At 50.3% G+C, this 137,679-nt stretch overlaps 4 protein-coding genes and 1 long non-coding RNA gene across 8 annotated transcripts; 3 read left to right on the plus strand and 2 right to left on the minus strand.

Moving 5' to 3' along the window:
- Positions 1 to 25,173: 25,173 nt before the first annotated feature.
- CYBA (cytochrome b-245 alpha chain) lies at positions 25,174 to 39,383 on the minus strand. The gene is made up of 6 exons (XM_073554949.1): positions 39,274 to 39,383; positions 32,596 to 32,665; positions 27,881 to 27,955; positions 27,514 to 27,597; positions 26,020 to 26,101; positions 25,174 to 25,794 (listed from the first exon to the last, which is right to left on the minus strand). Exons 1-6 carry the CDS (start codon positions 39,329 to 39,331, stop codon positions 25,615 to 25,617), a joined length of 549 nt encoding a protein of 182 aa, XP_073411050.1. The 5' UTR covers positions 39,332 to 39,383; the 3' UTR covers positions 25,174 to 25,614.
- On the minus strand, positions 39,302 to 60,774 carry MVD (mevalonate diphosphate decarboxylase). Of its 3 annotated transcripts, XM_073554944.1 has the most exons (12): positions 60,632 to 60,774; positions 55,152 to 55,220; positions 54,852 to 54,922; positions 54,520 to 54,634; positions 51,298 to 51,441; positions 48,258 to 48,457; positions 47,953 to 48,027; positions 47,154 to 47,372; positions 46,377 to 46,492; positions 45,427 to 45,535; positions 41,015 to 41,051; positions 39,302 to 39,383 (listed from the first exon to the last, which is right to left on the minus strand). In XM_073554944.1, the coding sequence occupies exons 2-11, from the start codon at positions 55,201 to 55,203 to the stop codon at positions 41,046 to 41,048; spliced, it is 1,107 nt and encodes a 368-aa protein (XP_073411045.1). In that variant the 5' UTR covers positions 55,204 to 55,220; positions 60,632 to 60,774; the 3' UTR covers positions 39,302 to 39,383; positions 41,015 to 41,045. The 3 variants fall into 3 exon arrangements, with proteins under 3 accessions (XP_073411045.1, XP_073411044.1, XP_073411043.1); XM_073554943.1 differs by lacking the exon at positions 39,302 to 39,383 and having other exon boundaries at positions 40,871 to 41,051; XM_073554942.1 differs by lacking the exons at positions 39,302 to 39,383; positions 41,015 to 41,051 and adding an exon at positions 44,896 to 45,175.
- Positions 60,775 to 60,826: 52 nt separating this feature from the next.
- Positions 60,827 to 65,452, plus strand: LOC141058744 (uncharacterized). Its single transcript, XR_012222289.1, has 2 exons — positions 60,827 to 61,783; positions 64,030 to 65,452. It is a non-coding gene; the product is annotated as an uncharacterized lncRNA (long non-coding RNA).
- Positions 65,453 to 70,893: 5,441 nt separating this feature from the next.
- Positions 70,894 to 100,158, plus strand: CA7 (carbonic anhydrase 7). 2 transcript variants are annotated; one of them, XM_073554947.1, is made up of 7 exons: positions 70,894 to 71,613; positions 84,614 to 84,811; positions 87,584 to 87,702; positions 87,927 to 88,022; positions 88,365 to 88,427; positions 90,546 to 90,701; positions 99,448 to 100,158. In XM_073554947.1, exons 1-7 carry the CDS (start codon positions 71,583 to 71,585, stop codon positions 99,574 to 99,576), a joined length of 792 nt encoding a protein of 263 aa, XP_073411048.1. In that variant the 5' UTR covers positions 70,894 to 71,582; the 3' UTR covers positions 99,577 to 100,158. The 2 variants fall into 2 exon arrangements, with proteins under 2 accessions (XP_073411048.1, XP_073411047.1); XM_073554946.1 differs by lacking the exon at positions 70,894 to 71,613 and adding an exon at positions 72,403 to 72,548.
- Positions 100,159 to 122,381: 22,223 nt separating this feature from the next.
- PDP2 (pyruvate dehydrogenase phosphatase catalytic subunit 2) lies at positions 122,382 to 128,823 on the plus strand. The gene is made up of 2 exons (XM_073554939.1): positions 122,382 to 122,483; positions 126,070 to 128,823. Exon 2 carries the CDS (start codon positions 126,129 to 126,131, stop codon positions 127,707 to 127,709), a length of 1,581 nt encoding a protein of 526 aa, XP_073411040.1. The 5' UTR covers positions 122,382 to 122,483; positions 126,070 to 126,128; the 3' UTR covers positions 127,710 to 128,823.
- The last annotated feature ends 8,856 nt before the right edge of the window (positions 128,824 to 137,679 follow it).

Here is a 137,679-nt window from a genome sequence, read left to right on the forward strand (position 1 = left end):
GGCAGTGGGACCACTACCTACTTCCCCTCCACCAACACCAGTGCTGCTCTCCTCATTCACTCCACCAATACTCCCATCATTTGCGGCACCACAACTCCCATCATTCACTCCACCACTATTCCCACCATTCACTCCAGCAGTACTCCCATCATTTGCGGCACCACATCTCCTATCATTCACTCCACCACCTGTCCCATCATTCACTCCACCAATACTCCCAACGTTTGCGGCACCACAACTCCCATTATTCACTCCACTACTACTCCCATCATTCACCCCATTACCAGTGTTCTCTGCACCTTCCACAGTCACCTCCATTCCCTCCTCCCTTGTGTCTGCAGTCTCTGCACTCACACCTGCTGGGTCGGGGGAGCGGTGCAGCACCACACCCGTTTTCATTAGCTCAGTGCTGACATTGTGCAGTTCTTTTGGAGCACTGTGCCCCTTATTGTTCTGGGCTGCCTGCCCTGTAGCCACAGACTTCGGGGTGCTGGTATCATATTTTGGGGCATGCTGTCCCCCCGTCACAGCAGAGCGCACAGTGTTCCTTGCTGATGATGTTCCCTGCTTTTGCTGTGTATTTCTTTTTTCCCGTGGCTCTGTCTCAGCTGCGCGCCTCCTCTCCTCTGTTGAGGCGCACTGCGCCCCTGTCACAACAGTGCGCCCCCCTTTCGCCGCACCATGCTCCTCGGCCCTGCCCCCCACATCCCCAGCGTCGGCCGGCGCAGCTGCAGTGAGCAGGGATGGAGTCTGCCCACACCGTCCCCCTTTCGCAACGGCGTGGACATCCCCCCCGCTCTCCTCGGCCCCGGTAATAACCGGCTTAGCCGCAGCAGGCAGGGAGGGAAACTCCACGGGGTCCCCTATGTCCGGCGCCGTGAGTACCTCCACAGCCTCACCCCCTGCACTGTTCCCCGCACAGACGGCAGCATTGCCGGACGTCCTCCTCCTCTCCCCACCTTGCCTATGCCCCGGACCCACTGCAGAGCCCGTGCTTTTAGGTTTGGTGGGGTTTACACAGGAGGTGGTAGGTGTAACATCAGACATTGGTACATATTTGTAACTCACCACCTCCTGTGTCATCTTTTTTTTCTTCCTCCTCTTTTTGGTCTCCTCCGCTGGCTCGTCCTCCCCGAAGGAGAATGTGGTCAGGTCCACAGGAGACTCCAGCTCTCTGATCTCCCTCAACAGACCGCACTCCTCCTCGTCCTCCGCTGACACTCCAGCATGGGTTGTCGGAGTCCTCTGCCGTGCCGGGAGGCCGCTTCCTTGCTGGCTCTGCGACTCTTTCTCCCGGCTTGTTCCAGCACGAGAGACTCCAGCCACGACTTCATCGTCCTCCTCCTCCTCGCTTAGGACGCCGGCTGGCAGTTCTCCCGAGGTATTTAACCCCTTCATTTCAGAGAACCGCCGCTGGTTCTTAAACCTCTCCAGGAAGGGACCTGCGCTTTTCTCAATCCCCTCCCGGAGGAGCACTAACCGGACCACCTCATCTCTGAGGGCTTTAAACCTCTGGGAGGTCGCGGGTCTTTCCTTGTTAGAGGCACGGGTGTTCAGGATCCGTGCCTCCCGCAGCTGCTCCTTCAGCCCGGTCAGTGCTTTGCCGGCGTCCTCGTACTCTCGCAACATGGCGACCACTCGGGAGGAGAAGGAGCTCGTGGACTCGCTGGAGGTCATCTCGCCCCATGATGTTGCTGGGCTCTTCTTCCTGGGGCCTGGGGTGCCCCTGTCTCCCTCTCTGGGCGGACGATGAGCCGTCTCGGGGTTGGAGTAGGTGGGTACGGTCTTTCTCATCCGACCAGATCTCCTCACGCACTCCTGGGCCGGTTGCTGCTGCTCTCTGTCCCCCGCCGGCACAGACCGGGGAACAGAAGCCTGGGAAGCCATGCCTGGCTCCCAGGAAGCCTGCCTCTCCCTGGGGAGAAGAGAGGCAGACTCTGGGCCTCCTCCTGGAAGTCCTGGAGCTCACAAGACAGGTGCTGCTCTCAGCAGGGTGTGACTGATTGTGGGCACCTGTCCTACAGTCTCCTCCCCCAGTAATGGCTGATAACGGGGAGTAATAGATTGTAGTCTCCTGTCCTACAGTCTCCTCCCCCAGTAATGGCTGATAACAGGGAGTAATAGATTGTAGGTCTTTTTTATTATTATAAAATCCTTCACGACGTTACAAAATAAAACACAACAGAACAAACATAGAACAAAAACTCCAATCAGAAACAATATGACAAAATCAGACACAAACACAAAGAAATAAACAAGAAATGGAAACAATAAGGGAAATTCTCGACCTACAAAACGGGAAAAGAAAATTAAATTAAAGAAACAAGAAATTAAAAACTAAAAAAAAACAAAAAAGGAACAAAATTACAATAATTACACCAGCACCCCCTTAAAATAATAAATAAATAAAATCATGTAAAACCCCCGACCCAGCTCCATTCACACTATTATATACAACCCTGAACTACATTTACACCGTCCTATATACAATACTATATACACTATATACAATATAAACATATGACACCAGTCCGAATATTGTACAAGACACACCTAATACCCTCTGGTCCCACTGCCTTACCTCACAGCCTCCCCCTTACACCGCCACATTCACACTTACGACAAACCTAATTACAAACATAGTATAGAAAATTAACAATATTTATATATTTTTTCCTTTTTTTTCCTTTTATTTATTTTTTTTTTTATTTTTTCCTTTTTTTGGGATTTTTTTTTTTTTTTTTTTTTTTTTAACACTATATATAAAACACACATCTACTCTAACTATCCCACCACCCCTGATCCAGCTCTGGCCACAAAGTTCAGGATTTCTCCGAGCTAGGATCAGGCCCCAAAGTTTTTCCCCAGGCGGGGCCTGGACCAGGCCAGATCAGTCTCTTATCACCGCTGTTGAAAACCCCCCATCCCCCCAATCCCCCCACCCAACCTAACTAAGACCCTCTATTATACACAATATATACAATACACTATATACAATATATACATAAACCAACGTTACAGAACATAACCTACGTACTCACCACTTAAGGCTCAAGTTCGATGCTTGCAAACCTTCTATCCAGGAGACTGATATTCAAAACAAAACTCTAGAGTGAAAAGGCATCAGCCCACCACCAGGATATAGGAGTACTAACGGACTAAGGCACCCCGAAGGAGAAACCCCTCCAGAGATGGGCCGCCCTCCGGGCACCCAGTCTTTCATACTCCAGAGAACGGACCTTCACCAGGGCACCTAGGATGCTGCTATAAACTTCGTCTACACGGAGGATTTTACTCTGCGTCGAAACTAAAACTCGTGCGTTCCACGTGAAGTACCTGACCACTGCGCTGACTATAAATAAAGTGACTCTGTCCCTTCTCCCGAGGTCTCCGAACGCTCCATAGGCCCACTCGGCATAGGACAGAGTAGCCAGCCGCGGCCAACCAATGGAAGCTCCCACCCTGTTGTACACCTCTGTATTAAAGGGACAATGAAGCAGGAAGTGCTCCATGCTTTCCAGCATGTTAGCACAAGCCTCACGGGGGCAATTCCTGTCCTCGGAGCTCCTGTACTTCAGATTGTCCCTCACATACAACTTACCTTGGAAGCAGCGCCAAGTCAAGTCCCAGTACTTCTTGGGGATCCTATTAGAATTTAACAAACTCAACCCAACCTCTAGATCCCGACTTGGGCAGTCCTTGAGGACCAATGGACTCTGAAAATGCGAAAGCAAGACCCGCATGTCGAGGAGTTTCCTCGGGAGGGACCTCACTTCCCACATTCCCAGACCCCACCGGCGCATCATCTTCAGAACCGGGGTAACATAAGCCGGGAGATGCCCATGCGGTGTGCGAAGATCCTTCAATCTTCCCCCTGTCTCCCATTCCTGGAAGAAAGGCTGAAACCATCCCTTGCAGGAGAATACCCACGGAGGAGCCCTCTCTTTCCAGAGGTTTGCCACGTTGACCTTCAAAAAGGTGTTCACTAGGAACACCACGGGGTTCACCATATTCAACCCCCCTAGTCTCCTCGTGCGGTAAGTGACCTCCCTCTTGACTAGGTTCAGTCTATTCCCCCATAACATCTGAAAGAACAGACTGTAGACCCGAGTCCAGAGAGGCTCTGGCAAGACACAGACGCTGCCCAGGTAGATTAGTAAGGGGAGCAGGAAAGCTTTGCACAGGCCAACCCTTTCCCTCAGGGTCAAAGACCAACCCTTCCATTGGTCCACTTTTTGAGCGACACCTTTGATTCTGCCTTCCCAGTTTTTCGTGGGGTAATCACCCTGGCCAAATTCGATGCCTAGGACTTTGGCGTGTTCTTGGGGTTCGGGGAGGGTGTCCGGAAGATCAAACCCGGGATCCCCGCCTCCCAGCCAGAGACTCTCACACTTGTCCTGGTTGACCTTGGACCCGGAAGCCTCCGAGTAGCTCTCCACTTCTGACATCACCACCATCGCCTCCTCTCGCGAAGAAACAAAAACGGTGACATCGTCCGCGTAGGCCACTACCCTCAGGATAGCCTCTGGCGCCACCCCGCCCATCCCCACCCCCGCCAACGGTCCACACTCGATCCTTCTGAGGAAGGGATCGATCGCAAACGCGTACAGCAATGGGCTAAGAGGGCAGCCCTGACGGACACCAGATCCTACCCCGAAAGGTTGTCCAATCCACCCATTTACCAGAGGGAAAGTCTCAGCCCCAGCGTATAAGGTCTTAAGCCAGTCCACAAACCCCCCAGGCAGACCGTACCTCAAAAGAGTGGACCAGAGGTACTCGTGGTCAACCCGGTCAAAAGCCTTTGCCTGATCCAGGGTCAGCAGGAACCCCTTCCAAAGGCCCGCCCTGCCTTGCTCCACGGCCTCTCGGACACCCAGAACAGCACTGAAAGTGCTACGGCCAGGAACGCAACAGTTCTGAGCCTCTGAAAGCAGCCGCGGCGCAAACTTCACCAGCCTGTTGAAAAGTATCTTAGCCAAAACCTTCCTGTCCACATTGAGAAGTGCTATGGGACGCCAATTCTCAATGCGTGACGGATCCTTACCCTTTGACAAAATGATCAAAGCTGACCTCCTTAATGATCTCGGCAGGGTGCCCGAGGAGAGACACTCATTAAACACCTGAGTCAAGAGGGGGACCAAGGAGTCCCTAAAGGTCCTAAAGAACTCGGATGTTAAGCCATCCGGACCTGGTGATTTTTTGGGCCTGAGCCCATCGATCGCCAGTCTCACTTCCTCTTCTTTGATCGCTTCTGCCAAAACGTCCAGCGAGAGGTCAGCCCCTGGCTCCGGAACAGCTTCAGCCAGGAAAGCCGACATCCTGTCACGATCCAGTTCCCTCCTTCCCAAAAGGTGTGAGTAGTATGAACTGACGACCTCCAAGATCCCTGATCTGGACCTCTTCAGGGATCCCGTACTGTCCATCAGCCCCGTCACTATCTTACTATTCACTGACATCTTGCAGCTTCTGTAAGGGTCGGGCGAGTAGTACTTCCCGTAGTCCCTCTCAAAAACCAAAGATGCGTGCCTATCGTACTGACACCTCTTCAGCAAGGACTTCACACCGGAGATCTCCTCGCGGCTACCTCCAGTCGAGACAAGATGCTCGAGTCTCCTCCTCAGGCTCTGATACAGGCGATCCCTGTTCAGGCTTCTGAGGTTCGAGAGTTGCCGGAAGAATTTCGCCACCCGATGTTTGAACATCTCCCACCACTCTGACTTAGTGTTACTTAGGCCCAGCAGCGGTACCTGGCTCTGAAGAAAATCCTCAAAAGACCGTCTCACAGCTTCTTCCTCAAGGAGTGATGAATTCAGCTTCCAATAACCTCTTCCCATCCTAGGAGTCTCTGTAACGTTCAGAGAAAACATAATCAAACAGTGGTCGGAGAACTCCACCTCCACAACCGACAACGGCGAGGAGACGGCTTCCTCCTTCAAATAAAACCTATCTATCCTAGACCTGCACTGACAACCTCTAAAAAAGGTGAATCCCGTGCTGCCTGTGTTGTGCCGGATGTGGACATCCACTAGGCGTGCCTCACTTACTATCCTGTTTAGCGCGACGCAATCATAAGTCAGCCGGTCCCCAGAACCTCCTCTATCACAGGGTCTCGTGACGTTGTTGAAATCCCCTCCAAAGACCACCTGCCGACTTGAAAATAAGAAAGGTTTGATCTTCAAGAAGAGACATTTGCGGTCCCACTTGGATTGGGGACCGTAGATGTTAATGAGCCGAAGCTCCTGTCCCCCCATGGAGACATCTAGGATCAAGCATCTCCCCATTTCTAATTCAATTAATCGTCTGCATTCAACCGCTGCGGTCTTAAAAAGGACCGCCACACCGCTATACGGCTCGGCCGCAAGAGACCAGTAGGAGGGCCCATGCCTCCACTCCCTCCTTGCTTTATGCATGGTTGATAGGTCAGTCAACCTGGTCTCCTGCAAAAACAAAATGTCGGCATCAAGTTGGCCGAGAAAATGAAAGGCCGTGTACCTTGCCGCTTCTGACTTTATGCTGGCAACATTAATGGTTGCCAGCGTCAACGGTGTGGGTGCCGCCATCATGATTGATTGGATTAGATAGCCTTTTTCTTCCCACCCCCAACAGCTTCACCCTCTTCCTCAGACAATGATGAGCTTTTAGTGCGCTTAAGACACACAGACTCATCCATTCTCTCCTTACATACACTCTGGCCCTTGTCTGGTGGTCCCGAGGTAGTCCCCCCCCCAGAGGGCCCTTTAATTGCTCCCTGAGAAGAAGACTCAGCGACCCCCTGAGCCCCAACATCCCTGTCCGCTACCTCCGGCTCCGGGCCCCTGTCCTCCCCCTCTGCAGGGGAGTCCTGGAGGGCCCCGAACCGGTTGGAGAGATCCACCAGAGGTGGGGCGGCTGGACCTTCCAATGGCACCTGGATCAGGGCCAGAGAATCAGAGGGGTCGCACTCCAGAGCGGAGGCTCGAGACCCGGACCCACTCCTACCCTTGGTTGTTTTCCGGTTACCCTTTTTCCTTTGTTGTGACCATTCCCCCTCTCCCTCATCCAGACTGTCACCGGATAAGGGTTCCTGGGAGGACATGGCGTCTGCCTGCTCCTCCCTTTCAAGTCTCCTGACTGCCTCACTCAATTCGCTGTCTTTAGGATCCTCAGCTGCAAGTGAAGTACCTGGGTCAGGGTTTAGGGTCATTACTCCCTGCCCCCTGTTCCCATGGCGTTGCTCCTGCCGCCTGATGTTGGATGGCGGCAGCTTGCTCCTCACCGGTTCCCTGCCTCCTCCGCCCCTACTGGTCCCTTCACCGGCAAGATTAGTCCCGGCTTTCGCCTGTCCCGCACTCGCCGCTTTCAGGACTGCATTGGCAAAGGAACGCGGACAGCGACTGAATGGATGACCGAGGTCACCACACAAGTTACACCTAATCCTGCCACAGGTAGCAGCGAGATGGCCAAGGTCCCCACACAGTGCGCACTTCTGGGTGGTACACTGCGCACTGAAGTGTGTGGGGCTGCCGCACCTGTGACAGACCTTAGGCTGCCCCTGGTAGAAAATCAGGATCCTGTCCCTCCCCAAAAATGTAGAGGAAGGTATATGGGTAACAGTGTTTCCTGAAACCTTCAATTTCACCATGAAGGTCCAGGCCCCTGACCAGATACCATGGTCGTCGCGGGTCTTCTCAGGAATGCCGACGATGTCGCCATATCGACCAATCCAGGTGGAGATGTCCATGCAGGAAAGTGACTCGTTACTGGTCAAAACGGTCACCTTCCTGACCGAGTTCTGGCGGGATATTGCGACAGGGACGAAACCTTGCCATTCGGGGCGACCCCGAGCCAGCTGATGGCGAGACCAAAAAAGCTCAAGGCCCTCCGGTCTCACGAAGCTGACATCGAAGTAGGAGGTCCCATAGGGATGGATCAAGGCAAAGATGTCGTATGCCGCGAAGCCCATCCCCAGCAGGAGCTCAGCAACCTTTGACCGATCAGGACAGGCATCCTTGCTTACCCACTGGAGACGGGCCACGTCCCTACGGTTACTCCTCTGCCCCGGTGTCGGCAGAGACCAGACAGTCTCTGCCCCTCTATCTCGGAAGGCGGAAAGACCGTGTCTCTCTATCCAGAAAGACAGATCAACCTCCCTCCCCTCTACATTGATGGAACTCTCCCCTTTCTTCAGGGCGTCCAGGAAGCGCTGCTGCAAGTCACCGTCCTCGGGGCCACCAGACAAGGGCGCACTACTACCCCCAGCAGTGACAGCCCCCGAATAGCTAGGGGCTGAAGCCCTCGCCACCGCTGGGGGGGCAGTGGGACCACTACCTACTTCCCCTCCACCAACACCAGTGCTGCTCTCCTCATTCACTCCACCAATACTCCCATCATTTGCGGCACCACAACTCCCATCATTCACTCCACCACTATTCCCACCATTCACTCCAGCAGTACTCCCATCATTTGCGGCACCACAACTCCTATCATTCACTCCACCACCTGTCCCATCATTCACTCCACCAATACTCCCAACGTTTGCGGCACCACAACTCCCATTATTCACTCCACTACTTCTCCCATCATTCACCCCATTACCACTGTTCTCTGCACCTTCCACAGTCACCTCCATTCCCTCCTCCCTTGTGTCTGCAGTCTCTGCACTCACACCTGCTGGGTCGGGGGAGCGGTGCAGCACCACACCCGTTTTAATTAGCTCAGTGCTGACATTGTGCAGTTCTTTTGGAGCACTGTGCCCCTTATTGTTCTGGGCTGCCTGCCCTGTAGCCACAGACTTCGGGGTGCTGGTATCACGCTTAGGGGCATGCTGTCCCCCCGTCACAGCAGAGCGCACAGTGTTCCTTGCTGATGATGTTCCCTGCTTTTGCTGTGCATTTTTTTTTTCCTGTGGCTCTGTCTCAGCTGCGCGCCTCCTCTCCTCTGTTGAGGCGCACTGCGCCCCTGTCAAAACAGTGCGCCCCCCTTTCGCCGCACCATGCGCCTCGGCCCTGCCCCCCACAGCCCCGGCGTCGGCCGGCTCAGCTGCAGTGAGCAGGGATGTAGTCTGCCCACACCGTCCCCCTTTCGCAACGGCGTGGACATCCCCCCCGCTCTCCTCGGCCCCGGTGATAACTGGCTTAGCCGCAGCAGGCAGGGAGGGAAACTCCACGGGGTCCCCTATGTCCGGCGCCGTGAGTACCTCCACAGCCTCACCCCCTGCACTGTTCCCCGCACAGACGGCAGCATTGCCGGACGTCCTCCTCCTCTCCCCACCTTGCCTATGCCCCGGACCCACTGCAGAGCCCGTGCTTTTAGGTTTGGTGGGGTTTACACAGGAGGTGGTAGGTGTAACATCAGACATTGGTACATATTTGTAACTCACCACTGTCATGATTTGTAGTCTTGCCCTGTCCTGTATTTTGTATAATATGTCATTTAACTTTCCTCTGGTTCATTTGCTGTAAATTAACCATGTCTCCTTCCCCCAATACTTTGCAATGTCTTGTGATGTACCTGAACCATAATCTAATTTAGGCTTGTGTCAACAGCTAGTGGAACTTTGGCTATTGTTTTCCTAAGCAGAAGATAACCTACAATACACATCCTGTAGACTAAGTGGAGCCCTTACATTTCTAGAATCTTCTGATGGACCAAACCATTGAATAGTAGGTGTGACCCCTACCCCCCTTCAGATGGACTGATCCCAGGAGCCCTGACAATACATTCTTGCTTTAAGATCAGATGTGAGTTGGATGCTAAAAGAGAAGGACGAGGCTGTCTGAGGAAGCTTCGGCCTCTGTGTGATCGTGGTGGATTTCTGGGACTCTTAAAGGACTATGGTTTTGTGATCTGGCACAAGGATTGTCGGGAGGTGCCCCCGAATCAGTTTCCTGTGGACTTTTTTTGGGACTCTGCAGATTACCTTCGTGTTGTTCCTGTTTTTTGGTCAATAAATCTGTTGGATTATTCCCAGGCCTGTTGTCCCTCCTTGCTCTGGAGAATACTCCCGTCACAAACTGGTTGGCAGCGCTGGGATCAGAGCAGAAGGAATGGAGGACAACGGCCCATCAACATCTGGAACCAGCACCGCAGAGTACAAGAACTGGACTGAGGTGAACCTACAAACAAAGGCCCGTGAACTGGGAGTCGGCTACAAGGGACTCTCCAAGGAGCAGCTGATTGAGACTTTGGAAGCAGTTCACCTGCAAGATGATGCTGAGGAAGGATCCTCACAGCAAAGAGAGGAAAGGCGGCAGTCGGAGGTAAATACCCAAAAAAGTCAGTGGGTTGTGTGGTACGAGGAGGAGATGGCCTTGCTGGGAGAAGAGGCTACCATAGAAGATAAGAGGGAGGTCATGCGCACAGCCAAGGAGAGGCAGCGCAGGATGGAGGAGAGGGCAATGCTGGAGAGGGAGATCACTTTGGAGGCAGCGAGAAGCTCCAGACAGACTGTACCCACAGCATCCCCCATGAGGGAACTCCCCAGAGTGTCCCGCAAAGACTTCAAGCCGTTTAATGAGGCTTCCGGTGACATTGAGGGCTTCTTCCTTGACTTTGAGCATCAGTGTCGATTAATGGAAGTCCCGGAAAGGGAGCGCGTCTGACATCTTGTGGGGCTCTTAGAGGGTGGAGCTGCCGCAGCCTATAGAGCTATGGACCCTCGGTTGAACTGTGAGTATGCGGAGATTAAACAGACTATTCTAGAACATTATGCTGTGACCCCAGACACTTACAGGACTCAGTTCCGTACTTTAGCCTGTGATGAGGAAGTGTCCTTCAAGATGTATGCTCACAAACTCAAACATATATGTCATCGCTGGCTGGAGGCAGAGGAGGCCATAACCTGGGAAACGTTCCTGCAGGTCATCCTAAAAGAGCAGTTTTATTTTAAGTGCCCCGCTGAGATCCGGGAATGGGTGCGTGAAAGGAGACCAGCAACAGTGGAGGAAGCTGCAGCTCTAGCTGATGAGGCTCTCACCATCAAGCCTCAGTGGAAAAAATTACTACTCAGGGAGAAAAACACTACCAGCCCCCCAACGCTGGCGGCCCCTGGTCCTTCTGCCTCCAATATTCACCATCCCACTAGACCATCAACTCATGGTGACCTTCGTGTGACTGTGCCTCGCATTACTCCTGCTCCACCTTTGGGACTACGACGTGGAGGAAGAATCCCAGAGCGCAGATGCTATGGATGTGGGCAGCCCGGGCATATGCAATTCCAATGTCCAGGTGTACGGAGGCAGAACACCTACAGACCGCCTTTGCCTGTTCATTATCTACAGACCCCCTCACCTGGAGAAGAGATGGATTCAGTGCCTGATGACTTGCCAAGTGACTCTGATATCCTGGCTTCCCTACCAGGAGTCTATGGGGTGCGAGCCCCAGCCACCTGTTCTTCTGATCTTCAGCACAAACATCTACAGGAGGTCGTGCTGGATGGTCAAAAAGTTGTTGGCTTCCGTGACACTGGGGCTTTTCTCACCATAGCCGATCCCCGAGTAATTCAACCAGAAGCAATTCAAAAGGGACCAGGAATTGCCATTGAATTGGCTGGAGGTACCCAGAGATATATTCCAAGAGCGAGTGTGACCCTGGATTATGGCTTTGGGGCCAAACAATGCATGGTCGGTGTGATGAGCGGCCTCCCTGCAGACGTTCTTCTAGGAAATGATGTGGGGAATCTTCATTGCCACTTTGTCGGTGCGGTAACCCGAAGTCAAGCCAAGAGAGCAGCAAATGTGGACGTGTACAACCCTTCCATGGAAATGAGGCCACCAGAACCGCCGTCACAGCCGGTGAGTGATTCTTCTTGTGGGGATAATATGAATGTTACCTGGGATAAAGTTCAGTTTAGACAAGAAGTGGAGACTGACCCCACCCTAGCTAGTTTTAGAGCTCGAGCTGAAATAGGGCAGCTAGGGGAGAATGGAGAAAGAATTATCAGAGAAAATGGACTTCTGTATCGGGTTACCAATGCCGACTCCCTAGATAAGCCCTGGACTTATAGCAAACAGCTGATTGTTCCTCAGAAATACAGAATTCCCCTATTACACCTTGCTCATGATATTCCTACTGCTGGCCATCAAGGCAAAACCCGCACCGAGAGGCGATTGACTCAATCTTTCTATTGGCCTGGGATTTCCCAAGCAGTGGCGCATTTCTGCCGAACTTGCGACATATGTCAGCGTAGAGGGCGACCCGGAGATCACCCAAAGGCACCCCTGCAACCGCTCCCTATAATAGAAGAACCCTTTCAAAGAGTAGCTGTTGATATCATTGGACCTCTGGCTAAACCAAGTAAATCTGGAAAGCAGTACATTCTCACTGTTGTGGACTATGCCACCCGATATCCAGAAGCGGTGGCCTTGTCAAGTATTTCTGCAGCCAAGGTGGCCGAGGCCCTGGTTACCATTTTCACCAGAGTAGGATTTCCCAGTGAGATCTTGTCGGACCAAGGCTCCCAGTTCATGTCAGAGCTGGTCCAGTGTCTGTGGCGCACCTGTGGAGTACGAGCGATCCGCACGACCCCGTATCATCCCCAAACAAATGGACTTTGTGAACGATTTAATGGCACTCTGAAGAATATGCTGAGGGCCTTCACTGACAGAGATTCAAACTGGGAGAAGTACCTACCCCATCTCTTGTTTGCCTATCGGGAAGTTCCCCAGGAGTCCACTGGGTTCTCCCCCTTTGAACTACTCTATGGAAGAAAGGTCCGAGGACCCTTAACCCTGCTCAAGGAATACTGGGAGGGGCAAGTTGAAGATACAGGGGCCCCTGTTGTCCCTTATGTCCTAAAGCTGCGAGAAACCCTGGCCCAACTTGCTAGTTTTGCCCAGAGTCATGTGCGGATGGCTCAAACCAGACAGAAGACATGGTATGACCGTAAAGCACGCTACCGGGAGTTTGTAGAAGGACAACAGGTCTTAATGATTGTTCCCCATCGGCAGAATAAACTGCAGACAACATGGGAGGGTCCCTTCTGGGTTCTCAGAAAACTGAATGACACCAATTACCTTCTTGCTTTAGATGATCAGGGGCTAAGACAAAAGACTGTCCATGTGAATATGATTAAGGAGTACCATGACCGGACCCTTCCAATGATAGCAAGCTGTCGGCTAGCTTCAGAGGACGGTCAAGAGGATGAGGACTCCCTACCTGATCTCGTGGAAGCAGCGAGAGCCCCATCCACTGTGGAACAGGTTCCTCTGGGAGATCACCTGGATTCCTTACAGAAAAACCAGATGCTGGGAGTGCTTCAACAGAGACGTGCTGCTTTCTCATCCCAACCAGGCCGAACCACCGTCACCCAACATCATGTGGACACTCAGGGCATCCGTCCCATACAACAGGCTCCTTACCGGGTACCTGAATCAGTTCGAAACACCATGCAGCACGAACTGGAGGAGATGCTACAGCTTGGGGTAATCCAGGCCTCCCATAGCCCTTGGGCCTCTCCTGTGGTGTTAGTACCCAAGAAGGATGGGAGTACTCGATTTTGTGTGGACTATCGACGACTAAACGACCATACCGTCAGTGATCCTTACCCAATGCCTCGTATTGACGAACTTCTAGACCGACTGGCTGGATCCCGATATGTAACTATCTTTGATCTCAGTAAGGGATACTGGCAAATCCCTCTGACGGAGGAGGGGAGAGAACGGTCCGCTTTTATAACCCCCTTTGGTCTGTATGAATTCCTAAATATGCCCTTTGGAATGAAGAATGCCCCGGCCACCTTCCAGAGAATGGTGGACCAGATCCTCCGGGGATGTGGTAACTTTGCTTGTGCCTACTTGGATGATATCGCCATCTTCAGCCAGACGTGGGAGGAACATCTGAACCAAGTAGCCGTTATTCTTGACCTGCTTCTTGCAGCAGGCCTAACCATTCGACCAGATAAATGCCAATTGGGGACGGGTGAAGTCCAGTACCTAGGGCATAGAGTAGGAGGAGGGAAGCTCCGTCCCGAACCTGCCAAAATCCAGGCTATTAGAGACTGGCCTGTACCCCAAACTAAGAAACAAGTTATGGCTTTTTTGGGCACTGCCAGTTATTACCGAAAATTTGTTTCTCATTTCAGCACTGTGGCCAAGCCTCTTACCGACCTGACCAAGAAAACGATGCCCCGGCTGGTGATCTGGACTCCAGCCTGTGATGAGGCTTTTAACCAGCTGAAGGACGCTCTGGTCTGTGACCCTGTTCTGGCTGCTCCAGACTACAAGAGGAGATTCATTGTGCAGACGGACGCCTCTGCTTATGGACTGGGAGCTGTCCTCAGCCAGGTGAATGCAGCTGGGGACGAGCACCCCATTGCCTACCTCAGCCGGAAACTGCTGGACCGAGAAGTGGCCAATGCAACTGTTGAAAAAGAATGTCTGGCTGTAGTGTGGGCCCTTAGGAAACTAAGGCCGTATCTGTATGGACGAGAATTCACTGTCATTACTGATCACAATCCCCTCACCTGGCTGAACAGAGTCTCTGGGGACAATGGACGCTTACTACGATGGAGCCTGGCACTGCAGCCCTATAACTTTACCATACAGTATAGAAGAGGCAGCCAACACCAAAATGCAGATGGACTGTCCAGGCAAGAGGAGCCCTGAGTCCTGTCAGCCATGCCTGTGTGTACTTAACCAGTGACCTGTAGAGGTCCCTAGTACGTACACAAATTGGGAGGGGAAGGGATTGTCATGATTTGCAGTCTTGCCCTGTCCTGTATTTTGTATAATATGTCATTTAACTTTCCTCTGGTTCATTTGCTGTAAATTAACCATGTCTCCTTCCCCCAATACTTTGCAATGTCTTGTGATGTACCTGAACCATAATCTAATTTAGGCTTGTGTCAACAGCTAGTGGAACTTTGGCTATTGTTTTCCTAAGCAGAAGATAACCTACAATACACATCCTGTAGACTAAGTGGAGCCCTTACATTTCTAGAATCTTCTGATGGACCAAACCATTGAATAGTAGGTGTGACCCCTACCCCCCTTCAGATGGACTGATCCCAGGAGCCCTGACAATACATTCTTGCTTTAAGATCAGATGTGAGTTGGATGCTAAAAGAGAAGGACGAGGCTGTCTGAGGAAGCTTCGGCCTCTGTGTGATCGTGGTGGATTTCTGGGACTCTTAAAGGACTATGGTTTTGTGATCTGGCACAAGGATTGTCGGGAGGTGCCCCCGAATCAGTTTCCTGTGGACTTATTTTGGGACTCTGCAGATTACCTTCGTGTTGTTCCTGTTTTTTGGTCAATAAATCTGTTGGATTATTCCCAGGCCTGTTGTCCCTCCTTGCTCTGTAGAATACTCCCGTCACAACCACCTCCTGTGTCATCTTTTTTTTCTTCCTCCTCTTTTTGGTCTCCTCCGCTGGCTTGTCCTCCCCGAAGGAGAATCTGGTCAGGTCCACAGGAGACTCCAGCTCTCTGATCTCCCTCAACAGACCGCACTCCTCCTCTTCCTCCGCTGACACTCCAGCATGGGTTGTCGGAGTCCTCTGCCGTGCCGGGAGGCCGCTTCCTTGCTGGCTCTGCGACTCTTTCTCCCGGCTTGTTCCAGCACGAGAGACTCCAGCCACGACTTCATCGTCCTCCTCCTCCTCGCTTAGGACGCCGGCTGGCAGTTCTCCCGAGGTATTTAACCCCTTCATTTCAGAGAACCGCCGCTGGTTCTTAAACCTCTCCAGGAAGGGACCTGCGCTTTTCTCAATCCCCTCCCGGAGGAGCACTAACCGGACCACCTCATCTCTGAGGGCTTTAAACCTCTGGGAGGTCGCGGGTCTTTCCTTGTTAGAGGCACGGGTGTTCAGGATCCGTGCCTCCCGCAGCTGCTCCTTCAGCCCGGTCAGTGCTTTGCCGGCGTCCTCGTACTCTCGCAACATGGCGACCACTCGGGAGGAGAAGGAGCTCGTGGACTCGCTGGAGGTCATCTCGCCCCATGATGTTGCTGGGCTCTTCTTCCTGGGGCCTGGGGTGCCTCTGTCTCCCTCTCTGGGCGGACGATGAGCCGTCTCGGGGTTGGAGTAGGTGGGTACGGTCTTTCTCATCCGACCAGATCTCCTCACGCCCTCCTGGGCCGGTTGTTGCTGCTCTCTGTCCCCCGCCGGCACAGACCGGGGAACAGAAGCCTGGGAAGCCATGCCTGGCTCCCAGGAAGCCTGCCTCTCCCTGGGGAGAAGAGAGGCAGACTCTGGGCCTCCTCCTGGAAGTCCTGGAGCTCACAAGACAGGTGCTGCTCTCAGCAGGGTGTGACTGATTGTGGGCACCTGTCCTACAGTCTCCTCCCCCAGTAATGGCTGATAACGGGGAGTAATAGATTGTAGTCTCCTGTCCTACAGTCTCCTCCCCCAGTAATGGCTGATAACGTGGAGTAATAGATTGTAGTCTCCTGTCCTACAGTCTCCTCCCCCAGTAATGGCTGATAACGGGGAGTAATAGATTGTAGCCTCCTGTCCTACAGTCTCCTCCCCCAGTAATGGCTGATAACAGGGAGTAATAGATTGTAGTCTCCTGTCCTACAGTCTCCTCCCCAGTAATGGCTGATAACAGGGAGTAATAGATTGTAGTCTCCTGTCCTACAGTCTCCTCCCCAGTAATGGCTGATAACAGGGAGTAATAGATTGTAGTCTCCTGTCCTACAGTCTCCTCCCCCAGTAATGGCTGATAACGGGGAGTAATAGATTGTAGTCTCCTGTCCTACAGTCTCCTCCCCCAGTAATGGCCGATAACAGGGAGTAATAGATTGTAGTCTCCTGTCCTACAGTCTCCTCCCCCAGTAATGGCTGATAACGGGGAGTAATAGATTGTAGTCTCCTGTCCTAGTCTTCTCCCCCAGTAATGGCTGATAACAGGGAGTAATAGATTGTAGTCTGCTCCCCCAGTAATGGCTGATAGCAGAGAGTAATAGCTTGCATGCACTGTGACTGATGACCCGTCCGTCTGTGCAGGTAGCAGAGCCAAGTGATGTTATTTCTGTCACTGTGTAGATTCGTGATCGGCTCTTCTACATCTGAGTGACAGGAGTGGCACTGCCACCTTGTGGCGAGATCTGGCACCTACAATTGTGCCTGCTGGTTACTGATTCCACCCGTCATTATTACCTGTCCTGTAATTACCCGTCTCCTCCCGTCCGGCTGCCATTATTATAGAGTGTCTCCGGGATTTCCTGAGTGGGTGATTGTGGCCACGTGAACACCGTTTAGTGAACATTAGCCAACGTCTAATATTAGGTGACTGATCCCTTTATTGATGCCTCCCTCACTCATGGGTACATATACACCATGTTCAATTATTATGCAAATTGTTTTTATGTGTCATAGTGTTTTTTTTGTTTTAATGAAATCCATTGATGGTATTGTGTCTCAGGGTGCTTTGGATCACTGAAATCAATCTTGGATACCTGGGATAATTAGTTTGCCATGTGAGCCCAATAAAAGGAAAACTGGATGTTCCAACTATTGAGCAGGCCACAGTATTCAAGTAACATGGGAAAGAAAAAGGATCTCTCTGCTTTCGAAAAGCATCAAATAGTGCAATGCTTTGGTCAAGGGATGAAAACATTAGATATTTCCCGAAAACTTAAACGTGATCATCGTACTGTTAAGAGATTTGTGGCTGATTCTGAGCACAGACGTGTTCGTGCAGATAAAGGCAGAATGAGGAAGGTTTCTGCTAGGCAAATTCATCGGATTAAGAGAGCAGCTGCTAAAAAGCCATTACAAACCAGCAAACAGATATTTGAAGTTGCTGGTGCCTCTGGAGTCCCTCAAACCTCAAGGTGTAGGATCCTTCAAAGGCTTGCTGTGGTGCATAAACCTAATATTCGGCCACCCCTAAACAGAGCTCACAAGCAGAAATGGATGCAGTGGGCCCAGACATACATGAAGACTAGTTTTCAAATAGTATTGATTACTGATGAGTGTTGTGCAACCCTGGATGGTCCAGATGGATGGAGTAGTGGATGGTTGGTGTCCATGTCTCAACAAGGCTGCAACGTCAGCAAGGAGGAGGAGGAGTCATGTTTTGGGCCGGAATCATGGGGAAACAGCTGGTAGGGCTCTTTAAGGTTCCGGAAGGTGTGAAAATGACCTCTGCAAAGTATATAGAGTTTCTGACAGCTGTCTTCCATGGTATAAGAAGCAGAAACGTGCCTTCAGGAGCAAAATCATCTTCATGCATGACAATGCACCATCTCATGCTGCAAAGAATACCTCTGAGTCATTGACTGCTATAGGCATAAAAGGAGATAAACTCATGGTGTGGCCACCATCTTCCCCTGACCTCAACCCTATAGAGAACCTTTGGAGTATCATCAAGCAAAAGATCTGAGGGTGGGAGGCAGTTCACATCAAAACAGCAGCTCTGGGGGCGATTCTGACTTCATGCAAAGAATTACAAGCAGAAACTCTCCAAAAACTCCCAAGTTCAATGGATGCAAGAACTGTGAAGGTGACGTCACAGAAGGATTCCTCTGTTACCATGTTACTTGGCCTGTTAGGAGGTTTTGGAGTTAAATAGCTTTTTTGTTCAGTGAATGTGACCTCCTAATGCTGCACATTCCACAAAGGAACATTTTCACTTCTTTAAAACATATCAAATATTTAGAAATTCTCCTGTGCCTAATAATTTGGAGCAGCGCATTGTGAGTATTTATTCATTGTGGAGATTATACTGTTATCATTGGGAGGTTTCTTCAATAAAATTCGATGTATAATCTACCGGGTGATGACTTTTATTAGACTGATTGGCACCGACCACTTAGGAAAATCAGAGAAAAATATCATCATAATAATTTGGAACATGGTGTATATGTCCTGCACTTCATGCTGGTCGCAGGAGCGGGGCCCCCTTTATATATGGGGTGAGCTTTTGGAACATTGGGACTGCGCATTAGCAGTGACTGGCTGCAGTGGTTTCTGACCCAGTAATGTTTGGATGTGGCTCCAGCGCTACCGCCCATCAGAGACCCCCTGCACAATGCTCAAGCCTGTTATACCTCTTTTCTTCCAGCTGGTGGCCATACAACACTTTCCACTATTGTGCAGGATTAGATTGTGGCCTGCAGACTCGCTCTCTTCCACAAGGTGGCACTAGGGAGTTTTGTTCCTTCTGACAGAGAGCTGTTTTCCATTCTTCTTCCCATCCATCCCCATTGGTCCCATAATGAGCGCACGTCACCTCCCACTGCCCAGACATATCTGAATAAAATCCGATAACCGATCCTTATATTCGCCGGCGCCAAGAAATGCCCGTCTGAGCCAAACTTTCCAGAGTGAAGGAAATGTATTAGTTATAGTTAACGGTGGTCACTGTTATTTTCACACTGGATGACACTATTGTGGGGTCACTATGGCCGGCAGTGTTATGGAGATCCTCTCGATGACATTATTGTGGGGTCACTATGGCCGGCAGTGTTATGGAGATCTTCTCGATGACATTATTGTGGGGTCACTATGGCCGGAAGTGTTATGGAGATCCTCTCGATTACATTATTGTGGGGTCACTATGGCCGGCAGTGTTATGGAGATCCTGTCGATGGCACTGTTGTGAGGTCAATATGGCCGGCAGTGTTATGGAGATCCTCTCGATGGCACTGTTGTGGGGTCACTATGGCCGGCAGTGTTATGGAGATCCTCTCGATGACATTATTGTGGGGTCACTATGGCCGGCAGTGTTATGGAGATCTTCTCGATGACATTATTGTGGGGTCACTATGGCCGGCAGTGTTATGGAGATCCTCTCGATTACATTATTGTGGGGTCACTATGGCCGGCAGTGTTATGGAGATCCTGTCGATGACACTATTGTGTGGTCACTATGGCCGGCAGTGTTATGGAGATCCTCTCGATGACACTATTGTGGGGTCACTATGGCCGGCAGTGTTATGGACATCCTCTCGATGACATTATTGTGGGGTCACTATGGCCAGCAGTGTTATGGAGATCCTGTCGATGGCACTGTTGTGAGGTCACTATGGCCGGCAGTGTTATGGAGATCCTCTTGATGACATTATTGTGTGGTCACTATGGCCGGCAGTGTTATGGAGATCCTCTCGATTACATTATTGTGGGGTCACTATGGCCGGCAGTGTTATGGAGATCCTGTCGATGGCACTGTTGTGGGGTCACTATGGCCGGCAGTGTTATGGAGATCCTCTCGATGGCACTGTTGTGGGGTCACTATGGCCGGCAGTGTTATGGAGATCCTCTCGATGACACTATTGTGGGGTCACTATGGCCGGCAGTGTTATGGAGATCCTCTCGATGACATTATTGTGGGGTCACTATGGCCAGCAGTGTTATGGAGATCCTCTCGATGACATTATTGTGGGGTCACTATGGCCGGCAGTGTAATGGAGATCCTCTCGATTACATTATTGTGGGGTCACTATGGCCGGCAGTGTTATGGAGATCCTCTCGATGACACTATTGTGGGGTCACTATGGCCGGCAGTGTTATGGAGATCCTCTCGATGACATTATTGTGGGGTCACTATGGCCAGCAGTGTTATGGAGATCCTCTCGATGACATTATTGTGGGGTCACTATGGCCGGCAGTGTAATGGAGATCCTCTCGATTACATTATTGTGGGGTCACTATGGCCGGCAGTGTTATGGAGATCCTCTCGATGACACTATTGTGGGGTCACTATGGCCGGCAGTGTTATGGAGATCCTCTCGATGGCACTGTTGTGGGGTCACTATGGCCGGCAGTGTTATGGAGATCCTCTCGATGACATTATTGTGGGGTCACTATGGCCGGCAGTGTTATGGACATCCTCTCGATGACACTATTGTGTGGTCACTATGGCCGGCAGTGTTATGGAGATCCTCTCGATGACATTATTGTGGTGTCACTATGGCCAGCAGTGTTATGGAGATCCTGTCGATGGCACTGTTGTGAGGTCACTATGGCCGGCAGTGTTATGGAGATCCTCTTGATGACATTATTGTGAGGTCACTATGGTCGGCAGTGTTATGGAGATCCTGTCGATGGCACTGTTGTGAGGTCACTATGGCCGGCAGTGTTATGGAGATCCTCTCGATGACATTATTGTGGGGTCACTATGGCCGGCAGTGTTATGGAGATCCTCTCGATGACATTATTGTGGGGTCACTATGGCCGGCAGTGTTATGGAGATCCTCTCGATTACATTATTGTGGGGTCACTATGGCCGGCAGTGTTATGGAGATCCTCTTGATGACACTATTGTGGGGTCACTATGGCCGGCAGTGTTATGGAGATCCTCTCGATGGCACTGTTGTGGGGTCACTATGGCCGGCAGTGTTATGGAGATCCTCTCGATGACATTATTGTGGGGTCACTATGGCCGGCAGTGTTATGGACATCCTCTCGATGACACTATTGTGTGGTCACTATGGCCAGCAGTGTTATGGAGATCCTGTCGATGGCACTGTTGTGAGGTCACTATGGCCGGCAGTGTTATGGAGATCCTCTTGATGACATTATTGTGAGGTCACTATGGTCGGCAGTGTTATGGAGATCCTGTCGATGGCACTGTTGTGAGGTCACTATGGCCGGCAGTGTTATGGAGATCCTCTTGATGACATTATTGTGAGGTCACTATGGTCGGCAGTGTTATGGAGATCCTGTCGATGGCACTGTTGTGAGGTCACTATGGTCGGCAGTGTTATGGAGATCCTGTCGATGTCACTGTTGTGGGGTCACTATAGCCGGCAGTGTTATGGAGATCCTCTCGATGACATTATTGTGAGGTCACTATGGCCGGCAGTGTTATGGAGATCCTGTCGATGGCACTGTTGTGGGGTCACTATGGCTGGCAGTGTTATGGAGATCCTCTCGATGGCACTGTTGTGGGGTCACTATGGCCGGCAGTGTTATGGAGATCCTCTCGATGACACTATTGTGGGGTCACTATGGCCGGCAGTGTAATGGAGATCCTCTCGATTACATTATTGTGGGGTCACTATGGCCGGCAGTGTTATGGAGATCCTGTCGATGGCACTGTTGTGGGGTCACTATGGCCGGCAGTGTTATGGAGATCCTCTCGATGACACTATTGTGTGGTCACTATGGCCGGCCGTGTTATGGAGATCCTCTCGATGACATTATTGTGGGGTCACTATGGCCGGCAGTGTAATGGAGATCCTCTCGATTACATTATTGTGGGGTCACTATGGCCGGCAGTGTTATGGAGATCCTGTCGATGGCACTGTTGTGGGGTCACTATGGCCGGCAGTGTTATGGAGATCCTCTCGATGACATTATTGTGAGGTCACTATGGCCGGCAGTGTTATGGAGATCCTCTCGATGACACTATTGTGTGGTCACTATGGCCGGCCGTGTTATGGAGATCCTCTCGATGACATTATTGTGGGGTCACTATGGCCGGCAGTGTAATGGAGATCCTCTCGATTACATTATTGTGGGGTCACTATGGCCGGCAGTGTTATGGAGATCCTGTCGATGGCACTGTTGTGGGGTCACTATGGCCGGCAGTGTTATGGAGATCCTCTCGATGACACTATTGTGTGGTCACTATGGCCGGCAGTGTTATGGAGATCCTCTCGATGACATTATTGTGGGGTCACTATGGCCGGCAGTGTAATGGAGATCCTCTCGATTACATTATTGTGGGGTCACTATGGCCGGCAGTGTTATGGAGATCCTGTCGATGGCACTGTTGTGGGGTCACTATGGCCGGCAGTGTTATGGAGATCCTCTCGATGACACTATTGTGTGGTCACTATGGCCGGCCGTGTTATGGAGATCCTCTCGATGACATTATTGTGGGGTCACTATGGCCGGCAGTGTAATGGAGATCCTCTCGATTACATTATTGTGGGGTCACTATGGCCGGCAGTGTTATGGAGATCCTGTCGATGGCACTGTTGTGGGGTCACTATGGCCGGCAGTGTTATGGAGATCCTCTCGATGACACTATTGTGTGGTCACTATGGCCGGCCGTGTTATGGAGATCCTCTCGATGACATTATTGTGGGGTCACAATGGCCAGCAGTGTTATGGAGATCCTCTCGATGGCACTGTTGTGGGGTCACTATGGCCGGCAGTGTTATGGAGATCCTCTCGATGACACTATTGTGTGGTCACTATGGCCGGCAGTGTTATGGAGATCCTCTCGATGACACTGTTGTGGGGTCACTGTGGCCGGCAGTGTTATGGAGATCCTCTCGATGACACTGTTGTGGGGTCACTGTGGCCGGCAGTGTTATGGAGATCCTCTCGATGACATTATTGTGAGGTCACTATGGCCGGCAGTGTTATGGAGATCCTCTCGATGACACTATTGTGTGGTCACTATGGCCGGCCGTGTTATGGAGATCCTCTCGATGACATTATTGTGGGGTCACTATGGCCGGCAGTGTAATGGAGATCCTCTCGATTACATTATTGTGGGGTCACTATGGCCGGCAGTGTTATGGAGATCCTGTCGATGGCACTGTTGTGGGGTCACTATGGCCGGCAGTGTTATGGAGATCCTCTCGATGACACTATTGTGTGGTCACTATGGCCGGCAGTGTTATGGAGATCCTCTCGATGACATTATTGTGGGGTCACTATGGCCGGCAGTGTAATGGAGATCCTCTCGATTACATTATTGTGGGGTCACTATGGCCGGCAGTGTTATGGAGATCCTGTCGATGGCACTGTTGTGGGGTCACTATGGCCGGCAGTGTTATGGAGATCCTCTCGATGACACTATTGTGTGGTCACTATGGCCGGCCGTGTTATGGAGATCCTCTCGATGACATTATTGTGGGGTCACTATGGCCGGCAGTGTAATGGAGATCCTCTCGATTACATTATTGTGGGGTCACTATGGCCGGCAGTGTTATGGAGATCCTGTCGATGGCACTGTTGTGGGGTCACTATGGCCGGCAGTGTTATGGAGATCCTCTCGATGACACTATTGTGTGGTCACTATGGCCGGCCGTGTTATGGAGATCCTCTCGATGACATTATTGTGGGGTCACAATGGCCAGCAGTGTTATGGAGATCCTCTCGATGGCACTGTTGTGGGGTCACTATGGCCGGCAGTGTTATGGAGATCCTCTCGATGACACTATTGTGTGGTCACTATGGCCGGCAGTGTTATGGAGATCCTCTCGATGACACTGTTGTGGGGTCACTGTGGCCGGCAGTGTTATGGAGATCCTCTCGATGGCACTGTTGTGGGGTCACTATGGCCGGCAGTGTTATGGAGAGCCTCTCGATGGCACTGTTGTGGGGTCACTAAGGACGGCAGTTTTATGGAGAGCCTCTTGATAGCACTGTTGTGGGGTCACTATGGCCGGCAGTGTAATGGAGATCCTCTCGATTACATTATTGTGGGGTCACTATGGCCGGCAGTGTTATAGGGAGTCCTGTGGCTGACAGTACTGTGTCATCTTAGGGGTGTACTCACTTATATTGTCTGCGGTGTAGTCTTTAATGGCCGTGTTGTTATATAGAGGCAGCACACTGAGGCTATGTGCCCACGTTTTTCATGCAGAATATTCCCTCTTCCCGGGAAAACGCATGCGGTTTATGACGCGCTTTTGTAAGCGTTTTTGCCCATATAATTGATGGTATGCAGAATCGCGTGCGTTTCCGCAAAATTAACGAACATGCTGCTTTTTTTCCGCTCAGCATTTCCGCAGCAGGAAAAAACGCACCATTAGCACAACATGTGCGGATTCCATTATGATTACATTGATGCTTTTCTTAAGCGTTTCCGCAGCAGAAACGCTTAAAAAACGCTGCGTGGGCACCCAGCCTGACACTGACTACTGCACACTGTGTCAGATCTTCAGTGATTTCTCAGGAAAATATACAATAAAATACTCACAAATGTTGTCGGGGGCCGACTCGACTCGGGGGGGGACTCGCTTTGTGATATGCTGTATGTTACTTTTACCTAACTAAATGTATTTAGGAATAAGGTAAGGTCCAGCCATTATGTTTTGTTACCAATTTTTCACCATGTGTCTTTTCCGGCCTCTTTGTTTCCCAGCACATTAATAGCTAGAAAGTGAGTTAACTGAGGCTCGGTCAGTGAGCTCACTCAGAGGAGGCCCCTATTTCTTTTTTTCTGTGCTGGTTTATGATTGGTGGGAGCTCAGAGACACTCGTTTCCTCTCCGGCCGCTTTCTAACACTTCCTGACTGGTTCTTACCCGCTTTCTCCGCTACTTTTCTCTTCGCGGACACCGCAGCCGTTTGATATAATTTGTATAAAGCTTTATTGGCGACATTAGGAAAGCTATAAATTATATCTATTTGCTCGGAATGTGCGGGGCAAGGGAGTAACAGTCTAATAATACTAGGTAGCCATAAGACACAGATGCCTTTCTGCTGGGAGTTGTAGTTCCACAACCGATGAGAGCCACAGGCTAGAGACCACTAATGCCCTGGGACACCACAAGGAATAAATCCCATAGGCGTTTCCCCTTAAATATCAGCAATAGTAAATGACGGCTACGGATGCTCTGAACACTGGGGAGGAAAGGGTCAAATTCTTCATCGGTTTCCGACAGGTCCGCTCTCTGACCCCCGGAGCGACCATGAAATGGCGGACAAGGCAGCGCTGAGGGCGGGGGTCCGGGAAGCGTCATGGTGAGAAGCGTCTGCTCAGGTCATCGTCCCATAGGTGGACGGCGTCATACTTCATCCTGGACGGGGATGGGGTTCACATGTCCCTCGTCCGCCTGTTTCCTGCGCACCTCCGGAGGAGGACGGGGTGGGGGGTTCTCCGGGGGGCGCTTGATGGTCTCTGCCACTTTCAGCTTGGGCGGTGCCTGTGGTTCGATGGGGCGCCATTCCTCTCCACGTATCGCGGCCTAGAGACCCCAGAGAGAAGACGTCAGTGTCCCAGAATATATTACAGACCCCCAAGGCCCCAGTGATGGCTGATAATAGGGGGTCCGCAGCATCTCACATTACACGTCACTACCCTGTAGGGGGCACTCACAGTATGCACCCCCCATCACACAGATATAGAGAGGGGCCCCGGAGCAGGAGACCCCATTATACCTCCATGTAGGGGCTACATGCAGGATACTCACCAGGAGATAGATGATGGCTGCGATGCCCAAACACACCGTGCCCAGGATGGTGGCCAGGATGAAGCCTCCGGGTACTGCCAACCTGTGCGACCAAACAGAACCGGACCAGGGGTCACAGCAGGTAAATTCACAGCACATAAGTGTCCTCCATAATCCCGCTGCCCTGTGTCTGCTCACAGATCAGTGCAATCCGCTCCTGAAACACTCTGTGCTGCTGGAGCACCTGCCCACTGCATTATAACTATCAGCCCATGACCTTCCACAGATCTCTGCAGTCTGTCCCTGAAATACTCTGTGCTGCTGGAGCACCTGCCCCCTCCACTATAACTATCAGCCTGTAACCTCCCACAGATCACTGCAGTCTGTCCCTGAAATACTCTGTGCTGCTGGAGGACCTGCCTCCTCCACTATAACTGTCAGCCTGTGACCTCCCACAGATCAGTGCAGTCCTCCCCTGAAATACTCTGTGCTGCTGGAGAATCTTCCCCCTATCAGCTGTGACCTCCCACAGATCAGTGCAGTCATCTGCTGAAACACTCTGTGCTGCTGGAGCACCTGTCCCCTCCACTATAAGACTCAGCCTGTGACCTCCCACAGATCAGTGCAGTCCTCCCCTGAAAATCTCTGTGTTGCTGGAGAACCTGCCCCCTCCACTATATCAGCCTGTGACCTCCTGCAGATCAGCACAGTCTGCTCCTGAAATACTCTGTGCTGCTGGAGGACCTGCCCCCTCCACTATAACTATCAGCCTGTGACCTCCTGCAGATCAGCACAGTCTGCTCCTGAAATACTCTGTGCTGCTGGAGGACCTGCCCCCTCCACTATAACTATCAGCCTGTGACCTCCTGCAGATCAGCACAGTCTGCTCCTGAAATACTCTGTGCTGCTGGAGGACCTGCCCCCTCCACTATAACTATCAGCCTGTGACCTCCTGCAGATCAGCACAGTCTGCTCCTGAAATACTCTGTGCTGCTGGAGGACCTGCCCCCTCCACTATAACTATCAGCTGTGACCTCCCACAGATCAGTGCAGTCATTGCTGAAATACTCTGTGCTGCTGGAGAACCTGCCCCCTCCACTATAACTATCAGCTGAGACCACCCCTGAAATACTCTGCTGCTGGAGAACCTGCCCCCTCCACTGTAACGGTCAACCTGTGACCTCGCACAGATCAGCCCAGTCCTCCCCTGAAATACTCTGTGCTGGCGAACATACCCCCTCCACTATAACACTCACTTGTGATCTCCCACAGATCAGTGCAGTCATCTGCTGAAATACTCTGTGCTGCTGGAGAACCTGCCCCCTCCACTATAACGCTCAGCCTGTGACATTCCACAGATCAGTGCAGTCCTCCCCTGAAATACTCTGTGCTGCTGACAAGTGCTCAATTACTGCACACCCCGCATTACTAGATACCACATACGATAATGAATGGATACCTGGTTGCAGAGGGCACAATCGGACGCTGCCACATTTGCCCCCGGGACATACTTACCCCGCGTGTAACACGGCGCGGACGTAGTAATTCCGTGTCAGGGGTCCGAATGCTTTCACCACTGATGACATGCACTGCTGACCACTGCAAACACAAGAATAGCCTCCATTAGTGCACAGCGATCGCAGCATTGGGGGTGGGGAATCCACCATGCCCCTCCCTCATGCTTTGCACTGCAGCTCTGCTTACTCAGTTTAGCACAATCTCAGCATTATATCAGTGTAGAGAGATGAGGCCTCAGTGACGGCGAATTCTGTACAGATCAGTGGGTTTTCACACCCCATTAATAATACATGCACGCTCGGTCGAGCAGAGTGTGCATGTGTAAGGTGAGGTCAGGAAGAACAGGTACGGGACAAGCACTCACCATCGCTCCATGGTAGATCCCTTCTTCCTCCTACTCCTGGGATACTCCAGCAGAGTAACGAAGACACCGGCCGCGCTGAGGGCGAAGGATAAGGATCACAGGTCACGGAGAGGACGACGCCCCACGACCCCACCGTAGAGCCGCGGCCTATAGGGGAACTGTACACTGCATTACTGGGGGGACTATAATCTGTGGTAGGGGTATTACAGGGTGATCCGATCAGTGTCCACCTCCCCTCCCCCATAGAGAACCGCACAAGGACCAATGGGAGACTGAAAATGAAGCTTTGTCAAAAACGATCAATCAGTTGTATAAGTTTCAGAAGAGTAAAAGCAGGAGGAAAAGGCGCAAAATGGCAGGGCGCCACACGGCGGAAATCCCACAGACAACGCTATGACGAGCGCCACACGGCGGAAATCCCACAGACAACGCTATGACGAGCGCCACGCGGCAGGAATCCCACCGACAATGCTATAACGAGTGCCACATGGCAGGAATCCCACCGACAATGCTATAACGAGCGCCACGCGGCAGGAATCCCACCGACAATGCTATGACGAGCGCCACACGGCGGAAATCCCACAGACAACGCTATGATGAGCGCCACACGGCGGGAATCCCACCAACAACGCTATGACGGGCACCACACGGCAGGAATCCCACAGACAATGCTACAACGAGCGCCACACGGCAGGAATCCCACAGACAACGCTGTGACAAGCGCCACACGGCAGGAATCCCACAGACAACGCTATGACGAGTGCCACACGGCAGGAATCCCACCGACAATGCTATGACGAGCGCCACACGGCGGAAATCCCACAGACAACGCTATGACGAGCGCCACACGGCGGGAATCCCACCGACAACGCTATGACGGGCGCCATGCGGCAGGAATCCCACAGACAACGCTATGACAAGCGCCACACGGCAGCAATCCCACCGACAATTCCATGACGAGCGCCACACGGCGGAAATCCCACAGACAACGCTATGACGAGCGCCACACGGCGGGAATCCCACCAACAACGCTATGATGGGCACCACACGGCAGGAATCCCACAGACAATGATATGACGAGCGCCACGCGGCAGGAATCCCACAGACAATGCTATGACGAGCGCCACACGGCAGGAATCCCACAGACAATGCTATAACGAGCGCCACACGGCAGCAATCCCACAGACAATGCCATGACGAGCGCCACACGGCAGTAATCCCACCGACAATGCCATGACGAGCGCCACACGGCGGAAATCCCACAGACAACGCTATGACGAGCGCCACACGGCGGGAATCCCACCGACAACGCTATGACGGGCACCATACGGCAGGAATCCCACAGACAACGCTATGACGAGCGCCACGCGGCAGGAATCCCACCGACAATGCTATGACGAGCGCCACACGGCGGGAATCCCACAGACAACGCTATGACGAGCGCCACACGGCAGGAATCCCACAGACAACGCTATGACGAGCGCCACACGGCAGGAATCCCACAGACAACGCTATGACGAGCGCCACACGGCAGGAATCCCACAGACAACGCTATGACGAGCGCCACACGGCAGGAATCCCACAGACAACGCTATGACGAGCGCCACACGGCAGGAATCCCACAGACAACGCTATGACGAGCGCCACGCGGCAGGAATCCCACAGACAATGCTATGACGAGCGCCACACGGCAGCAATCCCACCGACAATGCTATGATGAGCGCCACACGGCGGAAATCCAACCGACAATGCTATGATGAGCGCCACACGGCGGAAATCCCACCGACAATGCTATGACGAGCGCCACACGGCGGAAATCCCACAGACAACGCTATGACGAGAGCCACACGGCATCAATCCCACCGACAATGCTATGACGAGCGCCACACGGCAGCAATCCCACCGACAATGCTATGACGAGCGCCACACGGCGGAAATCCCACAGACAACGCTATGACGAGCGCCACACGGCGGGAATCCCACCGACAACGCTATGACGGGCACCACACGGCAGGAATCCCACAGACGCTATGACGAGCGCCACGCGGCAGGAATCCCACAGACAAAGCTATGACGAGCGCCACGCGGCAGGAATCCCACAGACAATGCTATGACGAGCGCCACACGGCGGGAATCCCACAGACAACGCTATGACGAGCGCCACACGGCAGGAATCCCACAGACAATGCTATGACGAGCGCCACACGGCGGGAATCCCACAGACAACGCTATGACGAGCGCCACACGGCAGAAATCCCAGACAACACTATGACGAGCGCCACACGGCAGGAATCCCAGACAACACTATGACGAGCACCACACGGCAGGAATCCCACAGACAACGCTATGACGAGCGCCGCGCTAATTACAGAGCGACACACGGCAGGAATCCCACCGACAATGCTATGACGAGCGCCACGCTAATTACAGAGCGACACACGGCAGGAATCCCACAGACAACGCTATGACGAGCGCCGCGCTAATTACAGAGCGACACACGGCAGGAATCCCACCGACAATGCTATGACGAGCGCCACGCTAATTACAGAGCGACACACGGCAGGAATCCCACCGACAATGCTATGACAAGCGCCACGCTAATTACAGAGCGACACACGGCAGGAATCCCACCGACAATGCTATGACAAGCGCCACGCTAATTACAGAGCGACACACGGCAGGAATCCCACTGACAATGCTATGACAAGCGCCACGCTAATTACAGAGCGACACACGGCAGGCATCCCACCGACAATGCTGTGACGAGTGTTGCGCTAATTACAGGGCGACACACGGCAGGCATCCCACCGACAATGCTATGACGAGCGCCACGCTAATTACAGAGCGACACACGGCAGGCATCCCACCGACAATGCTATGACGAGCGCCACGCTAATTACAGAGCGACACACGGCAGGAATCCCACCGACAATGCTATGACGAGCGCCACGCTAATTACAGAGCGACACACGGCAGGCATCCCACCGACAATGCTATGACGAGCGCCACGCTAATTACAGAGCGACACACGGCAGGAATCCCACCGACAATGCTATGACGAGCGCCACGCTAATTACAGAGCGACACACGGCAGGCATCCCACCGACAATGCTATGACGAGCGCCACGCTAATTACAGAGCGACACACGGCAGGAATCCCACCGACAATGCTATGACGAGCGCCACGCTAATTACAGAGCGACACACGGCAGGCATCCCACCGACAATGCTATGACGAGCGCCACGCTAATTACAGAGCGACACACGGCAGGCATCCCACCGACAATGCTGTGACGAGTGTTGCGCTAATTACAGGGCGACACACGGCAGGCATCCCACCGACAATGCTATGTGGAGTGTTGCGCTAATTACAGGGCGACACACAGCAGGTATCCCACCGACAATGCTGTGACGAGCACTGCGTCAATTACAGGAACAGGGTAATCATTTATAAGGAAATAATGCTCCAGCGCAGAACCTCCGGTCAGGTTATAATGCTCCGGCGCAGAACCTCCGGTCAGGTTATAATGCTCCGGCGCAGAACCTCCGGTCAGGTTATAATGCTCCGGCGCAGAACTTCCGGTCAGGTTATAATGCTCCTGCGCAGAACCTCCGGTCAGGCTATAATGCTCCAGCACAGAACCTCCGGTCAGGCTATAATGCTCCGGCGCAGAACTTCCGGTCAGGTTATAATGCTCCGGCACAGAACCTCCGGTCAGGTTATAATGCTCCGGCGCAGAACCTCCGGTCAGGTTATAATGCTCCGGCGCAGAACCTCCGGTCAGGCTATAATGCTCCAGCACAGAACCTCCGGTCAGGCTATAATGCTCCGGCGCAGAACTTCCGGTCAGGTTATAATGCTCCGGCACATAACCTCCGGTCAGGTTATAATGCTCCGGCGCATAACCTCCGGTCAGGCTATAATGCTCCGGCACAGAACCTCCGGTCAGGTTATAATGCTCCGGCGCATAACCTCCGGTCAGGCTATAATGCTCCAGCACAGAACCTCCGGTCAGGCTATAATGCTCCGGCGCAGAACTTCCGGTCAGGTTATAATGCTCCGGCACATAACCTCCGGTCAGGTTATAATGCTCCGGCGCATAACCTCCGGTCAGGCTATAATGCTCCGGCACAGAACTTCCGGTCAGGTTATAATGCTCCTGCGCAGAACCTCCGGTCAGGCTATAATGCTCCAGCACAGAACCTCCGGTCAGGCTATAATGCTCCGGCGCAGAACTTCCGGTCAGGTTATAATGCTCCGGCACAGAACCTCCGGTCAGGTTATAATACTCCGGCACTCGGCACAGATTGCAGAATTACCACAGAATAACATCACGATGATGAAGTCGTTACTATGTAAGCGCACAAGTGGTTAAACCTGATTGTGTGGCGTTAATTAACTCTTCCTGTCCCTTCTGTAATGACTTCCTCGTCCCCAGATTTCCCAATTTCTAGGCTCGGTGACCTGATGTTGCACGGTCTCAAAGTGACGCTGACGTCTGAATCACCTCTTCGCCTTTGTTCTGACCCCGCTGCCATATTCCAGAGCCAAATGATGACAAAACACACAATGTGGCGGACGACCCTGATAAAGTGCGACATTTCATGAGATTCGTCCTCCTGGAGACGGGATTGGCTGCGAAGAGGCCGGCCCCCGCGATACATGGACTGATACATTGTATCACAGGAACGCTGACAATTGTTACAAAGGATACATCGCATACACTCCGAACTCCCAACCTTTAAACTGTCCGGCCACCGCAACGATCCCGCCAGAGAGGAGGACTGTGGAGACAGGAAGCAAGAAAATGCGGTCAGCACCCCCCGGAGGAGGTCGTGGACAATACAAGCAATACAGTGCTGCATGGCAGTGCCAGGATTCTTCTTATTGTTTATAATAAAGCAAAATGGGACAATACTTTATAAGCTGCAACCAAATAGGAAGCAAAGAAAAAGAAATGCAAATGTCACCCCCTAAATGCGTCCCTAGAGGGGAGGCGCCGTCACCTGCAGCGTGCTCTGCGCGGCACAAGTTGTGCCCAATCTGTGACTGAGAAATGACATTGGTCGTATGATGGAGCAGATGCAAGATGTTCCAGAATGCCAGGACTTTCCTTCCCACAGTGCAATGCAGCCGAACATGCTGCGGATCTGCAGCCTGAGAGCTAACAGCAAGGCAGCAATACTAAGCCTGCGGCTGGAGCGGACCGCACGCACCACAGAGGCTGCAGCTGGAGCGGACCGCACGCACCACAGAGGCTGCAGCTGGAGCGGACCGCACGCACACCACAGAGGCTGCAGCTGGAGCGGACCGCACGCACCACAGAGGCTGCAGCTGGAGCGGACCGCACACACACCACAGAGGCTGCAGCTGGAGCGGACCGCACACACACCACAGAGGCTGCAGCTGGAGCGGACCGCACACACCACAGAGGCTGCAGCTGACCGCACACACCACAGAGGCTGCAGCTGGAGCGGACCGCACACAACACAGAGGCTGCAGCTGGAGCGGACCGCACACACCACAGAGGCTGCAGCTGGAGCGGACCGCACACACCACAGAGGCTGCAGCTGGAGCGGACCGCACACACCACAGAGGCTGCAGCTGGAGCGGACCGCACACACCACAGAGGCTGCAGCTGGAACGGACCGCACACACCACAGAGGCTGCAGCTGGAGCGGACCGCACACACCACAGAGGCTGCAGCTGGAGCGGACCGCACACACCACAGAGGCTGCAGCTGGAGCGGACCGCACACACCACAGAGGCTGCAGCTGGAGCGGACCGCAGACACCACAGAGGCTGCAGCTGGAGCGGACCGCACACAACACAGAGGCTGCAGCTGGAGCGGACCGCACACACCACAGAGGCTGAAGGTGGAGCGGACCGCACGCACCACAGAGGCTGCAGCTGGAGAGGACCGCACGCACCACAGAGGCTGCAGCTGGAGCGGACCACACCCACCACAGAGGCTGCAGCTGGAGCGGACCGCACACTCCAGAGGCTGCAGCTGGAGAGGACCACACCCACCACAGAGGCTGAAGGTGGAGCGGACCGCACACACCACAGAGGCTGCAGCTGGAGAGGACCGCACGCACCACAGAGGCTGCAGCTGGAGCGGACCACACCCACCACAGAGGCTGCAGCTGGAGAGGACCACACCCACCACAGAGGCTGTAGATTCCTGCATGTTGCCTATGTGATGAGCCCGGTTCTTCATCACTCCTCTTATACCAGCATGGTGCAACATGAGCACAGGACATCATATTAAGAAATACCCAGTGCAGTAACCGCGTCCCCTCCACTTCCCTCCAGAAAGATGAACTAAATTATTTCTTCCATTTGTGTAATCGCCAAGAGTCAACAGTCAGTGGAAATCTGGCAGAGCGGGGGAGGGGACCGCTATTAACCCTCACTCTACCTAGTATATGCAGTATAGACCATGTGCATATGTACGCAATGAAAAAGTATTCATACCCCGTTAAATTTTCCACATTAGGCCTCTTTCACACTTCAGTTTTTTGTGTCGGATAAAATCCGCCAAAAAGCGGGTCCGTTCCTAACTGATGTGAACGGATGCCACAGGATCCGTTTTTTTGACGAGAGAGAGAATTTTTCCGTCCGGAAGAAAGGATTTCAGGGTTAAATTTCCGGCTGACTTCCTTTCTCCGGGCATGCGCACTGTAAAATGCGGATCCTACAACAAAAAAAAAACGTTGCATGGTCCGTCCAGGCATGCCGGCGGACGCAAAAAAATTGGCGGATCCGCAAAAAAACGGATCCAACAGATGGCCATCCGTCAAGATCCGCCGGTAATGCAACTCAATGGGGAAAAAAACGGATCCGCCAAAAAAAATGGCGGATCCGTTTTTTTCAAAAAATGGCGGATTTTGACTGATGGTCAAAAACGGAAGTGTGAAACAGGCCTTACACCTACAAATTAAAATGTACCGTATGTAATGTGCCATCAACACAAAGTATCAAGTGTTTGTGAAATGTAAAGGAAATGAGAAAAGGTTTTCTAAACATTATGATCAGTGCACCTTCTTCTAGGTGTCATGTAGGGGCACAGCGAGAATATGAAAGAAGGTGCCCTGGTCGGATGAGACTAAGGAAGAATTTTTGGGGTTAAATGCAAAACATTTTAAGTGGGAAACTAAGGGTATGTGCACACGCTGCGGATTTGGCCTCTGCGGATCCGCAGCAGTTCTGCAGACTGTACAGTACAATGTAAGTCTATGGGATTTACAATCCGCTGTGCACATGCTGCGGTTTTAAATCCTCAGCATGTCAATTCTTTCTGCGGATTCCGCTGCGGTTTGCCACCTATTCTATTGTCCAGGTGTCAAACCGCAGTGGAAAACCGCTGGCCAATCCGCAGGTAAAACCGCCGGTCAATTTACCTGCAGTTTTACCTGCGTATCTGCATGGAAAAATCCGCTAGTGAATCCGCAGCGTCTGCACATAGCCTAACAGTGAACATCACCCTGAAAACACCATCCCCACAGTCACACATGGTAGCAGCATCATGCTGTGGGGAGGCTTTTCTTCATCAGGGGAAGGGAAGCTGGTAAGCGGTTATAGGAATATGGATGGAGCCAAATATAGGACAATCCTGGAGGAAAATCTGTTAGAGGCTGCAGAAGACGTGAGACTGAGGCATAGGTTCACCTCCCACCAGGACAACGACCCTCAACATCCTGCCAGACATCTCCATCCAATGTCACGAGAGCGTGGGGGGCAAAGAAGAAGGGGCAAAATGTCATCTCTAGATGTGCAAAGCTGGATAGATAGACTTCAAAAGACTGCAAAGAAAGGTGGGAGAGACAGACCCCAAAAGAGTGCAAAGAAAGGTGGGAGAGACCGATCCCAAAAGACTGCAGAGAAAGGTGGGGAGAGAGATCCCAAAAGACTGCAGAGAAAGGTGGGAGAGACAGACCCCAAAAGACTGCAGAGAAAGGTGGGACAGACAGACCCCAAAAGACTGCAAAGAAAGGTGGGAGAGACAGACCCCAAAAGACTGCAGAGAAAGGTGGGAGAGACAGGCCCCAAAAGACTGCAGAGAAAGGTGGGAGAGACAGGCCCCAAAAGACTGCAGAGAAAGGTGGGAGAGACAGGCCCCAAAAGACTCCAGAGAAAGGTGGGAGAGACAGGCCCCAAAAGACTGCAGAGAAAGGTGGGAGAGAGACAGACCCCAAAAGACTGCAGAGAAAGGTGGGAGAGACAGGCCCCAAAAGACTGCAGAGAAAGGTGGGAGACAGACCCCAAAAGACTGCAGAGAAAGGTGGGAGAGACCGATCCCAAAAGACTGCAGAGAAAGGTGGGAGAGACAGACCCCAAAAAACTGCAGAGAAAGGTGGGAGAGACAGACCCCAAAAGACTGCAGAGACAGGTGGGAGAGACAGACCCCAAAAGACTGCAGAGAAAGGTGGGAGAGACAGACCCCAAAAGACTGCAGAGAAAGGTGGGAGAGACAGACCCCAAAAGACTGCAGAGAAAGGTGGGAGAGACAGGACCCAAAAGACTGCAGAGAAAGGTGGGAGAGACAGACCCCAAAAGACTGCAGAGAAAGGTGGGAGAGAGACAGACCCCAAAAGACTGCAGAGAAAGGTGGGAGAGACAGGCCCCAAAAGACTGCAGAGAAAGGTGGGAGAGACAGACCCCAAAAGACTGCAGAGAAAGGTGGGAGAGACAGACCCCAAAAGACTGCAGAGAAAGGTGGGAGAGAGACAGACCCCAAAAGACTGCAGAGAAAGGTGGGAGAGACAGGCCCCAAAAGACTGCAGAGAAAGGTGGGAGAGACAGACCCCAAAAGACTGCAGAGAAAGGTGGGAGAGACAGACCCCAAAAGACTGCAGAGACAGGTGGGAGAGAGACAGAAGCCAAAAGACTGCAGAGACAGGTGGGAGAGACAGACCCCAAAAGACTGCAGAGACAGGTGGGAGAGACAGACCCCAAAAGACTGCAGAGAAAGGTGGGAGAGACCGATCCCAAAAGACTGCAGAGAAAGGTGGGAGAGACAGACCCCAAAAGACTGCAAAGAAAGGTGGGAGAGACAGACCCCAAAAGACTGCAGAGAAAGGTGGGAGAGACAGACCCCAAAAGACTGCAGAGAAAGGTGGGAGAGACAGGACCCAAAAGACTGCAGAGAAAGGTGGGAGAGAGACAGACCCCAAAAGACTGCAGAGAAAGGTGGGAGAGACAGGCCCCAAAAGACTGCAGAGAAAGGTGGGAGAGACAGACCCCAAAAGACTGCAGAGAAAGGTGGGAGAGACAGACCCCAAAAGACTGCAGAGACAGGTGGGAGAGAGACAGAAGCCAAAAGACTGCAGAGACAGGTGGGAGAGACAGACCCCAAAAGACTGCAGAGACAGGTGGGAGAGACAGACCCCAAAAGACTGCAGAGAAAGGTGGGAGAGACCGATCCCAAAAGACTGCAGAGAAAGGTGGGAGAGACAGACCCCAAAAGACTGCAGCAGTAATTGCAGAGAAAGGTCCTACAAAGTACTGACTCAGGGGGCTGAATACAAATGCACCTCACAATCTTCAGAAATATATTATTACAATAATTAGTACACCCCGCATCATTTCCTTTACACGTCACACATACTTGTTACTTTGTGTTGGTTTAACATAAAATCCCAATAAAAACATATAAGTTTGTGGGTATGACGTGGAAAAGTTGGCGGGGTATGAAGACTTTCAAGGCCCTGTAGGCTGTATACATGAGCGGTCAGTATATGAGGGGTGAGGCATTAGGGGCTGCAGGTGACGCCCGGCCCCGGTGACCTCCCGGCTACGTGTGGAGCCACCAGTCCTGGTTTCAGGATATCGGCAGATGTGAGGACGGCTCAGGGCCAGGTGCGGCTCCTGAATTCGGCGACTTCCTCCTCTCACTTCCTCATTCAGACAGATCTGGGTTTACAATAAAGTGCAAAGAAAGAATCTTCCCCAAGTGCGAGATACAAAGAGCCAGAACCCCGAAATCACGTGACCTGGGGGGTACATACCGCTATCCACCCATGTGACCTGGGGGGGTACATACCGCTATCCACCCATGTGACCTGTGGGGTACATACCGCTATCCACCCATGTGACCTGTGGGGTACATACCGCTATCCACCCATGTGACCTGTGGGGTACATACCGCTATCCACCCATGTGACCTGGGGGGGTACATACCGCTATCCACCCATGTGACCTGTGGGGTACATACCGCTATCCACCCATGTGACCTGTGGGGTACATACCGCTATCCACCCATGTGACCTGTGGGGTACATACCGCTATCCACCCATGTGACCTGGGGGGGTACATACCGCTATCCACCCATGTGACCTGGGGGGTACATACCGCCATCCACCCATGTGACCTGTGGGGTACATACCGCTATCCACCCATGTGACCTGGGGGGGTACATACCGCTATCCACCCATGTGACCTGTAGGGTACATACCGCTATCCACCCATGTGACCTGGGGGGGTACATACCGCTATCCACCCATGTGACCTGTGGGGTACATACCACTATCCACCCATGTGACCTGGGGGGGTACATACCGCTATCCACCCATGTGACCTGGGGGGTACATACCGCCATCCACCCATGTGACCTGTGGGGTACATACCGCTATCCACCCATGTGACCTGGGGGGGTACATACCGCTATCCACCCATGTGACCTGGGGGGGGTACATACCGCTATCCACCCATGTGACCTGGGGGGGGTACATACCGCTATCCACCCATGTGACCTGGGGGGTATATACCGCCATCCACCCATGTGACCTGGGGGGTACATACCGCTATCCACCCATGTGACCTGTGGGGTACATACCGCTATCCACCCATGTGACCTGTGGGGTACATACCGCTATCCACCCATGTGACCTGTGGGGTACATACCGCCATCCACCCATGTGACCTGTGGGGTACATACCGCTATCCACCCATGTTTTATGGTCTTAAATTGGACTGCAGGTGACATCTACAAAATTATCTGCACTCAGAGAGTTATCACTGTTATATGTGGTGTTACATAGGACTGCAGGTGACATCTACAAAATTATCTGCACTCAGAGAGTTATCACTGTTATATGTGGTGTTACATAGGACTGCAAGTGACATCTACTACATTATCTGTACTCAGAGCGTTATCACTGTTATCTGTGGTGTTACATAGGACTGCAAGTGACATCTACTACATTATCGGTACTCAGAGCGTTATGACTGTGTAATCTATGGTGTCACATAGGACTGCAGGTGACATCTACTACATTATCTGTACTGTTTTCACTGTTATCTGTGGTGTTACATAGGACTGCGCTGACACACATAGACCCCCATCTATAATGTGACAGGTCCCGCACTGCTGGGGACGACAGATACTCACTCAGTCCTGATGCCAGCGCCTGCTCGTTCGCCCACATTGCCCATTCTATCTGCCCCATGGCTGCAGACGGCAGGAGACTCTGGAGTAACTTGTGGAGTCAGTGTCACTTCCTGCTGACGAGATGTTATATAGGGAGCAGCCTCCTCGTCCTGCCTCCCTGCCAGCACTCAGCACCACCTCCCCAGCTCACCTCCTCTCTTCTCCATCTTACCGCCTGGCCTCTTCTGCTCCCCATCTTACCTCTTCTCTTCTGCTCCCCATCTTACCTCCTCGCCTCTTCTGGTCCCCATCTTACCTCTTCTCCTCTTCTGCTCCCCATCTTACCTCTTCTCTTCTGCTCCCCATCTTACCTCCTCGCCTCTTCTGGTCCCCATCTTACCTCTTCTCCTCTTCTGCTCCCCATCTTGCCTCTTCTGCTCCCCATCTTGCCTCTTCTGCGCCCCATCTTGCCCCCTCGCCTCTTCTGCTCCCCATCTTACCCCCTCGCCTCTTCTGCTCCCCATCTTACCTCCTCGCCTCTTCTTCTCCCCATCTTACCTCCTCGCCTCTTCTGCTCCCCATCTTACCTCCTCGCCTCCTCTTCTCCCCATCTTACCTCCTCGCCTCTTCTGTTCTCCCCCTTACCTCCACGCCTATTCTCTTCTGCTCCCCATCTTACCTCCTCGCCTCTTCTCTTCTGCTCCCCATCTTACCTCCTCGCCTCTTCTCTTCTGCTCCCCATCTTACCTCCTCGCCTCTTCTGTTCTCCCCCCTTACCTCCTCGCCTCTTCTCTTCTGCTACCCATCTTACCTCCTCGCCTCTTCTCTTCTGCTCCCCATCTTACCCCCTCGCCTCTTCTGCTCCCCATCTTACCTCTTCTCTTCTGCTCCCCATCTTACCTCCTCGCCTCTTCTTCTCCCCATCTTACCTCCTCGCCTCTTCTCTTCTGCTCCCCATCTTACCTCCTCGCCTCTTCTGTTCTCCCCCCTTACCTCCTCGCCTCTTCTGCTCCCCATCTTACCTCCTCGCCTCTTCTCTTCTGCTCCCCATCTTACCCCCTCGCCTCTTCTGCTCCCCATCTTACCTCTTCTCTTCTGCTCCCCATCTTACCTCTTCTCTTCTGCTCCCCATCTTACCTCCTCGCCTCTTCTTCTCCCCATCTTACCTCCTCGCCTCTGCTCTTATCCCCCCCTTACCTCCTCGCCTCTTCTCTTCTGCTCCCCCCCTTACCTCCTCGCCTCTTCTCTTCCCCATCTTATCTCCTCGCCTCTTCTCTTCTGCTCCCCATCTTACCTCCTCGCCTCTTCTCTTCTGCTCCCCATCTTACCTCCTCGCCTCTTCTCTTCTGCTCCCCATCTTACCTCCTCGCCTCTTCTCTTCTGCTCCCCCCCTTACCTCCTCGCCTCTTCTCTTCTGCTCCCCATCTTATCTCCTCGCCTCTTCTGTTCTCCCCCATTACCTCCTCGCCTCTTCTCTTCTGCTCCCCATCTTACCTCCTCGCCTCTTCTCTTCTGCTCCCCATCTTACCTCCTCGCCTCTTCTCTTCTGCTCCCCATCTTACCTCCTCGCCTCTTCTCTTCTGCTCCCCCCCTTACCTCCTCGCCTCTTCTCTTCTGCTCCCCATCTTATCTCCTCGCCTCTTCTGTTCTCCCCCATTACCTCCTCGCCTCTTCTCTTCTGCTCCCCATCTTACCTCCTCGCCTCTTCTCTTCTGCTCCCCATCTTACCTCCTCGCCTCTTCTCTTCTGCTCCCCATCTTACCTCCTTGTCTCTTCTCTTCTCCATCCCTTCATCAGTTCTATAACAAAAAGTGAAGTTATTTCTCCTGTGAAACTCGGACAAAAGAATCTCAATCGTCTCATATGCTTTGTGTTAGACAGAAACTAAGAAAAGTCGTCAGTGCAGAAACCGTGGAAATGTGAGAAATTACATAAACCCCTGATAACCAAACATAGGGGCTTGAGAATGAATGGTGGATCCCATTTAATCTGCTGTATATACAGGTGTTATGAGTCATTGTACATAAGGTGAGCTGTGACATCGCCTATTGTGAATGATGGATCCTGTGTTATCCACCGTATATAGAGGTGTTATCATTCATTGTACAGGAGAGGGAGGAGGTGAGCTGTGACTTCATCTAATGTGAATGGTGAATCCTGTGTTATCGGTCATTGTACAGGAGGAGGAGGAGGAGGAGGAGGTGAGCCGTGACATCAGGTATTGTGAATGGTGGATCCTGTGTTATCTACTGTATTTAGAGGTGTTATCAGTCATTGCACAGGAGGAGGTGAGCTGTGACATCACCTATTGTGAATGGTGAATCCTGTGTTATTGGTCAGTTTAGGAGAAGGTGAGCTGTGACTTCATCTATTGTGAGTGGTGTGTACTGTGTCATCAGCTGTATATAGTGGTGTTTTCAGTTATTGTACAGGAGGGGGGGAGGAGGTGAGCTGTGACATCATGTATTGTGAATGCTGAATCCTGTGTTATCTACTGTATATAGAGGTGTTTTCAGTCATTGTGCAGGAGGTGAGCTGTGACATGTATTGTGAATGGTGGCTCCTGTGTTATCGGCTGAATATAGAAGTGTTATCAGTCATTGTACAGGAGGAGGTGAGCTGTGACATCATGTATTGTGAATGCTGGATCCTGTGTTATCTACTGTATATAGAGGTGTTATCAGTCATTGTGCAGGAGGTGAGCTGTGACATCATGTATTGTGAATGGTGGCTCCTGTGTTATCAGCTGTATATAGAAGTGTTATCAGTCATTGTACAGGAGGAGGTGAGCTGTGACATCATGTATTGTGAATGCTGGATCCTGTGTTATCTACTGTATATAGAGGTGTTATCAGTCTTTGTACAGGAGGAGGTGAGCTGTGACATCACTATTGTGAATGCTGGATCCCCTGTGTTATCTACTGTATATAGAGGTGTTATCAGTCTTTGTACAGGAGGAGGAGGTGAGCTGTGACATCACTATTGTGAATGGTGGCTCCTGTGTTATCAGTCGCTGTAATCCTGTCTGTGATGATACTGAAGTGACTGCACAGAACAGGAGTTTCATTCTAATGGTGGATGTGCGATCTGATAGAAAACTGCAACATTTTTTATTTTTTACTTTAGATAATATTGGAAAGAAAAGAAAAATAATCTTAATGATATTTAGTGCAAAAACTTCCTTTCTCTATAAGTCTCCGAGCATCGTCAGGGGAGATTCGTGGTCTGTCGCGTGCAGGGGATACATCCTGTCCCTCCTCTTGGTGGGCGATATAATCATATCTTGATATTAGAGGGAGCCCGTCAGTCGCTTCTTGTTCCCAAACCAGATGCCGGAACTTCAGAGAAAACATTCTCCTATTATTGCCCCATTCTCAAGACCGGATTGCAGCCGATCACACAACTACCCCTCAGTATCGGCCGAGATCAGGCTGAGATCTATGGAAGGGAACTCCGCAATGCAGAAATGTGCCGGAGCAGCGATGGTGGGGGCAGCGAGGGTGGTCTCAGCATCTACTGTTCCTCATTGGGAAACATTACACCCCCTCCCCCACCCAGAGAGACATGGCTGATAACAAAGAGCAATTGTTTGCATTTAGCTGTCCTACAGTCGCTCTCTCTGCAGCCGAAAATACAGAATACAGCGAGTGACAGATTGTGTTCTGCATTCTTCTGGCGTAAGACCCCATAAGCTGAACCCCCCCACCCTGCGATATCATCTGAGAGTCCAATGTGTACGGGGTCAGGGGCTCCCAAGAAGGAACCGGCCTGTTACATGGCCAATCCTTGTTATCTGGGAAAACAGCCGCTGCCGGAGGGCGCCAGATAATGTGGGGGGGACCAAGAGGAGTCCGAATGATTGGGGAGGACCAAGAGGAGTCCAGGGGGAGGAGGACCAAGTGGAGTCCAGATGATGGGGGAGGAGTCCAGAAGATGGGGCAGGGTGGAAGACCAAGAGGAGTGCAGATGATGGGGAAGGGGACCAAGAGGAGTCCAGGGGGAGGAAGACAAAGTGGAGTCCAGATGATGGGGGAGGAGCCCAGAAGATGGGGTGGGGTGGAAGACCAAGAGGAGTCCAGATGATGGGGAAGGGGGCCAAGAGGAGTCCAGGGGGAGGAAGACAAAGTGGAGTCCAGATGATGGGGGAGGAGCCCAGAAGATGGGGCAGGGTGGAAGACCAAGAGGAGTGCAGATGATGGGGAAGGGGGCCAAGAGGAGTCCAGGGGGAGGAAGACAAAGTGGAGTCCAGATGATGGGGGAGGAGCCCAGAAGATGGGGCGGGGTGGAAGACCAAGAGGAGTGCAGATGATGGGGAAGGGGGCCAAGAGGAATCCAGGGGGAGGAGGACCAAGAGGAGTCCAGGAGGAGGACCAAGAGGAGTCCAGATGATGGGGGAGGAGGGCCAAGAGGAGTCCAGAAGATGGGGTGGGGTGGAAGACCAAGAGGAGTGCAGATGATGGGGAAGGGGACCAAGAGAATAGGGGGAGGAGGACCAAGAGTCCAGGAGGAGGAGGACCAAGTGGAGTCCAGATGATGGGGGAGGAGGGCCAAGAGGAGTCCAGAAGATGGGGCGGGGTGGAAGACCAAGAGGAGTCCAGATGATGGGGAAGGGGGCCAAGAGGAGTCCAGGGGGAGAAGGGCCAAAAGAAGTCCATATGATGGGGGGGGGGGGAAGAGGACCAAGAGGAGGAGCACAGAGGACTCTAGGGGCAGGAGGAGGAGCACAGAGGACTCTAGGGGCAGGAGGAGGAGCACAGAGGACTCTAGGGGCAGGAGGAGGAGCACAGAGGACTCTAGGGGCAGGAGGAGGAGCACAGAGGACTCTAGGGGCAGGAGGAGGAGCACAGAGGACTCTAGGGGCAGGAGGAGGAGCACAGAGGACTCTAGGGGCAGGAGGAGGAGCACAGAGGACTCTAGGGGCAGGAGGAGGAGCACAGAGGACTCTAGGGGCAGGAGGAGGAGCACAGAGGACTCTAGGGGCAGGAGGAGGAGCACAGAGGACTCTAGGGGCAGGAGGAGGAGCACAGAGGACTCTAGGGGCAGGAGGAGGAGCACAGAGGACTCTAGGGAGAGGAGGAGGAGCACAGAGGACTCTAGGGAGAGGAGGAGGAGCACAGAGGACTCTAGGGAGAGGAGGAGGAGCACAGAGGACTCTAGGGAGAGGAGGAGGAGCACAGAGGACTCCAGGGGGAGGAGGAGGAGCACAGAGGACTCCAGGGGGAGGAGGAGGAGGAGCACAGAGGACTCCAGGGGGAGGAGGAGGAGGAGCACAGAGGACTCCAGGGGGAGGAGGAGGAGGAGCACAGAGGACTCCAGGGGGAGGAGGAGGAGGAGCACAGAGGACTCCAGGGGGAGGAGGAGGAGGAGCACAGAGGACTCCAGTAGTGGCTCTCACACAGAACTCGGTTGAGCTCCTGTATGGGGGAGATGGATTTCAGCTGACTGACGGCCATTATTGTGTATGGGGGCTTTACAGTAAGCACTGACTGGTACCAGGCAGCACATGGAGAAATTGCAGGGATGATTTCCTTACCCTACGACATTTATCTCGCCATCTATGGCCTCCGCTATAATCCACAGTAGATAAGACAGAGAATATTCTCATTATCCTCACCTTCCAAATTAGGGAAAAATAGAGGCAAGTTTATTAATTAGGATATTTTTTTATTTTCCCATTAAAATGGGGAAATCGGATATAAATTTTTTGTTATGCCAAAAAGTCAGATTCCTTTTTCCTGTAGAAATTTATCTGCTTTAAATAATTATTTTCCTGGAGATCTTCTGAGGAACAAACAGATGTTGCTGCGGGTAGAAAATGTGATAAAATAATTGTCCGGTGACATCAGACACTTGTTTTGGGAAGGCCATCAGATCCCAAGAGATCCAGGGAGAGATCTTGTGACTCCATGGGGCCGGGTCCTGGCTGCAAAATAAAGCCGTGAAGAGTCAGAAGAGATCAGTGCGGAGCGGACGCGTTCATGGCGAGATTTGGTTTTGATCCGTTGAACAATATTTGAAGTTTTAAATCTGGATACAAGAACGTTACAAACGCCCTGATCTACATCATGTCTCTAGTCACATCCGGAGCTGCAATTACAATCTGTAAGTTCATATCCATCAACTCTATGATGGCCGAGCGGTCTCGTTATCAGTAATGGACTGTGCACAATATACCTGTGTGACAATGACGTAGCGCACTGCTCCCGGGCTAACATCCGTTTCTACAGCAGACAGGAGCTCCTGAGACAGAGGAGCCGGAGCGACCGACAGTCCCTTCAGATATCTGCAGAGGAACAGACTACGGTTCAGACAAGAAAATGAATGTGGGAAAGTTCTGAGGGACGATCTTAAGTGTCTGTGGTGTCACCCAGCTTTCCCAGGATTAGACAAACCTTCATATAAGGACCGAGGACCTGCAGTCGGGAATACGCCTGGAAGACTTATACAATAAGCAGAAAGTTTACAGAGAAAGGTAAAAAGTGGCAACGTGTCTGGTGAAATGTGAGCTGCCCAATGGAGGATGAAGTCAGGGACGCGGAGGAAGGCAATGAGGCGAAGTCTCAGCGGGAGATTTCTTGTCTCCTCTTGTGAATTCCTCAATATCGTGATGATGATGATACTGGATACTGTGACTACAGAACCTGACAATCGCTTCCATACTGCACTACTGTAGTCACGGTGTCCCAGGCGACACAAGTAACACAACGGGAAAATTCATGTTCTCTAGAGATCTCCCCGCGGGGAGCGGTAATGGGAAATGCAAATAAAGTGCAAAGTATGGCGAGTCCAAGAACTAGGCGAAGCGATCGCTGTGCAGTCACTACTTCCCCAATACGGCGGCTTCGTGAATTCTGCATCGCTCCCGTGCGGTTTGGGTATTTTCTGGAACACAGAACTGTATATATTTGTTGCAGAAATCTCTGTGGCGGCTCGATACATCGGAACGGGACAAATAAAACCCATACACAGCGAAACAGCCCCAGTCAGAGGAACGAAAGAGATTTAGATTCAGAGATTTCTACAACAAATATGCTCTGTGTGAACAGACCTGGACCAGGACAGAGCTTGTGGCAGCGTCCCAGTCCAGGTGGTCTCTCAGGCTGCGGGGCGATTCTCTAACTTACGGGTCTCCATTACACTCCGGAGGGAAGGAACGCTTCACCATCTCCACAAACTCATTGACTGTTGGCTCCAGGGTGAAGAGGACGGCGTTAGGACCTGCATCGAAGCTGTAAGCGACCTGCAAGACAAGCAAAACATGTAAGGAGCGTGCAGGAAGAAGGGTTGTCCATAAAATCTGCACAGGCGGCAATAATCAGACCTGGGGTAAAGAGACGGACGGTAAAGAGGGACCCTGCCTTGTAGGAAGCAGTCAGGACAGGGAGCAACTCTCTGATACACAACCAGAGCGAAACATCAAGAGGGTTCCTTCCCACCCTAGGGTGATCGCCTGCAGTGTTACCGGCCACCTTTACAGTCTATCAAAGGTGTCCTCAGTAAAGAGCGCAGCTCTAAAGTTGTCGGGATCCCTGGATGGGACCAACTTCAGTGCCCGTCCGATGCTGCGTCATTTAGCGGCCCAGGAGAAAGCACCGTTCATTCCAGGGCGTTCCTATAACGCAGGTCCGAACTGTCAATCAGGAGCTGACGGCCCTTCAGGGAGCAGCGGAGCATCAGTCATGAGACGACCCCTGTGCGCTAATCTATAGGACCAGCAGCTCGTCACACACCTCAGAATATTGTCAGCCATACAGATTTGTTTTAATGGAGGGAGTAAGCAGTCAGCAGACCCCTGTGCGAACCAAGCAGGTGAAATCCAGCACGATCGGTCAGGACACCCCATACACACTAGATGGTCAGCCGCTCCCACCAAGATGGGAAAATATTCACCTAATATTTACCTTAGTCTGGCCATAGTGGGCATTGTACCGGTGAACCAAGCCGATGATACTCTGGGAGACCTGGTTAAGGTAAAAGATCGGGGGGTGGGTGTCCAGGCACGTGGCGTGGAACTGGTTACTGTCTTTCATAGTTAGTTGCCCAAAAGCTTCAAAGTCCTTCTTTTTAATGGCGTCGATCATCTCGACCATTCGTCCCGGCACGACCGATTCAGCCCGAAACTACGGGAAAGTAGAAAACAAAAGGTAACATCAGCAGACGTCTGCTCAGCCGCTGCCCCAGGACCTATATTACTGCAGAAGTGACTCCTCTCGTCCCCCCACTCCTTTAGACCCCTTTTGTGCCCCCCGGTCATCTGCAAGAGCAGCCACCGATATCACATCCAGAAGTAAATATCCCAGGAGATCATTAATCTATAAGTTGTCATCGTGGGTGCGGAGGTTGTGAACTTCCTGCCAAACACTCCAGACTGCATCTATCTGGGCTGATAACCGGGAACCAAAGACGGGTTCAGCTTGACACGACATGGACAGACGGTAGGCATAAGGATTAGTTCACTGCTGTAACCCTGCGTTTCCCGCCTGGTTGCATTGTTTTCTGAATGTATCCTGATCAATGCTTTTAGTGCAGAGAATCCTTTCCAAAGAAGGGCATGCGGCAGAGTATTTTACACATGCAGCAATAGCGGAATCCATGTGGGAAAGGGTTGCAGTGGGCTTACCCAGTGTCGTATATATACCCCTGCTTACGCCATACACCGGTCCGGCCGTGCTGGACATTTTCTATGTAGGCTGTCCTTACCTTCAGCAGGGGGCTTGTCTCTACACTCGTCTGCATGCCCGCTGTGCTGCCAACGTGCTTCTTCTCGGCGCTGGCCTGAAATATTAGGTGCACAGCGTTTACTGCCATCCTGGGTACCATCAGGGCAGAGCGGGAACGTTGATCATCAGGGACAATTGGCAGCTCACTGCTGTCCTAGCACTGCGACCCCTTCATGCTCAGGGCCACTGGGGGTCCCAGAGGCCAGGTCATACAATGACGGCCCACCCTGACGATACGCCCTCACTTTATAAGATGTGATGACCCCTTACTGCCCTTGTACGTACCACCAGGATCAGAATCCGCAGCTCCGGCCAATGAGTCTCTGCTTCCACCAGCTGGGCCAGGCTGTCCTTCCCGTCTTCTCTCTCCCCCATGACCCACTGGACAAATCCCCCATACATGCTCCTGCAGGCACTGCCAGAACCCTGCCGGGCAATCTCCGACAGCTCGCCGTCCACACCGTACAGCTTGGCCAGCGAGTACACTGAGGAATCAACAATAACATTAATCATCGTATGCTCCCACATGTCACCAGCAAGACACGGACCGCAGCTCTGGGTGTGAATGGAGAAATGGCAAATGCTTAACATTTACAATGTTAAAGGGAATCTGTCAGCAGGTTTTGTCATGTAATCCGACAGCAACATAATGTCGGGGCAGAGACCCTGATGCCAGCGATATTTCTCTTACTTTACTGAAGGCAGCAGTTGTGATAGTCACTGTTTTGTCTGCTGCAGATCTAGCAGTGCTCTGAATGCTGAGCTCTGTATAACCTCCCACCCCACAGATTGACAGATTTCTGTGTACACTGTGCATAGGCAGGAAGCTGGGGGCGTAGATGGACTAGGGACATGAGACAGCTGGTCCTGAATGATAATCTCCCACCCATAACACACAACCAAGTACGTGACATTGCTGGAATCAGAGTCACTGTTGCTCTCAGATTAACCAGCAAAAACCTGCTGATAGATTCCTTTTAAAGGGAATCCATGAAATCAGAGAGGGCCCCGGACAGTAGTCAGGCAAAATCATCTCACCTGTCGGTCACCGGTGTGTATTGGGGCAGACGTTTTTGTGTATTAACATATATACATCGTGGATATCACTGGATAATGCCTGCACCGTGGGTGGATTTCATCAGACTCTTCCTGCACTGTGGACTTGTTGCTAGAAGGGGGATGAGGGGAGCGTGCATATCATCAGACTCTTCCTGCACTGTGGACTTGTTGCTAGCAGGGGGATGAGTGGAGCGTGCATATCATCAGACTCTTCCTGCACTGTGGACTTGTTGCTAGCAGGGGGATGAGGGGAGCGTGCATATCATCAGACTCTTCCTGCACTGTGGACTTGTTGCTAGCAGGGGGATGAGTGGAGCGTGCATATTATCAGACTCTTCCTGCACTGTGGACTTGTTGCTAGCAGGGGGATGAGTGGAGCGTGCATATCGTCAGACTCTTCCTGCACTGTGGACTTGTTGCTAGAAGGGGGATGAGGGGAGCGTGCATATCATCAGACTCTTCCTGCACTGTGGACTTGTTGCTAGAAGGGGGATGAGGGGAGCGTGCATATCATCAGACTCTTCCTGCACTGTGGACTTGTTGCTAGAAGGGGGATGAGGGGAGCGTGCATATCATCAGACTCTTCCTGCACTGTGGACTTGTTGCTAGCAGGGGGATGAGGGGAGCGTGCATATCATCAGACTCATCCTGCACGGTGGACTTGTTGCTAGCAGGGGGATGAGGGGAGTGTGCATATCATCAGACTCTTCCTGCACAGTGGACTTGTTGCTAGCAGGGGGATGAGGGGAGTGTGCATATCATCAGACTCTTCCTGCACGGTAGACTTGTTGCTAGCAGGGGGACGAGTGGAGCGTGCATATCATCAGACTCTTCCTGCACTGTGGACTTGTTGCTAACAGGGGGATGAGGGGAGCGTGCATATCATCAGACTCTTCCTGCACTGTGGACTTGTTGCTAGCAGGGGGATGAGGGGAGCGTGCATATCATCAGACTCTTCCTGCACTGTGGACTTGTTGCTAGCAGGGGGACGAGTGGAGCGTGCATATCATCAGACTCTTCCTGCACTGTGGACTTGTTGCTAGCAGGGGGACGAGTGGAGCGTGCATATCATCAGACTCTTCCTGCACTGTGGACTTGTTGCTAGCAGGGGGACGAGTGGAGCGTGCATATCATCAGACTCTTCCTGCACTGTGGACTTGTTGCTAGCAGGGGGATGAGGGGAGCGTGCATATCATCAGACTCTTCCTGCACTGTGGACTTGTTGCTAGCAGGGGGACGAGTGGAGCGTGCATATTATCAGACTCTTCCTGCACTGTGGACTTGTTGCTAGCAGGGGGACGAGTGGAGCGTGCATATCATCAGACTCTTCCTGCACTGTGGACTTGTTGCTAGCAGGGGGATGAGGGGAGCGTGCATATCATCAGACTCTTCCTGCACGGTGGACTTGTTGCTAGCAGGGGGATGAGGGGAGCGTGCATATCATCAGACTCTTCCTGCACGGTGGACTTGTTGCTAGCAGGGGGATGAGGGGAGCGTGCATATTATCAGACTCTTCCTGCACTGTGGACTTGTTGCTAGCAGGGGGACGAGTGGAGCGTGCATATCATCAGACTCTTCCTGCACTGTGGACTTGTTGCTAGCAGGGGGATGAGGGGAGCGTGCATATCATCAGACTCTTCCTGCACGGTGGACTTGTTGCTAGCAGGGGGATGAGGGGAGCGTGCATATCATCAGACTCATCCTGCACGGTGGACTTGTTGCTAGCAGGGGGACGAGTGGAGCGTGCATATCATCAGACTCTTCCTGCACTGTGGACTTGTTGCTAGCAGGGGGATGAGGGGAGCGTGCATATCATCAGACTCTTCCTGCACGGTGGACTTGTTGCTAGCAGGGGGATGAGGGGAGCGTGCATATCATCAGACTCTTCCTGCACGGTGGACTTGTTGCTAGCAGGGGGATGAGGGGAGCGTGCATATTATCAGACTCTTCCTGCACTGTGGACTTGTTGCTAGCAGGGGGACGAGTGGAGCGTGCATATCATCAGACTCTTCCTGCACTGTGGACTTGTTGCTAGCAGGGGGATGAGGGGAGCGTGCATATCATCAGACTCTTCCTGCACGGTGGACTTGTTGCTAGCAGGGGGATGAGGGGAGCGTGCATATCATCAGACTCATCCTGCACGGTGGACTTGTTGCTAGCAGGGGGACGAGTGGAGCGTGCATATCATCAGACTCATCCTGCACGGTGGGCTCTGCTCAAACGTATACCGACAGCACAGCGGCTGATGGGTGATAACATTACTTACCCAGACAGGCATATCCAGCCGCAGAAGACGCCAGCCCGGCTGCAGTGGGGAAGTTGTTGGCTGAGCAGATGTGGACCTTGTAATTCAGGACCCTGGAGGCGCCGTCCTCTCCGCTGCTTCTCCTCTTTCTGGCCAAACGACGGACTGCAGCGAATCGGAAACAAGGCAAATAATGGAGGATAAACTAGAAATATTCTCTGGTGGTCACACGGGGTCTTAATGGCGAGCTCAGAGGTGTAAATGATGGGTCACATAGTGCTCATCTGACATTGTGTAATGGATCTTGTACCAAACCTCCACCTGTGCAACTCCCCAAACAGCAAATACAGCTCTGCGGGGGCTGCCGGAAACAGTCAGCAAGCATGTGAGAGACATCACTCCTGTCAGCCGAGCGCCTGCAATGCAGATATTTCATCCTACATCACATTACGGTACAGACGAGAAAAGAGGAGAGCTCCAACGTCTGTAAGACCAAGCTGTCAGGGGGCTGGATACTATTTCCAATAACGCCCAGCAGAATAGTGAGTGCAGCTCTGGAGTATAACACAGGATGTAACTCAGGATCAGTAATGTAATGCATGTACACTGTGACTGCACCAGCAGAATAGTGAGTGCAGCTCTGAAGTATAACACAGGATGTAACTCAGGATCAGTAATGTATGTACACAGTGACTGCACCAGTAGAATAGTGAGTGCAGTTCTGGGGTATAATACAGGATGTAACTCAGGATCAGTAATGTAATGTATGTACACAGTGACTGCACCAGCAGAACAGTGAGTGCAGCTCTGGAGTATAATACAGGAGGTAACTCAGGATCACTAATGTATGTACACAGTGACTGCACCAGCAGAATAGTGAGTGCAGCTCTGGAGTATAACACAGGATGTAACTCAGGATCAGTAATGTAATGTATGTACACTGTGACTGCACCAGCAGAATAGTGAGTGCAGCTCTGAAGTATAACACAGGATGTAACTCAGGATCAGTAATGTATGTACACAGTGACTGCACCAGCAGAATAGTGAGTGCAGCTCTGGAGTATAATACAGGATGTAACTCAGGATCAGTAATGTAATGTATGTACACAGTGACTGCACCAGCAGAAGCGTGAGTGCAGCTCTGGAGTATAATACAGGATGTAACTCAGGATCAGTAATGTAATGTATGTACACAGTGACTGCACCAGCAGAATAGTGAGTGCAGCTCTGAAGTATAACACAGGATGTAACTCAGGATCAGTAATGTATGTACACAGTGACTGCACCAGCAGAATAGTGAGTGCAGCTCTGGGGTATAATACAGGATGTAACTCAGGATCAGTAATGTAATGTATGTACACAGTGACTGCACCAGCAGAACAGTGAGTGCAGCTCTGGAGTATAATACAGGAGGTAACTCAGGATCACTAATGTATGTACACAGTGACTGCACCAGCAGAACAGTGAGTGCAGCTCTGGAGTATTATACAGTATGTAACTCAGGATCAGTAATGTTATGTACACAGTGACTGCACCAGCAGAATAGTGAGTGCAGCTCTGGAGTATTATACAGGATGTAACTCAGGATCAGTAATGTAATGTATGTACACAGTGACTGCACCAGCAGAATAGTAAGTGCAGCTCTGGAGGATAATACAGGATGTAACTCAGGATCAGTAATGTAATGTATGTACACAGTGACTGCACCAGCAGAATAGTGAGTGCAGCTCTGGAGTATAATACAGGCTGTAACTCAGGATCACTAATGTATGTACACAGTGACTGCACCAGCAGAACAGTGAGTGCAGCTCTGGAGTATTATACAGTATGTAACTCAGGATCAGTAATGTTATGTACACAGTGACTGCACCAGCAGAATAGTGAGTGCAGCTCTGGAGTATTATACAGGATGTAACTCAGGATCAGTAATGTAATGTATGTACACAGTGACTGCACCAGCAGAATAGTAAGTGCAGCTCTGGAGGATAATACAGGATGTAACTCAGGATCAGTAATGTAATGTATGTACACAGTGACTGCACCAGCAGAATAGTAAGTGCAGCTCTGGAGGATAATACAGGATGTAACTCAGGATCAGTAATGTAATGTATGTACACAGTGACTGCACCAGCAGAATAGTGAGTGCAGCTCTGGAGTATAATACAGGATGTAACTCAGGATCACTAATGTATGTACACAGTGACTGCACCAGCAGAACAGTGAGTGCAGCTCTGGAGTATTATACAGTATGTAACTCAGGATCAGTAATGTTATGTACACAGTGACTGCACCAGCAGAATAGTGAGTGCAGCTCTGGAGTATTATACAGGATGTAACTCAGGATCAGTAATGTAATGTATGTACACAGTGACTGCACCAGCAGAATAGTAAGTGCAGCTCTGGAGTATAATACAGGATGTAACTCAGGATCAGTAATGTAATGTATGTACACAGTGACTGCACCAGCAGAACAGTGAGTGCAGCTCTGGAGTATAATACAGGCTGTAACTCAGGATCAGTAATGTAATGTATGTACACAGTGACTGCACCAGCAGAATAGTGAGTGCAGCTCTGGAGTATTATACAGGATGTAACTCAGGATCAGTAATGTAATGTACGTACACAGTGACTGCACCAGCAGAACAGTGAGTGCAGCTCTGGAGTATAATACAGGATGTAACTCAGGATCAGTAATGTAATGTATGTACACAGTGACTGCACCAGCAGAAGCGTGAGTGCAGCTCTGGAGTATAATACAGGATGTAACTCAGGATCAGTAATGTAATGTATGTACACAGTGACTGCACCAGCAGAATAGTGAGTGCAGCTCTGGGGTATAATACAGGATGTAACTCAGGATCAGTAATGTAATGTATGTACACAGTGACTGCACCAGCAGAACAGTGAGTGCAGCTCTGGAGTATAATACAGGAGGTAACTCAGGATCACTAATGTATGTACACAGTGACTGCACCAGCAGAATAGTGAGTGCAGCTCTGGAGGATAATACAGGATGTAACTCAGGATCAGTAATGTAATGTATGTACACAGTGACTGCACCAGCAGAATAGTAAGTGCAGCTCTGGAGGATAATACAGGATGTAACTCAGGATCAGTAATGTATGTACACAGTGACTGCACCAGCAGAACAGTGAGTGCAGCTCTGGAGTATAATACAGGAGGTAACTCAGGATCACTAATGTATGTGACATTATATAGATTTTCTTCCATTTTGTCACTCACTCTCACGTAAGCAGGACTGGAGTCGCGGGTGACTAATATTCTCCTCTTTGCCATTCAGCCAGATCCGGTCCTCGGTGAATTCCCGACTTGCACACACTGTGGTTGTGGTTTTTAACTGTGAATAAGAAATCATATAATCAGTGGATGAGGAGACGGATGTTTTAGCTGCAGTTCGGCAGGGCCAGGAGCCGCTCTGTAGAATATGTCGGTGGTCTCCCTGCAGCCCCTCATTCTCCTACATTTACAGGTCTGGCTTTTTGATGCCTCCGTTGTGCAGATTTTCACGGTTTCTGAATTGCTGGACGTTCCCTGGAGCAGCAGACATTACCCACCTGGTCCTGGTGCAGCGTGACACTGAGGGATGAGTTAATTGGGAGAATCAGCTTCTCGTTCCGCTTCCCCCCTATGAACAGAGACGGATGACACAAATGTGAGATTATTCCCAGCGCTGCGCCCCCCTCTGACGCCTTCTCTGTACAGCGGCCCCGTCGCTGGTCTGTGCAGGATCTGCAGTCTTCAGCAGTAGCAGCCATGGAGCAGTCAGTCTCGCGGGGCCGGGGTTTGGGCCGGGGGTTTGGCCCCTGTGAGGCTTTCTGTAAAGGTCTCGCATCTTCCCACTTGCAGCCACTCACAGTATTTGATGACGGCGATGTTCACCGGAGCCGTGCAGGTCACTTTCTTCATCGTCAGATCTGTGTGCGCTGAAAGGTGAACAGTGAGAATCCGGGAGACATCACACACGACGGATACACATGTGTGCACGGTGACATGCACCCCCGCTGCCGCCATCACCAGGGACCCGCAGCATGTGCCCCCTCCTGTTATTTCACACCGCGGCTCACGCACGGACCGTGAATGTGAACAGGAACGCGGGCACACAGCAGAGAAGAGGCGGCAGCCACAGATGGCTAGCAGGCTCCTCTAATGTCATCCACAGAGCTGGACGGGTGCGCGCTCAGCCCGGTGCGTGGGCAGTGTTTGAGGGGGCCGGAGTGTGGGGTATCAGTATGTGGGGGTCCGGCATGTGGAAGCCTGGTGTGTGGGGGGTCCAACACGTGGACGGCTGGTGTGTGGAGGGGTCTCGACACGTGGACGGCTGGTGTGTGTGTGTGGGGGTCAGAGACGTGGACGGCTGGACTGAAGGGGGTCCGACATGTAAACGGTTGGTGTGTGTGGGGGGGGGCTCCGACACGTGGACAGCTGGTGTGGGGGGGTCCGACATGTGGGCGGCTGGTATGGGGAGTGGTTCCGACATGTGGGCGGCTGGTATGGGGAGGGGTTCCGACATGTGGGCGGCTGGTATGGGGAGGGGTTCCGACATGTGGGCGGCTGGTATGGGGAGGGGTTCCGACATGTGGGCGGCTGGTGTGTGTGTGTGTGTGTGGGGGGGGGGGCTCCTACATGTGGATGGCTGGTGTGTGTGTGGGGGAGGTCCGACATGTGGATGGCTGGTGTGTGTGTGGGGGAGGTCCGACATGTGGACAGCTGGTGTGTGGGGGGGGGTGGGTCCTACATGTGGACAGCTGGTGTGTGTGGGGGGTCCGACATGTGGACAGCTGGCATGGGGGGGATCCGACATGTGGACAGCTGGTGTGTGGGGGGGTGGGTCCTACATGTTAACACATTAACCTAACCTATCCCTGTGTGGCAGAGCCAAAAGTCTTACCATAACCAGGTTCCCCGCATCATGTTCCCACATGCTTTATGCATCCATTAGCCCTCTGTGTCTGTACTGTTACACACTTAACATTATGGATGGTCCATACAATCAGGGCAACTGTTACCACCCACCTTTCGTGTCTCCCTCTTTCCTCATAGACTGTAAGCTTGCGAGCAGGGCCCTCACTCCTCTTGGTATTTGTTATAATCTACTGTATGTGATTATTGTTATGCTGTAATGTCTATTGTCTGTACAAATCCCCTCTGAAATGTAAAGTGCTGCGGAATATGTCGGCGCTATAAAAATAAAATTTATTATTATTATTATTATTACATGTGGATGGCTGGTGTGTGTCGGGGGTCCGACATGTGGACGGCTGGCATGGCGGGGTCTGACATGAGGACAGCTGGTGTGTGGGGGGGGGGGGGGTGGGTCCTACATGTGGATGGCTAGTGTGTGTGGGAGGTCCGACATGTGGACGGCTGGCATGGCGGGGTCCGACATGTGGACAGCTGGTGTGTTGGGGGGTGGGTCCTACATGTGGATGGCTGGTGTGTGTGGGGGGTCCGACATGTGGACGGCTGGCATGGGGGGGGTCCGACATGTGGACGGCTGGCATGGGGGGGGTCTGATATGTGGACGGCTGGCATGGGGGGGTCTGATATGTGGACGGCTGGCATGGGGGGGGTCTGATATGTGGACGGCTGGCATGGGGGGGGTCTGATATGTGGAAGGCTGGCATTGGGGGGGTCTGATATGTGGACGGCTGGCATGGGGGGGGGTCTGATATGTGGACGGCTGACATGGGGGGGGGTTGGGGAGTCCCGACATGTGGACGGCTGGCATGGGGGGGGGGGGTCTGATATGTGGACGGCTGGCATGGGGGGGGTCTGATATGTGGACGGCTGGCATGGGGGGGTCTGATATGTGGACGGCTGGCATGGGGGGGTCTGATATGTGGACGGCTGGCATGGGGGGGTCCGATATGTGGACGGCTGGTATGGGGGGGTCCGATATGTGGACGGCTGGCATGGGGGGGGTCTGATATGTGGACGGCTGGCATGGGGGGGTCCGATATGTGGACGGCTGGCATGGGGGGGTCTGATATGTGGACGGCTGGTATGGGGGGGTCTGATATGTGGACGGCTGGTATGGGGGGGTCTGATATGTGGACGGCTGGTATGGGGGGGTCTGATATGTGGACGGCTGGTATGGGGGGGTCTGATATGTGGACGGCTGGTATGGGGGGGTCTGATATGTGGACGGCTGGCATGGGGGGGTCTGATATGTGGACGTCTGGCATGGGGGGGTCTGATATGTGGACGTCTGGCATGGGGGGGTCTGATATGTGGACGTCTGGCATGGGGGGGTCTGATATGTGGACGTCTGGCATGGGGGGGTCTGATATGTGGACGTCTGGCATGGGGGGGTCTGATATGTGGACGTCTGGCATGGGGGGGTCTGATATGTGGACGTCTGGCATGGGGGGGTCTGATATGTGGACGTCTGGCATGGGGGGGTCTGATATGTGGACGTCTGGCATGGGGGGGTCTGATATGTGGACGTCTGGCATGGGGGGGTCTGATATGTGGACGGCTGGTATGGGGGGGGTCTGATATGTGGACGGCTGGTATGGGGGGGGTCTGATATGTGGACGTCTGGCATGGGGGGGTCTGATATGTGGACGTCTGGCATGGGGGGGTCTGATATGTGGACGTCTGGCATGGGGGGGTCTGATATGTGGACGTCTGGCATGGGGGGGTCTGATATGTGGACGTCTGGCATGGGGGGGTCTGATATGTGGACGTCTGGCATGGGGGGGTCTGATATGTGGACGTCTGGCATGGGGGGGTCTGATATGTGGACGTCTGGCATGGGGGGGTCTGATATGTGGACGTCTGGCATGGGGGGGTCTGATATGTGGACGTCTGGCATGGGGGGGTCTGATATGTGGACGTCTGGCATGGGGGGGTCTGATATGTGGACGGCTGGCATGGGGGGGTCTGATATGTGGACGGCTGGCATGGGGGGGTCTGATATGTGGACGGCTGGCATGGGGGGGTCTGATATGTGGACGGCTGGCATGGGGGGGTCTGATATGTGGACGGCTGGCATGGGGGGGTCTGATATGTGGACGGCTGGCATGGGGGGGTCTGATATGTGGACGGCTGGTATGGGGGGGTCTGATATGTGGACGTCTGGCATGGGGGGGTCTGATATGTGGACGTCTGGCATGGGGGGGTCTGATATGTGGACGTCTGGCATGGGGGGGTCTGATATGTGGACGTCTGGCATGGGGGGGTCTGATATGTGGACGTCTGGCATGGGGGGGTCTGATATGTGGACGTCTGGCATGGGGGGGTCTGATATGTGGACGTCTGGCATGGGGGGGTCTGATATGTGGACGTCTGGCATGGGGGGGTCTGATATGTGGACGTCTGGCATGGGGGGGTCTGATATGTGGACGTCTGGCATGGGGGGGTCTGATATGTGGACGTCTGGCATGGGGGGGTCTGATATGTGGACGTCTGGCATGGGGGGGTCTGATATGTGGACGTCTGGCATGGGGGGGGTCTGATATGTGGACGTCTGGCATGGGGGGGTCTGATATGTGGACGTCTGGCATGGGGGGGTCTGATATGTGGACGGCTGGCATGGGGGGGTCTGATATGTGGACGTCTGGCATGGGGGGGTCTGATATGTGGACGGCTGGTATGGGGGGGTCTGATATGTGGACGGCTGGTATGGGGGGGTCTGATATGTGGACGTCTGGCATGGGGGGGTCTGATATGTGGACGTCTGGCATGGGGGGGTCTGATATGTGGACGTCTGGCATGGGGGGGTCTGATATGTGGACGTCTGGCATGGGGGGGTCTGATATGTGGACGTCTGGCATGGGGGGGTCTGATATGTGGACGTCTGGCATGGGGGGGTCTGATATGTGGACGTCTGGCATGGGGGGGTCTGATATGTGGACGTCTGGCATGGGGGGGTCTGATATGTGGACGTCTGGCATGGGGGGGTCTGATATGTGGACGTCTGGCATGGGGGGGTCTGATATGTGGACGTCTGGCATGGGGGGGTCTGATATGTGGACGTCTGGCATGGGGGGGTCTGATATGTGGACGTCTGGCATGGGGGGGTCTGATATGTGGACGGCTGGTATGGGGGGGTCTGATATGTGGACGGCTGGCATGGGGGGGTCTGATATGTGGACGTCTGGCATGGGGGGGTCTGATATGTGGACGTCTGGCATGGGGGGGTCTGATATGTGGACGTCTGGCATGGGGGGGTCTGATATGTGGACGTCTGGCATGGGGGGGTCTGATATGTGGACGTCTGGCATGGGGGGGTCTGATATGTGGACGGCTGGTATGGGGGGGTCTGATATGTGGACGGCTGGCATGGGGGGGTCTGATATGTGGACGGCTGGTATGGGGGGGTCTGATATGTGGACGTCTGGCATGGGGGGGTCTGATATGTGGACGGCTGGCATGGGGGGGTCTGATATGTGGATGGCTGGTATGGGGGGGTCTGATATGTGGACGGCTGGTATGGGGGGGTCTGGTATGTGGACGGCTGGTATGGGGGGGTCTGATATGTGGACGGCTGGTATGGGGGGGTCTGATATGTGGACGGCTGGTATGGGGGGGTCTGATATGTGGACGGCTGGTATGGGGGGGTCTGATATGTGGACGGCTGGTATGGGGGGGTCTGATATGTGGACGGCTGGTATGGGGGGGTCTGATATGTGGACGGCTGGTATGGGGGGGTCTGATATGTGGACGGCTGGTATGGGGGGGTCTGGTATGTGGACGGCTGGTATGGGGGGGTCTGATATGTGGACGGCTGGTATGGGGGGGTCTGATATGTGGACGGCTGGTATGGGGGGGTCTGATATGTGGACGGCTGGTATGGGGGGGTCTGATATGTGGACGGCTGGTATGGGGGGGTCTGGTATGTGGACGGCTGGTATGGGGGGGTCTGATATGTGGACGGCTGGTATGGGGGGGTCTGATATGTGGACGGCTGGTATGGGGGGGTCTGGTATGTGGACGGCTGGTATGGGGGGGTCTGATATGTGGACGGCTGGTATGGGGGGGTCTGATATGTGGACGGCTGGTATGGGGGGGTCTGATATGTGGACGGCTGGTATGGGGGGGTCTGATATGTGGACGGCTGGTATGGGGGGGTCTGATATGTGGACGGCTGGTCTGCTGGGGTCCGACGTGCTGGCGTGAGTGGGGGAGGGCGTCTGGCGTGAGACCCCCAAAGGGAATAATTAGTAACTTTTCATGCCGCAGTGTCAGAAATGCGCCCCAGCAGTACAGCGGCGGTCAGCGGTAGTGGGGTCCGTTCACACCGTGCGGTCTTCTGACACTATAACCGCAGCACAGTACACTGATACCGGACAGCACCCCCATATGATAGCAGTGTAGCCCCCGCACTCACCTCCTCGGCTCCTGCGCTGCTCTCCGCTGTCACACGCTGGCTGCAGCCTCCACACTCGCAGCACATCACATGCTCTGTTCCTATTGGTCAGTTCACCACCGGCTGCTTCCACTGTAGCCAATGTCTGCCTGGAAACCTCCCAAGCTCCGCCCTCACGTCACCCTGCGACCAATAGAACTCATCGGAAGACTGAAGTCCGAGTCCGGAACAAACATTCTCCCGGAACCAACGTGCCCTGTAATCTGTGTCAGCTCGGAGCAGTCTCGCTGTAACACTCATCATCCAGGGCGCCGTCTCACACCGGAGGCCTTCTGGAGTGTTTCCTTGGGGTCCAGATAAGAGAAGTCCTGCACCATCACTCATTGGTTACTTCTATGGTTTTTCTTTTATCGTCAGCATAACGCAAATCTCTTCTAGTCTCTGAGAAAAGGTCACCGGCCCTCAGCGTCTCACCATGTATCTGCTATTCCTGATGTGTATAAGGTTTGTGTTACTCCATCAGTCCACAGCTGTGAAAAAGATCCTCAGTGGATGGAAGCGGTAGCTGCGCCCCCAGCGTATCCTTCGCTGCAGAGGAGAAAGCCGACGTGCTGATATTTTACATTTTCTTCAATAAAGCAAGCTTTTTAGTAGCTGGACCGATCCCTTTTTTTTTTTCTTTTAGTTCCTCACCCTTTTTATAATCTGTGCTTGCCTTTCCAGGGTTTACATTATGACGCTACCCCGACGCGCGTCGTCATCTGTTGCACTTTGGCTTCGTTGCTAATATAGAGTCCTTCACTGCAAAGAGCTCATTGTTACTAGACGACTTCATGTTTCGCAGCTTTGTCTGCAGCACGACTTACCCTGGAGCTGCATGGTGACAAGTCGCGCCACATTGGGATCGCGGCAGCATTATTCCCTGTAATGTTGCACGGCGACCTCCTGTGACTGCGATATATAAACATTATTGGATTTCCTGTCGCTCGTCACAGAAGACTCCCTGACATAGACTTCATTACACAAGACTGCGACTTCCAGGACACTTAGCTGGGATTTTGGCTTTTTGTTCACAGTCAAGGGCCATGAGGATGAGGAGGACAGCACCTCCATCAGGAGCAGTTCAGGTGGAAGCCAGGGGCCTATCCAGCACACACAGCAGGTTTACTAAAAGTAACCCCTATTGCTTTATCTATGGCTTCATGCACATAAAGGGTGGCGTTGCCCTTGGAGCTTTTCCTTGCAGTTACTACTATCTGCCACCAGATGGCACCACAGTATCCCAGTACCATACTGGGACACGTCAAATGTCCATGTTTATTGTAGAGTAGAGACATCTTTTTCTGTCATAAGATCGGTGGAATTGGAAGGAATGTCTTCACTGAATAGAATCTGCTAAACTATCCCAATAAAAGGCAGCGAAGGGCAACGCTACCAAAAATGCCTCATGCCCAATGACTATTGTTCTTTGATGTCTGTCCCTGTAGGTGTCCGTACAGATGACTTTACAAATACAGTTAGGTCCAGAAATATTTGGCCAGTGATGAATCCTCATGATTTCAGCTGTGCAGGCCGCTATTTTTATTTAACACTAGCTGAAGAGCCCGGGCATAGTAACTAACTGCAGTCCCGCTCTCCACTGGCCTTCCCACTCTCTCTCTCTCCGCAGCCCTGCTCTCCACTTGCTGTCCCGCTCTCTACCTCCAAAGCCCAGCTCTCCACCCGCCGTCCTACATTCTCCCTCAGCAGCCAGCCCCACTCTCCATCCACCATCCAGCTCTCTCCCTCTGCAGCCCGTCTCCACTGGCCGTCCCGCTCTCTCCCTCCAAAGCCCAGCTCTCCACCCGCCGTCCTACATTCTCCCTCAGCAGCCAGCCCCACTCTCCATCCACCATCCAGCTCTCTCCCTCTGCAGCCCGTCTCCACTGGCCGTCCCGCTCTCTCCCTCCAAAGCCCAGCTCTCCACCCGCCGTCCTACATTCTCCCTCAGCAGCCAGCCCCACTCTCCATCCACCATCCAGCTCTCTCCCTCTGCAGCCCGTCTCCACTGGCCGTCCCGCTCTCTCCCTCCAAAGCCCAGCTCTCCACCCGCCGTCCTACATTCTCCCTCAGCAGCCAGCCCCACTCTCCATCCACCATCCAGCTCTCTCCCTCTGCAGCCCGTCTCCACTGGCCGTCCCGCTCTCTCCCTCAGCAGCTCTGCTTTCGCTCCACAGCCTCGCTGTCACCCTCCGCAGCCCAACTCTCCATCCTCTGTCCCGCTCTCTCCTTCCACAGCCCTGCTCTCCACTGGCCGTCCTGCTCTCCACTGGCCGTCCTGCTCTCCCTCTGCAGTCCCGCTCTCCACTTGCCGTCCTGCTCTCCCTCCGCAGCCCATCTCCATTGGCCGTCCCGCTCTCTCCCTCCAAAGCCCAGCTCTCCACCCGCCGTCCTACATTCTCCCTCAGCAGCCAGCCCCACTCTCCATCCACCGTCCTGCTCTCTCCCGCTGCAGCCCCTGTCTCCACTGGCCGTCCCGCTCTCTCCCTCAGCAGCTCTGCTTTCGCTACACAGCCTCGCTGTCACCCTCCGCAGCCCAACTCTCCATCCTCTGTCCCGCTCTCTCCTTCCGCAGCCCTGCTCTCCACTGGCTGTCCCGCTCTCTCTCTCCACAGCCCCGCTCTCCACTGGCCGTCCCGCTCTCCCTCCGCAGTCCCGCTCTCCACTTGCCGTCCTGCTCTCCCTCCGCAGCCCATCTCCATTGGCCGTCCCGCTCTCTCCCTCCGCAGTCCCGCTCTCCACTCGCAGTCCTGCTCTCTTCCTCCGCAGCCCATCTCCATTGGCCGTCCCGCTCTCTCCCTCCGCAGTCCCGCTCTCCACTCGCAATCCTGCTCTCTTCCTCCGCAGCTCGTCTCCATTGGCTGTCCTGCTCTCTCCCTCAGCAGCCCAGCTCTCCACCTGTCATCACGCTCTCCCTCTACAGCCCCGCTCTATCCCTCCGCAGCCCGGCTCTCCATCCGTGTCCCACTCTCCCTCCAAAGACCCGCTCTCCATGTGCCGTCCCACTCTATCCCTCCGAAGCCCACCGCTCCATCTGTGTCCCGCTCTCTCCCTCGTAGCTCCGCTCTCCACCTGCATCCCACACTTTCCCTCTGCAACCCTGCTCTTCAGCCGCCAGTGGGCAGGGCTATGTGGAGTGGGCATGGCTTGATACATACACACACACACACACATACATACACTCAGCATTATATATATAGATGAAACTAAGGTGCAATTGAAGTGGAGCCACTCATGTTTATTTAAAAGCTTTGAACAAAAATATCCTGTGAAGTGTTTAGGATTACAACCATTTTCCTACAAAGTCTCCTCATTTCAGAGCTGAAAAGTAATTGGACATATTAACTTACAATATAATGTTCATTTTTTATCCTTTGTAGAAAACACTTTGCAGCAATGACCGCCTGAAGTCTGGAGGCCATGGCCGTCGCTGGTCTCCTCCACTTTGAGGCTTTGCAGCAATGATGGTAAATCTGGAGGTCATAGACTTCACCATAGCTGGTTTCCTCCAGTGTGAGGCTTTGCTACCTTTACTGCAGAGACTTCAATTCTCACTTGTTTGTGGCTCTTTCTGCCTTCAGTTTTGTCTTCAGCCTATGAAATGTCGCTCGTTGGCCTGAGATCTGGTGAGGACTCCGTCATTGCAAAATCTTTCACTTCTTTACGTTCACAGGATGTTTTGGGCGATTGTCCTTCTGTTCTGTGAAGCGTTGTCCAATCAGCCTTTCAGTGAATCAGAGCACAAAGTATGGCCCTGTTCACACAGGATTCAGCCGGCTACTTCTGTCTTCAGTCACATCATCAATAAACACTAGTGACCCTGTGCCACTGGAAGCCATGCACGCCTGTGCCATCCCACTGACTTCACCATGTGTTACACAGGATGTGCTGTGCCGAGGATCAGGAGCTGCTCCAAGCCTTCTCCAGATTTTCTTCTTCCCATAATTTTAGTACAGGTTGATCTTTGTTTTGCTTTTCCAGAACTTTTTTTTAGATGTTTTTTTTGGTCTAATCTGGCCTTTGTATTTTCTGGCTGATTAATGGTTTGCATCTTGTGGTGAACACTCTGCATTTGCTCTCATGAAGTCTTCTCTATATGATGGACTTAGATACTGAGACATTGACTTCCTGGAAAGTGTTCTTCACTTGGGTGGATGTTGTGAAGGAATTTTTCTTCATCATGGGAAGGATTCTGTGATCATCCTCCACTGCTGCCTTCCGTGGATGTCCGCGCCTTTTTGAGTTCCCAAGATCTTTTTTTTTTTTTGTAGAATGTACCAAACTGTTGATTTACGTGCTCCTAACATTTCTGCCATGTCTCTGATGGATTACTTCTTTTTTTTGCTTTTCAGCCTGTTCTGTCCAGCCATATAATTGCTGTCTAGAACGTCTAGTCATTTTTAATTTGCAATGTCTTGTGGGAAGTTCGTAGGGCATTGTGGGATTGTTCCTATTGCATCATGGTCTTATTATGACACTGTGAAGGGAACAGCAGCCATTATTCCTCCATGTGTCTCAGGAGAAACCACACCATTCGTGTTCTTCATGCTCCTTAAACAGCCTGCTCTAAGCATAGTTGGTAAGCACTATCTAGGTGTTATAATCCTGTGTTTATCAATACGTGTGTTGTACTAAGTAGGTAATCATCAGTTTGTATATTACCTCATATTACCTGTTGTATTGCAGACTATTTGTGTTTCATGTTCTGTGCAGTTATATATTCTGAAATGCTCCTGTTATTGCATCCTATAGTTTCACCCTTTCCTGTCACATCTGCAATCAATAAAAGGTTACAATTTTAAAGCCTCTTTTCTTAAAGAAGACAGGGGGTTTAGCTACATGTCTCATTGCACACCCTGCTAATGTGTATGAGGACAGTATACAGCCTAATGATGATGGTCTTTTTCTCTCTCACTGAGAGCTCCTCTGATCGCATGTTGTGGGTTCACAGCAACAGCTTCCAAATGCCACATCTGGAATCAGCTCCAGACATTGTATCTGCTTAATTGATGATGGATTAATGAGGGAATAACCCATGATGCCCATTAAAGAGATTTTGAGATAACTATACAATTACATTTGGTCCCTTAAAAAAGAGGCAGCTCCGTAGTAAAGACCTGTAATTCCTAAACCCTTACTCCAATTAGGATGTTAATATCCTCAAATAAAAGCTAAGAGTCGTCACTATTCTTATTAGCACAACTTGTTCCATGGCGCTTTACATTAAGCTCAGATTGATAGTAGAACTGGAATATGTTTTGATAAACGGCTAAAATGCCAAAACTTGTGACACCGTCCAAATATTTCTGGACCTGTGTTTATATCAGTGACAACCATTATCTTTTGTATTTTGACTAAAGGTTGTCACAGCCCCTTCCCCCACTGTCACCGGACCTGTGTAAGCTCGTACACGATGTCAGGGCCTTGTATAGAGGTACAATGTGAGAACCACCCCACAAGCTTTGTTCTAGGACTATGGGGCTTATCCCCATTCTTGTGGTTCTCAGGATGGGTGGGGTCCCGGAGATCAGACCCCTAGGGATCAGTCCTCCATCACCTATTCTCTATGTATTAACCCTGTAGCACAGTGCATCAGTTCTGCTTGATGTGTTCTTGGGGCAAAAAACCAATATGGCAGCATTTTCCAATGGTGTGGGATAAATTTCTGCCTGGTCCTGTAGTACTACTATTGGAAAAGGAACATGCAGTATTACTCCGAGAGATGAACAAAAAGATTTGCAGGATTCCAATTTAATATGCGCATAGAACGACCTGAAATAGATCTGTAATCTTTTGTTTAGCGTGCACAGGTCACCATTATTCTCGGCAGCTCGATTACATGTGATGATGTGCTGCCGAGAACGATGATAAAATGCGAATTTCACTGGATGGTTGGCAGCTCATTTACACCACACCTTTATTATGGTGTTCCTAGGATAGTGGGGCAGTGTTAATCCAGCATTAGTGACAGGCGACTACGTCCCGGTGACCAGTCCTTATATCTTTTCCCATAGTCACTACTGGTTCTTATCAGCAGATTTACAGCTCCAAGATGGATTGTACCTATATAAGTATAATATACTGAGCTCCTCCTGAAATGTAGAGATATAAAGCCGCCCGGATTTACCTTCACATGACCCTGCCCAGTATGGCAGCTGTTAATCCGTCCGGCCGTGCAATCCATCATCAGCCGTAAGGACACGTTCCTATGCCAGGGATCATCCATGATCGGTGGGCCGGGTCTTACTATATGCAGCAGTTTCACCACACCAGGGACAGAAGTTACTATAGGCTCATGGCTCTCCGATTGGGAAGCATGCTGGTAGTTGTTGTTCAGCACGGGAGCCTCTTCTGATACAGGATAGTGATCCTCTTCTGACCTGTCTAATGACCCCATACACTTTACTAGGGTTGGACCACGGACTCGGTTGCAGTCTGGTCAGCATGCGGCACCCTGACTCATCCCCGGCAGATGATGTCAGGGGAGAGAAGGATCCAGTCCGTGTGATTTCGGATGGCCGATCTCCTTGTTCTCGGTGAGATAAGTCGCTGGCGGAGTCTTTCTCATAGAGAACATAGAAATGTTTGGCTGAGACAAGTGCTCATATGTGCGAGGGAGTTGGGAGAGAGCTGTTGGATTTGGGTGTTAGCATGCCCAATCTTTGGTTCTCCTGGGAGATAAACTGCCCCCCATGGGGGGACTTACCATTGGTGCAACTTATGTAGCCACACAAGGGCCCTAGAGGTAGGGAGCACACATCCATTTACAAAGCATGTGAAAATGTGCATGAAAATGAGTTACTGGCATGTAAAGGGCCCATATACTCTAATGGCACAGGGACTCTCTACTGTCTGTCTGCTCCTGCCCCTAGAGGAGTCTGGAGGGGACAGAGGCATCTGGGGTGACGGAGGCTTGGAGGAGTCAGCATGGGACAGAGGTGTCTGGGGGTGATGGGGGCTTGGAGGAGTCTGGAGTGTACAGAGTCTGGAATCATGGGGCTTGGAGGAGTCTGGAGTGTACAGAGTTATCTGGAGTGATGGAGGCTTGGAAGAGTTTGCAGGGGACAGAGTCTTCTGGAGTGATGGGGCTTGGAAGAGTTTGCAGGGGACAGAGGCATCTGGGGTGATGGGGGCTTGGATGAGTCTGGAGGGGACAGTTGTCTGGAGTGATTGGGGCTTGGAGGAGTTTTGAGTGTACAGAGTCGTCTGGAGTGATGAGGGGACAGAGTTGTCTGGTGTTATGGGGCTTGGAGGAGTCTGGAGGGCACAGAGGTGTCTGGGGGTGATGGGGCTTGGAGGAGTCGAGTGTACAGAGTCATCTGGAGTGATGGGGGCTTGTTAGAGTTTGGAGGGAACAGACGGGTCCGGGGGTGATGGGGGCTTGGAGGAGTCTGGAAGGTACAGAGTCGTCTGGAGTGATGGGGGCTTGGAGGGAGCAGAGAGGTCTTGGAGTGATGGGGGCTTGGAGGGAGCAGAGAGGTCTTGGAGTGATGGGGGTTTGGAGGGCACACAGACGTCTGGGGATTATGGGGGTTTGAAGGTGTCTGTAGGAACCAGAGGGGTCTGGGGATGATGGGGGCTTGAAGGAGTCCAGAGAATACAGAGTCCTCTGAACTAATGGGGGCTTGGAGGTGTTTGGAGTGATGGGGGCTTGAAGGGGTCTGGAAGGGACAGGTGTCTGTCCCCAGCAGACTCCTCTGTCCCCATCACACTTCCTCTTTCCTCTTCAAGACTCCTCTGTTGTCTCTAGTCTGTCCTTTGTCTCAAAAGCCCTCTGTCCCCTACAAACGCCTCTCAACTCCACTATCCCCTACAAACCCCTCAGTCCTCCACCTCCAGACTCCTCTGTCACCTCCAGACCCCTCTTTCCCTTGCAAACATTTCTGTCCTCCTGCTCCAGACCCCTCTACACTTTCCAGACTCCTTCATCCTCCTCCAGATTCCTCTGGAAGCTGCTTATCTACCATGAGAATGAATGATCAGACATACTGACATTCAACATGTCCAATCACTCCATGCCCCAACATTTCCTGAACAAAAAGGAGCCTAATATTAGGAGTCCAGTGGGCGGTCTTAATCAGTGATTCACAGTCATCTCCGTACGCATGCTCATTGAAGGTTGACGATCAGTGGAGGTCAGGAAGAGCAGCCATTCTCTCAGCCTACAGCCGTCTGCATGGCCACCTTTAGCCTGGAATAGCTGATAACAGAGAACAATAAACTGCCCAGCAGGTACACTTGTCACTTATCGCTGCTCCCTCAGTTTAGCTTTTATGGCTTCTTTACAGGCAGAACAAGTTCGTTCCTTTTGTGTCTTTGCTTATCCTTTAATCTGGAAGGCACAGAGGTGTCTGGGGGTGATGGGGGCTTGGAGGAGTCTGGAAGGCACAGAGATGTCTGGGGGTGATGGGGGCTTGGAGAAGTCTGGAAGGCACAGAGATGTCTGGGGGTGATGGGGGCTTGGAGGAGTCTGGAGGGCAGAGAGATGTCTGGGGGTGATGGGGGCTTGGAGGAGTCTGGAGGGCAGAGAGATGTCTGGGGGTGATGGGGGCTTGGAGGAGTCTGGAGGGCAGAGAGATGTCTGGGGGTGATGGGGGCTTGGAGGAGTCTGGAGGGCACAGAGATGTCTGGGGGTGATGGGGGCTTGGAGGAGTCTGGAGGGCAGAGAGATGTCTGGGGGTGATGGGGGCTTGGAGGAGTCTGGAGGGCAGAGAGATGTCTGGGGGTGATGGGGGCTTGGAGGAGTCTGGAGGGCAGAGAGATGTCTGGGGGTGATGGGGGCTTGGAGGAGTCTGGAGGGCAGAGAGATGTCGGGGTGATGGGGGCTTGGAGAAGTCTGGAGGGCACAGAGATGTCTGGGGGTGATGGGGGCTTGGAGGAGTCTGGAGGGCAGAGAGATGTCTGGGGGTGATGGGGGCTTGGAGAAGTCTGGAGGGCACAGAGATGTCTGGGGGTGATGGGGGCTTGGAGGAGTCTGGAGGTGAGAGGTGTCTAATAGCAGCTCACTCCCCTTTCCCCAGTATCAAAACTTGAATCCTGTGAGAATAGGTTTGGGGTCCCTCCTCTGCTTTTCTACACTTTACTATGTTGAAAGAATTTTTGTCTCCACTGGTGACTCGCCGCCCTCCCCTATCGGAGCCAGCGGTCAATATTTTATGTAACTCAGGCCATAATATTTTTTTGGTCCACTCGTTATATCTACCAGTGGTTCAACAACGATTCTGCATTTATAAAATCCCTATATATGAAAAAATGGGAATCGTTTTTGAATTTTTCTGTTACCCCAGATGTTTGGGAACTGACCATGTCTCTAACCTATTCTGCTACCATGTGTATGGCTCTCCATGAGTCCTACTTTAAAATCATATCGAGATGGTGCTACTCGCCATCTCGTCTAGCTTTTATCAACCCTTCCACCTCCCCTCTCTGTGGGAGGGATTGCCGGCATCATGGTAGCCTTTCCCATTTATTTTGGCTTGGTCCACGTCTTCGGCATTTTGGGACGACGTCTCCTCTCTTATTTCTCATATTTTAAATCAATCAGATTTTTCCCTGACTCCTCAGTTCGCCCTGCTCTCGTTGGATGCAAGTCGTTTGAATCCTTCTGTTGGGAAATTGGTTATTCATTTACTTTTGGTTTCTAAAAATGAAATTGCAGTTTATTGGAAATCCACTCGATATTATTGCAAAGCTGACTTTACAGAAGTCATATGAGCAAAAACTGGCGTTGCTGAATGGCTGTCTTCCTTCCTTTATAAAGAAATGGTCTCGCTGGCTGGAAATGTTTCCATGAGTTCATCTTCTTATTATTTATAGTCTGGTTGTGTTTTTTCTTTCATGTGTCATGAGTGCCTCATGGTATTGCATTTATGTATGCTCTGTTATAAAATGTTAATAAAATTGTTTGGAAAAGAAATTTGAATCCTGTGGGCCCCAATGCAAAAGCTCCAACATGGCCCCCGATGATTGCAAGTCTTTAATAGTAATGGTCTTTTCATATGGGATAAATGGACCTTTTGGGCCCCCTATACTGCTGGGCCCGGGTGTGATTAACACCCCTGCACCTATATTCTATTTACTCCACTGGTGATCTCGAGTGGCGCCTCCAGCAGGAGCTGCGCTCCACAACACGTCCCTCCTGGGTAGGAGACTCCGCTCCTTTTACGCCGCCCACTGGCCATAATACGGGAGCTCCATTCACGCTCACTCCTGTCCCTGTGGGCACAGCCGGCCTTGCTGGCCCGGCTCTCATGGCTTTCAATGCGGTAATGAGATTTCTGTGTCCGATCTGTTAATAATTGGCTTATGGAGAAAGGTCCCGGCCGGAGCACGCAGCGGACCCTCCTAAATGTCAGGATGACAGCAGGGATGGATGGCCCTGAGATTACACCTAGGACTGAGCTGATAATTAACGTCCCGGTGACAGCTCGTCAGCACCTTCCTCTTTTTCTAGGGATGAATTCCAGCATGGCGGTACATTGTGTCACCAGCGGACATCCTCCATGGTCCAGGTGGATCGTGTCTGGGTATGGAGTCGCCCTTTAAGAGTATTCTTCCCTGGAAACAATGGTGATTTTGTGTCAATACTTTACCATTGAATGCAGTGAAAACCAAGAAGAATGGGAAATGGGATGTGACCCCGGCCCCCCGGCACACAGCCGCTTTCTGGAGACCCTTTGTCCTGCCTGTCTCTATACATTGTCTATAGATACGTGTACAATGCCCAGATCTCATATCGCTGCTATTTCCACGCCATTATTTGTCTGACACTGGATCCCTGTAACCCTTCAATGCCTGGACCATATTTAGGACCCCTGTTTCCTGCCACATCCCAGGGGTCCACGGCCACCAGCAGACATTCGATGAACACAAGATTTAGTCACACGTTGCAGTCATGTGATTTTTTTTGCTGCAAAGAGAATCTGCAGGGGAAATGGATCGCTGCAGTGGAATACAAATCCACAGTAGGTCGATTTTATCTGTAGATACCATTGCACATTGCATCCTTTGCAGTCCGACGCTGCTTGTTTTGTTGTTTTTTTTTTTTGCTGGGGGTCCCCTTGGGCACATACCCTTTAAAGAGAATCCGTCAGCAGGTTTTTAGTTTTTACATCTGGTAGCAATGGTATGACTGTGTTGGCGCTTGTCCCCCAATCAAAATGATACCTTTTTTGCAGAAATCCAATGTGCCAGTCATGAGAAATCTAATTTAGAAATCATATGCAAATCAGGTTGGCTGTGCATTGGGGGCGTTTCTGACACACTGGGGGCGTGTTTGTGGATTTTCCTCCATGTGCCTGGACACGCCCCCAGTGTGTACAATCCTATCTAGTCCATAGATGCCTGTGATGTAACCTCTCAGGACGCCGACTGATATTATACCACTAGTAGCATTGCCTGGACTGATACGATTGGAACAAAGCTTCAGCTGTGAGAAGCATTAGGTTTGTAGTTTTCACTCTCTGGGGGTAAAACAAAAAAAAAAGGTTTCTATTCACTGCCAGCAAGCAGATGGCGAAGGATTATAGCGCAGAGTTGTATACAGGTATTATGAAACTATGAAGGTGAATGGACAGCAGAGAGCACAGGGCACCCCCCCCCCATAGTGACATACACCCAGAGAGGAGGGCAACACTTGGGCAGTCTCATTCCTACCGTCAGCTCAGCCCCCCCCCCCATAGTGTCATACACCCAGAGAGGAGGAGAGGAGGGCAACACTTGGGCAGTCTCATTCCTACAGTCAGCTCAGCCCCCCCCCACCTGTTACTGTCCCTTTAAGAGGCTGAGAACAGGTACTGTGTGATATAAAGCAACAGGTCTAGAGGGACGGATCGCGGAGACTGACTGCAGCCTGTGACCATGACCGGCCAACACTGCTGGGGATACGGCGAGGAGGACGGTAATTCATCACCTCTCGCTCTTCTCTTCCTTCTTTCCTCGGTGTAATATCTGTAGGAGATCTGATCCCTAGGTCCATGATTGTCTGCAGCGCCGGGGGTTACATCCACCATGCTGCTCGCGATCTCTGTACCATCTGATATAACCCAGCATCACCCGCCTCTTGTCACAATGGATCTCAGCTCTCCTCCATCCACCCTCGGTTATCCGCCTCGTCCGTCTACTATCACTCTTCCTCCATTCTGGTTTCGCCATTTATCCGACACTTTGTGCTTCTCACCGGACACTTTTGGAATGTGTCTAATGATGTTTGTGAAGCTCCAGATTTGCTCCCTAATGACTCCAGATTTGCTCCCTAATGACTCCAGATTTGCTCCATAATGACTCCAGATTTGCTCCATAATGACTCCAGATTTGCTCCATAATGACTCCAGATTTGCTCCCCTTTTTGGCTTCAGCGTGGTCACAGTAATAGAATTAGTGGCTGTTGTGACTCGAGCCCCTGCGATACGTGCGGTGGGAGCTTTAGGCTGTGTGCACACGTTGCGGATTCTGCTCCGTTTCCGCAGCGGTTTTGGCCCTGCGGAAACGCAGCAGTTCCGCTGACATGGTACAGTACAATGAAATCCTATGGGTTTTCAGAAACGCCGTGCTCACGGTGCGGTTTTTACAAACCGCAGCATGTCAATTGTTTGGGCGGTTTCCGCAGCGGTTTCACACCTTTAACATAGTAGAGGTGTGAAACCGCAAGGCAAAACCGCAGACCAAACCGCAGGTCACTCTACCTGCGGTTTTACCTGCGGTTCCGTGCGGAAAAAAACGCAGGTGAATCTGCAGCGTGTGCACATAGCCTTACGCTGTCTCCCCCCGAGGTTCCGTCTTTCTGATTTTCCCCGGTATTTCCCTTCTCACCTGTCCGTCAGATCAGGATTCCTTGCAGCGAGAACATTCCCCTTCATTCTCCTCCTGGTTGGCAGGGCTGGAGATGGGAACACAATGTATTAATTAGTCTTGGACGCCGGTCCCAAGCGCTGTGTTGTGTGCAGATTATCACTCCAAACTGCCTCATTACCAGATTACTGAGAGCCTGGGGGGAAGATAATGAGATTATGGGCAGAAAACACAGAACAATAGAAGATTCCACAAGAAAGCAGATATTAAAATGTGTAAGAAAAATGCTATAATGTTACCGGAGCATGGACAGGGTTCAGCTACATTCCTCATACACATGCACGCTCCGATCAGCCGAGTGTTCATGTCTCGTCAGTGAGGAGGAAGTCTCTCCCAAACATCTCTGTCCCCATCCAGAACTCTCTGTCCCCTCCAACCGCCTGTGCTTCATCTCCAAAGCCCTGTCCCCTACAAACACCTCTGTCACCTCCAGACCCTCTAGAGTCATCTGTCCGTTGCAGACCCCTCTGTCCTCTCCAGACCCCTCTGGATTCCACTGTCCCCTCCAGACTCCTCTGTCCCCTGCTGACCCCTCCAGACTCTTCTGTCCTCCTCTAAAAACCTCTGTCCCCGCCAGACTCCCCTGTCCCCTCCAGACTCCCTTGTCCCCTCCAGACTCCCTTGTCCCCTCCAGACTCCCCTGTCCCCTCCAGACCCCTCGACTCATCTTACCCTTGCAAACACCTCTGTGCTCCTGCTCCAGACCCCTCTACCATTTCCAGACTCCTTCATCCTCCTCTAGATCACTCTGAAAGCTGCTTATCTACCACGGGAATGAAGGATCGGTCATATTGACATTCAGCATGCCCAACCACTCCATGCCCCAACATTTTCTGAACAAACAGGAGCCCCATATTTAATATTAGGAGTCCAGTAGGCGGTCCTAATAAGTGATTGAAAATCATCTCCGTACGCATGCTCATTGAAGGCTGTCGACCAGTGAAGGTCAGGAAGAGCAGCCATTCTTGCAGCCCACAGCCGTCTGCATGGCCACCTTTAGCCTGGAATAGCTGATAACAGAGAACAATAAACTGCCCCGCACTTGTCACTTATCGCTGCTCCCTCAGTTTAGCTTTTATGGCTTCTTTACAGGCAGAACAGGTTCGTTCCTTTGGTGTCTTTGCTTTTCCGCCTCTGATTGTATTTCCACAACAAATGAATGAACCTTTATTGTTTCTACCTGTAGAATCGTAAAAAGTGAATGAAAACTAAAGGCCAGAAGTGTCTCCGCTGGAGAGATAAAACCAGACTACAACCCCCACTGGACGGATCAGTTCCCGCAGAAATAAGCACTGTGCTCCCATAGAATAACGACTCAGGGGCATCTTTTCTCAGCACTTTGTTCCGTTCCTCTGTTATTCCTCCTGGAAATTAATGAATGACTTTATAATAGTGACAATTACCATTCTGGGCACAGGTCTGACATTGTCCAGTCAGTGCTGAGTGTATTAGATTGTGTCACACCCAGTTGCCAAATTATTCTTGAATTTCCAGGAGGTGTAACAGAGGAACGGCACCGAGCAGCCCCCTCTAGAAAAGATTATTGGGGGATAAAACGGACAGATCAGGAGAGGTGACATTTGTCCCAAATTGCAGAGTAGCATTGCACTGCGCCGTCCTGTGGAGACGCCATGGCTGTGCGGGTCCCGGTCTATAGTGCTCTCTGTTATCAGCAATAACAGGTTGTTAAAGGTCTGATGTCAGGAGAGATTGTGGAGAAGTGAATGCGGATTATTGCTTACTGTTATCAGAGACAGGTTTTAGTGCAGGTGAATATAATCTATTGCTCTCTGTTATCAGCCATTACAGACTGGGATGAAACCGATTCATAAAAGAAGTAATGGAAAATGTAGGAAATTTCCTTCCTCCCATGATTACAGCTTTATACCATGTTTCTACATACCTGTTCTATAGCCCCTGATCATCGCTGGAGGTTGCAGGTGTTGCTCGCTACTTATCACCGGGACAGACACCATTTCTGCACGCTTTTCATCTTTTCCTCAGGCACCAAGTGACTGGTAATCTCATTAGCTGCACAATATGAAATGCTGGGCTCGTTGCACTTCATTGCACCACGGTCATTTAGCTCCGGAGCCTGAAAAATTAAAGGATGCCTCCACCGTATGAAGAAAGAGATATAATAGTGCAGGACGGTGCTGTAAACAAAGCAATATAATAGTGCAGGATTGTGCTGCAATATAATAGTGCAGGATGGTGCTGTAAAGAAAGCAATATACAGGTGCAGGACAGTGCTGTAAATGAAGCAATATAATAGTGCAGGATGGTGCTGTAAAGAAAGCAATATAATAGTGCAGGATGGTGCTGTAAAGAAAGCAATATAATAGTGCAGGATTGTGCAGCAATATAATAGTGCAGGATGGTGCTGTAAAGAAAGCAATATACATGTGCAGGATGGTGCTGTAAATAAAGCAATATAATAGTACAGGATTGTGCTGCAATATAATAGTGCAGGATGGTGCTGTAAAGAAAGCAATATAATAGTGCAGGATTGTGCAGCAATATAATAGTGCAGGATGGTGCTGTAAAGAAAGCAATATACATGTGCAGGATGGTGCTGTAAATAAAGCAATATAATAGTACAGGATTGTGCTGCAATATAATAGTGCAGGATGGTGCTGTAAAGAAAGCAATATAATAGTGCAGGATTGTGCTGCAATATAATAGTGCAGGATGATGCTGTAAAGAAAGCAATATACAGGTGCAGGACAGTGCTGTAAATGAAGCAATATAATAGTGCAGGATGGTGCTGTAAAGAAAGCAATATAATAGTACAGGATTGTGCAGCAATATAATAGTGCAGGATGGTGCTGTAAAGAAAGCAATATACATGTGCAGGACAGTGCTGTAAATGAAGCAATATAATAGTGCAGGATGGTGCTGTAAAGAAAGCAATATAATAGTACAGGATTGTGCTGCATATAATAGTGCAGGATGGTGCTGTAAAGAAAGCAATATAATAGTACAGGATTGTGCAGCAATATAATAGTGCAGGATGGTGTTGTAAAGAAAGCATTATAATAGTACAGGATTGTGAGGCAATATAATAGTGCAGGATGGTGCTGTAAAGAAAGCAATATAATAGTACAGGATTGTGCAGCAATATAATAGTGCAGGATGGTGCTGTAAAGAAAGCAATATACATGTGCAGGACAGTGCTGTAAATGAAGCAATATAATAGTGCAGGATGGTGCTGTAAAGAAAGCAATTTACATGTGCAGGACAGTGCTGTAAATGAAGCAATATAATAGTGCAGGATGGTGCTGTAAAGAAAGCAATATACATGTGCAGGACAGTGCTGTAAATGAAGCAATATAATAGTGCAGGATGGTGCTGTAAAGAAAGCAATATACATGTGCAGGATGGTGCTGTAAATAAAGCAATATAATAGTGCAGGATGGTGCTGTAAAGAAAGCAATATAATAGTGCAGGATGGTGCTGTAAAGAAAGCAATATACATGTGCAGGACAGTGCTGTAAATGAAGCAATATAATAGTGCAGGATGGTGCTGTAAAGAAAGCAATATACATGTGCAGGACAGTGCTGTAAATGAAGCAATATAATAGTGCAGGATGGTGCTGTAAAGAAAGCAATATAATAGTGCAGGATTGTGCAGCAATATAATAGTGCAGGATGGTGCTGTAAAGAAAGCAATATACATGTGCAGGATGGTGCTGTAAATAAAGCAATATAATAGTGCAGGATTGTGCAGCAATATAATAGTGCAGGATGGTGCTGTAAAGAAAGCAATATACATGTGCAGGACAGTGCTGTAAATGAAGCAATATAATAGTGCAGGATGTTGCTGTAAAGAAAGCAATATACATGTGCAGGATGGTGCTGTAAATAAAGCAATATAATAGTGCAGGATGGTGCTGTAAAGAAAGCAATATAATAGTGCAGGATGGTGCTGTAAAGAAAGCAATATACATGTGCAGGACAGTGCTGTAAATGAAGCAATATAATAGTGCAGGATGGTGCTGTAAAGAAAGCAATATACATGTGCAGGACAGTGCTGTAAATGAAGCAATATAATAGTGCAGGATGGTGCTGTAAAGAAAGCAATATAATAGTGCAGGATTGTGCAGCAATATAATAGTGCAGGATGGTGCTGTAAATAAAGCAATATAATAGTGCAGGATTGTGCAGCAATATAATAGTGCAGGATGGTGCTGTAAAAGCAATATAATAGTACAGGATTGTGCAGCAATATAATAGTGCAGGATGGTGCTGTAAAGAAAGCAATATACATGTGCAGGACAGTGCTGTAAATGAAGCAATATAATAGTGCAGGATGGTGCTGTAAATAAAGCAATATAATAGTACAGGATTGTGCTGCAATATAATAGTGCAGGATGGTGCTGTAAAGAAAGCAATATAATAGTGCAGGATTGTGCTGCAATATAATAGTGCAGGATGATGCTGTAAAGAAAGCAATATACAGGTGCAGGACAGTGCTGTAAATGAAGCAATATAATAGTGCAGGATGGTGCTGTAAAGAAAGCAATATAATAGTACAGGATTGTGCAGCAATATAATAGTGCAGGATGGTGCTGTAAAGAAAGCAATATACATGTGCAGGACAGTGCTGTAAATGAAGCAATATAATAGTGCAGGATGGTGCTGTAAAGAAAGCAATATAATAGTACAGGATTGTGCTGCATATAATAGTGCAGGATGGTGCTGTAAAGAAAGCAATATAATAGTACAGGATTGTGCAGCAATATAATAGTGCAGGATGGTGCTGTAAAGAAAGCATTATAATAGTACAGGATTGTGAGGCAATATAATAGTGCAGGATGGTGCTGTAAAGAAAGCAATATACATGTGCAGGACAGTGCTGTAAATGAAGCAATATAATAGTGCAGGATGGTGCTGTAAAGAAAGCAATATACATGTGCAGGACAGTGCTGTAAATGAAGCAATATAATAGTGCAGGATGGTGCTGTAAAGAAAGCAATATAATAGTGCAGGATTGTGCAGCAATATAATAGTGCAGGATGGTGCTGTAAATAAAGCAATATAATAGTGCAGGATTGTGCAGCAATATAATAGTGCAGGATGGTGCTGTAAAAGCAATATAATAGTACAGGATTGTGCAGCAATATAATAGTGCAGGATGGTGCTGTAAAGAAAGCAATATACATGTGCAGGACAGTGCTGTAAATGAAGCAATATAATAGTGCAGGATGGTGCTGTAAATAAAGCAATATAATAGTACAGGATTGTGCTGCAATATAATAGTGCAGGATGGTGCTGTAAAGAAAGCAATATAATAGTGCAGGATTGTGCTGCAATATAATAGTGCAGGATGATGCTGTAAAGAAAGCAATATACAGGTGCAGGACAGTGCTGTAAATGAAGCAATATAATAGTGCAGGATGGTGCTGTAAAGAAAGCAATATAATAGTACAGGATTGTGCAGCAATATAATAGTGCAGGATGGTGCTGTAAAGAAAGCAATATACATGTGCAGGACAGTGCTGTAAATGAAGCAATATAATAGTGCAGGATGGTGCTGTAAAGAAAGCAATATAATAGTACAGGATTGTGCTGCATATAATAGTGCAGGATGGTGCTGTAAAGAAAGCAATATAATAGTACAGGATTGTGCAGCAATATAATAGTGCAGGATGGTGCTGTAAAGAAAGCATTATAATAGTACAGGATTGTGAGGCAATATAATAGTGCAGGATGGTGCTGTAAAGAAAGCAATATAATAGTACAGGATTGTGCAGCAATATAATAGTGCAGGATGGTGCTGTAAAGAAAGCAATATACATGTGCAGGACAGTGCTGTAAATGAAGCAATATAATAGTGCAGGATGGTGCTGTAAAGAAAGCAATTTACATGTGCAGGACAGTGCTGTAAATGAAGCAATATAATAGTGCAGGATGGTGCTGTAAAGAAAGCAATATACATGTGCAGGACAGTGCTGTAAATGAAGCAATATAATAGTGCAGGATGGTGCTGTAAAGAAAGCAATATACATGTGCAGGATGGTGCTGTAAATAAAGCAATATAATAGTGCAGGATGGTGCTGTAAAGAAAGCAATATAATAGTGCAGGATGGTGCTGTAAAGAAAGCAATATACATGTGCAGGACAGTGCTGTAAATGAAGCAATATAATAGTGCAGGATGGTGCTGTAAAGAAAGCAATATACATGTGCAGGACAGTGCTGTAAATGAAGCAATATAATAGTGCAGGATGGTGCTGTAAAGAAAGCAATATAATAGTGCAGGATTGTGCAGCAATATAATAGTGCAGGATGGTGCTGTAAAGAAAGCAATATACATGTGCAGGATGGTGCTGTAAATAAAGCAATATAATAGTGCAGGATTGTGCAGCAATATAATAGTGCAGGATGGTGCTGTAAAGAAAGCAATATACATGTGCAGGACAGTGCTGTAAATGAAGCAATATAATAGTGCAGGATGTTGCTGTAAAGAAAGCAATATACATGTGCAGGATGGTGCTGTAAATAAAGCAATATAATAGTGCAGGATGGTGCTGTAAAGAAAGCAATATAATAGTGCAGGATGGTGCTGTAAAGAAAGCAATATACATGTGCAGGACAGTGCTGTAAATGAAGCAATATAATAGTGCAGGATGGTGCTGTAAAGAAAGCAATATACATGTGCAGGACAGTGCTGTAAATGAAGCAATATAATAGTGCAGGATGGTGCTGTAAAGAAAGCAATATAATAGTGCAGGATTGTGCAGCAATATAATAGTGCAGGATGGTGCTGTAAATAAAGCAATATAATAGTGCAGGATTGTGCAGCAATATAATAGTGCAGGATGGTGCTGTAAAGAAAGCAATATAATAGTACAGGATTGTGCAGCAATATAATAGTGCAGGATGGTGCTGTAAAGAAAGCAATATACATGTGCAGGACAGTGCTGTAAATGAAGCAATATAATAGTGCAGGATGGTGCTGTAAAGAAAGCAATTTACATGTGCAGGACAGTGCTGTAAATGAAGCAATATAATAGTGCAGGATGGTGCTGTAAAGAAAGCAATATACATGTGCAGGACAGTGCTGTAAATGAAGCAATATAATAGTGCAGGATGGTGCTGTAAAGAAAGCAATATAATAGTGCAGGATGGTGCTGTAAAGAAAGCAATATACATGTGCAGGATGGTGCTGTAAATAAAGCAATATAATAGTGCAGGATGGTGCTGTAAAGAAAGCAATATTAGTGCAGGATGGTGCTGTAAAGAAAGCAATATACAGGTGCAGGACAGTGCTGTAAATAAAGCAATATAATAGTGCAGGATGGTGCTGTAAAGAAAGCAATATACATGTGCAGGACGGTGCTGTAAATGAAGCAATATAATAGTGCAGGATGGTGCTGTAAAGAAAGCAATATAATAGTACAGGATTGTGCAGCAATATAATAGTGCAGGATGGTGCTGTAAAGAAAGCAATATACATGTGCAGGACAGTGCTGTAAATGAAGCAATATAATAGTGCAGGATGGTGCTGTAAAGAAAGCAATATACATGTGCAGGACAGTGCTGTAAATAAAGCAATATAATAGTGCAGGATGGTGCTGTAAAGAAAACAATATAATAGTGCAGGATAGTGCTGTATGATAATTTTTCTAATTTTTTTTGCAATTTACCCACAGCACGGATCGTACCGCCGATGTGTGTGCGGAGGGCTGCACTAACCTAGGATGCGCCCTGATTTTATTTTTTTTCCATGCAGATTTGGTGCAAAATTAAATTTGCAGCATCTCAATTGTTTCTGTAGATTTCACTCAAACTAATGAGTGGGGAAAAATCTGCAACAAAAACGAAGCTATAAGAGCTTCTCACAAAATTAGAATATCATCAAAAAGTGAGTTTATTTCAGTTCTTCAATACAAACAGTGCCTCTCCTGTATTCTATAGAGTCGTTATACATCTATGTCACAGGTTTATTTCTGGTAATGTTGATGATTCTGGTTTACAGCCAATGAGAACCCAAAAGTCATTATCTCAGGAAATTAGAATAATTCACAAAACCCCTGTTAAGGCTCCTAAGTGTTTATAAAGGTCCCTTAGTCTGTTTCAGTAGCTCCACAATCATGGGGAAGGCTGCTGACCTGACAGGGGTCCAGAAGGCAGTCATTGCCACACTCCACAATCATGGGGAAGACTACTGACCTGACAGAGGTCCAGAAGGCAGTCACTGACACACTCCACAATCATGGGGAAGACTGCTGACCTGACAGGTGTCCAGAAGGCAGTCATTGCCACACTCCACAATCATGGGGAAGCCACAAAAGGTCATTGCTGAAGAAGCCGGCTATTCACACAGTGCTGTACCCAAGCATATTAATATAGGAGAGTCACTTTTTGTGTTGAAGAACTGAAATAAATTCACTTTTCGATGATATTCTAATTTAGTGAGAAGCACTTGTATTTTAAGCTGCAATTTTACTGCCAAGAGAGGCAGAAATATTGCATAAATTTCTGCACCAGATACTTGCAGTGTGCACTTAGGGAAGGGCGGCATATTCTGTGACACGGACCTGTCATGAGCTGAGTCACAATATATCACAGCCCAATGCAAACTGGACATGCTGCTCTGGGGTCGTCCCATCCTCTCCGGGGATTTTATGTACAGGTTATGGAAATATAATCACAATTATATTATTACAACTACCTAAACAACTGTACCAAACCATCTGCTGTGAGCAGACAAAATGTCCGACTTAAAGAGGTTCTGAAAATAGGAGAACCCATTTTCATAAACCCCATTTGTAGTGCTGATCTCTGGACGACAGAGCGGTGGCTGATCTCTGGGGGTCACAGCGGGGGCTGATCTCTGGGGGTCACAGCAGGGGGCTAATCTCTGGGAGTCACAGTGGGGGCTGATCTCTGGGAGTCACAGCGGTGGCTGATCTCTGGAGGTCAGAGTGGTGGCTGATCTCTGGGGGTCACAGCGGGGGCTGATCTCTGGGGGTCACAGCGGGGGGCTGATCTCTGGAGGTCAGAGCGGTGGCTGATCTCGGGGTCACAGCGGGGGCTGATCTCTGGGGGTCACAGCGGGGGCTGATCTCTGGGGGTCACAGCGCTGGCTGATCTCTGGGGGTCACAGAGGGGGGCTGATCTCTGGGGGTCACAGCGCTGGCTGATCTCTGGAGGTCAGAGCCGTGGCTGATCTCTGGGGGTCACAGCGGGGGCTGATCTCTGGGGGTCACAGCGGGGGCTGATCTCTGGAGGTCAGAGCGATGGCTGATCTCTGGGGGTCACAGAGGGGGGCTGATCTCTGGCAGTCACAGCGGGGGGCTGATCTCTGGGAGTCACAGCGGGGGCTGATCTCTTGAGGTCAGAGCGGTGGCTGATCTCGGGGTCACAGCGGGGGCTGATCTCTGGGGGTCACAGCGGTGGCTGATCTCTGGAGGTCAGAGTGGTGGCTGATCTCTGGGGGTCACAGCGGGGGCTGATCTCTGGGGGTCACAGCGGGGGGCTGATCTCTGGAGGTCAGAGCGGTGGCTGATCTCGGGGTCACAGCGGGGGCTGATCTCTGGGGGTCACAGCGGGGGCTGATCTCTGGGGGTCACAGCGCTGGCTGATCTCTGGAGGTCAGAGCCGTGGCTGATCTCTGGGGGTCACAGCGGGGGCTGATCTCTGGGGGTCACAGCGGGGGCTGATCTCTGGAGGTCAGAGCGATGGCTGATCTCTGGGGGTCACAGAGGGGGGCTGATCTCTGGCAGTCACAGCGGGGGGCTGATCTCTGGGAGTCACAGCGGGGGCTGATCTCTTGAGGTCAGAGCGGTGGCTGATCTCGGGGTCACAGCGGGGGCTGATCTCTGGGGGTCACAGCGGTGGCTGATCTCTGGAGGTCAGAGCGGTGGCTGATCTCTGGGGGTCACAGCGGGGGGCTGATCTCTGGGGGTCACAGAGGGGGGCTGATCTCTGGCGGTCACAGCGGGGGCTGATCTCTTGAGGTCAGAGCGGTGGCTGATCTCGGGGTCACAGCGGGGGCTGATCTCTGGGGGTCACAGCGGTGGCTGATCTCTGGAGGTCAGAGCGGTGGCTGATCTCTGGGGGTCACAGCGGGGGCTGATCTCTGGGGGTCACAGCGGGGGGCTGATCTCTGGGAGTCACAGCAGGGGCTGATCTCTGGGAGTCACAGCGGTGGCTGATCTCGGAGTCACAGCGGGGGCTGATCTCTGGGAGTCACAGGGGGGCTGATCTCTGGGGGTCACAGCGCTGGCTGATCTCTGGGGGTCACAGCGCTGGCTGATCTCTGGGGGTCACAGCGGGGGCTGATCTCTGGGGGTCACAGCGGTGGCTGATCTCTGGAGGTCAGAGCGGTGGCTGATCTCTGGGGGTCACAGCGGGGGCTGATCTCTGGGGGTCACAGCGGGGGGCTGATCTCTGGGAGTCACAGCAGGGGCTGATCTCTGGGAGTCACAGCGGTGGCTGACCTCGGAGTCACAGCGGGGGCTGATCTCTGGGAGTCACAGGGGGGCTGATCTCTGGGGGTCACAGCGCTGGCTGATCTCTGGGGGTCACAGCGCTGGCTGATCTCTGGGGGTTACAGCGGGGGCTGATCTCTGGGGGTCACAGCGGGGGCCTGATCTCTGGGGGTCACAGCGCTGGCTGATCTCTGGAGGTCAGAGCGGTGGCTGATCTCTGGGGGTCACAGCGGGGGCCTGATCTCTGGGGGTCACAGCGGGGGCTGATCTCTGGGAGTCACAGCGGGGGGCTGATCTCTGGGGATCACAGCGGGGGCCTGATCTCTGGGGGTCACAGCGGGGGGCTGATCTCTGGGTGTCACAGCGGTGGCTGATCTCTGGAGGTCAGAGTGGTGGCTGATCTCTGGGGGTCACAGCGGGGGCTGATCTCTGGGGGTCACAGCGGGGGCCTGATCTCTGGGGGTCACAGCGGGGGCTGATCTCTGGGGGGGGGTCACAGCGGGGGCCTGATCTCTGGGGGTCACAGCGAGGGCTGATCTCTGTGGGGTCACAGCGGGGGCTGATCTCTGGGGGGTCACAGCGGTGGGCTGATCTCTGGGGGTCACAGCGGGGGCTGCACTTTATGATTGACTAGTCTTCTTATCTGGTGCTCATCTTGTGCTGTTCTTCCCGTAGGTCCCTCCGAGTGGTACCGATACTTCCCCATCGCGCAGGGCAATCGTCAGTCTCCTATTAATATAGTCGCCAGTCAGGCCATCTTCAATCCCAGCCTGAAGCCTTTGGTGGTGTCCTATGATCAGTGCACGTCCATCGAAATGTCCAACAACGGGCACTCAGTCACGGTGGAGTTTGACGACAATGACGATAAGACAGGTGAGATCCAAGGGCTTCTGTGTGACATCTGTGGTGTGCGTCCATTACCAGCCCCAGAGATGGACCCCCTCTGCTCCAACTCTTGTACCCCCCATCCGAATGTTAATATATTCTCAGTTACCCAACGTCTATATTCAGTGCAGACCACACACATCACAATTGGATCTTAAGACACGTTTTCCATGGCAGCCCCATAGCAGTGGCGATGTATCCTCAGTAATAGCCAGACCCATCAATAGCATGGGGGGTCCAGAGACCTGCTATACTATGTCATCCTACGGCACGCCCATAACTTCAGAACGGTCCGGGCCTTTCTTCAGGTGACGGATTCTGCTTCCCTATGAGATCCCGCATGGATAACACAGATTACATTCACGTGGTGCCAGGCGGCCAAATATTTGCCGAGCGGGTGGATTTGGAGCAATTAACTGATTAGGAAGCTGCCAAAAAAATGAGTAAGACATTGCAGATTTCCTCTGAAAACTCGCACCTGACAACTTCCGTGAGACACCATTTGCCTTTCCCCCCCTTTGGTCTCGTGCGGACGATCATGTAACTTGGATGAGGGCTGTCTGTGGTATTGACGAACAGCACTTGTACCCATCTTATTCTATGGGGTCGTGCACATGTCCAATTTTTTCCTTGGACCGAGTGATCAGAGGAAAAAAAATTAAAAAAATGGCAGCCCAAGAATCGGACGGCATTCGCCCATCCAACTCTGTGAGTCTGTGGAAAACATCAGACTGCACTTGAACGACTTCCAAGTGAGGTCCAATTTTCACGAACTGACATAATGGAGAAAGTGGAGAACATTTTTTTTTTGCTCTTCACCTCTGAGAAAATTTGAACAGACTCTGATAATACTGTGATTAGCAAAAATCGGACCAATTTTCTCGGACGGCGAACATACGGCCGTCTGCACCTGCCCGTACACAGGGTTACTCACTCTCACTCGCCAGCTGGTCCTTCTCGCCCAGGACAGTCTCTTCCAGGGACATAACATTTGGCGGCACACCATATACTGCCGATGTGTCTGTCTCCCACTTACAAGTGGCAGGCTGATCAGGATGCGGAGTTCCATCCTGGGACATAACCTTTGGTGGCACACCATATACTGCTGATGTGTCTGTCCCCCACTTACAAGTGGCAGGCTGTTCAGGATGCAGAGTTCCATCCTGGGACAAAACGTTTGGCTGCACACCATATACTGCTGATGTGTCTGTCCCCCACTTACAAGTGGCAGGCTGTTCAGGATGCAGAGTTCCATCCTGGGACATAACCTTTGGTGGCACACCATATACTGCTGATGTGTCTGTCCCCCACTTACTGTACAAGTGGCAGGCTGTTCAGGATGCAGAGTTCCATCCTGGGAAATATCCTTGGGCAGCACACCATATACTGCTGATGTGTCAGTCCCCCACTTACAAGTGGCAGGTTGTTCAGTATGTGGAGTTCCATCCTGGGACAAAACATTTGGCTGCAAACCATATACTGCAGATGTGTCTGTCCCCCACTTACAAGTGGCAGGTTGTTCAGTATGTGGAGTTCCATCCTGGGACAAAACGTTTGGCTGCACACCATATACTGCAGATGTGTCTGTCCCCCACTTACAAGTGGCAGGTTGTTCAGTATGTGGAGTTCCATCCTGGGACAAAACGTTTGACTGCACACCATATGCTGCAGATGTGTCTGTCCCCCACTTACAAGTGGCAGGTTGTTCAGTATGTGGAGTTCCATCCTTGGACATAACCTTTGGTGGCACACCATATGCTGCAGATGTGTCTGTCCCCCACTTACAAGTGGCAGGTTGTTCAGTATGTGGAGTTCCATCCTGGGACAAAACGTTTGGTTGCACACCATATACTGCTGATGTGTCTGTCCCCCACTTACAAGTGGCAGGTTGTTCAGTATGTGGAGTTCCATCCTGGGACAAAACGTTTGGCTGCACACCATATACTGCAGATGTGTCTGTCCCCCACTTACAAGTGGCAGGTTGTTCAGTATGTGGAGTTCCATCCTGGGACAAAACGTTTGGCTGTACACCATGTACTGCTGATGTGTCTGTCCCCCACTTACAAGTGGCAGGCTGTTCAGCATGTGGAGTTCCATCCTGGGACAAAACGTTTGGCTGCACACCATATACTGCAGATGTGTCTGTCCCCCACTTACAAGTGGCAGGTTGTTCAGTATGTGGAGTTCCATCCTGGGACAAAACGTTTGACTGCACACCATATGCTGCAGATGTGTCTGTCCCCCACTTACAAGTGGCAGGTTGTTCAGTATGTGGAGTTCCATCCTGGGACATAACCTTTGGTGGCACACCATATGCCGCAGATGTGTCTGTCCCCCACTTACAAGTGGCAGGTTGTTCAGTATGTGGAGTTCCATCCTGGGACAAAACGTTTGGTTGCACACCATATGATGGAGATGTGTCTGTCCCCCACTTACAAGTGGCAGGTTGTTCAGTATGTGGAGTTCCATCCTGGGACAAAACGTTTGGCTGCACACCATATACTGCAGATGTGTCTGTCCCCCACTTACAAGTGGCGGCAGGCTGTTCAGGATGTGGAGTTCCACCCTGGGGCTCATACCTCTGTGGGATGTTCACAGGGTTGCCTACACTGGAGCCACCATGCCAGGCTCCATCCCTGCACCCTTCCAAAGTACTCCGTGAATCTTCCCTCCACATGGGTCTTATGGCATCTTCAATGCAAAAAATACAAAAAATGAAAGTATTACATTTGTGCCATGTTTGCTATTTGGCTCTTGCAGTGATCACCGGAGGACCACTGAATGATTCCTATCGCCTCAAGCAGTTCCACTTCCACTGGGGAACCCAACGCAATGAAGGATCTGAGCACACGGTGGATGGCAAGTCTTATCCCTGCGAGGTATGCATGAGCCTTATTACCAGAAGCTCCGGCTGGGCATTTTTCTACTTTTATAGGTGTGAGCTCTTGAAATCGTCTCCACATTACGCATTTCATGGGCTCATGACACTTTACAGCAGCGTTAACAACCCATTATAACACAGATTATGAATTTCACACCTTACAGCCTTAAGCTTTTTACAATTTATCAAACTTTTATGACTTTTTCCCCATTGTACCCGCAGCTCCACCTGGTTCATTGGGATGCAAAGTCCTTCCCTAGTTTTGGAGAGGCGGCAGCGGCGTCGGACGGACTTGTGGTTATCGGGGTCTTCTTGGAAGTCAGTATTAAATATTAAATGTTTCATACTCAGGAATTTTGAACTTGTAGAAAACTTTCTGTGGGCAGAAGGAAAGAACAAAGTCCTAAAATTAAAGTGTCCTTCAAGGACCGATCATGTAATCTGCAGATTATTACAGCTAGGTGGTAAAACACAGGAAAGGAAATTAGTGTAGAGAGGGCAAGGGTATCTCACGGGCTACATCTGCGCTCCCCATATGTTGGGGAACTACAGCTCCCAGCATGCCCAGACACACCTCATTCAGGTGCAGTGTTTCTATGTTGCGATGTATGATTCGTTACTTTGTATCTCCTTCATGGACAGTTTTATTTTTGCTCTCAGATTGGGGAGAAACATCCGGGACTGGACCGACTGACAGACGCCTTGTACATGGTCAGATTTAGGGTGAGTGACCGCTGCGAGCTGTCGGTGGCCCCCATTGTGTGGTGTCAGGTGTGTGTGTGTGGGGGGGGGGAACGCCTAGTATTGTACGTTTTCTATGCCTTCCTATATAAAGAGAAATGTCCATATAGTCTATATTCCATGCGTCCTCTCAGGTTTCCTCACGCACGGACTTGTCCCCATACATCTCCCTATTTATAGCCTCGGACCGCGGAGTCTTTGTCACCGGCGCATTGTGTGAATTCTCTCGTCTTTGTGTCCGGACGTGAATTGCATGTTTTTCCTTCTAGAATAGTGTATTATTCTGCCCGTTCCACTTCTATCATCCCGTGCGCTCTCGTCTCGGGTGTTTAATGGCTCGGCTTACGTCAATTTCTGGGGCTCATATACACGGACCGATCACATAACCTCCGCCGCACATTACGTTATTGACCCAGTGTTTGCTGATGGCATTCTTATTCGGGGCTGATATGAAGGTCCGGAGCCAGACTATATCACATCTTATCTGACTACAGGACCTGTGGTGACATCTGTCACATCATGATGTCACCAAATGTTCCCACAGAGTATAAGACCTGTGGTGACATCACAGTCACCTGACCGGTCACATGATCATGATGTCACCAAAGGTCGCAGTCTCCACATTAGAAGCTATCAGTGTAGGTCCTGCTGAAGATGCTGGAGGCCCTCAAAGGAGTAGGGCACTGGGCAGTTGCTCAGTTTTCTTTCCACTAACGCAGGCCCTGGTTCCCATGACTGTCCACACATACACCATTGCAGATGCAGGACACTCCATCTCTCTACTAAACTGAGACCTTAAAGGGACCTTGCCTATATTCTCTTCACAGACTTCAGTGAGGTTTGAGAAAGACCCTGAACAGGGTCGAAACGTTACCTTATCATTATTATTTGGTCCTGATTTGGGTGTTTTTTCTGCACATGTGAATAAATACACTACAACTATTGCAAAGAAAATATTATATGAGTGCGGCTGTTTCCTTCACTCTAGTTTGATTTTGGGTATACCCAAGTACAGCCTGCACCTCTCATTGAGCAGAGTGTGCATCTTTTTTCGTCCACTCATAATAGCAGCAACAGCCATAGTACCCCCATAATAAAAGTGATATCCACAGAACCCTCATAATAACAGCGACATCCACAGTGCCCCCATAGTAACTCTGTTGTAGGGTGTCCCAGGACCAGGGGCTCCTTCCCTGTCCCTAACACTAGGTGCACCCTAGCTCGCCCTGTTCCACATTTGATGGTGAAGACACCGGGGCCACACACCTTCCCTTAGCTCCTGAATCCACCCTCAGTCTGTACCCTTCCCCCACTCAGGGAATAGCGTAGTAGTAGTGTACTTTAATACACCAACCAGACTAACAAGGTAATACCAACAGGGATAAAGGAAAATTCCAATCATACAAATACACACACATATACAACAGAGGTAAACACCGGGGAGTGGAGGATGAGGAAAAAGCAAAGTAGGAGAAGGGGATTAGCACTCAACCAAAACCTTGCAACAGTCTTAGATAAATCCACCAAACACCTACTCAAACAACAACAGAAGCAAACCACCATCTCCTAAATCATGCAGCATGAAGCTATCTCTGGCAATGAGTTCCTGTCAGGGCCCAGAATATATAGGAGAGGGAAGTGACCAACAGTGAACAGCTGAGAGCCTGAATGCAGGAAATTTTCCAAGAGCTCTCAACTGAGTAGATTTAACCCCTGAAGTGCTAAAAGAAAACTGCACCATTTAATATGAAGGTGAAGTGCTTCCGATCAGTGCAGGAGTAGGAGAAATCAGACGCTGTGGTCTTCTGGCTCTTCTCTGTCGTGGTAAACCCGTGACAGATGCCCCTTTACATCCATGATCCATCGCACATGAACAGCCCCCACAACAACCACAGTGAGCAGTGAGAAGCTGCCGGCCATATCTTTGGGGAGCTGCCTAATTACCGGCTCCGTTATCGAGCCCATACAACAATCACAGATTCATTAGAACATAATATGACCCTCTGGTGTTGCGCTGAGGGGGCGGTTGCGATACTGGTGGGTTTATATCTGTTTGTTTTCCAGTCTGATTTTCACCACTGACATTTTGCTCTTGTTAAGGGAACCAAAGCGCAATTTAACAGCTTCAATCCCAAATGTTTGCTGCCATCCAGCCTGGAATACTGGACGTACCCCGGCTCTCTCACCACTCCACCCCTGAATGAAAGTGTCACGTGGATTGTCTTGAAAGAGCCGATAAAAGTTTCAGAAAAACAGGTAAAATCACAAGTTGTTCAAGGCATTCCATGACAACATGCAGATGACACACGGCCCCCTGCTGGGAACCCCAGCATTCTGCTCCGATCTGTGGGAGTATTCAGCTGCAGCGCCACCACAGAGGAAATGAAGCATTGTATAAAATGGAGGTCTGTGTAATACAGGATAGGAGGGGTCCTCCATAGAAAGGAACAATCGTTGTCATCATTCTCCACTCTTGCCAAGATATGAGAATCCTCAACAGAGGATCCCATTAATTAATGCAGAGATAAATGGGGTGTACTGTATGGAGGGATGGCACCATCACACACAATGTAATGTGCCTTCTTGATGAGACGCACCAACACCCACAGAGGCTATGTGATCCCTAAAGCTGTGAATGGCAGCAAAGTATCAATGTCAATGATCTCTGGACTATAGGCCCCAATACACATTCCATCATTGATCCAACAGCTTTCTCTCCTGACCCCCCAATCACAGGAACACACAGCCAAGCGCTCCTGTATTCTCTATGAGAGCCGCTGCCAGACTCCTCTGTCCTCCTTCCTCCAAACTCCTCTGTCCTCCTTCTCTCCAGACTCCTCCATTCTCCTCCCTCCTCCTCCCTCCAAGCACCTCCGTCCTTCTCCTTCCAGGGACCTTCATCCTCCTCAAGACCCTTGTGTTCTCCTCCTACGGACTACTCTGTCCTCCATCCCCTTCCAGAAACTTGTCCTCCTCCTCCAGACTCCTTTGTCCTCTTCCTCCAGACTCCTCGGTCCTCTTCCTCCAGACTCCTCTGTCCTCCTCCTCCAAAATCCTTTGTCCTCCATCCTCTTCCAGACTCCTCGGTCCTCCTCTCTCTAGAATTTTTTGTCCTCCCTCTTTCTGCAGACTCCTCTGTCCACCTCTCATCTAAACTCCTGTACTCCTCCCTCAAGACATCTCTGTCCCCCTCCCTCCAGACCCCTCAATCCTTCTCAAGACCCCTATTTCCTCATCCTACAGACTCCCCTGTCCTCCATCCCCTTCCAGAATCCTCTGTGCTCCTTCAAACTCCTGTTTGTCCTCCTCCTCCAAAATACCCGGTCACCCATCCTCTTCTAGACTCCTCTGTCCTCCTCTCTCCTGACTCCTCTGTCGTCTGTCTTGCACTCATTTTTCCTCCAGACTGTTTTTTCCTCCAGATTCCACTGTCCTTCTCCTTGCAGACTCTTTTGTCCTCCTTCTGACTCCTCTGATAGTGGCTAAACCTATTCACAGAAGAAATGGATCAGGCAAATTCAGTAGACCGGATCCTTCTCTCCTCAAATATCTCTTATCTAGGAAGAGTCAGGAGGCCACCATACACATTAGATGGTCGGACGATCCTGTCTAGAATCAGCGGTTTCCAATGACATTAGTCAATTAATGTGCATGGGGTCCTTATGAAGAAAGCAGGGGGTAAACAATCTCAAATAGTAGATTTCTCAATTGATATTGATACATTTTTCTCTGTCATCTCTGATATCACCGATATTTTGGATACTTCACCATCGGAGAGATTGGGGTGTTGAACTGTGGTGACTTTAGTCACAGGAAATATGGTGGACAGAGGCCTCATGAATTGGTCACTCTTTTTATCCTGGCATAGTGCCAACACTTAAAAGTGTTTTCCAGTCCAGAAACCTGGCCCGGGGGGTTATTAATAATAAAAGGAGGGATACTGTAACACACCGACACCCCAGAAGACCCATTCCGACACTTCTCCGGTCCACGCTTTTGTCTGCTTCTGGGTCCTTAACACCCTTTAATACGGTCAACATATGTTCCGCTAATCACGGTTTGGGCGGGTCACTATTGAGGCCACTGATTGGCTGAGCAGACATTTCCAGTTGTCACGCTCACCTCCCCGGCGCGTCCTCCAGCCTCTGTAGCCACCGCTCGGACCGCTGCCGCCACAGCGCGTCCTGACCTTGCTTCGGGCCCTGCTCCTGCCGCCACCGCGCCGTCCGCCTCTGCTGCGTCCCCTGTTGCCATGACGCCGGCGGTCTCCGCTCTCCCCCCTGGCTCCACGCTGCCCAGGCACTTCCGGTCCTCTCGGCCCGCCTCCGCTGCTTCTCTCCAGGTACGCAGGCGCACGCCCCCCCTGTCCAGGCGTCCTATCCCTCGGATCCCAGACTCCGCCTCTCCCTAACCCGGAAGTCCTCCTGCGTGCCCTATATCAGGCAGCCTCTCCCTAGGCCCCCTGCCTGATTATCAATTGTGCTTCGCGCTCTGATATCGGGTCCACGCTTCCTAGCGCTCTGTCTGTCTCTGTGCCTTGTACTACTCCTGACTTCCCGCTAGTCTGCCTGTCAGTTACCTTCTCATGTTACTTTCCAGGTCTGCTCCGTTCCTGTCCTCGTCCGCCTGTTCCAGCTTCCCTTCTGCTACACGTTCCAGCATCCCTCCTGGTGGTTACCTCCTTCCTCGCGGCAACAGCAGTCTCCCCTGTGGTCGTCTTCATTCCCACCGGTTCTCCAGTCCTCCCCCGGCCTACGTCATCCTCCGGTTGTCCCCGGGTATCAGCTTCCGCGGCGATAGTCTCCCTTGGGTCTGCCCCTTACACTCCCTGTATAGGGGGTGGTCCACCTGGTCAGCTCGCCTAGGGGAGGTTCGTCGTCGTGGTCCTGAGGGTTCAGCTCCTGGAGGCTTCCAGCCTCACAGCATAACAGAATAATCAGGCCATGGACCCCGCTGGTACCCCGACCCCGACTCAGAAGGAACTCCTGTTCCTACGAGAAAACCAGGCGAGGATAATGTCCTTCCTCAAGTCCATGGAGTCCCGTCTGTCATCCATACAGACCTCTGATCCCACTAGCGCTCCTCAGGTGGCGAGTCTTCAGCAGGAGCTCGCACAGCAGCGTGACACTCAGGCCCACATTTTAAACTATATGGCCTCGGTGGATAACCGTCTTCTGGCTCTCCAGTCCACAGCCTCCACTCCACCCCAGGCTGCAGCTCCCAACCCACCACCCCGTCTAGCAAAGCCCCCACGCTTTAACGGCGATCCCAAATTATGCAGAGGGTTCCTAAACCAATGTCTGCTACACTTTGAGCTGTCCCCTCTGCAGTATTCCACTGACCGGGCCAAGGTTGCTTTTGTCATGTCCCACTTGGAAGGGGAGGCCCTGGCTTGGGTAAACCCCCTCTGGGAACGAGATGATCCCATAGTCTCCCAGCTGTCCATTTTTCTGGACACCTTTCGGAAGGTGTTCGATGAACCGGGTCGCTTAGCCTCTACTACCGAAGCGCTGTTTAATCTCCACCAGGGGGCGCTCTCGGTAGGTCAGTACGCCATTCGGTTCCGTACCCTATATTCTGAGTTAGGGTGGAACAATGAGGCCTTGGTGGGAGCCTTTTGGCGGGGACTCTCTGCTCGAATTAAAGACGAGTTAGCAGGCCGTGATATTCCAGCCTCCCTGGAGGACTTGATCTCCTTGGCCACCCGCATCGACCTACGATTCCAGGAGCGATCCCGCGAGGCCGCCAGAGAGAGAAGACCTCGCGTCCTACCGGTCGCTCGCAGCCCTCCACGCTCCCGTCCTGCGTCGTCTTCTGTGGTTCCTGCACCGGAGCCCATGCAAGTAGATCGGCTAAAACAGGTGGAGGAACGCCGGAGAGAGAGGATCGAACAGAGGCTCTGCTTCTATTGTGGGAGTGCTTCCCACTTCCTCCGTTCCTGTTCTATCCGCCCGGGAAACGCCTCCGCCTAGGACAGGTAAGAGAGGCCTCCCTAGGTGATTATGATTCCTCTCTACCTTTGGTTCTCTCCGTTCTTCTGCACATAGGCTCCAAACGTTTCTCTGAGTGGGCTTATCTTGATTCAGGCGCAGCGGGCAACTTTATTCAGTTCGAGGCGGTTAAGAGACTTCGGATCCCTGTACGATCCCTGGAGACTCCTCGGCAGATTGCTTCGGTCGACGGCCGACCCTTGCGGATGTCCGTTACTCAGGTCACCGAAGAAGTGGAACTTCAGATTGGAGCCTTACACCGGGAGAAGATTGTCTTTTATGTACTGCCCGCGCTATCCCATACTATCCTCTTGGGCCTACCCTGGTTGAGAACGCACGAGCCTACCTTGAACTGGTGCTCCGGGGACATCCGGCGCTGGGGACAGTCTTGTCAAGACCGATGCCTGTCTGCCGTTCTACCGAAGAACTTCACGCCTCTCACTTTGGCCTCCACTGATCTTCCATCGGCCTATTGGGCTTTCTCGGACGTCTTCGATAAGAAGGAGGCAGAGGTTCTACCCCCGCATCGACCCTACGATTGCCCAATCGATCTGGTCCCAGGCTCGACTCCTCCTCGAGGTCGGATCTATCCTTTATCCCCTCCCGAGACTCTGGCCATGACCGAATATATCAAGGAAAACTTGGCCAGAGGCTTTATTCGCAAGTCGTCGTCACCTGCAGGAGCAGGCTTCTTTTTCGTCAAGAAAAAGGATGGATCCCTTCGCCCCTGCATTGATTATCGGGGTCTCAATAACATCACCATCAAAAACAAATACCCGCTGCCTCTCATTCCGGAGCTATTTGACCGTCTACGGGGAGCACGAATCTTCACGAAATTGGATCTCCGAGGGGCCTATAATCTAGTCCGCATTCGCTCCGGTGACGAGTGGAAGACTGCTTTCAATACCCAAGACGGCCACTACGAGTATTTAGTTATGCCTTTTGGCCTGTGCAATGCTCCCGCAGTGTTTCAGGAGTTTGTCAATGACGTGTTTCGAGATCTTCTCTACTCCTGTGTAGTGGTGTATTTGGACGACATCCTCGTATTTTCCCCGGACCTGGCTGCTCACCGAAAAGACGTCCGTCAAGTCTTACTACGATTAAGAAAGCATCGTCTCTACGCCAAACTCGAAAAATGTGCCTTCGAGCAATCTTCTCTGCCGTTCCTGAGTTATATCATTTCGGACTCGGGCCTACGTATGGACCCGGGAAAAGTGTCCGCCGTGCTCAAATGGCCGCGTCCCCAGGGAATCAAGGCGATTCAACGTTTCCTTGGTTTTGCCAATTATTATAGGCAGTTTATTCCACACTTTTCCACCTTGACTGCTCCAATCTCCGCCTTAACCCGTAAGGGAGCCAATCCTCACCTCTGGTCCTCGGAAGCTGAGGATGCTTTTCAAGCCTTGAGACAAGCTTTCGCTACGGCTCCCATCCTCCATCGTCCTGAGATCAACAAACCTTTTATTCTCGAAGTAGACGCATCAGCCATCGGAGCAGGGGCGGTTCTTTCCCAGAGATCTCCCTCCGGCCGTCTGCTCACCTGCAGTTTTTTCTCGAAGAAGTTCTCCACCGCGGAGAGGAACTACGCCATTGGTGACAGAGAGTTGCTTGCCATCAAATTGGCCCTGGAGGAGTGGCGGTACCTTCTGGAGGGAGCTGTGCATCCGTTCAAAATCTACACCGACCACAAGAACCTGGCATACATCCGGTCTGCACAAAGACTTAACCCCCGGCAAGCCAGGTGGTCATTATTCTTTGCCCGCTTCGACTTTGAACTGCATTTCCGTCCTGGAGACAAGAATCTCAAAGCAGATGCGTTGTCCCGGTCCTTTCTGGTCTCGGATCATGAAGAGGAGCCATCGCACATCATGGATCCCAGTAAAGTTATCATGGTCGCACCCGTTAACTTGACTTCATTACCGTCGGGTAAGACCTTCGTGCAGGAAAGTGAGAGGAGACGAGTACTACGTTGGGGCCATGCCTCCAAACTAGCCGGCCATGTAGGCCTCAAGAAAACGCTCCTTCTCATTTCTCGTTTTTATTGGTGGCCATCGCTTCGTCAAGATGTCCGAGACTTCATCGCCTCGTGCCCATCGTGTGCCAGAAACAAAGTCCCACAGCATCTACCCTCCGGACTCTTACACCCGCTTCCGATTCCTTCGGCCCCCTGGCAGCATGTTGCAATGGACTTTATTACTGATCTGCCCCGGTCTTCTGGTCACACCGTCATCTTGGTCGTGGTGGATCGGTTTTCTAAGATGGCCCATTTTATTGCTCTGCCCGGCTTACCCTCCGCGCCTGAATTGGCGAAGATTTTCGTCACCCATGTGTTCCGGATTCACGGCTTCCCCAAACATATCGTTTCCGACAGAGGGGTTCAGTTCACCTCACGGTTTTGGAGGGCCCTGTGCAGTACGATGGAGGTAACGTTGGACTTCTCCTCTTCCTACCATCCCCAGACCAACGGCCAGGCTGAACGCACGAATCAAATCCTTGTTTCTTATCTCCGGCATTTTTCCAATGCCCACCAGAATGATTGGTCCAACCTACTCCCTTGGGCTGAATTCACCTACAACCATACCAGTGAATCCTCCTCCAAATCACCCTTCTTCATTGTCTATGGACAACATCCAGGTGTACCTCTGCCGGTACCTCCTGTCTCGGGTGTGCCGGCGGCCGATCTTCTGACCGAGGAGTTCTCCAGGGTCTGGCAGGAGACCAAAACCGCGCTTGATCTGGCTCAAGGTAGGATCAAGAGACATGCGGACAAAAGACGCCTGGATTCTCCACTGTACCAACCCGGAGATAAAGTATGGCTGTCTTCAAAATTTGTCCGTCTAAAACAACCCTCGTACAAACTGGGTCCTCGGTATATAGGTCCATTTGAAGTCTTGGCTCGTATCAATGATGTGGCCTACAAGTTAAAACTTCCCGCCTCGCTGAGAATTCCTAATTCGTTCCATGCTTCTCTCCTAAAGCCTGTTATCCTGAACCGTTTTCACTCTTCCACTGGCCGCTCACCCCTGCCTGTGTCTGCACAGGATGTCTTTGAAGTTAAAGACATTCTTGCGATGAAAAGATCCAGAGGTAGGACCCTCTTCTTAATTGACTGGAAGGGATTCGGTCCCGAGGAGAGATCTTGGGAGCCTCGCGAGAATATTCAGGCTCCTCGTATCCTATCCCGATTCCTTTCTGGCCTCAAGAGGGGGGGGCGTAAGGAGGGGGGTACTGTCACGCTCACCTCCCTGGCGCGTCCTCCAGCCTCTGTAGCCGCCGCTCGGACCGCTGCCGCTACAGCGCGTCCTGACCTTGCTTCGGGCCCTGCTCCTGCCGCCGCCGCGCCGTCCGCCTCTGCTGCGTCCCCTGTTGCCATGACGCCGGCGGTCTCCGCTCTCCCCCCTGGCTCCACGCTGCCCAGGCACTTCCGGTCCTCTCGGCCCGCCTCCGCTGCTTCTCTCCAGGTACGCAGGCGCACGCCCCCCCTGTCCAGGCGTCCTATCCCTCGGATCCCAGACTCCGACTCTCCCTAACCCGGAAGTCCTCCTGCGTGCCCTATATCAGGCAGCCTCTCCCTAGGCCCCCTGCCTGATTATCAATTGTGCTTCGCGCTCTGATATCGGGTCCACGCTTCCTAGCGCTCTGTCTGTCTCTGTGCCTTGTACTCTTCCTGACTTCCCGCTAGTCTGCCTGTCAGTTACCCTCTCGTGTTCCTTTCCAGGTCTGCTCCGTTCCTGTCCTCGTCCGCCTGTTCCAGCTTCCCTTCTGCTACACGTTCCAGCATCCCTCCTGGTGGTTACCTCCTTCCTTGCGGCTACAGCAGTCTCCCCTGTGGTAGTCTTCATTCCCACCGGTTCTCCAGTCCTCCCCCGGCCTACGTCATCCTCCGGTTGTTCCCGGGTATCAGCTTCCGCGGCGATAGTCTCCCTTGGGTCTGCCCCTTACACTCCCTGTATAGGGGGTGGTCCACCTGGTCAGCTCACCTAGGGGAGGTTCGTCGTCGCGGTCCTGAGGGTTCAGCTCCCGGAGGCTTCCAGCCTCACAGCATAACACCAGTGTGTCGAAGACGGGACCTGGAAGCACAGACCAGGACTAGATTAGTGCCGAATAGGCAGATCGGTGACAGTATCACTTCATTAATTATTTTTGACCAATCAAAATAATTTTAATGTATGGACATCATAATTGGGGGTAGGGAGTAATGGGGCATTTCTCCCCTCCTCCTGACTTTGGTTGTGTGAGGATTAATCTTTTCTTTGTGTATTTGCCTTCAGATTGTGAAGGTGGATAGTGAGGAGGAGTAAACTGTTATTACTACCACCTGAGGTTTGCTGGGTCCAGGCCATGGACATTCAGGTCAGGAGCTGTGTAAATGGTGCTGGCGCCTCTTATTACAAGAACCGAGGAGCTGCCAGGGTGACGCATGTCACAAGCAGGAGGCGACACAGTCACTTATCTTCAATGATAGGGAAAGGGTGACACTCCCTGCGCTGGGAGTAGCCTCGTTGCATTGCTGCATTATAGTCATATGTGTGAACACAGTTAAAACGCAGATAGAGGAGGGTCAAAAAATGGTGTGAACGGGGCAAAGTATGCTGGAACTTGTAGTTCAGCCAGAAAGCCACAAGATGACCATTTTGCTTTGGCCTTGGGATTGTCTTGATAGCAGTGATACCAAAAAGTTGGTGATAGTGCTAAGGCTATGTTCAGACAAGAGTTTATTGAGGAGTTTAAAAATGATCACTTCTTTTGTGCCGTTTTTGGAAACTTTTTCTTTTTTTCTGCAACATCTTTAAGAGTTTTGGAAGAGGATCTGCTTCAGTTTTTTTTTTTCCCCCACCAGTTGTGTTTCAAAACTTTAAAAAAATCACCAAAAGACTCCTTACGGTTTGTTTTTTTTCCCATTATTTTGGAGCAGTTACACTAAAGAAAAAAAAAAATGAACGTAATGCTATAAAGTGTTGTTTTTGGTAATGGAGCAATGTCAGTGTCTGACAGCCCCTGTGTATTTCTAGATGGAGCGATTCAGGAAGACCCTCCTGTTTAACGGAGAGGACGAGGACGAGAGGGTCCACATGGTGAACAACTTCCGGCCTCCGCAGCCTCTGAATGGGAGAAAAGTACAAGCCTCCTTCAAGTGTTGATGTCAGTCAGACTGGGGACTTTAGCAAGGACCAAACTCGCTGTCTGCCGGGCCCCTGGGGGCCAAGCTTTGCCTTCTCTTCTTTCAGTAATCAAATTCCGGCCCCGCTCTAGATTCTCGCTCTTCTCTTTTGATTTGACCATAATATTTGGAATAATTGAATGGTAATGATGGATTTTCTGTAGATAACGCATGAGTTTAACCATCCTCATTAATGAGAAAAGAATCTGCTCCGTTATGAATAGAATTCTGTATTATAGTCCTTCAGAGCGGAAATCCCTCCGCATGACTTGCTTGTTCAGGGTCTGCTCTGAGCATCTGCTGATTGTCTCACTGCTGCTCGCGGCCTTACTGACTGTTTCCAAAACACTGTTAGGACTCGGCAAATTGCGGTGCTTGCCGGAAATACTGGACATCTGTGCCGTGAAACCAATGTGTGGCCGTCCGGTCCTAACAGCACGATTCCTGATCGGTTCTTTGCATGTCGGGACACTTCATGATTATTTATGTCGCTCGGTCTGTGCAAATAGGTGACATTATGGGTGTATGATCCCCCTGCAAATAAATTATGATTTTTACTAAACTGTGTCTCTCGCCTGATATTGCCACGTAGCACTGTTATAATGGACAGGTCCCTGCAGTGCGGACTGTGCTGTCTTGGTATATTACGGTATACACTACCGTTCAAAAGGTTAGGGTCACTTAAACATTTCCTTATTTTTGAAAGAAAAGCAGTTTTTTTCCAATGAAGCTAACATTAAATGATTCAGAAATGGACTCTATACATTGTTAATGTGGTAAATGACTATTCTAGCGGCAAACGTCTGGTTTGTAATGCAATATCTTCATAGGTGTATAGAGGCCCATTTCCCACAACCATCACTCCAGTGTTCTTATGTTTGCTAACTGTGTAAGAAGGCAAATGGATGGTTAGAATACCCTTGAAAACCCTTGTGCAAGTATGTTAGCACAGCTGAAAACAGTTTGGCTGATTAGAGAAGCTATAAACCTGACCTTCCTTTGAGCTAGTTGAGAATCTGGAGCATTACATTTGTTGGTTCCATTAAACTCTCAAAATGTCCAGAAAAAGAGAACTTTCATGTGAAACTCGACAGTCTATTCTTGTTCTTGGAAAAAAAGGCTATTCCATGAGAGAAATTGCCAAGAAACTGAAGATTTCCTACAACGGTGTGTACTACTCCCTTCAGAGGAGAGCACAAACAGGCTCTAACCAGAGTAGAAAGAGAAGTGGGAGGCCCCGCTGCACAACTGAGCAACAAGACAAGTACATCAGAGTCTGTAGTTTGAGAAATCGACGCCTCGCAGAACCTCAACTGGCAGCTTCATTAAATAGTACACGCAAAACTCCAGCGTCAACATCTACAGTGAAGAGGCGACTCCGGCATGCTGGCCTTCAGGGCAGAGTGGCAAAGAAAAAGGCATATCTGAGACTGGCTAATAAAAGGAAAATATTAAAATGGGCAAAAGAACACAGACATTGGACTGAGGAAAAAAGTACGAAGGACAGACGAATCCAAGTTTGAGGTGTTTGGATCACACAGAAGAACATTTGTGAAACGCAGAACAACTGAGAAGATGCTGGAAGAGTGCCTGACGCCATCTGTCAAGCATGGTGGAGGTAATGTGATGGTCTGGGGTTGCTTTGGTGCTGGTAAAGTGGGAGATTTGTACAAGGTAAAAGGGATTTTGAATAAGGAAGGCTATCACTCCACTTTGCAATACCATGCCATACCCTGTGGACAGCGCTTGATTGGAGCCAATTCCATCCTACAACAGGACAATGACCCAAAGCACACCTCCAAATTATGCAAGAACTATTTAGGGAAAAAGCCGGCAGCTGGTATTCTACCTGTGATGGAGCGGCCAGCGCAGTCACCAGATCTCAACCCCATTGAGCTGTTGTGGGAGCAACTTGACCGTATGGTGCACAAAAAGTGCCACCAAGCCAAACCGACTTGTGGGAGGAGCTTCTGGAAGCATGGGGGGGAATTTCTCCAGATTATCTCCGCACATTAACTGCTAGAATGCCAAAGGTCTGCAATGCTGGAATTGCTGCAAAGGGAGCATTCTGTGACGAAAGCAAAGTTTGAAGGAGAAAATTATTATTTAAAATAAAAATCTTTTTTTCGACGAGATTATAAATTCATTTGTCAACTAATTTAATTAATAAAAGTATGAGTTTTCATGGAAAACAAAAAATTGTCTGTGACCCCAAACTTTTGAACGGTAGTGTATATACAGTGGGTTCGGAAAGTATTCAGACCCCTTAAAATTTTTCACTTTTTGTTTAATTGCAGCCATTTGGTAAATTCAAAAAAGTTCATTTTTTTCTCATTAATGTACACGCTGCAGCCCATCTTGACTGAAATAAAACAGAAATGTAGAAATTTTTGCAAATTTATTAAAAAAGAAAAGCTGAAATATCACGTGATCATAAGTATTCAGCCCCTTTGCTCAGTATTGAGTAGAAGCCCCTTTGGAGCTAGTACAGCCATGAGTCTTCTTGGGAATGATGCCACAAGTTTTTCACTCCTGGATTTGGGGATCCTCTGCCATTCTTCCTTGTAGATTCTCTCCAGTTCCGTCGGGTTGGATGGTGAACGTTGGTGGACAGCCATTTTCGGGTCTCTACAGAGATGCTCAATTGGGTTTAGGTCAGGGCTCTGGCTGGGTCAGTCAGGAATGGTCACAGAGTTGTTCTGAAGCCACTCCTTTGCTCAGTCGAGAATATGGCGGTCGGTCCTGTATATGGCGGATCGGTCCTGTATCTGGAGCCCTGCAGGATTGTGTGCCTGTATACCCATATACAGCAGTAATTGTTCTCCTTGTATAGAATCTGCATTATGTCATTTAATGCGGCTTTTACCCGTTATTTCTGGAGAGTGAAAGTGGCACAAGAAACTTTTATGGGTCAGACGATGTTAATCATTGACTCTTCACAGCAAAGTCACCGACAGCAAATCCTGAACCGCAGCCGCGCAAAACCGCACGTGGGGGATCAGACCCGATATATGGACTGATAAGCGGCCAATCACACAGCCACACGTAGCACTGCTGTGTCCTATGGCTGACAGTATCACACAGGAGAGGATTAGATACACGGCTCAGCAGTCAGTATCACATAGGATAGGATTAGATACACGGCTCAGCAGTCAGTATCACATAGGATAGGATTAGATACACGGCTCAGCAGTCAGTATCACGCAGGATAGGATTAGATACACGGCTCAGCAGACAGTATCACACAGGAGAGGATTAGATACACGGCTCAGCAGTCAGTATCACACAGGATAGGATTAGATACACGGCTCAGCAGACAGTATCACACAGGAGAGGATTAGATACACGGCCCAGCAGACAGTATCACACAGGAGAGGATTAGATACACGGCTCAGCAGTCAGTATCACACAGGAGAGGATTAGATACACAGCTCAGCTGTCAGTATCATAGAATCATAGAATCGTAGAGTTGGAAGGGACCTCCTGGGCCATCTGGTCCAACCCCCTGCTCAAAGCAGGATTCGCTAAATCATCCCAGTCAGATGTCTGTCCAGCCTCTGTTTGAAGACTTCCATTGAAGGAGAACTCACCACTTCTCTTGGCAGCCTGTTCCACTCATTGATCACTCTAACTGTCAAAAAGTTTTTTCTAATATCTAATCTGTGTCTCCTCCCATTCAGTTTCATCCCATTGCTTCTAGTCTTTCCTTGCGCAAATGAGAATAAAGTTGATCCTTCTACAATGTGACAGCCCTTTAGATATTTGTAGACAGCTATTAAGTCTCCTCTCAGTCTTCTCTTTTGCAAACTAAACATTCCCAAATCCTGCAACCTTTCCTCATAAGACAGGGTTTGCAGACCGGTCACCATTCTGGTCGCTCTTTTCTGAACTTGCTCCAGTTTGTTGATGTCTTTTTTAAAATGTGGTGCCCAAAACTGGACACAATATTCCAGATGAGGTCTGACCAAAGAGGAGTAGAGGGAAATAATGACTTCACGTGATCTAGACTGTATGCTTCTGTTAATACATCCTAGAATTGCATTTGCCTTTTTTGCTGCTGCATCACACTGTTGACTCATATTCAGTCTGTGATCTATTAGTATACCCAAGTCTTTTTCACATGTGCTGTCACTTAGCCCTATTCCTCCCATTCTATATATGCTTTTTCCATTTTTATTGCCCAGATGTAGTACTTTGCATTTCTCCCTGTTAAAAACCATTCTGTTAGTTGCTGCCCACTTCTCCAGTTTATTTAAATCTTTTTGAATCCTCTCTCTCTCTTCTCTAGTATTAGCTATCCCTCCTAGCTTTGTGTCATCAGCAAATTTAATCAGTTTACCCTCAATTCCTTCATCTAAATCGTTGATAAAGATGTTGAACAATACAGGGCCCAGGACAGAGCCCTGTGGTACCCCACTTGAGACATTCTTCCAACTGGATGTGCAGCCATTTACGACCACTCTTTGGGTCCGATCACTAAGCCAGTTATGAATCCACCTAACAGTTGCCTTGTCCATTCCATACTTAATCATTTTTTTCAATAAGGATAGGATTAGATACACGGCCCAGCAGTCAGTATCACACAGGACAGGATTAGGTACACAGCTCAGCAGATTGTATCACGCTTGTCAGGGTTAGATACTTCACACTCCTTGCTTTCTGCGGTAAGTGCGGCCACTTCTGCTAATTGTCGGCCGCTCTGGGAGTAACAGGATCTGCGCTGTTGGATTTCATTGTGAGTCTTGGGTGCGGGCTGTGAAAACAGAGCCAAGTATCTAATCCATGGTGGGCATCTCACACCCCCGGTGCCAGCGCTGAGTGGAGGGCACAGGCTCACACCCCCAGATCTTCACGGGGTGGGCTCCTCGGGGGTTGAGTTTCATTCTCTGGGTATAAAGGAATCTTGAAGAACCTGTTCTGGTTTTGATTTTCCTAGAAGAAAACCTAAGTGTGGTGTAGAAGCAGCCGGGGGGCAATTCCAGGGTTGTGGCCCCCAGTACAGAGTCTCCAACAGGCCCGCAACTATCACTAGTCTTTAACAGCATATTCTTATGGGGCAAAGGGACCTTTTGGATCCCTCTTGTCTCCAGGGTACGGATGTGATTGCGACCCATGCAGACAGGTACATGATGGAAGCATGCAGCCATTATCTGCAGCCGTACATTGCAGCCCACCCTTCTGTAAACCTGGGAGGGCAGCATAGTGCAGGCTGGACCATCCAAACTGACAGGTAAGCCAACCCTCTGTGCCTCAGCATGAAGGTTGGGCCGGGCAGATGTGGTGTAATGGGGCATTGTGACCAAAACAGAACTTTCCAAGTGTTACCCTAGATTAGCACGGACCCTCACAGACGCCCACAATAACATTTGACATCTAGTGCGGCAGATTTACTGTTGAAATTGGGCCAGAATTGTTAAAAATGGGTGAAAAAAAAAAAGCTTTTGGACCCATGTACAGGCACAAAATACAGAAGTAAACATCTGATAGTAACGGAATATTAAGATGGGAACATCCTGGTAAAGTTTGCAAAATGTGCCAAATGTGCGTGACCGGGATCTACGGTACTTGGCGGAAAAAGACAAAAAACAAACAAATGGGGGTTCGGGGCTGGGAGAACAACCCCTTTATAAATCAGCTAGACTCGCAGCCTAATGGCACGGCAGGACACTTAACAAATCGGAAATGAGGAAATGAAAAGTAGATCCATCAACAGCAGCTTGCTGATGGTTTCCACGTATAAATAGTAACGTTTCTGGTTCTGCATGCACTATGTTTATGGCCAACGTCAGAGAGATATCAGAATTATCATCAATCTTTCATTAAACACAAGAATGGTTAATGCCGAGAGCGAACCCTCAGTCCTGCATTATAATGAGGGTGAAACAGATCTCGCCTCCCGTATAAATATTGCAGCAGTGAGCGGCCTGACCTGCCGGAGGTCTCCTCGGCTCATGTGGGACCTCTCCTCCAGCGCCCCCCGCACAGGGAGGTATCAGTGTCTCTGCGCCTCGTGCTTCCCTGGCCACGAAGATCTGCATTCCCGTCTGGAGGAGAAGAAATGTCAGAGATATTTTTATTCTAAGATTAGAAAAAATAAAATAAAAAATCCTTGAATCCTTCCCACCTGTCATGGCTTTATCCTAGGTCGCACAAGGTCCCTCTTTTGGAGGACGCTCCCTACTTTTGGGGAACAGATTTGCATTATTACATTGATTTCAGATGACGAATGTTCCGAGTTCTGAAACTTGTGGAAAGAATAAAGTAAAAAAGAATAAAGCCATCCATAACGGAACGCGGACCGTCCTCGTCATCCCATCCGGGGTACACAGAGACCGCTGGGGCAGTCCCACATCAGATGCTGATATAAATATGGAGATGGATCATTTTTGTTCCTTTTCATCTCCATTGAACTCAATGTGAAAACCAATACAGAGGACTGAGGTGCTGGGGGCTCAGTGTCCTCGGCTGATTAGGTGGGGGTCTCACCTCTGAGACTGATCAGATTATTCTGTGAGGTTACAATCCGCATCTGATGGACATTTCCATTATGATAAATTACAATCTTGGTACAGTGCTGCGGAATATGTTGGCGCCATAAAAGCTTATTAATTTGGGATGGGTGACATCGCTGCAGGGAACGGATTATATCATTGTATGTTCGATTCTGCCATCTAGTGGCCAGGTGTGGTAATAATCCTGCAGCTGTACAGAGGGCGCACACAGATCAGTGCAGCCCCAGGAGCTCACAATCCAGTCTCCTCACCTACAGACAGGGGCTTCTGGGCTCACACATCAGAAGGGGACTTCATCAAGCATTTATCGTCAGCAGCTTCTCCCGAGCTCTGCATGTGTATGGGGGGCTGCAGAGGAATAGCTGTGTGCCCACCTGTGAACGCAGACTCAGGGTTCACCTTGACGGCTCTGTCCACATCTCTGCTCAGCGCCAGACGCTATGTCAGAAAGGATAACGCACAATGTACAAAACATATAGGGATCTACAGCAGCCTAAAAGAGGCCGGACCCCCTGCTGGTCTGCATTGCCCCTTCACCTAGTGCCACTGTCCTGGGACGCGCAGTCCCGTCCTTATCAGCATCATTACACAAGGGTCACTGCCACCCCTCCCCTAACATATAGTTTTCCTCTGTGCATGATGGGAGTTGTGGTTTCAAGAAACAACAGGACCCGGATCCGGAGCTCGGCCTTAGTGCACTTCATGCCAGTTATACAGTTTGCACCAAGTAAGCAGTGAGCCCCTCTAATCCATGTCCAGCAGTGAGCCCCACTAATTCCTATCCAGCAGTGAGCCCCTCTAATCCATGTCCAGCAGTGAGCCCCACTAATTCCTATCCAGCAGTGAGCCCCCACTAACTCCTGTCCAGCAGTGAGCCCCTCTAATCCATGTCCAGCAGTGAGCCCCACTAATTCCTATCCAGCAGTGAGCCCCCACTAACTCCTGTCCAGCAGTGAGCCCCACTAATTCCTATCCAGCAGTGAGCCCCACTAATTCCTATCCAGCAGTGAGCCCCACTAATTCCTATCCAGCGGTGAGCCCCACTAATTCATGTCCAGCAGTGAGCCCCCACTAACTCCTGTCCAGCAGTGAGCCCCCACTAATTCCAGTCCAGCGGTGAGCCCTCACTAAATCCTGTCCAGCAGTGAGCCCCCACTAACTCCTGTCCAGCAGTGAGCCCCACTAATTCATGTCCAGCAGTGAGCCCCCACTAACTCCTGTCCAGCAGTGAGCCCCACTAATTCATGTCCAGCAGTGAGCCCCACTAATTCATGTCCAGCAGTGAGCCCCCACTAACTCCTGTCCAGCGGTGAGCCCCCACTAAATCCTGTCCAGCAGTGAGCCCCCACTAACTCCTGTGGAGCAGCGAGCCCCCACTAATTCCAGTCCAGCGTGAGCCCCCACTAATTCCTGTCCAGCGGTGAGCCCCCACTAATTCCTGTCCAGCAGTGAGCCCCCACTAATTCCTGTCCAGCAGTGAGCCCCCACTAACTCCTGTGGAGCAGCGAGCCCCCACTAATTCATGTCCAGCAGTGAGCCCCCACTAATTCCTATCCAGCAGTGAGCCCCCACTAATTCCTGTCCAGCGGTGAGCCCCCACTAACTCCTGTCCAGCAGTGAGCCCCCACTAATTCCTGTGAAGCAGTGAGCCCCCACTAACTCCTGTGGAGCAGCGAGCCTCCACTAATTCCTGTCCAGCAGTAAGCCCCCACTAACTCCTGTGGAGCAGCGAGCCTCCACTAATTCCTGTCCAGCAGTAAGCCCCCACTAATTCCTGTCCAGCGGTGAGCCCCCACTAACTCCTGTCCAGCAGTGAGCCCCCACTAACTCCTGTCCAGCAGTGAGCCCCCACTAATTCATGTCCAGCAGTGAGCCCCCACTAACTCCTGTCCAGCAGTGAGCCCCCACTAATTCATGTCCAGCAGTGAGCCCCCACTAACTCCTGTCCAGCAGTGAGCCCCCACTAATTTCAGTCCAGCGGTGAGCCCCCACTAATTCCTGTCCAGCAGTAAGCCCCCACTAATTCATGTCCAGCAGTGAGCCCCCACTAATTCATGTCCAGCAGTGAGGCCCCACTAACTCCTGTGGAGCAGCGAGCCCCCACTAATTCATGTCCAGCAGTGAGGCCCCACTAACTCCTGTGGAGCAGTGAGCCCCCACTAATTCCTGTCCAGCAGTGAGCCCGCATTAATTCCTGTCCAGCGGTGAGCCCCCACTAATTCCTGTCCAGCGGTGAGCCCCCACTAATTCATGTCCAGCAGTGAGCCCCCACTAATTCCTGTCCAGCCGTAAGCCCCCACTAATTCATGTCCAGCAGTGAACCCCCACTAATTCCAGTACAGCAGTGAGCCCCCACTTATTCATGTCCAACAGTAAGCCCCCACTAATTCCTGTCCAGCAGTGAGCCCCCACTAATTCCTGTGGAGCAGTGAGCCCCAACTAATTCCTATCCAGCAGTGAGCCCCCACTAAATCCTGTCCAGTAGTAAGCCCCCACTAATTCCTGTCCAGCAGTTAGCCCCAACTAATTCCTATCCAGCAGTGAGCCCCCACTAATTCCTGTCCAGCGGTGAGCCCCCACTAATTCCTGTCCAGCGGTGAGCCCCCACTAATTTCTGTCCAGCAGTTAGCCCCAACTAATTCCTATCCAGCAGTGAGCCCCCACTAATTCCTGTCCAGCAGTAAGCCCCCACTAATTCATGTCCAGCAGTAAGCCCCCCACTAATTCCTATCCAGCAGTGAGCCCCCACTAATTCCTGTCCAGCAGTGAGCCCCCACTAATTCCTGTCCAGCAGTAAGCCCCCCCACTAATTCCTGTCCAGAGGTGAGCCCCCACTAATTCCTGTCCAGCAGTGAGCCCCCACTAATTCCTGTCCAGCAGTGAGCCCCCACTAATTTCTGTCCAGCAGTTAGCCCCAACTAATTCCTATCCAGCAGTGAGCCCCCACTAATTCCTGTCCAGCAGTAAGCCCCCCCACTAATTCCTGTCCAGCGGTGAGCCCCCACTAATTCCTGTCCAGCAGTGAGCCCCCACTAATTCATGTCCAGCAGTAAGCCCCCCACTAAATCCTGTACAGCAGTGAGCCCCCACTAATTCCTGTCCAGCGGTGAGCCCCCACTAATTCCTGTCCAGCAGTGAGCCCCCACTAATTCATGTCCAGCAGTAAGCCCCCCACTAAATCCTGTACAGCAGTGAGCCCCCACTAATTCATGTCCATCAATGAGCCCCCACTAATTCCTGTCCAGCAGTGAGCCCCCACTAATTTCTGTCCAGCAGTGAGCCCCCACTAATTCCTGTCCAGAGGTATATCTGGTCGCACGCGCTATTCAGGGTTCTGGGACAGCTGGGTGACGCCTTTGGCTCTGTTTATGACCGGCTTTCCTCTGTGGTAGATTGACCTGTCACCTGGATGCAACATTTCATCACCTGCATTCTGTCCGGACCCCTCGCATTCAGTTTTGACCTCACCACGTGTCACGGAGCACACATGTTTTTGTCTTTTCTTCTTATTTTGTCAGTCTAATGCTATGCTGGATGTTCTGTTGTCCATAATAAATAGATGCATGTACAGTTGGCTATACTCCTCTAACGCTTCTTCATCCGACATGCACCTCTCCCAAATAGTCTCAGATCGCCTGACTGGGTGGCATGCTGGCATTAGTCTCATGTGTATAGGGGTCTTTAGACTACCACTCTGCTACTACTACTCTGTTTAAAATGCCCATATTTATATACACTGACACATGCTGTGGTATAGGGGTGCTGTATACACTGCTGCCCTGTATCTATGTATATACAGTTATGGCCAAAAGTATTGACACCCCTGCAATTCTGTCAGATAATACTCAGTTTCTTCCTGAAAATGATTGCAAACACAAATTCTTTGGTATTATTATCTTCATTTAATTTGTCTTAAATGAAAAAAACACAAAAAGAATTGTCCTAAAGCCAAATTGGATATAATTCCACACCAAACATAAAAAAGAAGGTGGACAAAAGTATTGGCACTGTTGGAAAAATCATGTGATGCTTCTCTCATTTGTGTAATTAACAGCACCTGTAACTTACCTGTGGCACCTAACAGGTGTTGGCAATAGCTAAATCACACTTGCAGCCAGTTGACATGGATTAAAGTTGACTCAACCTCTGTCCTGTGTCCTTGTGTGTACCACACTGAGCATGGAGAAAAGAAAGAAGACCAAAGAACTGTCTGAGGACTTGAGAAACCAAATTGTGAGGAAGCATGAGCAATCTCAAGGCTACAAGTCCATCTCCAAAGACCTGAATGTTCCTGTGTCTACTGTTGTGAGTTAATTTTCCCCTTCACCATTGAGGTCTGATGAACTCCCTCTTCTGGTGAAGGAAGGTAGTGAGGCTGATTACCAAGCATCTGAGCAGAATGATGATGACTGGGTAACGGGAATTGCTGACTGGATATAAGGCAGCCGACGCCCTTCTGCCTTGCTGGTGATCTCTCTGAGGGATTCTAGGAGACCAGTCTGATTCCTGCTCCTCAAAAGCTAAGTTTTCTGCTCTGCCTTTTGCATTTGTGTTTTGGTTTTGTTTTTCCTTGTTTTTCTGGATTTCTGCCATTCCCTGCTGGGGTGAGCTGAAATCCTTTTTGCTCTGTCTTCAGAAGATACCTGAGTGCTGATATAGTCTTTTTGAAGCCTAGCGTCTTCAGGGCTTTTTTTCCCTATCAGCTGTTGGCTCTTGTTTTGATAGGGTTTTGGCGGATTACAGACAGCAGCTTTTCTATCCTGTCCTATGTAGTTAGCTTGGACCCCATCTTTTGCTCAGCCTATCTTTCTATCTGTGTGAGTGTTTTTTCATCTTGCTTCACCGTCATTATATGTTGGGGGCTGCCTATTGCTTTGGGGTCTGCTCTGGGGCAGTTTAGATTTCCCTTTCTGTCTTTAGGCCTATGTAGTTCTCCAGCTGTGTTCGAGGGGTCTAGGGCACCGTAGGAACCCCCCACGGCTACTGCTAGTTGTTGTTGATAGGTTCAGGGGTCTGTAATCCGATAGCTGCCAACTTCTCTGGTTTTCTGGACTTAGCTAGCATTTCTGTTTTTGCCTCCTACGGTGACTCATTCATAACAGTCTACCGTGCGCAGTGTCATCAAGAAGTTTAAAGCCCATGGCACTGTGGCTAACATCCCTAGATGTGGACGGAAAAGAAAAATTGACAAGAGATTTCAACGCAAGATTGTGCGGATGTTGGATAAAGAACCTCGACTGACATTGAAACAAGTTCAAGCTGCCCTGCAGTCCGAGGGTACAACAGTGTCAACCCATACTATCCGTCGGCGTCTGAATGAAAAGGGACTGTATGGTAGGAGACCCGAGAAGACCCCACTTCTTACCCCGAGACATAAAAAAGCCAGGCTGGAGTTTGCCAAAACGTACCTGAAAAAGCCTAAAACGTTTTGGAAGAATGTTCTCTGGTCAGATGAGACAAAAGTAGAGCTTTTTGGGCAAAGGCATCAACATAGAGTTTACAGGAGAAAAAAAGAGTCATTCAAAGAAAAAAACACGGTCCCTACAGTCAAACATGGCGGAGGTTCCCTGATGTTTTGGGGTTGCTTTGCTGCCTCTAGCACTGGACTGCTTGACCGTGTGCATGGCATTATGAAGTCTGAAGACTACCAACACATTTTGCAGTATAATGTAGGGCCCAGTGTGAGAAAGCTGGGTCTCCCTCAGAGGTCATGGGTCTTCCAGCAGGAAAATGACCCAAAACACACTTCAAAAAGCACTAGAAAATGGTTTGAGAGAAAGCACTGGAGACCTCTAAGGTGGCCAGCAATGAGTCCAGACCTGAATCCCATAGAACACCTGTGGAGAGATCTAAAAATGGCAGTTTGGAGAAAGCACCCTTCAAATATCAGGGAACTGGAGCAGTTTGCCAAAGAAGAATGGTCTAAAATTCCAGCAGAGCATTGTAAGAAACTCATTGATGGTTACCGGAAGCGGTTGGTCGCAGTTATTTTGGCTAAAGGTTGTGCAACCAAGTATTAGGCTGAGGGTGCCGTGCCAATACTTATGTCTGGCCCATTTTTGGAGTTTTGTGTGAAATGATCAATGCTTTGCTTTTTGCTTCATTCTCTTTTGTGTTTTTTCATTTAAGACAAATTAAATGAAGATAATAATACCAAAGAATGTGTTTGCAATCATTTTCAGGAAGAAACTGAGTATTATCTGACAGAATTGCAGGGGTGTCAATACTTTGATAAAGGGTGGATTGTATCTATGCATATATAAACACTGACACATTCTGTGGTATAGAGGGTGAAGGCTCCTGCCCTGCATCTATATATTTATATATACAGCCTCCTGACATGGTTTGGAGCTGGGGCAATGTGTACGACCCCACCCTGTATATATGTATGTATAAAAACAGTTCAGACGCAGACTTTTCCTTTAATCAATAAAATGTCCAGTCAGGTGTGTTCACAATTATTAACTTTGTCCTGAGAAGTGTTATAATATCCCTTTCACAGATGAGAATTGTCTCACAGTATCATGCTCTGCCGTCTAATCATTAAAAGCTTGTATCAGAAGAAAGAAATCTAGAAGAAGTAGTAGGGTAGCACAGTGACAAACAGATATAGGCATATAGACATGCAGACCCAAGCAGCGGGCTTTCATATGTGTGGCACTGAGGAGAGGCTTCCGTCGGGCCACTCTGCCATAAAGGCCCGACTGGTGGAGGGCTGCAGTGATAGTTGACTTTGTGGAACTTTCTCCCATCTCCCTACTGCATTTGTGGAGCTCAGCCACAGTGATCTTGGGGTTCTTCTTTACCTCTCACCAAGGCTCTTCACCCATGATTACTCAGTTTGGCTGGACGGCCAGGTGTAGGAAAGGTACAGTCAGCAGCGCTCAACCATCAGAATGCAGGTTCAAATGTCCAATGACCCAATTGGAGAGCAAACCATCATAAGAAAAAACGAACAGCATTCCAACCGGGTGAAGATAAAGTATTTTATGACATCTTTATTCTGCCAAATGCCATTTGACAGAATAAAGATGTTATAAGATACTTTATCTTCACCCGGATGGAATGCTGTTGGTTTTTTCTTATGATGGCCAGGTCTAGGAAGATTTCTGGTGGTCCCAAACTTCTCCCATTTAAGGATTATGGGGGCCACTGTGCTGTTGGGAACTTTGAGTGCTGCAGAAATTCTTTTGTAACCTTGGCCAGATCTGCGCCTTGCCACAATTCTGTCTCTGAGCGCCTTGGCCAGTTCCTTTGGCCTCATGATTCTCATTTGGTCTTGTCATGATCCCAGTGCAGGTTTTTGAGCTGCACACCGGGGGTTAATGTCTGGAGCTCTGTGCAGGTTTTGACCTGCACACTTGGGGTTAATGATTGTGGCCTCTTTCTGGTTCTGGGAGAGCTTCTTAAACCCCTGGGAAGCTTCAATCCCTGCCAGTTATACTTTTGCCTTTGGTCGAGTGTACTGACCCCCGTGTGCCTGTTTGTTGCTATAGTTTGTTTATATGGTTCTGACCCGGCTCTGTTTCCCATTGTGAGTTTGCCTGTTGATTTTGTACTGCGTTATATTTGTGTACGACTCATTGCCTGTGACCTGACTACTCTCTGCTCGCCCCTTTGGTACCTTGCAGCTATCTCTGTGTGTGACTCATTGGCTACGTCCTGACTATCCTCCCTGTCTATGCCCCTTGGTAACTTTGTCTCGCAGTTACTCTGCTAGGAATTCTCTTGCAGCTCCTAGCTCTGTGGCGTTTAGGCCACGCCCCCAGCAGTCACGTGCTTCAGGTCCTGCGGCTCTGAAGTACGCATCTACTCGGTTGCTGCCCGCTCCACAGGTATCTTTGAGCACTATTTCACTTTACTCAGGACACGCGCACTGGCTCAGTGAGCAAGTTCAGTGCGGTGTTCCTGTCATTATAACTGGCCAACAATTTTTTTTTCTCTCCTCACTTCTGCAGCATGGACCCAATGTGTGCTTTATCTGAGCAGCTGAAATGCTTGACTCAGTCACTGCAGAAGCTAAGTTTGGAACACCAAGCTCTGGCCCAGTCCCAACGGCGGGTTGAGGACTCAGTTCAGGGGGTACTTTCCGCAGGCTTCCAGCAGGTGGGGAATAGAGATGTAATTTTAGTCCCACCTGAATCCCCGGTTAAATTGCCAGATATATTTTCTAGTAACAAGGATGATTTCAGGGCATTTAAGGAGGGCTGTAAGCTTTTTTTTTCTTTGAGACCCCGCTCCTCTGGGGATGAGAAACAGAGGGTGGGGGTGGTGATGTCCCTGCTTAGGGGGTCCCCACAAGCCTGGGCATTCTCGCTTTCCTCTTCTGCCCCTGAGAGAATGTCTGTGGATGCGTTTTTTGAAGCCTTAGGGCTTATTTATGATGAGCCTGATAGAGTGCGGTTGGCTGAGGACAAGGTGATGAGTGTCTGTCAGGGGGAGCACTCGGCCGAATGGTTCTGTACTGAATTCAGACGTTGGGCAGCGGAGATTTCCTGGAGTGATGCCACCCTTCGGGGGCTGTTCCACAGAGGCCTGTGTGAACGTCTGAAGGATGCTTTGGCACTTCATCCTCCGCCTGACTCCCTGGAGGATGCCATGGTCCAAGCGGTTCGCATGGATCGCAGGCTGCAGGCTAGAGGCATTATGCAACGGGAAACACCATTATTCTTCAGTGGAGATGAGACCCGGACTCTTCCTATGGCTACGGAGGTGAGCGCTGTCACCTGTGAGGGAAAGGAAAGAAGACGCCGCCGGGAGAAGCAGTTGTGCTTCTATTGTGGGAAATCTGGACATTGGAAGAAGGACTGCCCCTCCTGTCCGTCATCCTCCAAGATGGCGGGAAACGACTAGGTCTGGGTAGTAGTCGAGGAGGCTACCCAGACCTTCAGGTACAATTTTCCTCATGTGCAAAAATGGTGCTGCAGGTGGAACTGGAACTTGGTTATGGTCCTGTTCAGACTTCTGCTTTTATTGACTGCGGTTCTGCTGTGAACCTGATTGATACCAAGGTTATGACTCTTAATAAGATAGGGACAGTCAGGCTTCACGATCCTGTTAAACTTGTGGCAATTGACTCATCTCCTCTTACCCAAGACGGTATCTGTTGCAGGTCTGAACTTTTTTCTCTAAAAGTGGGTTCCACTCATGTGGAAAAACTAAGTTGTCTGGTGCTAGATAACTTGCCTGCAAGACTGGTACTGGGGATGCCTTGGCTTCAACGCTATAATCCTACCATTGATTGGGTTACAGGGGAAATCACTCAATGGGGGTGTAAAGATAAATGTGGTAACCGGGGACATCTTGTTAACGCTGTTAAATCCGTGTCTGTGTCGTCTGTCGATCTGGAAGGTATTCCGGAGTACCTGAAGGATTTCGAAGACGTTTTTTCCGAAAGTGAGGCTGAGGCGCTGCCACCACATAGACCCTATGATTGTGCCATTGATTTAGTACCCGGAGCCAAGTTACCTAAGGCTCAATTGTTCAATTTGTCTGGGCCTGAGCGCCAAGCCATGAAGGAGTACATAGCTGAGAGCCTCCGCAAAAGGCATATCAGGCCTTCTGTGTCACCTGTGGCAGCAGGGTTCTTCTTTGTGAAGAAAAAAGATGGTGGTTTGCGGCCGTGCCTCGACTTTCAGGAACTGAACAAGATAACGGTTAGGAACTCTTACCCGCTTCCCCTCATCCCAGACTTATGTAACCAGTTAGCTGGGGCCCAATGGTTCTCCAAGTTAGATCTGCGGGGGGCCTACAATCTGATAAGGGTTCGGGAAGGGGATGAGTGGAAAACGGCAATCCTCACATCAGAAGGACTCTTTGAGAACCTGGTAATGCCATTTGGGTTAACTAATGCATCCGCTATTTTCCAAAATTTCATCAATGTTGTGTTTTCTGATCTGATAGGCTGTTTTGTTATTATTTATTTGGATGATATTTTGGTGTATTCCCCGGACACTCAATCTCACTTGCAACATCTAAAGACAGTTCTCCAGAGGCTCAGGGAGAACCAATTGTTCGCTAAATTGGAAAAATGTTCGTTTTTTGTACAGGAGCTGTCTTTTTTGGGGTTGCTTGTGTCCTGTGAGGGGTTTCGTATGGATCCTAAGAAGGTGCTGGCGATCGTTGACTGGGTTCAGCCTCGAGATCTCAAGGGGCTCCAGCGCTTCTTAGGATTTGCGAACTATTACCGGAGATTCATTAAAGGTTTCTCACAAGTGGTTAAACCACTCACGGATCTTACCCAGAAGGGAGCTGATGTAAAAAATTGGTCTGTACTCGCTAAGGAATCCTTCTCAGCGATTAAGAAATGTTTCATGTCTGCCCCGGTGTTGGTACAACCTGACCCGTCCAAACCATTCATTGTGGAGGTGGATGCTTCTGAAGTGGGGGTGGGGGCTGTGCTGTCCCAGGGTCCAGCCACCCTTACCAATCTCAAACCCTGTGCCTTCTTCTCCAAGAAGTTCTCCTCAGTTGAGAAAAACTGTGATGTAGGCAATAGAGAACATCTTGCGGTCAAGCTGGCGTTTGAGGAATGGAGGCACTTTTTGGAAGGGGCGGCTCACCCTATCACGGTTGTCACGGATCACAAAAATTTGGCATACCTTGAATCTGCTAAGAGGCTTACTCCTAGACAGGCCCGTTGGTCACTTGTTTTTTCACGATTTCAGTTTTCAATTACTTTTCGACTGGGGTCCAAAAATGTCAAAGCGGATGCCCTGTCCAGAAGTTTTGATCCAGTGTCTCCCCCTGAGCCGCCGTCCTCCATTCTTCCCCCAGGGGTGGTAGTGGCGGGGGTCTCAACTGAGTTGGAATAAGAAATCCTAAGGGCTCAGGCCCTAGCTCCGGCAACCAGGCCAGGCGATAAACTGTTTGTTCCAGATTCATTGTGGCCTAGACTTCTGCAGGAGTTTTATGATTCTAGGCTGAGTGCTCATCCAGGTATCACAGCCACTAGAGAGACAGTAGCCAGGGGTTTTTGGTGGCCTTCATTAAGGTCCGATGTCAAGGAATTTGTTTCGGCTTGTGGCATGTGTGCCCATTCCAAAAGCTCGCATAACCGACCGGCTGGGGAACTCATACCTTTACCGGTTCCTGATAGGCCATGGACTCATCTTTCCATGGATTTCATTACCGGCCTTCCACATTCCAGGGGCAATACCGTGATCTGGGTGGTGGAGGATAGGTTTTCTAAACAGGCCCATTTCATTCCCTTGGCAGCATTACCTTCAGCAGAAACATTGTCAAGATTGTTTGTGCAGAATGTGGTCTGATTGCATGGGGTACCCCTGATTGTTGTGTCTGACAGAGGTGTGCAGTTTGTGGCCAAATTTTGGAGGGCGTTCTATATGAAATTGGGCATCTCACTCTCCTTCTCGTCGGCATATCACCCGGAGAGCAATGGTCAGACAGAACGCACCAATCAATCCCTGGAACAAATTCTCAGGTGTCTGACCTCCGCCAGACAGGAGGATTGGTGTGATGCGCTACCGTTGGCTGAATTCGCTTTTAACAACCGGGTGAGTCAGTCCACCAACATGTCCCCATTCCTGATTAACTATGGGTTTAATTAGCATTTTGGGGAGTTTTCTCGGGTGGATTCCGGTTGTCCAGGAGCAGAGGGGTCCGTTCAACGGTTAAAAAACCTCTGGGCTGAAGTCCGGCGTAATATCTCTCGGGCCCAGGGGAGATACAAATATTTTGCGGACAAAAAGAGAGCCTCGGGAGACATGTTTCAGGTGGGAGAGAAGGTTTGGCTCTCCACACGTAACATCAACTAAAAAGGTACCATCAGTTAAGTTGGGACCAAAGTTCATTGGTCCGTACGAGATTATGGAGATAGTCAACCCTGTGGCATATAGGTTGCGTCTCCCCGCCTCCTTAAAAATAACTAATGTGTTCCATAAGTCTCTGTTGAAACCCGCAGGATCTGTCAATGAGAACTCTGAGACTGTTGTTCCTCCAGTGTTGGTGGAGGGTCAATTGGAGTATGAGGTCAGACATATTGTGGACTCTCGGCGGGTGCGCCGCTCTTTGCAGTACCTGGTCCACTGGAAGGGATATGGACCAGAAGAGCGCTCATGGGTCCCTGCTCGCTCGGTACATGCAGATCGCCTGGTTCGGGCTTTCCATGCCAAGTACCCAGGGAAGCCTGGGGGGTCCAAAGGCCCCCCGTTGAGAGGGGGGTACTGTCATGATCCCAGTGCAGGTTTTTGAGCTGCCCACCGGGGGTTAATGTCTGGAGCTCTGTGCAGGTTTTGACCTGCACACTTGGGGTTAATGATTGTGGCCTCTTTCTGGTTCTGGGAGAGCTTCTTAAACCCCTGGGAAGCTTCAATCCATGCCAGTTATACTTTTGCCTTTGGCCTAGTGTGCTGACCCCTGTGTGCCTGTTTGTTGCTATAGTTTGTTTATATGGTTCTGACCCAGCTGTTTCCCGTTGTGAGTTTGCCTGTTGATTTTGTACTGCGTTATTATCTGTGTATTACTCATTGCCTGTGACCTGACTACTCTCTGCTCGCCCCTTTGGTACCTTGCAGCTATCTCTGTGTATGACTCATTGGCTACGTCCTGACTATCCTCCCTGTCTATGCCCCTTGGTAACTTTGTCTCGCAGTTACCCTGCTAGGAGTTCTCTTGCAGCTCCTAGCTCTGTGGAGTTTAGGCCACGCCCCCAGCAGTCACGTGCTTCAGGTCCTGCGGCTCTGAAGTATGCATCTACTCGGCTGCTGCCCGCTCCACAGGTGTCTTTGAGCACAGTTCGCTTTACTCAGAAAACGCGCACTGGATCAGTGAGCAAGTTCAGTGCGGTGTTCCTGACAGGTCTGACATGCACTGTGAGATCTTATATAGACAGGTGTGCGCCTTTACAAACCAAGTCCTATCAGTTTAATTACGCACAGCTGGACTCCAATGAAAAAGTAAAACCATCTCCAGGAGGATCACAAGGAAATGGACAGCATGTGACTGAAATATGAGTGTCTGAGCAAAGGGTCTGAATACTTATGGCCATGTAATATTTCAGCTTTTATTTTTTAATAAATTTTCTGGGGTTTTTTTCCAGTCAAGATGGGGTGCAGAGTGTACATTAATGAGAAAAAAAATGAACTTTTTTGAATTTACCAAATGGCTGCAATGAAAAAGCGAGAAACATTTAAAGGAGTCTGAATACTTTCCGTACCCACTGCATGATTCTAGACAAGGAGATTGGTCTGCGTCATCCCATGTTCCTAGAAATTCTCGCAGAATGCAGATGCAGTTTTTTTTCTGTGCGACTGGGGAAAAACCAGGGCAGGGTTTTCATCCTGTTTGCTTTTGCAATATTTGGGCAGTTGTGTTTTGCATGATAATTTGCTATGTATCCGTGTTCTACACTTATATTTGCCTTTTAGGCAATTTCAGATAGAACAGACTCTGACAATGTGGTGTTGTGCCCCGGGCTGATGACCAGCTATACAAGTAGATAATTACTGATGAGCGGGTACGGCCAGGTTTACACTACTCCAGTGCGCTGACCCCTGAGGACTAAATTTCCGTTGGAATCCCCCCCTCGAAAAACAGGGTTCTGACCGAGGCGACGAAGTCACTGGACACTTCCTGGCCTCTATCCTGGCTGTATTTATGTTTTTTAGACACGCACAAAAATGTGACCAGGAAACAGCCACTGATCGTGTGAATAATTGTTTATGAAAATAGAAAAATTATGTTCGCCCGTTATGAGATCGTGGTCGGGAAACAGGAGCGAATTTGACACGATAAATTGTTAAAGTGATTTTAAGGAAACTTAATGGAATTTCTTTCCCAAAATGTTCTTGTGATGCAGAAATGTCCATGATTCCAAGTCCAAAACAGAGAAATGCTACGTGAAATGTACCAGGATTCCGAGAAAAAATTGCTTCAAAATGTGGAGAACGTTGTGCACGACGATGTAAAAGGGTCTCATGTGCTATAAGACTCTTTTCTACGTCGTCCTTGACAGTCTCGAATAGAGGCAAAGATAAGAGGAATCTTAAGACAGCTAAGAACTGGTGTAAAAAAAGAGAAAAATGTCTGACATGTAGATTGTGGAGATGACGAGGACACAACAAACAGATGGGTCCAACAGATACGACAGCAGGGCACCCCAGACCGCCAGGAACCTGTCGGCACAGACTTTCTGCTCGTACATGACACAAGGCGGACACATCCCTGCCGCATTCATGGTAAGGTAAGACATAAAGTAACAATATGCCGCCACGTGTAACCGGCTGCCTCCGGCACCGATCGGAGCTGAGTGCAGGGCGGATTGGTACAGTTACATAAAGATTCATATATATTATAGTTGTCAAGAAAAACTTGTCGAAAATAGGAACCATTATGTAACAAGAATCCATTGGTGTCGGACGAAAAGGAAACCAATGCGTGAGAAAGAGCAGACGGCGGACGAGACTCAAAATGTAAATTCAGGAATGATAAGAGAAGGTTCTCCTCTCTGTCAATGGAGAAGGGAAGGAGAAGGGCTCGGCTCCAGGTGCCGTTAGGATCTATTCACGCGCAGTGCAGACTTTCTGCGACTGTCATATTCACGTGAACGCGGTTTCCATTCGCCTCCCGCTGGAACAACTCCTGTCCGATGCAGAGAATCGATCTTCAGCCACAGAAACTTCTGCAATAAATCAACCAACACAGCCCCATATAAATCCCGAAATCTGTATCAGGCCAACACCTATCCTGTCATTTATGTATTCCAGAGGATTCTGGGCTCCTGCAGGCACCAGAGCGTCTCCCGTCACCCAGGATCCTAATATATTTCAGACTGGGCAACGTGGCTCGCAGGCACCTCCATATGACACTCAGTACCGAGGGCAAATATCCCTGACCCCCTGTATGGTCCCTGCATTCTGACAAAGCCATGGAGATGTATTATTTGGCAGCTTCTCTTCCTTCCCTTCTACACACAGCAATAAAATGCAGTCCATTACCAGGACAGTAGCAGGAGCCATCGGGGGGGGGGGGGGGGGGGGGAACAAGTCCGTCCATGACATTTCCTCCTAAATCTTCCCCCATCATCTGTGAGTGAAATTATTGGGAAGTGGAAGGAACTTCAGTAATAGTAACGTTACAGAGCGGGGGGGGGGGGGGGGGCGAGTGCTGAGCAGTAGTGGGCAGGAAAGTCACCACTGTTCTGATGACCCCAAAAACTAGGCCTCCTCTGGTATTAGCACAAACACTGCGCCCCCGCTGGGAGCTTCATGGCCGAGCAGCTGCAGGCAGCCGTACATCACCAAGCCCAACGTCAAGCGTCTTATGGAGTGGTATAAAGCCTCCACCACTGGACTCTGGAGGAGACGTGTTCTGTGCAGTGACGGATGGCACTTCTCTATCTGATCTGTGTCTGATGGAGGAGTCTGGGTTTGGTGATTTCAGAAGAACGGTACCCCTTGACTGCATTGTTCCCACTGTGACGCTAGTCTCAGCAAGAGATATTATGTCAATAGAAACGTATTAGATGTGGTAAGTCTGCGGATTTACCTGCTTTCAATAGACGGCAGAGCTTTGGACGCAGCGAACATGTGCTGCTACTTCCGGATCGTGGGCACCCGGCCTAAAATACTGATTTCAGCCATACTAATAATCTTTATAACAGTTTCTCCATTTTACAAAAAAAATCCTGGACAATTTTTTTTTTACTAAAAACAAGGGAAAAAGCGCGCTGACTTTTACGGATTATCCAGAAACTCCTTGTACCCATAAACTGGTCTCTGTCGATGGACGTGGAGGAAATCGATAGGGAATGTGATGGTGAGGCCGCTGATCTATGTCTTTACATAGATGATCCTGATCATAGCTGCACGCTGGAAAGTTTTGTTTTTTTTACACTAAACTGCCCCAAAAATGCAATTTTCTGCAATGTAATGAGGGAAGGGACCTCCAGGGTCATTGTCTCCAACCCACTGCTCAATGCAGGACTCACTAAACCATCTCATATGTCTGTCCAGCCTCTGCTTGAAGACTTCCATTGAAGGAGAACTCGCCTCTCGTGGCCGCCTGTTCCACTCAGTGATCACTGTCCAAAAAGTTTTATGAGAGAGAAGAGAATGACAGGAATTAAGGGTAATCAGGAAATTATTTTCTCTCTTTTTTAAACTGTCCTTAGTTTTGGAAGCCCCTACACCTCCATCTATGAGTTTGGGAGGATTGAGCACACCTCAGCTATTGTTGTCAGTGACATGGAGGAGGAGGAGGAGGAGGAGGAGGAGGAGGAGGAGGAAGAGGCCATGACAGTCACACAGGGAAGGGGAGGACCCGGACATAAGGGCTTGGCTGCCAGTCCCAATCCAGTGCTAGAAGCAGCTGTGTGTGAGCAGAGTCCAGCCACCTCCATACTGAGCCCAAACTGGTAAGAAATTCACATTGTATCTGTGTAACGAGCAGGAAGAACTTTGTGGGACTCTTTCTGTCAGGATTTAGGGTGTGAGCGGCCACATTACCACAGACATTCCTAGGAAGAGGATCAGCCTCATGTGGGGAGGGTCCAGTGATACTTTGTATCTGATCCTATGTGATCTGTGGGGATCTTCTGCTGTCAGCAATGAGGCGCCTCATACTGCCTGACATAACGAATGACTGACTCATGTCATCTGACAACATGTCACCATCACCACCGACTCTTCTCCCACCATCCCCTTTAATTTCGACGGTTTGTCTTGTGACAGGACGTCTAGGATTTTTCAGAAAACTCAACCACGGTTATTTCCTCCAAAGAAAAGTCCTGACATTATTATGTATCCAGTAAGAAGTGTGTCCCTGGATACTATTGTCCCTGGTCTCTTCCGCTACGTGTCCTACATCCAGTCACATTTAGGGCTTTGACATCCAGAACACGACAATTTCTTGTAAGATTGCAAAGTTTCTCCTTCAGCGTGATAGGTGATCCCTTCTTGTAATTGGAACAGTCCTTTAATTAAGAATTAATAGTAAAAGTGTTATTTATAATATGTACCCAGCGTCTGTGGATGTAGGTGCGTCGGGGGGAGGACGCAGGCGTTCAGCATAACCAGAACTGAATGGATCTCGTTGTCGAGCTGAGGATGGAAAATTCCTCCAGACTGGAACGTCTTGTCCTTCTCGGGAAGAAGACATTTTCTGCTCCTATTTATTGAGTTGCTGATAAGATTGGTATGAGAAGTGTCACACTGTAGCGGCGGTGAACCCAGTCACCCCACATATTGCCGCCTTACTCCCAGCAGACAAGCTGCCCAGCCACTGAGAGTTTCCACAGAAATTTCTTGTGTTGTGGAGACTCCTACAAAAACAATGTAGTTACACCAGAAGTGTGAACAGCGGGACATTTCCTACACTCATTGTGCAATGCCACATGCACAGGCCTTGCTTCCACCTTTTGGAAGTTTCAGATTTGGAATTAACTTGTGCTTTTAATTTAGCTTTAATTTAGATTACCTGTGACGTGTGTCATGTCCTCCTGGAAGGTCTGGGATTAGAAGATCACTACGTATTGTGAATCACAAATCATCCATTTAGCCTGTTTATTTGTGTCTCATATTAAATGGATTTGGTTTTCTTTGATGCTGAAGAGGTTAACAATCCTTTCTATGCTGGTCAGAAACTTGCAGCTCCATGTCAGCTGCTTCTGATCTGGTCATTACCTCTCCCTATAAAAGCTGTATAGACCTTCGCTGCTTGCCAGTGAAAACTTTGCTCCCTATCACCTTGAAGACGCTGTGCTGAATTGGAGATCATTGTTGCTACTGGATATTGTTACCTGCTGTTTTTGGGTGTATGCTTTCCTCATTTGGTTGGTACATTCCTATCCTTTCCTATATACTGTGGGGGAGAAAAAAGAACTTAGCCAGCCACCAATTGTGCACGTTCTCCCACTTAAAAAGATGAGAGAGGCCTGTAGTTGACATCATAAGTAGACCACAACTATGAGAGTCAAAATTAGAAAACAAATCCAGAAAATCACCTTGTCTGATTTGGCAAGATTTATTTTTCAAATTATGGTGGAAAATAAGTATTTGGTCACCTAAAAACATGCAAGATTTCTGTACCTCTCTAACTCTGGAGAATGTTTGTATGTTTGCTACATTCTTTTATCCCTGTTTTGTTTTTGTATCTTATTTCCCTTAGGGTACCGTTACACATAGTGACGCACCAACGATTCCGACAACGATACGATCTGGCTAAGATCGTTTGTGCATCGCTAGTAAGCAGTCATACATGCCGATCTTCATAACGACGCATCAGCGATGTCACTAACGACCATGGCGATCGTTGGTACCGTGTCACACGCTGTCTATAATAGCGATTCAGACTTTGAATAGGCGTCCTTCAGTGCTATCTATATGAGTTCAGAGTCGCCAACGAAGTCGCTCGTCGTTGATAAGGGGTGTCAAACACAGCGATGCATGCTGGTCAGCGTGACGCCAGCGATCAAAAAATGATCCTGAACGTTCGCGCACGATCAGCGACATCGCAGCAGGGAGCCGGTCTTTTCCGCGTGTCACACTTAGCGAGATCGCTAGCGATGTCGCTGTTGCGTCACAAAATCATTGTCGCTTCAGCGATATCGCTAGCGATCTCGCCGTGTGTAACAGGGGCTTAACTTTTCTGTCCCAGGCCTCATGGGGTGCTTGAGGGGACAGATTAGGGTTTAACAGGAGCATAGCAAGGTCGCAGACTCGGGCCTCTCTACCATCAAGAATACCCCAGGGACAGGGATAATTAGGGTCCCGATGCCAGGGACAGTTTGAGGCCCCCCTTCCTTACCGAAGACTGTAACAGCGTGACATTACCATTACGGCACCGGCATATTCTGCTAAATCCAACAGTAGAAAAAGCGATTAACTGAGTGTCATCTAACAGCCCACAAATCACAGAGCAGATTTCACACTAAGAACAGTGGGCACAGAGAAAAGTCAACGCTAAAGCAAAGAAAAAAAAACAGAGCGGCAAATAGGAAATATGAAAATTAGTGAAAATCCAGCACTTGATTTCCAGTGTGAATAATTAGAAAATCTTTTACCGTGGTATCCAAATAAAAATCTTCGAAACATAAAAAAAGATGGGAGCAAAAAATCCTATGCGTTTCGAAGTGCACATAAATACTGGTTTGAAATGTGTAGGTTTTTTTAATATGGGCGAATCAATCAAAGTTTTTGTTTAAATCAAGTGCTGGGTTTTCACTAACTTTCCAAGTCACAGACATTCCCGGGATTTTTCATCCGAGCACTTCCCATTTTTTTCATGGACCTAACTAAGCATTTGAGAGCTGAGCGGAGACATTTTTCTCTATATGTGAATGTTTATTGTTATATGGCCACCCCGTGTGTGAACTATACATTGCAGATGGATATTACAGATGATTCTCCCTCTTATTTCCCCCTGAATATAAATGACTGCCTGCAATGTGCCGATAGTTTGGGAATATTTCCATAAGCAGAAGACGATCTCTGTAGTTGTGGTGGTCAGGAAAGAAAGCGTCGCTTAGGTCGCAGTCAGACGGCCGTATGAAGATCGGAACGCAGTGCACAGACTGACCGTCGGCTTTCCTCACCTGAGCATGTCAGCTGCATAGAAATACATGAAGCTGCCACCGTTGGGTTGAGAGAGCCGCTGGCCAAGTCCACGCACTTTTCTACGGCCGTCTGTTGAGCTCTTACCCAGACACTCGATTTATGGAGAACAAGGTGTACTCAGATTTATCGGCAATTTAATATTCTTCTTTCAGACCTATATTATGTATCTCATCCTGTCCTGTGTGATACAGTCCACTAAGCAGATGTATCTAATCCTATTCTGTGTGTCTTGAGCTAATGCATCTAATCCTATTAGGCTTGATACTTTCTGCGTCTAAGTCATTCATGAGTGATGCTGTCTGCAGTTTTGCTGTATCTAATCCTCCCTTAGGTTGTGTAGATGCACCGGGCAGATTAATGACTTCTTTGTTTTTCTTCTATACGCAGATTTCTGGGATCTAAATTGCTCTAGAAGCGATCAGGACGCCATAGTTTGGAGCAGGTTTATGATGTCCAGACCCTTCTCTGGATGGATCCTGAGCAGTGTTAAACAAAGCGCTGTCCTGGTGAGAGTTGGGAGACGGGATTATTCACAATGCATGACTCGAAAGACCCACTTGAGATGGAGGAGTAAGATGGTTGCGCCGATATGTCTGTGCTACCCGGTGCACCAAGTCGCCATCTCCCGGGACAGGTCCTACAGACACACGGCGGAGGATGTCCACTTCCAGCTGTTTCCAGAGCAAATCAATTACATCCTCAGAGCCAACGAGCAGTCCTACAAGTTACCAGACCCAAATACGATCCTCAAGTTCGAAAGCAATGTCCTTGCCTCTAACACGCCTTGTGAAGACCGCCGGAGTGCTGCCACGTGTCTACAGACCAAAGGCCACATGTTTGGCATTTTCGATGGCCATGCCGGCTCGGCATGTGCTCATTCTGTCAGCGAGCGCCTCTTTTATTACATCGCAGTCTCCCTCATGTCTCAGGATACTCTGCAGGAGATCGAGTCTGCCACCGAACGCATGAAGCCAGTGCTGCCGATCCTCCAATGGCACAAACATAAAAATGACTACACGTACCGTGAGATTGCGTCCCTTTACGTCGATCACCTGCGAGTTTATTGGCAAGAGCTGATTGACTTGGACAATGAATCTGGTATGAGCCTGGCTGACGCCATGTCCTACGCATTCCAGAGACTGGACTCTGATATCTCGCTGGAAGCTCAAGTGCCGGAGCAGGATGAGATGGTGAAGAACCTCACACTGCAAATTGCATTTTCTGGGGCAACTGCCTGTGTGTCGCACATAGATGGGGTGAACCTGCATGTGGCGAACACTGGAGACTGCCGAGCCGTCTTGGGCGTTCAGGATGCACATGGTGTCTGGTCAGCGCTGCCTCTTACGGCTGACCACAACGCTTTTAATAAATCGGAGGTACAGAGAATACGATCAGAGCACCCGGCCTCTGAGGAGCAAACAGTAGTGACGGACCAGAGGCTGCTGGGTATCCTGATGCCCTTTCGGGCTTTTGGAGATGTCCGCTTTAAATGGAGCGAGGAACTGCAGCAAAGTGTTCTGAAAAACGCTTGTAACATTGAACCTCTTAATATCTATCAGTATTATCCTGCCAACTATTACACCCCGCCATATCTAACTGCAAAGCCAGAGATCACCTACCATAAGTTACGATCTCAAGACAAGTTCCTGGTCATGGCCTCTGACGGACTATGGGACATGCTGGATAACAAGGAGGTGGTGAGGCTGGTGGCCGAATACCTCTCCGAGGTCCGACTGCAGGAACCTCGGGTTTCCGTAGAGAAGCGGAGCCTTGGGTACATGCACAATTTTCTTCTGAAGAGGCGAACAAGAAGGATCAGCCTACTGGATCAGAACATTGCCACGCACCTGATCCGGCACGCTATCGGTCACAATGAGGACGGTGAGATCGAGCAGGAGAAATTGGCGGCCATGTTGAGTTTGCCAGAGGACTTGTCGCGGATGTACAGAGACGACATCACCGTGACTGTTGTCTTATTTAACACAAATGCTATCGAGGCTCATTACAGAGAGGAACTAGGGGAATAATATGGGGAAGTCCACGTTGTACACAGCTGATAGCTGATATGTGTATATATAGTTAACACAAATTAAAGGAGTTTTCTGGGAAGATCAAAATCAGTGATCAGTCCGATCTCCGGACCCCTCATTGATCAGGCAGATACCAGACGCAGTGCCACTCATCCATATGGCCATCTGTGTGTCTTGTGCTGTATCTTAGTCCCATGCAAGTCAATGGGGCTGAAGTGCAGTACCGGCTACAGCTGCATGGACACTCGGATGGCGCTGTATTAGTCTCCACAGTGAAGGACCAGCAAGGGCTGGATTCCCATCGTTCTGCTGATTGTGTGGGTCCATCACTGAGATATTGGGGCTGGTCTATCGTTGTCACATCTGGGAAAACGTATTTTTCTTTTTAACCCCTTAATGATAGCCAATACGTCTTTTTACTGACATGAGATATAAGAGAATATCATCCCCATACAGGTGACAATCCAGCAGCTGTCGGCTGTAGACTATAGCTGACAACTTGCTGCATCACAAATGATCAGAGTTGGCACCATCCATATCTGTTTAACCCCTTATTTGCTGCTGTCAAAAGTGACTACATCAAATAAATGGTTAATAGATTGTGGGGGGCTTCCGCTTTAATCTAATTGACACACCGAGATCATGATTGTGTGGTCCTGATGTTTGCCATAGCAGTTCATGGCCAAATTAATTCCTGAAAATCACCTGAAGGGTTAATAAACTATCTGACAGAAGTTTTCAATATGTCAGGGGGTGCTGTTTTTAAAATGGTATCACGTTTGGGGTTTTCCAATATATCGCCCCCCCCCAAAGTCACTTTAAACCGGAATAGGGCCCTCAAAAAAGAAATTTTGTAAATTTCCTTGAAAAAAAAAATGAAAAATGACTGCTACATTTTGAAACCTCCTAAAAGGCTAACAAAATAAGTTAGCATTTTAAAAATGGTGCTGATGTAAGGCAGACATGTTGGAAATGTTATTTATTAATGTTTTTGTGTGGTATGACTATCTGGATTAAAGGGATAATCATTCAAAGTTTGAAAATTGCAATATTTTTACATTTTTGTCAAATTTATATTTTTTTATAAATAAACACAACATATCAACCTAAATTTGCCATTATCATAAATTATAATGTGCCACGAAAAAACTTTCTCAAAATCAATGGGATTTGTTGAAGCGTTCCAGAGTTATCACCTCATAAAGGGACATTGGTCACAATTTAAAAAATTGGCCCCGTCACTAAGGGGTTAATAATGTTTTTAGAAAAACCGTGTGTAATTCTGCTCCAGATACTGTGTTATATGTAAATATATGGTGGCTACGGTCAGATGCAGCTCATTTCTTCTGCACGTCGCAGACACACGGACGTCATTTTATCGCTTTTTCTCGCGCTGGATAAATCCTCCTCAATGATCATAAGAGGTTTCTGCAGGTCACCACCATCATCATCAATGGCCAATCACTGAGCGGTAACTGCAGGACTCGGTCATCGGTGGGTTTTTCCTCAAGTTTTACTGCCCAATATATTAGTAATTAAATATAATATACCAGATATTAGTTATCTATACACATATATACGTATCTCTCCCAGAGTGTGGACCGTTCAAAGGGTTCTCTAGGAAATTGATGTTTCCTACCGCTTCGCTGCCCCAATGCAAAGGCCCCGGATTCATAACCACAATTATGTAATAACACTTCATGAATTGTTGCAATTTTTAAACAATTTTGAGTTGCAAAAATGTTTTAAGGACGTTTGCCATGCTTATCTTGGTCCTGGCAAGATCTGATGACTTTTGGAAAACTTGGGCATGACCAATCACAACGACAAATTCCTCATAACACTTTTGTGGTGGAAATTAGAACTGGCTCCTGGATGGTGTACCATCTGCCGAAAGATGCGCCAAATTTCTTAAAAGATGCACCAAAGTCATTAAGATTGGGGTACAAAACACTGGTCCTAATGAATTGGAGCCCCCAACTACCATGACTTATATCTTAGGTAGTAGAGAAGTCTTCTTCAGGTCCAGGGTCAGACTTCTGCTCCTGACAAACTACAACACAAAGTCCTTGTGGGACTGGGATTTGGTGACACCGATAGTAGCGGGTCTTCAGCTAACCATACACATTAGATAATTGTTGCTTTCTTGTTCTCCAGACTTCCCCATAGGGAAGAGTCAAACGGCCATATACAGTGGGGAAAAAAAGTATTTAGTCAGTCAGCAATAGTGCAAGTTCCACCACTTAAAAAGATGAGAGGCGTCTGTAATTTACATCATAGGTAGACCTCAACTATGGGAGACAAACTGAGAAAAAAAAAATCCAGAAAATCACATTGTCTGGTTTTTTTTCATTTTATTTGCATATTATGGTGGAAAATAAGTATTTGGTCAGAAACAAGCAATCAAGATTTCTGGCTCTCACAGACCTGTAACTTCTTCTTTAAGAGTCTCCTCTTTCCTCCACTCATTACCTGTAGTAATGGCACCTGTTTAAACTTGTTATCAGTATAAAAAGACACCTGTGCACACCCTCAAACAGTCTGACTCCAAACTCCACTATGGTGAAGACCAAAGAGCTGTCAAAGGACACCAGAAACAAAATTGTAGCCCTGCACCAGGCTGGGAAGACTGAATCTGCAATAGCCAACCAGCTTGGAGTGAAGAAATCAACTGTGGGAGCAATAATTAGAAAATGGAAGACATACAAGACCACTGATAATCTCCCTCGATCTGGTGCTCCACGCAAAATCCCACCCCGTGGGGTCAGAATGATCACAAGAACGGTGAGCAAAAATCCCAGAACCACGCGGGGGGACCTAGTGAATGAACTGCAGACCTGGGACCAATGTAACAAAGCCTACCATAAGTAACACACTACGCCACCATGGACTCAGATCCTGCAGTGCCAGACGTGTCCCACTGCTTAAGCCTGTACATGTCCGGGCCCGTCTGAAGTTTGCTAGAGAGCATTTGGATGATCCAGAGGAGTTTTGGGAGAATGTCCTATGGTCTGATGAAACCAAACTGGAACTGTTTGGTAGAAACACAACTTGTCGTGTTTGGAGGAAAAAGAATACTGAGTTGCATCCATCAAACACCATACCTACTGTAAAGCATGGTGGTGGAAACATAATGCTTTGGGGCTGTTTCTCTGCAAAGGGGCCAGGACGACTGATCCGGGTACATGAAAGAATGAATGGGGCCATGTATCGTGAGATTTTGAGTGCAAACCTCCTTCCATCAGCAAGGGTATTGAAGATGAAACGTGGCTGGGTCTTTCAACATGACAATGATCCAAAGCACACCGCCAGGGCAACGAAGGAGTGGCTTCGTAAGAAGCATTTCAAGGTCCTGGAGTGGCCTAGCCAGTCTCCAGATCTCAACCCTATAGAAAACCTTTGGAGGGAGTTGAAAGTCCGTGTTGCCAAGCGAAAAGCCAAAAACATCACTGCTCTAGAGGAGATCTGCATGGAGGAATGGGCCAACATACCAACAACAGTGTGTGGCAACCTTGTGAAGACTTACAGAAAACGTTTGACCTCTGTCATTGCCAACAAAGGATATATCACAAAGTATTGAGATGAAATTTTGTTTCTGACCAAATACTTATTTTCCACCATAATATGCAAATAAAATGAAACAAAAACAGACAATGTGATTTTCTGGATTTTTTTTTCTCAGTTTGTCTCCCATAGTTGAGGTCTACCTATGATGTAAATTACAGACGCCTCTCATCTTTTTAAGTGGTGGAACTTGCACTATTGCTGACTGACTAAATACTTTTTTTCCCCACTGTAACTATGACAAGGATCACAACCTGATGCTTGGACTGGCCGTCAGCTCTCCTGAACCAAGCGTGACAGCTGCATAGAAATATATGCTGTCGGGAGAGCCGTCAGCCAGTCCAAGCATTGTATTGCGATCCTCGTCTGAGTAAAATGGCCGTCTGACTCTTCCTATACAGACATATATAGGCTTGGCTGGGTGTGGGGAGAGGATCCTTGTCTCCCACCCAACATCATCTGTAAGGGGAGAGTCAGAAACCCACCCCATACAGGTCAGACGATCGGCCAACATTCATCTCAAGTCTATGGTGGTCTGTAGAATGTATTCAGACAGTGCTTCTGAGATGTGGTTACAGAGGCAGCAGAAACAGAGCAGTTGATTTTGCTAGTTTTTTTAAAGAGGAAAAGAATATATTTCACCTATAAAAAAAAAACCCTCACCTTTCTTAAAAATGGCATAAATATGTTCAGGAGTGGTTTTGTCCACCCCTCGCCGCAGTGAATGCATCTTGTGCTTTGATTTCACGGGTTGCAGTGCTGTAAGCCCCAAAATATCAAGACTACCGAAATCCGCAGCCGGGATTTCCACAGGATCCATGGTGGTAATGATCGATATCCATGGTGGTAATGATCGGTATCCCGGGCAGTCTGCTGTCGGTGAGCTGGAGTTATGGGCTGCATGACACCATAATATCCACAGTAACATGAAATGTAGGAGCTGCCAGACCAGTTCCTCGGGTATTTTTATGGGGTGATGCTCCTAGTTTCCGCCGCCGTCCTGGGCACAGTGTTTATCCTGGTCGGCTGCTGTTCCGTGCTGCGTTGCTTCTATGTCTCAACAGCAGTAAATTTAATAGGACGCGTTTCTATAGCAGCTGGACCACAAGGAAACAGCGAGATGGTTACAATGTATAGGAATGTCTCAACTTCTCATGACATCGCCTCCATTCTTGCTTTGCTGTGGAGTGTCGTCGTCCGTATAAGACTTCTATCGGGCCCCTTATACCGGCCCTATGTGCCTGCAGTGGAGCGTGCCGCTCTGGGAGCTGTAATCTGCTGTGGACGGAGCACAGTGCTAATCTACAGCTGAATAATATGCAGCAGCGGATGCAGGGAGAAAATGAAGATTTATTCTCTGCAGCCGCTCCCTCCCACCATGGGGGCAGTGCAGAAAGATTACAGTCAGCACTGACTACACAGTGAACACAGGTATAACAACCTGGCACTTTGAGTGCCAGCCTGCTCTGCAGCGTGTGTGTACAGTCTGTGTGTGCACCGTGTGTGTGAAGCGTGTGTGCAGTGTATGTGCAGCGTATATGAGCAATGTGTGTGTAGCATCTGTGTGCAGTGTGTGTGTGCGGCCTGTGCGCAGTTCTGTGTGAGTAGTGTGTGCCTCGTGTGTGTGTGCAGCGTGGATGAGCCGTGTGTGTGTGCAGCGTGGATAAGCAGTGTGTGTGTAGTGTGTGTGTGTAGCGTGGATGAGCAGTGTGTGTAGTGTGTGTGTGTAGCGTGGATGAGCAGTGTGTGTGCAGCGTGGATGAGCAGTGTGTGTGTGCGGCGTGTATGAGCAGTGTGTGTGTGCGGCGTGGATAAGCAGTGTGTGTGTAGTGTGTGTGTGTAGCGTGGATGAGCAGTGTGTGTGCAGCGTGGATGAGCAGTGTGTGTGTGCGGCGTGGATGAGCAGTGTGTGTGCAGCGTGGATGAGCAGTGTGTGTGCAGCGTGGATGAGCAGTGTGTGTGCAGCGTGGATGAGCAGTGTGTGTGTGCAGCGTGTGTGCAGCGTATATGAGCAATGTGTGTGTAGCATCTGTGTGCAGTGTGTGTGTGCGGCCTGTGCGCAGTTCTGTGTGAGTAGTGTGTGCCTCGTGTGTGTGTGCAGCGTGGATGAGCCGTGTGTGTGTGCAGCGTGGATAAGCAGTGTGTGTGTAGTGTGTGTGTGTAGCGTGGATGAGCAGTGTGTGTAGTGTGTGTGTGTAGCGTGGATGAGCAGTGTGTGTGCAGCGTGGATGAGCAGTGTGTGTGTGCGGCGTGTATGAGCAGTGTGTGTGTGCAGCGTGGATAAGCAGTGTGTGTGTAGTGTGTGTGTGTAGCGTGGATGAGCAGTGTGTGTGCAGCGTGGATGAGCAGTGTGTGTGTGCGGCGTGGATGAGCAGTGTGTGTGCAGCGTGGATGAGCAGTGTGTGTGCAGCGTGGATGAGCAGTGTGTGTGCAGCGTGGATGAGCAGTGTGTGTGCAGCGTGGATGAGCAGTGTGTGTGCAGCGTGGATGAGCAGTGTGTGTGTGCAGCGTGTGTGCAGCGTATATGAGCAATGTGTGTGTAGCATCTGTGTGCAGTGTGTGTGTGCGGCCTGTGCGCAGTTCTGTGTGAGTAGTGTGTGCCTCGTGTGTGTGTGCAGCGTGGATGAGCCGTGTGTGTGTGCAGCGTGGATAAGCAGTGTGTGTGTAGTGTGTGTGTGTAGCGTGGATGAGCAGTGTGTGTAGTGTGTGTGTGTAGCGTGGATGAGCAGTGTGTGTGCAGCGTGGATGAGCAGTGTGTGTGTGCGGCGTGTATGAGCAGTGTGTGTGTGCAGTGTGGATAAGCAGTGTGTGTGTAGTGTGTGTGTGTAGCGTGGATGAGCAGTGTGTGTGCAGCGTGGATGAGCAGTGTGTGTGTGCGGCGTGTATGAGCAGTGTGTGTGCAGCGTGTATGAGCAGTGTGTGTGCAGCGTGGATGAGCAGTGTGTGTGTGCAGCGTGTGTGCAGCGTATATGAGCAATGTGTGTGCAGTCTGTGTGTGCGGCCTGTGTGCAGTTGTGTGTGAGTACTGTGTGCCTCGTGTGTGTGTAGTGTGTGTGTGCAGCGTGGATGAGCCGTGTGTGTGTGCAGCGTGGATGAGCAGTGTGTGTGTAGTGTGTGTGTGCAGCGTGGATGAGCAGTGTGTGTGTGCAGCGTGGATGAGCAGTGTGTGTGTAGTGTGTGTGTGCAGCGTGTATGAGCAGTGTGTGTGCAGCGTGGATGAGCAATGTGTGTGCAGCGTGGATGAGCAGTGTGTGTGCAGCGTGGATGAGCAGTGTGTGTGCAGCGTGGATGAGCAGTGTGTGTGTGCAGCGTATATGAGCAATGTGTGTGCAGTCTGTGTGTGCGGCCTGTGTGCAGTTGTGTGTGAGTACTGTGTGCCTCGTGTGTGTGTAGTGTGTGTGTGCAGCGTGGATGAGCCGTGTGTGTGTGCAGCGTGGATGAGCAGTGTGTGTGCGCAGCGTGGATGAGCAGCGTGGATGAGCAGTGTGTGTGCGCAGCGTGGATGAGCAGTGTGTGTGTAGTGTGTGAGTGCAGCGTGGATGAGCAGTGTGTGTATGCAGTGTGTGTGCAGCGTATATGAGCAATGTGTGTGCAGTCTGTGTGTGCGGCCTGTGTGCAGTTGTGTGTGAGTACTGTGTGCCTCGTGTGTGTGTAGTGTGTGTGTGCAGCGTGGATGAGCCGTGTGTGTGTGCAGCGTGGATGAGCAGTGTGTGTGTAGTGTGTGTGTGCAGCGTGGATGAGCAGTGTGTGTGTGCAGCGTGGATGAGCAGTGTGTGTGTAGTGTGTGTGTGCAGCGTGGATGAGCAGTGTGTGTGTGCAGCGTGGATGAGCAGTGTGTGTGTGCAGCGTGTATGAGCAGTGTGTGTGCAGCGTGTATGAGCAGTGTGTGTGCAGCGTGGATGAGCAGTGTGTGTGTGCAGCGTGTGTGCAGCGTATATGAGCAATGTGTGTGCAGTCTGTGTGTGCGGCCTGTGTGCAGTTGTGTGTGAGTACTGTGTGCCTCGTGTGTGTGTAGTGTGTGTGTGCAGCGTGGATGAGCCGTGTGTGTGTGCAGCGTGGATGAGCAGTGTGTGTGTGCAGCGTGGATGAGCAGTGTGTGTGTAGTGTGTGTGTGCAGCGTGGATGAGCAGTGTGTGTGCGCAGCGTGGATGAGCAGCGTGGATGAGCAGTGTGTGTGCGCAGCGTGGATGAGCAGTGTGTGTGTAGTGTGTGAGTGCAGCGTGGATGAGCAGTGTGTGTGTGCAGCGTGTGTGCAGCGTATATGAGCAATGTGTGTGCAGTCTGTGTGTGCGGCCTGTGTGCAGTTGTGTGTGAGTACTGTGTGCCTCGTGTGTGTGTAGTGTGTGTGTGCAGCGTGGATGAGCCGTGTGTGCAGCGTGGATGAGCAGTGTGTGTGTAGTGTGTGTGTGCAGCGTGGATGAGCAGTGTGTGTGTGCAGCGTGGATGAGCAGTGTGTGTGTAGTGTGTGTGTGCAGCGTGTATGAGCAGTGTGTGTGCAGCGTGGATGAGCAATGTGTGTGCAGCGTGGATGAGCAGTGTGTGTGCAGCGTGGATGAGCAGTGTGTGTGCAGCGTGGATGAGCAGTGTGTGTGTGCAGCGTATATGAGCAATGTGTGTGCAGTCTGTGTGTGCGGCCTGTGTGCAGTTGTGTGTGAGTACTGTGTGCCTCGTGTGTGTGTAGTGTGTGTGTGCAGCGTGGATGAGCCGTGTGTGTGTGCAGCGTGGATGAGCAGTGTGTGTGTAGTGTGTGTGTGCAGCGTGGATGAGCAGTGTGTGTGCGCAGCGTGGATGAGCAGCGTGGATGAGCAGTGTGTGTGCGCAGCGTGGATGAGCAGTGTGTGTGTAGTGTGTGAGTGCAGCGTGGATGAGCAGTGTGTGTATGCAGTGTGTGTGCAGCGTATACGAGCAATGTGTGTGCAGTCTGTGTGTGCGGCCTGTGTGCAGTTGTGTGTGAGTACTGTGTGCCTCGTGTGTGTGTAGTGTGTGTGTGCAGCGTGGATGAGCCGTGTGTGTGGTGCAGCGTGGATGAGCAGTGTGTGTGTAGTGTGTGTGTGCAGCGTGGATGAGCAGTGTGTGTGTGCAGCGTGGATGAGCAGTGTGTGTGTAGTGTGTGTGTGCAGCGTGGATGAGCAGTGTGTGTGTGCAGCGTGGATGAGCAGTGTGTGTGTGCAGCGTGTATGAGCAGTGTGTGTGCAGCGTGTATGAGCAGTGTGTGTGCAGCGTGGATGAGCAGTATGTGTGTGCGGCGTGTATGAGCAGTGTGTGTGCAGAGTGGATGAGCAGTGTGTGTGTAGCATCTGTGTGTGCGGTCTGTGCGCAGTTGTGTGTGAGTAGTGTGTGCCTCGTGTGTGTGTAGTGTGTGTGTGCAGCGTGTGGGCAGTGTATGTGCAGCGTGGATGAGCAGTGTGTGTGTAGCATCTGTGTGTGCGGCCTGTGCGCAGTTGTGTGTGAGTACTGTGTGCCTCATGTGTGTGTGTAGTGTGTGTGTGCAGCGTGGATGAGCAGTGTGTGTGTGCAGCGTGTGTGCAGCGTATATGAGCAATGTGTGTGCAGTGTGTGTGCGGCCTGTGCGCAGTTGTGTGTGAGTAGTGTGTGCCTTGTGTGTGTGTAGTGTGTGTGTGCAGCGTGGATGAGCCGTGTGTGTGTGCAGCGTGGATGAGCTGTGTGTGTAGTGTGTGTGTGCAGCGTGGATGAGCAGTGTGTGTGTAGTGTGTGTGTGCAGCGTGGATGAGCAGAGTGTGTGTGCAGCGTGGATGAGCAGTGTGTGTGTGTGTGTGTGCAGCGTATATGAGCAATGTGTGTGCAGTCTGTGTGTGCGGCCTGTGTGCAGTTGTGTGTGAGTACTGTGTGCCTCGTGTGTGTGTAGTGTGTGTGTGCAGCATGGATGAGCCGTGTGTGTGTGCAGCGTGGATGAGCAGTGTGTGTGTAGTGTGTGTGTGCAGCGTGTGTGTGCAGCGTGGATGAGCAGTGTGTGTGTAGTGTGTGTGTGCAGCGTGGATGAGCAGTGTGTGTGTGTAGCGTGGATGAGCAGTGTGTGTGTTCAGCGTGGATGAGCAGTGTGTGTGCAGCGTGTATGAGCAGTGTGTGTGCAGCGTGGATGAGCAGTATGTGTGTGCAGCGTGTATAAGCAGAATGTGTGTGCAATGTGGATGAGCAGTGTGTGTGTGTGTGCAGCGTATATGAGCAATGTGTGTGCAGTCTGTGTGTGCGGCCTGTGTGCAGTTGTGTGTGAGTACTGTGTGCCTCGTGTGTGTGTAGTGTGTGTGTGCAGCGTGGATGAGTCGTGTGTGTGTGCAGCGTGGATGAGCAGTGTGTGTGTAGTGTGTGTGCAGCGTGGATGAGCAGTGTGTGTGTAGTGTGTGTGTGCAGCGTGGATGAGCAGTGTGTGCAGCGTGGATGAGCA

The sequence above is a fragment of the Dendrobates tinctorius genome, unplaced genomic scaffold (genome assembly GCF_039654945.1).
Source record: "Dendrobates tinctorius isolate UK_male_01 unplaced genomic scaffold, ASM3965494v1 ptg000214l, whole genome shotgun sequence".
NCBI classification, from domain to species: domain Eukaryota; kingdom Metazoa; phylum Chordata; class Amphibia; order Anura; family Dendrobatidae; genus Dendrobates; species Dendrobates tinctorius.

Bases quoted from the DNA above. Each gene is read 5' to 3' on its own strand.
- CYBA (XM_073554949.1), bottom strand. From the start codon at position 39,331: ATGGGGCAGATAGAATGGGCAATGTGGGCGAACGAGCAGGCGCTGGCA. The intron at 27,956-32,595 runs GTATCCTTTGTA...CTTCGCCCTCAG, and splicing joins GAGTTCGGAGTGTATGCGAT to CGCGGCCGGTGTCTTCGTTA. The intron at 25,795-26,019 runs GTGAGTATCCTG...TGGGGTCTCTAG, and splicing joins CAGCCATCATCTATCTCCTG to GCCGCGATACGTGGAGAGGA.
- MVD (XM_073554942.1), bottom strand. From the start codon at position 55,203: ATGAAGAAAGTGACCTGCACGGCTCCGGTGAACATCGCCGTCATCAAA. The intron at 48,028-48,257 runs GTACGTACAAGG...CTAATATTTCAG, and splicing joins TGCGGATTCTGATCCTGGTG to GCCAGCGCCGAGAAGAAGCA. The intron at 45,176-45,426 runs GTATATTGTGCA...TTTATTTTGCAG, and splicing joins GCTACGTCATTGTCACACAG to CCAGGACCCGGCCCCATGGA.
- CA7 (XM_073554946.1), top strand. From the start codon at position 72,509: ATGACCGGCCAACACTGCTGGGGATACGGCGAGGAGGACG. The intron at 88,023-88,364 runs GTCAGTATTAAA...TTTTGCTCTCAG, and splicing joins TTATCGGGGTCTTCTTGGAA to ATTGGGGAGAAACATCCGGG. The intron at 90,702-99,447 runs GTAAAATCACAA...GTGTATTTCTAG, and splicing joins TAAAAGTTTCAGAAAAACAG to ATGGAGCGATTCAGGAAGAC.
- PDP2 (XM_073554939.1), top strand. From the start codon at position 126,129: ATGATGTCCAGACCCTTCTCTGGATGGATCCTGAGCAGTGTTAAACAA.